Source organism: Globicephala melas, chromosome 2, assembly GCF_963455315.2.
Source record: "Globicephala melas chromosome 2, mGloMel1.2, whole genome shotgun sequence".
Taxonomy (NCBI): Eukaryota; Metazoa; Chordata; class Mammalia; order Artiodactyla; family Delphinidae; genus Globicephala; species Globicephala melas.
In genome coordinates this window covers 64035443-64177414 of record NC_083315.2, presented here as the reverse complement: position 1 = coordinate 64177414, position 141972 = coordinate 64035443, and the positions used below count along the sequence as shown (strand labels likewise).

Genomic DNA, 141972 nt, shown 5'->3' with positions numbered 1-141972 from the left:
CATCGTAAAATAGAAGAATTCTGCACATCTGGAAGTTTTTACTTAAAATTGTTTCTTGCCTGTAGGGGGACGGGACGCTGACAGCCAAGGAAGGGAAGGAGAAGGCTTCTCTGGGAGGGACTTGGGCCCCCCTCCCTGCCCCCTCCTCCCCATTCTCCCCGCTGTCTGGTTGGGCCTCCTCTGGAGTCTCTGATCCTGAAAAACTAAGAGGCTCCACCTAGACCCTGAGGCCCAGCCCACCGGCACTGATTTCTCACCCAGGATTTCTTTTATTTAATTAAATTAATTAATTATTCTTTTTTAAAGATGTTTTTGATGTGGACCTTTTTTTTTTAAGTCTTTATTGAATTTGCTACAATATTGCCTTTGTTCTATGTTTTGGGTTTTTTTGGGGGGGCCGTGAGGCATGTGGGATCCCAGCCCCCCATCAGGGATCGAACCCGTGCCCCCTGCAGTGGAAGCACAGATTCTTAACCACTGGATCGCCAGGGAAGTCCCTCACCCCGGATTTCTGCTCAGGCGTGTGCTTCTTGCTCTCTCCGGCAGGGAAGCCACAGCCTGATCAACAAACCCACGGCGTTCTCCAAGTGGCACCTGGAAGAGACCCCAGGAGCAGGCTCCGCCCGTGGCCGGGATTCAGAGACTGGAGGATCTGCTGACAGGACTCACCAGGGTTCCCCCCAAAGCCCGCCTCCACCCCACACCCCGATTTCAGCTTTGGTCCATCTCTCTCTCTGCATTCATTAATTACTTTTTTAAAAGTCAAATGATTTTTTAAATTGATGTTGCTAATTCTTCTCACTTTTCGATCCTAAGGACGTGTATCTATGGGTAAATGAGAAAACACGAAGGAACTGGCTGATGGAACACCTAATTTGGATCATCAAGGAATTCTAAGGACCTGAAATTTATTAACCTCCCATAAGACAAAAAGACTACTGGTGAGTGAGGCAGGGTGTGGGGACCATCGCAGCTGGGGACACAGGGCTGGGCCCACAGAGAAGGCCTCTGCTTCAGCAGCTCAGCTGGGTGGGGGGCAGGGGCCCACGAGGCTCTGGTGCCCCCTGAGGGCCCCCACCTGATACCCTTCAACCTTCTGCCTCCACCAGCCCCTCCTGACCGTCAGCTGGTGCCTTCTCGCTTCAACAGGGCTCCACCAGCCTGTCCCAGAAGCTGCCTCCCCCTAAGAGGCAGCAAGGTTCAGGTGAAGGGCAGGACAGCACAGTCAGCCAACCTTCGGCGCCTGTCGGGTGAGCAGAAACGCTGCCCTCGCAGGGCTGCTGAGAGAAGTCAGGAGGCTGATATGCAAAATCCCCAGCCAGGGACGAGTCCGCACCTTCCCATCTCCGCCCAGCCTGCATCCCTGGACCGCACACCGGGCACTAGGGATGCGAGATGAGTGACACATGGTCCCTACCTCCATGAAGGTCACCGTCCCCCTCTGAAAACTGACCATCTGGGTTCTGGTGGCTGGAGCAAGAATTGGACCACGTCATCAGGGAAGGAACCGTGACAGAGAGAGGCTGGTGTCCCTGACCCCTGAAGAACTCAGGGCTCTTTACTCATAGCCAGGAGGTCCTCTAGGGCCCTGTGGAGGCCGCTCGGAGGCCTGGAGACCAGGAGGGCAGCTGCCTCCGTATCTTCTCCTCTTTGTCATCATTTATTGAGCATGTAATATGTGCAAGATGGTATGCCAAATGCTGTATACGTATTAACTCATTTCATCCTCCCGATAGCTCTATGGGATGAGTGTTATTGTTTATTCTACAGGGGAGGCAGTTGAAGCACAGAGAGGTTAAGCAACCTGTCCAAGGTCACACCGCTGATCGGTGATGCAGCCAGACTGGACAGAGGCGTCAGGTCCAGAGGCTGCAATCACACCCACCGTAGTAACAACTCCTCTGACAGGCATGACGTATATAGCACAGGTCATCATGAAGCAAATGTTAGTGTTAGGAATCCTCCTGAAAGCTTATTGCCCTACTTTACATTTGAGAAGTTAGGCCACTGAAGTGATCATTCATTTTCACTGATTAATTAGTAGGAGCCAGGAACTGTTCTAAGTACTTTGCATGTTTTCACTAACTTGGTCTCATACTGTCATGACCCCGATTTTACAAAAAGGAGGAAACTGAGGCGTGGAGAGGCTAAGCGCCTTACCCAGGGTCCCCCAGCTGATCACTGGCAAAGCCACAGCCTGAACTCGGGAGGTCTGGCTGTAGAGTCCACATTCTTGACCACTCTACTACGCTGCCCAGGGTGTGCAAAGTTAGTAACTAGAAGAGCCCAGGCTCACAGCCAGGTCTGTAGGCCATCCGTCCCAAGCGTCGGCCGCTCCCACCTGCTCTGCCCGGACTGTGACGCCCTTTCCAGGTTGAGATCCTTGGCAGGGTCCCAGGCCTCTGGTTCACTGCCTGCCAAAGCAGGGGTCCTTTGTTTCTGGGCCCTCCTTCCTCCAAACAGGCTAGAAGGAAGCTCTCTTGTCCTCCAGGGCTCTCCAGCTGCCTCGCTCACCTGGGCTTGGCCTGCGCTGGAGTTCACCTGCCCTCCAAGCCTTCCGGCCAGACTGAGCCCCTACTAGACCCCTGAGGAGCCGCACCCCTGGCTAAGGAGTCATCTACGTTTCATTGTGGGAGCCTCTGGCCCCTTTTCCTGGGTGCTCACACTGTCGTCGGTGCTCTTCCTTGGGCTGGTCGTGCACTCCGCCTTCCTGAAATCAAGGGCCCTTGTCTCCTGGGCCTGATTTGCCTTCGCTTCTGGGCTACCTTTCCCCAGACTCACGTCTGCTTCCCTTCACCCACCAGTTTCTCCTAAAGGGGCACCATCGTGGCGCCCTGGCCTCCCCACCCCCTGAGTGAGGCTGCCGGTGGCACCCAGCCGGCCAGGACAGGCTGCGTGGGATGGCAGCTGTCACAACTGCACAGCTGAGCCCAGGTCGGGTGGACCCACAACAGCACAGCGGCCGCTCGGAGCCCTGCTGGCCAAGGGCCAGGAGAGATGAGCTTCCCAGAATCCTCCAGAAGCAGCACAGAGGAGGGGCCAGACAAGCCGCGCACTTGGAGTCTCACTCAGACCCTGCTCTGTGACCTTGGCCGCCTACCAATTAATCTGTGTCCCAACTCCACTGACTATAAAACAGGGGCACAGCTAACACCTTGAGGGTAGCCGTGAGGATGAAAGCCTGCCACTTGGCAGAAGTGAAGGGACTCTCGGAGGTCTCTTTTAGCTCCAGCAGGTAATGATTCCGTGAAAACCAGGCAGGTAGTCAGGCCGCATGTCAGGCAGGTCAGGCTGTAAAATGCCAGCATCACGTCTCCTCAAAAAGCAACAGACTTCTGCTGGTCACTCAGCATGTGTCATGTGAGACACCCAAAGAGGACTCTCTATCTCCAGCCCCAAACCCCTTCCTTCAGGCAGGAGCCAGGGTGCTGAAACGCCACCACTGCAGGCACCCCTGGGACTTACACACTGCTCTCTCCAGGCATCTCTTTTTAAAAGAAAAGGTTTCGAGCTGAGTGTCTTCTCTTACAAAAGGCAGCCCCACAGCATCACGGCCCCTGGATGGGCGGGAGGCACAGGCCTGGAAGCCAGGATGAGGCACAAAAGAGTGGCCGAGCTCAGGCCTGGAAGACGAACCTCACCAACTCCCATGGGTGGCTGGGGCCAGCTTGGCATGGCCATACACCTCGGCACCTAGTAAGGGTCTGTCATCCTCACAGGGGCAATGCTGGACTGTTCACAGAGCACATTTTTACGTACGCTCTTCTGAAACTTCACAACCTGCAGAGGTAGGTCTGTTTAGACCCATGTCACAGATGAGGAAACCAAGGATTGGAGATATGGACTCCTCCAATATCACCAGCGTATCAGGGGCAGATCCAGGGTAGACCCAGCTCTGGCTCCAAGCCCAGCACTCTGCCAACTGCACTGCCACCTGAAGCACCAGCAAGACGCCGTGGTCAGCAGCCCAACCCTAGCGCCCCTGCATCCCCCGTGGGGAGAGCTTAAGGGGGTTCAAAGACTCGAGGCCAGCAAGCATTTGGCTAAGTCACGGTACTTAGGATTCTGACAGGTCCCGCTAAAAGCCCTCATCCCTGGGGGAAGTCTTTGGTGCCAAAAGGGAAGGAGATAAGTCCCCGGGGGTGTGGACTAAGGGAGGACAGGCTGGGCCGTCACAGAGCAGAGCCCACCCACAGCACTGGAGCAAGCAGCAGAGCCTCCAGAGGGGAGGTCCCAGGCTGGGATGGCAGGTGGCCCGTCACGCGCTTTGACTGCAGAGGGAGGTCTGTGCAGGCCCCGCTTAGAAGCAGCTTCAGAGCAGCTGCTGGCTGAGCAGCAGTGGCTCCTACGAGTCGCCTGCATTATGGAGGTGTCTTAGTCTCCAGGAGCCCCACAGCTCAGGGATCTACACGGTCTTCCTCATGAGACAGGAGAATCCCTTCCCTTCATCTCGGAGGGATCGCCAGCGAGGTCCAGGTGAGCAAGCCCAGCACCAGAGAGTGGGCATGGAGAGGGGGCCGCCACGCTGCAGGGTCGGGGGTGTACTCACTCGTGTGTGCACGTGTGAGGGGGTGTGTCTGCAGGGGTGATGAGTGGAGCGAGTGCAGCTGTCAGTGGGAGCCCTGAGGTGTGTCAAGGGTCCGGGCCCGTGGCTGTTTCTGAAAGACAGAGACTGTGTGTGCGTCTTGTTCACCCCACCCACCACGTGCCCCATGCCTATCACAGTGCACCATCACCCAGCTGTGTGGCCCCAGGCAAGGTACTTAACCTCTCTGTGCTTCAGATTCCTCTTCTGTAAAATGCAGCTGGCACTGGGCTTGCGGGAAGGATTTGACGTGACAGCGAAAGGACCTGGTACGCTCTCTGTGCTTGGCGTCCCTTGTGCCCCCAGAGCATCCGAAAACATGAAGGCTGGCACCTGAGGTCCTCCTGGCTCACCGGCCATTGGGAGAAGGAACTTTTGATCCTAGAAACCTGAACGATCATCAAAAGACATGAAAGGAGCTGGAAAACGTCACCCCTGGGGAATGTTGTTTACGGAGCACACTTCACGAAAGTAATCATTGTTTTCTCTGAGAAGCAGTTCTCTAAAGGGCCCTTGAAATACCTTACCGAGAAATCCTCCAAGAAGAACAATCCCTGTGACTTGCTTTGAGGGATGCCTCCGACATGGAGACGCACAAACCTCGTCCATGCAGATCCAAAGGTGAAGGTGGATGCAAGGCCGAGGACTGGGCTGGCGCCTTCTGTAGAGCTCAGCTTTACAGCACAGTTTACGGCACCTAAGCAGCTCTTTGTGAATGAATTGTATTTTCTTGGTGTAGCAATGCGCCATACTCGGTCTCAAAAGAAAAAAAAACTGAGCACAGAAGCACAGTGCTGAGCACATACCAAGTCTCCACAAATGGCAGCTGGAGTCATTTTTATTATTATTTATGTACTATGAATATTATTTGTGTATAAATACTTAGCTATAAATAATGTTTATTTTAATATTATTATTAATATATATTATCATGCAGGCAAAAAATGAATGATGCTACCGGAAGAGTGGAAGAAGCAATCAGGTGACCCCCAAATTCATCACTTTGGACAAGAGAACAGGGGCTCAGAGGGGAAATTTGGCCAGACCAGACCTGCCAAAGTTATGCAGAAAGTCAGGGATGGGGCTGGGATAAGCTCCCTACCTCCTGACTTCCAGGGGCCTGTCACACTCTAGCCCTGCTCCCCTCCCCACTGGGGGTCAGAGCCCTCTGTGGCCCAGCAGGGGGACCAGTACCCTCCTACCCTGACCTACTCGGTCTCTGGGCTGGTGACTCCTGGCAGTGTCGCCCTGGCTCAGGGAGGTCTACTCGTATCAGCTCAGCGCTGGGAGCCAGGAGACCCCAGGGCCACATCAGTTGCCCACCCACCCTGCTGCGAGGGACCCTGAGGCCACCCAGCAGAATTAGCAGAACACCCTGGGAAGTCTCCCTTCACCCCTCACTCTCACTTACACATGGGGGGTCTCGACTCACCTACGGCCTCGGCCTCCAACTCAGAAGGGGCAGTAGCCACAGGGCCATGTGCGTCTGGGAGGTCACAGGTCCCAACAGACCCCACCAGGGTCTTGGGGGCTGCCTTCCCGGAAGAGGCCTGGTCCCAGCACTCACTTTCCCTGGCTGAACACTACCATGCTGGGATGAGAAAAATCTTTGAAGTTATGGAGCCAGTTTTGCTTTTCTCTTGGGCACCAGGGACTAGGGAAAGTGTAGAGGGATGTTTAGAATCTATCCATTTTATTTGCATACTTAGCAGGGGGGCCAACAGACGCAGACACACCTGGGTTTGAAACAAGGCGACCCACTTACTAGCTGCCTGAGCTCGGGAGGTTCTTCAAGTTCTCGGAGGCTCAGTTGCCTCCTCTGTGCAATGGGGTAATAAGGCGCTACCTCCTGCAGTTGCTGGTAAAGGCGAGTGAGGCCAGGCTTGTAACAAAACACCACAGACGTCAACGCACTGTGATGGGGGAGCGGGTCCGAAGATGTAACTATTTGCCCATAAGAGTCTGAAAGAATCTTCACCAAAATTTAAGCAGGGGTGGGTATCACTGAGGGGCAGGATCTCAGCTATTCCAATTCCTTTTCTTCTTTTCCTTTTCTTTTGACCTGAGTTTTCCAAATATTCCACAATGCTCCTGAACTCGTCATTTGAAAACGATAACAGAGTGAAAAATCAACCCGGCCGCCCGCTGCGATGCGTAGCCGCTTCCGTACTGGGGGTGGGGGCGGGGATGGGGGTGGGGAGGGAGCCCCTTGGGGGCAGGGCTAGGTGCCCTCCCCCGGCGGGCGGGCCCAGCGGGCCTGCTCGCTGGGGTGGCGCCTGGCTCAGACAATGCGAACACACAGTCATTCATTATAACTCAATTACAGTGATTAAAGCTGGTGGCATGCAGAGGCAGGAGGGAGTGTTGCCAACAAAATTTACACTCCGTGTCATCAGCGAGAGATAACAGCAGCTGACGCGGCCGCTCGCCTCCCCCTGCCATCTGCTCGGCGCGGGGGCCGCCCGAGGGGCGAGGTGCTGCCGGAGGACCGCGCAGCGGCGGAGAGCTGCTGATTCGGGCCGCCCGGGGCCGGGACAGGGCAACGATCGCTGGGGAAGCTGCCCCTCCCTGCGGACAGGGCGGCCCAGAAGCACGATGTCTGGAACGGGGGTTTGGGGAGGCAATGGTGCCCGCTCTTCTGGGTTTGTGCCCACCGTGGCGGAGGGTGGGACGGGAAGATCTGGGTTTTGCCCCCATGCTCCAGATGAGGAAACTGAGGCACAGACCCATGAGAGACGGCGCACAGTAAGCCTAAACTCACACCTGCTCTAGCTCTCCTAGGGACGTTGCAGAGAGGGAGGCTCGGAGGTTGGGGGCCACTCTGGACTGCGGGGAGTTGGAGGGGCCAGGCGGAGGCCTGAGACCCAGAATGAGTCAGAATGAGTCAACGGTGGGGACAGGAGGGCCTATGGGGGCAATGTGGGGGACACCAGCCACAGGGCAGGGCTGCTGGGGGAGTGTGGTGGGGCGTGAGGTGGCCATCAGTCAGCAGGCAGCGGATCAGACACCCGTGGGCTCTGGGCAGGGTGACTCAGAGGGACTAGGGGGATGAGACAGGCAGAAGACCATGGCCTGGGTCTGTGACACCGTGAGGCAGAGGGACGGGGAGGACGCAGCTGCCTTTCAAGGGGCAGCAACGTCACCCCAGAACACCAGGCCTCCAGCTTTGTCAGCCACAGGGAATAGGAACCTGTCTATTGGACCAGCAGATGAGTTGGTCCCCTATCTGGAAAAGTCTCCATTCTGAGACCCTGTTGACTTGGGGTGGGGTGGGGGAAAGGAGGTGCTTCGGGCTCCCTTCTCCTGGTTATTCTCTTACTCGTTTACCCAGAGCGTTTTTCCAGCGGTGCCCGCCTCTGAGACCACAGTCACCATGGTAGCATAATGCTACAGCTAGAGCTCGTTTCCTAGTGCCCAAATCCCACCACAAGTCGCATTTGCTAAACTGTCAGCGGCCCCTTGCTTCCCCCAGGATACATCTGACCCCCCAGGTGTTCTCCTTTGAGCCCCATCTTTCCCCTTTGCCCCAGGGCCTTTGCACATGCCGGTCCACAGACTGAAGCTCTGCCCCTCCTCCTTTGGCCCTCCTCAACCCGCTTGTCCTTCAGAGCCCAGCTTAGGCATTTACTCCTCTAGGAAGCCATCCCGACCTCAAGGCCAGCTGGGTGCCCCTCCTCTGGGCTCTCATACCTGCACGCTAGTCCCCTTGGAGCACCGACCAAAGAATACAGGGGTCAGCTGGGGACGGGTCTGTTTCCCACCTTCAACCGTGGTAGCAACTTGGGGGCAATGGCTAGGGCCTGTGCATCACTGAAGTCTCAGCGCTGACTGGACAGGTGTGTGAATGTGGGTGGGTGGACCAGACAGAAGCCAACAAAACGGCTACCTCACGCAGACTGGCTCAGGAGAGCATGGAACCCAGCCCACAGGTCAGGGCAGAGATCAGTGTTAGAGTGAAGAGCGAGGGCGGGAAGGAAAGTGAAGGGATAGGAACCACCCCCCTTCCCCAGCCTCTCCCACATCCACCAGGGCCCCTCATTCCATGCCTGACAAGCCCACACTGTGCTACACTTTTGGCTCCCAGGCAGGTCAGACCAGGCAGGGCTGATGGCCTAGAGTGGGGCTCGGAGCTGCGGACTGCTGAGGCCTTCTCTCTCCTGCACATCCCACGTCAGGCCAGCTAGACACTGGACTGTCAGCAACGGGGGACACTTGGAGACATGGTACAAGAGTGAGGTCCAGGCAGGACCACACCACCTAGCCCGAGAAGCACAGTGCCTGGAATTCCCCAAGTAGAACCGAAAGAGGAAGCAGAGGAGAGGTGTTGAAGGCCGGGGACGAGGTGGGAGAGTCTGCAATGCAAAAGGCACTCAGAGTCAAGAAACCTGGGTTTTTGTTTCAGTCTTGACTCAGGGCTGCCTGAGGTTATGCATTCGTTCATTCTGCGAGCCGAGCTACGGACACAGTCCAATGCTAACGGTGGTCCTGCCTCCATGGAGCTTCCATTCCAAGTCACTTGCGCTCTCTGGGCCTCAGTTTTCCCATCTGTCACGAGGGTAATGGCCTTGAACTGGTCTCCCGAAGTTGGTATGGGGGAGGCTTTTTTTAAGTAAGATGAAGACTCATTGAAAATCATGGCCATCTATATCCAATCTCCTGGGATAAACCATAATGGAAAAGAATATTAAAAAGAATGCATCTATGTATATAACTGGCCCACTTTGCTGTGCAGCAGAAATTAGCACAACTTTGTACATCAACTATACTTCAATTAAAAAAAAAAAGAAGAAGAAGAAAGAAAAAGAAAATCACCGCCCACAGAGCAGGAACGTTTCTCCCTTTCCAATTCTCAGTGATTCTGATTAGGTCAGATGCTGAGGGGTCCTCAATGCCTCTCAGTCAGGAGGACTTGAGGCCTAGTTAGATCTGTTGACATTGCATTTACTAGTGTGAAGAATTTTTTAAAAGATGAGTGATAACCCCCTGAGGATAATGATATACAGTTTCCCTTTTAAATGCTTATATTTAAGCTTAAAAAGTGAAATTATTTCAAGAAAAACTATTAAGTAACTCGGAGGCTGGTGGGTTTTAGCAAACCAGGGCACATAGCACCAGATGATAATTTACAAATGACCACAATTCCTTGATCCTTGGGTCCAGGGGCTGCTGCATCACCAGGGTAGCTCTGCTCCTGGTGGGGGCAGGGCTCAGAGGCCTGACAGCTGTAACTCCTAGAACTGGGCCAGCAGGGTCAGAGGAGGGTACCACACCCTGATAAAAAGGTGATGGTGAGCCAGTTGGTAACATCGGTCCTTGGGGCTTCCCAGGGACTAGGGAGTATGTCCCTAAACAAGCTTGAATGCAAATTACTGTCAATGACAGACAAGCTGATCTACAGTGCACGCACAGCACTTGACATGAGTTTCCAAACGGTGCTCTGCAGAGAGGGGCAGCGTCTCTGTGCAGTGCTTTACAAAGTGACTCAGGCCTGGGGGCTCTCTCCCTTCTCCCTTCCTCCCTCACTCTTTGTGCCTGCCCTCCTGCAGCCCCCCCCCCAAGGGGAGGGGTCCTCCTAGGAGTAGCCTCCAGCCCCAGCACAAGGGATTTGTAAAGCCTTTAGCCACGCAGGAGCAAAGTAGCTCAGCACTACAGAGGGGCAGGCGAATCAGGGACCAGTGTGTCTAAAAGGCCTTTCCTTCTCTCAACCCATGACTCCTATCATCCTTAAATACCTAGGACAACTGTGATCTCCGTTGAAAAGCCTTCATGTATTCCTCCCCTTCTGACCCTCCTAAGAGTTGCATGAACTTTCTGACCCCCATAATATGCTGTCCATACCACTATTTATTAGTAACACTGTTTTATAATTGTTCTAATTGTTCAAGTTTGTTTTCCCCACTAATGAGTACACCGCTGGAAGCATGGACCATTCATTTCTATACCCCATGTCCCTAGCTTCTGACACTGGGTACGGGTAGCATAGATATAGAGCATCTGTCTATATCTATCGAATCAGTGGGTGGGTGGAAGGGTGCATTGGCTTGGCTTAAAGTTATAAGCTAGTTTTGCACTCACTCTACTTCTCTATTTAAGGAGACGAAAATGTGTGTTGAAGGCATTGTTCTTTCAGGCATTCATATTACTAAGCACATATCATGTGACAGGTACTTTGTTAGGGGCCAGGAGTACAGAGTGAACCAAATTTGATCTGTGCTCTCAGGAAGTTCACAGGCTGGAGAGTGAGGCAAGCAGCAAATGGGTAACAAGGGAAGGATTTCAACGTCATCATCACTTATATGTAAAACCACTCAGAATTGAATCAGTTTTGAAAGGAAATTCAGATAGAAGGTCAATGAGGTTAAGTAAAAACCTGCAACCCTGAATTTGAATTAGAAGTATCAGCAGATGTATAGCACAGGGAACTATACTCAATATCCTGTAATAACCTATAATGGAAAAGCATCTGAAAAAGAATATACATATTGTATATATATAGCTGAATCACTTTGCTGTACACTTGAAACTGGCACAACTTCAATAAAAAAAGAGGTATCAGTAGACTTCATGATGTATTTTATCTTTAACAACTATATAAAAACACGTACCTCCTAGCTCTGCTACTGAAAGGATCTAAAAGCAATGACCAATCCATTAGCATCAAGCACCCCTAGCCCCCAGATTATGGCCCCTTAAATACTACTTCCCGCTAAAAGGAACTAGGGGTCCTTGGGGAAATGGCTGACTCCAGATTTAGGACAGAAAATGTACAAGATGAGAACATTGTCTTGTACCAGAAAGCAATGAAGCTATCAGACTACCAGAGTCACATCAAAAAGACTCAGAAGGCATCTTCAAGAAGTTTCCTAAAATAGGATGATTTGCGAAGCAATAAGAATAACTCCACTTGACTGAAACATATCAAATATATATAAATCCACATGGTTAGAGTGATACTTTAAAAGAAGAAAATCTTGGAGGTTGCTAAGGAACTAACTTATTACTTTGAAAACTGAAAAATAAAGCAAATAAGTAAGTATTTATCGTGCATTGAAACTCTACCTCAAGATAACCAAATGGTTCATGAGGGGTAGTTTCTCTTTATAGAAGTACCCAAGCAAATAGATGAAAAAGGAGGGATAGAATTTAAGTATCACCATTTTGCAGCCTCCTAATGAATTCATGCATCTAGACAGTGATCAACCATGACTGCTAACGTTCAAAAGGAGAAACACATACATAGTTATGTGCTTCCGAAGGGATCAATGAAATAGTCTTGCCTGCGCACACCCCCACCCCGGCCCCAAATCAAGCCGGGATCTCATCAAACTCCAAGATCTAACTAATTTAGCAATCAGCAAAATTCAGACTGTGAGAAGCTGTGAGGACAAATAATTTTGTTTCTTCAATAAATAAATGTGTGTGTGTGTGTGTGTGTGTGTGTGTGTGTGTGTGTCAGAGAGAGAGAGGGAGACTGAGATATGAAGAAGGAACCTAAAAGACATTTATCAATTATAGTCGCTTTGTACTTTATTTGGGATCCTAATTCAAATATACACATTTTTTAAAAAAATCACCAGACAATTGAGGAAATTCAAATATGAAGTGGTTATTTTATGACTTTTAACATTGCTGTTAATTTTTTGGGTGGGTTACTAGTATTATGCTTATATTTTTAAAATAGATTTCACTTTTTGGAGATATTGAAATATTTACTAATTAAATGATGAGATGTCTGGGGTTTGCTGCATAATACTTCAGTGGTGGTAGCCAGGTGGAAATAGGAGGGGTGTAGATAAAACAAGGTTAACCCTGAGTTGACAACTGTTGAAACTGGATGGTGAGTACACGGAGATTCATGATACCGTTCTCTCTACTTTTGTTTGTTTCCTAATAAAAAGCTAAACAAATTTAATCCATGATGTCTATGCATGAGATTGTTGCCCATGAAATCTACAGAATCATTAGAATCACAAAATATCTAGGCTAGAGAGGACCCCGGGATTGCTCACCCAGCCTTCAAGCATGACTCCATAGATAAGAAGACCAGGACCTGGAGACGTCTGGTGACATAGATAAGACGACATGGTGAGCTTTGCTCCTCTGCCACTGGGCATGTGCACCTGTCCCCCACTTCCCCCCGCCATGCCCAAAGCTCCCCTCTTAGTCACCAGAAATTATGATGATTCCTTATCAAGTCCTGATTTTTCTAGCTTTTCTTTATTTAACCTTCAATTATGAAATATTTCAACCATACAGAAGATAATATGATATTACTAAAGCTACCACACAGATTTAAAAAATGTGAACATTTTAAGATTTTCTTCAGTTTTTTTAAAGCTAACAAAACGTGATAGGTAGAACGAACTGAACTCCCACATTCTTCTCCCTTCCCTCCTCACAGATACAATTATCCTGGTGGCATGCTGTGTTCTTTCCACTTGTGTTTTTATAGTTTGATGTGTACACTCAAATTTATAATTGTTTTGTGTGGATTTACATTTGACATAAATAGTATCGTATCGTATAGTTCCTTTTGCAACTTGCTCTTTTCACACAACATTGTGTTTCTGAGGTTTATCCAAGTTGATACATGAAGATCTAGCTCATGCATTTTAAAGCCTGTATACAATTTCATTATACAAAAACGTATAGATTTTTCTTTATGTTTCCTCCAATAATGCATTATTGGTTATTGACAGTTATTTTTTGCTGCTTCAAACAATGGGGCAATGAAAAATGTCTGTATGTATCTCTTCGTGTGTTTGTGGAAGAGTTTCTCTAGTGTATATACTTGGAAGTAGAACTACCAGGTCATAGGGTTGTGTTGCTTCTACTTAGCTATTGCCAAATGCTCAACAAAGTGGGTGGGTGACCCAGTCATGCTCCCACAAGCAGGGTTTGATGTCATTCCCCATCCTCCTGGAAGCTGCATGTTATTAAACTCAAAAAGTTGCCAATCCAACAGGAATGAGTTGTTCTGTTTTGCTTTTGTTTTTTGAATTTGCATTTTCCTGATGACTAGTGAGAATGGGGCTTTGTCACCTGTTTCCTGACCATTTGTGCTTCCTCTCCTGTGAACCACCTGTTTCTGCATTCTGCCCATTTTTCTGTGTTGTTTACTTCCACGTACTGACTTGGAAGAATTCATTACATATTCCAGATACCACTTCTGTGTCCGTTATAGGCGATGCATTTATTTTTTTCATGCTTTTTTATGGCAGCTCTCATCGTACAGGCGTTTTAAATTTTAATGTAGTCAAATTGACCTCTTTTATTTTTTTCATTATAGCTCTCCCTTTCTGGGTCTTGTTCAATGATCCTTTCCCTACTCAAAGTCCTAAGGTTGCTCCCTAATATTTGATCCTAAAAGTTTAAGGATTTTAATCCTGCTGGAATTTATTTTGGTATGTTGTGTGAGGTAGAGATCCATTTTCCCCTCCATAAAGATGGTCTATTGCTCCGGAACTATTGCTAAAATGCTTTTCTTCAATGATACATGACGGCACCTGGGTCATAGTCAGAGTTCATCTCTATGGAGATTCATTTATGCACTCTGTTGTGTTCCACTGGTCCACTTGTCTATACATGCACCAAGAGCACACTTTCCTGCTGACTGTGGCTTTACAATAAGTCTTGATATCTGGAGGACCAGTTCTCCTTTCTTACTCCTCTTCAAAATTATATTTGCTATTATCGGTACTTTACTCTTCAGATAAATGTGAGTATTAGCTTTTAAAATTACATAGAAAGCATCCTTTTTGGGCTCTGTTTAACATTGCATTACTGTATAGATTGCTGGGAAAGACAGCTTTTAAAATGAAACCGAATTTTCTCCTCAGTGAATATGGTATAGCTTAATGAGACAGGCTGGGACCTGGGCCCCTTTGTTGCAAGTGCTGCAGTGCTTGCACCTGGACACCCCTCTCCTCAAGCAACAAAATACAAAGAAACTGTACGGGACTAAAAATAACTGTGTGCATGGTGCAGTTGGGGCAAATTCTGGACCCAAATGATACAAAGAGACCAAAAAAACCCAACTGCCACTTTTTTTTTTTTTTTTTTTTTAGTGGTACGCGGGCCTCTCACTGTTGTGGCCTCTCCCGTTGCGGAGCACAGGCTCCGGACGCGCAGGCTCAGCGGCCATGGCTCACGGGCCCAGCCGCTCCGCGGCATGTGGGGTCCTCCCGGACCGGGACACGAACCCGTGTCCCCTGCATCGGCAGGCGGACTCTCAACCACTGCGCCACCAGAGAAGCCCCCAACTGCCACTTCTGAAGAGCCTGGAGCAACAACAGGGCGTAGGGGGCAAAAGCAAGATACTGCACATGCCCCCTCCACACACCACCACCTAAGGGGTGGGCAAAACACCTAAGCCGCCCCTCTGACCCGACCCCTGGACACGCCCCTACCCTCACCCCATATAAGAAGCAAGGTTGCCCACCCGCCTTGGGGAGCGAGCAAGCAAGGGAAACTGTTGTTTGTTCTCGCTGCCCCCTGCTGCAGCAGGAGGGGCCCCAATAAAGCCTTGCCTGAATTTCTTGTCTGGCCTCTAGTCAATTTCTATTGATTGGGGAAGGCCAAGAATCCTGGTCGGTAACATGATCTGCATATACGTCTTTTTTTTTGTGGGGGGGCTGCATTGGGTCTTAGTTGCGGCATGCGGGATCTTCACTGAGGCATGTGGGATCTTTCGTTGTGCCACACAGGCTTTCTCTAGTTGTGGCTCTCAGGCTCCAGAGCGCATGGCCTCTGTAGTTTGCAGCACGTGGGCTCAGTAGTTGTGGCATGAGGGCTTAGCTGCCGCACGGCATGTGGGATTTTAGTTCCCCGAACAGGGATCAAACCTGTGTCCCCTGCATTAGAAGGCGGATTTTTACCACTGGACCATCAGGGAAGTCCCCTGCATAAGTCTTTTTAAAAATTATTTCCTTCTATAACATTTAATATTTTTCTTCATAAAAGTCTTACGTAGCTTTACTTAGATTTAGTCCTAGGTCATTTTTGTTGCTATTGTAAATGGGTTTTATTTCTTTAAATTACATTTTGTAATTGATTACTACTTATGAATAGGAACGCTATTGATTAATATTGATTTCAGATCTAGCAACTTGATTAAACTCTCTTACTTGTTTTAATTGTATATTTTCTAAGTATGTAGTCATATTATTTGCAAATAATCCTGATGTTCTTTCATTTCAATCATCATATTTGTTATTTTTTATTCTTTTATTTTGTCCTATCGCATTGGCTAGAGCCTTCAGCGCTATGTTGAACAGCAGCAGTAATAATGAGCGTTTTTGTTTTGTTGCTGACTTTGAAATTATGCTTCTAAAACTTAACCTTTATCTATTATTGGGTTGCTGCTGGTCTGATTCAGCTATCCATTGCCAGATGAAAGATATTTTCTTTTATTCCTACTTTGGTACTTTAAGGAAAGTCATGAATGGGTGTTGAATTTTACAAAATGCCTTACCTGTGTCTTTTGATTGATAAAACTAAGACTTCCAGCTGTGCTGAAAAGTAAGCTGTGTTCTTCAATAATTGGTTGTAGGGTTGGTTCTATGTCCCAATTATGTTGTTCAAATCTCCTATATCCTTATCAACTTCTCTCAGCTTGATCTAGCAATTTCTGTTAGTGGATACGTTAAAATCTCCCATTCCTCCTTATAAAATTCTGTCCATTTTTGATTTATGTAGTTTTTATGTAGCTTTCTTAGCTTGGGAGCTCCCACTCTACATTTAAAGTTTTTTATCTATGACATTAAAGGATTCCCCTTTCTTTCAAGGTAGCCTATCAAAATAATTGTTGTGTGTGTTTATTTATTTTTGGCTGTGCTGCGTGGCATGCAGGATCTTACTCCCCCAACCAGGGGGGAGGTCCTGGCAGCGAAAGCACGGAGTGCTAACCACTGGACCACCAGGGAATTCCCTGTTTTACTTTAATTTTATCCAACGTGTCTGTCCACACGGCTAAAGGAAACCCTAATTAGCTTGCTGTTAGATTTGCCAGAATTGGACATGCCAGACGTGCTTTTTTCAAGTCTGGTCACCTATTGTCAGCAAACACTTGCATCTGTGATATTCACAAGAGACAAGACCACAGCTCCATCTCACTCTCGCTTCTGGCCTCAGCAGAGCGGGAGCCCCCAAGGGCCCGCTTCTGAGCCATCAGCCCCGCCCTGTCTGATCTGCCTGGGAGGGGAGCTCAGAGTCAGGGGCACGGTGAGCACACTGTGGAGTTTTCTGGGCATTGACAGATGTGCCCTAATAGATGTGAGGAAGGCCTAAGCTGGGCAGTGGACACTTCCGTCCTCCTTTGACTTTTACCTTCCTATGGTCTTCATCCTGAGATTGCTGATGTCCTCTTCTATCTGTGAGATCAGGTCTTTCCAAGCTTCTGAGCCAATCCTAATGATGCAGCTGGTCCACCACCCACCCACTCATTCATCCATCTACTCATTCATTCATCCAGCCAGCCAGCAGCAATATCGTACAAACACTACAAATTGTGTGATCTTGGAACTTCAGTTACATCATCTATAAAATGAATATAATAATAGCATTGACTTCATAGGACACTTACGTGTTTAGAATTAGACAGTGCTTATGAAGCACTGGCAGACACATACTAAGGACTCTATCAATAATAGCTATGATCTTCATCACACACTCACTGATTCATTCAACTAACATTTCCTGATCACGTACTGCGTATTAAGTACCAGAGATACGAGACACAGTCCCTGCTCTCGGAGCTCACTGCCTGGTGGGAGGGCCAGGTGGACATCAGGAGAGAGGATGATATTATGAAACTAATAGCCACAATACACCATGAATAGTACATGCCACAGAGAGCTGGCAGAGATGCTCCAACAGCACAACGGAGACACAGCCAGTTTAGACTAGAGAAGCTGAGGCTCAGGGAAGGGCTTCCTGGAAGAAGTGAAACTGAAACTCAGCCCTAAAGAATGAGCAGGCGTTTGAAGAAGGATGTAGGGCATTCCTGGCTGGAAGAGAAACACATACGAAACCTAAAATCAGAGCGTGGCTTCTCAGGGCCTTGGAGGCACGTGTGACTAGTGTGTAAGGTCAAGCGGGAGAAGAGGTGAGACATGACTCTAGAGATGCATGGCTGGGCCTGAGGACAAGTTAAAAGTTCAGACACTGTGCTTGCCCAGGGCCACTGAGGGGCTCCGAACAGGGGAGTGGTGAGGACAGGTGTGCAGTTTACAAAGGTCCCGCGTGAGTATATCAGCCGGGTAAGGGACCCAGATCACGTCCAGTGATCCAGTGCACAGAACCCCAAGTCTTTGGATGTTAATTGAGGTGGGGACCTAGAGCCTGGGACCCATCACGGGCAGTCTTGAACTGCAGCTCACACCCTTCATTTCCTCCTCGTCCCCCTGCCCCTCCTGGCTCAGGCCGGAACTGTGGGCTCTGCAGCTCCCTCCTCCTGAGCTAGAGCAAGGCAGAGGGGAGAACTAGGTGGGGCGGGGGAGGGGCACGGGGAAGGATATGCCCTTACCCCAGGCCTTAGCACATGCTGTTCCTTCTGCCTGGAACACTCTCCTCCCCACATCCCTTGGGCATGGTACCTCTGCATTCTTCAAGCCTCAGTTCAGCTCACTCCTTCCAAGAACCCCTTGCTCTGACTCCACGTCCTGGGTGATGTCTCAGCTATGTGAAGTGACATCTTTTGGTTTGTGCCTTCACATATCTCATGGAGCGGCAGTTGTCAGTTTATGTGACCGTTTCTGCCAGCTGGCTGAGAGCTCTGTGGGGAGGGCAGGCATCCTAGCACCCAGAACCGTGCCTGGCACACGTTAGGTTCTCACTATAGAAATGTTGGTTGGATGGATGGGTGGACAGAAGGATGGCTGAAGAAATGAGTAGATGAGTGAGTGGGTTGGGTGATGGATGGATGGAAGCATGGGCAAGATGGGTGGGTGAGTTCTAGAGTGTTCTCAAGGCAGGATGACTTGACTTCCATGACTACTGTGGGCCATCTCCCTTCCATGAGGAATTTCCTCACCAGTCCTCTTGAAGAAGAGGCAGGAGGCGTCATCCCCTGGATACTAATCCTCCAAACAGTATCATTCAGTCCTGCCCACCGGGCAGCTCCTTCACTAAGGGTGGGCTACTGAGCTTAGGGGAGGGGGAGGTATGAGTTGCAATCTCAGCTCAGGCTGTGTCTCATGGTGGGTTACTTACCCTTTCTGGGCCTTAACTGTCCCATCTATCAAACCAAGGCCTCAGGATAGATGTCTCTTCAAATACAAAAGGCCCAATTTTGGTGTAACGTTTAAAAATACCTCATGAGTACGGTACATTTTATAGAGCACATTTTCTATTGTTGTCATAAAAAAATCAAATGATGCCTAACCGTGTAAATAAAAAAAGGTTCATCAGGTTTGTTTGCTATACTTTATGTTAAAAATAGCTCATTCTCAAACAGTGTTCTTGAAAAAACATTTACACTCCAGCATCACGGGAGAGTCCGTGGGCAGTTCATAACATTTAAGAGTCTTGCCAATAACACTTCCGGCTCCAGCATCCAGACCTCTGTATCTGTTCTTTCCCGTAGACCCTGTAAGTTAGGACAGTCACTGCCCCTGCTGGGGCCTGGGCTGCCTAGGGGTGGGGAACAGGGATGGCAGTGACTCAGAGAGAGGCCTGAGGGTGACCTGGTCTTAGGATAATCCTGTCACTGCCCCTGCTTGGTCTGGCCTGGACCCTTGTACATAATCTGATGTGACCTAAAACCGTGAAAGCTGGCTTCTGACGACCACGCCCTCTTCATGTGTTTCAAACAGATCTCCTTGCTTTGAGCAAAGGCAGCACAACAGAACTGAAGAACTGCAGAAACCAGTGCCTTCTCTGGGCTTCAGCGGTGAGCACTGTGACAGCCCACTTGCCCTGAGAAACGGGCTAATCTCAAGCCAGTGAAAGCTCATTCTTTATTCACTAGTTACAACCCGGAGCCTAGGAAGTCCTGGGCGCTGCACTCCAGGGAAACTAGTCTAGCTGTGCAAACAGGTGTGTGAAATGCTGCAATTAGTATGAGCCCGGATTTTTGCAGCAATAGTTAGGGGGTGACTTTGAAAAGGGCTAAGAAAATATCAAGGCTTTCTACCATCCTGTGGAGGAGGAGGTGTGGGCAAGCTCCGGGGATTAAGGATGAAGTCAGATTGTTTACCATACTTGGGTCTCTCCCCAAAGACTCCAAGAGGCCTCACAAACCTGAGTGCAGAGGAATCACCTGCAGAGCAGTAAGAGGGGGAGCTGAGGTTCTGCGAGGTGGGAAGCGTGGGAATGAGAGGGCAGCGGTGGGCGGGGGAGAGAGGAGGAGAGGAAGCAGGCGGAGTGTGAGGCTCAGCGTGGACAGGCTTGGTGAGCTCCTTTCAGGACAGTGGCCGTGATGACAGGAAGGGGTCAAGGCACCAGCAGCCAGGGCCCAAGGGTGTGTCCCCAACCACACTTTCACAGGTCAAATGTCTCTCCCCACCCTCGACTGTGAGCTTCTAGCGCTCGGCCTGAAACTTGGTCATCTCTCCATCCTCGACTGTGCCCAGGAAGTCTTGGGAGGACAGCCTTTCTGAGGTAGGTCGCCTCCCCTTCTCAGAAATGGACCTGACATCGGCCTTCCCTCCCAGCAGCACAAGACTGGAGGTAAGCATTATGAGGTGTTTTCCTCTTCTACCTGCTGAGGCATGCAAGCCTCAACTCCAACCCTATCTCGGCACCGATGGGCAACCCACTGGCAAACACAGAATTTTCTGGCCAGGACCTGCCATCTGGCCCCTCTGGCCCTCTGCTGTGACGATAAGACCTGGACAAACAAGGAGTGTGGTTCAAAGGGCTGATGCTTTTCCTCAAGTTTGTGCAACCAGGACAAGACAGAGCTGTCAGCCAAACTGTAGCCCCCGATGGGCATTCTTGCTACCTGCTGGAAGCTTCTCCGCTGTAAGCCTGAGAGGACAACCGGCTCCAGATAAATGACCCGTGTGTGCAGTCCAGCTGTCCTTTCTTAGGCTTAGAATAGACTGCTTTATCCCGAGCGTAACTCCCTTTTTCAAATGTTCAACTCCCTTTCTTGTATGAAATAACAGCAGGCAATCGTTTGTGCCGATTTACGATGACTGACAAAATACGGAGTTGGAAACCACGTTCGTCCCTAGTTCTAGAGAGATTTTGCCCAGGGCTGCGTGACAGCCAAGAGCCTGGGAACCATCCCGGGCCAGCCCTGCCTCCCTGGGGGCACTGCCCTGCATTTCCTATCCTGCCCCTTCCGTAAATAAATCCCTCTTCCTTCAGAAATGCACCCGTAGTGAATTAGAGAGCGGGGTCAGCCCACAACATCTGAATTTAAGCTTAAAAAAGACGGTGGAGGTTTTCAGGGTCCTGATGTGACATCACAGACACTTTGCAACTTCACTGGAAGTTCATCACACTTCATTTTCTTCCCAAAAAGTTTAGCAGTGACAGCCGTAGAAGACTTTGGTGTTACCTGTGGGCTTCCCCTCAGGGCAAGTTAAGCACTCCCCTTAACTGTCCCGTGCGATCACTTTTTAGGGGCAGGGGCAGCATGGCAGTGCTTTGAAGAGAGAAGAGCTCACGTTTATGGATGACAAAGGAAGCTGCCCAGGATCCAGGACATGGGGGTGACAGCGCCCCGCTCTCTTCTTGGGGGCGGGGGATGCAATTAAAACGCAACAATCAAACCAACCTTTAAATAGTAACTTTTAAAAATATAAAAACAGCTCATTACAATGACTTTTCATTTTCTCTTTTCTTCAGGAATCAACTTGTCTTCCACCCTCACCCTCCCTTGTGGGGAGAGCCTTAACAAGAGGTGGCAGCTGAGCATCTGAGACCCAGAGAGAGGAGGGAGAGAGGGAGGGAGAGAGACAGAGAGAGAGAGAGAGAGAGAGACACAGACAGACTCTGGATACGTCTCCCCAGCCTTAGAAAGCAAACGCACCTTGCGTCTCTGCAGCCTCCCATGCCAGGTTGGGGGAGGGGCTCACCCAGGAACAAGAGCGGGGGTGGGGGTGGGGTGGGGGGGTGGGGGGGTGAGGGGCGTGGTTCACCAGAGCCCCTCCTTCCTTCTCACCAGACAGAATCACACATTATAAAATAATCCATAAAAATGCAGTATAAAAATTATCTTCCATATGCTACATCCATGGAGAGCCCACCACCAGGACTCACGACGCCCTTTAGCTTTTCCTTAGAAGAAGAAAAAATAAGACCAAAAGGAAAAAAGGAAAAAAAAAAAAAACCCCAAAGACCAAAAACCCACCCAAATCCTAACACCTCAGAACATTTTGGTACCAAAAAGTGGCACCTGCAGGAGACGATATTCTAGCTGTAAGCTGTCTGGGCTCCTAAGAGAGACGAGAAGCTACAAGAAGTCAGCCCAGTGTGCCCCCAGCCCAACCCCAAGTCCCCTCGCCCCAGGCAGGGGGGAGATAAACCTGACTCACAGCTCTGCAGGTTAAATACACACTTTCCCTCTAAGGAGAGAGGAGGTCAGAGGCAGGAAAGGGGAGAGGAGGCATTTTATGAAAGGACATCACTTCTAATTCCTTTTATTCAAATTTAAAAAAAAAAAAAAAAAAGCACCCACATCAGTTGCTATTTTTTCTCTGGTAGCTCCCTGAGCTGAGTCGCTATGCTTTCCTCTAACTTCGTGTCCTTTTTAGGTTGTGTCCGAAGATTAAGAAGGGCCGGAGACAGAGTGGCTTTGAACTTCCATTTCTCACCACGATAACCAAATGTGCACCAAAGAGAGATGGAGGTCAGGGTGGGTGGGAGGGAGGGAGGGAGAGAGAAAGGGAGAGAGAGAGAGAGACAGACAGACAGACAGGGGGTCAGACACCTGAAAGGGGAGCATGGAGCTCAGGGGACTACAGAAAAACCCACCATTTCTGCTGCCGTCACCCGGGCTGACACCCATCTCAAGCTCTGTCAGTCCGTCAGTCTGTCTGGAGCTTGGTCCTGACACGCCTCAATCGATTCCCAGGTCCACACGGAGATACACTTGTCCGGGGGGTACCTGGTAGCCAACCTGGCTGCCAGCCGTAGTGCCTCTCCTCCACCCCAGGAGTTTTCTCCCCGTTCTACTCCCTCTCCATTCTGCACCCCGCTCCCTGCCTCCCCTTCCCAGATGGGAACTTTTGTTTTTTTTTTTTTAAAAAAAAAAAAAGAAAAAGCCACCACCACGAGTGGATTACAAATACAGCAGGCGAGATACACGGCTGGCGTTGCCGGTGGGAAGGGGCCTCCTCCCCCCGCTGACCAGTCCGAGATAGGAGTCTGTTATTTACACTTTTCACAAACCTCGTGCGCTGCAGTCAGGGACGTGAAACCCCCCCTCCCCTGGCACAAACGTGTGGTCCACGCTCCAGTGTCCCCGAGCCAGGGCAGGGGAACACGTCAAAAACAAGAGGGGAAGGAAAGATTCATGAGGGCGTCTGTGGGGAGCTGGAGCCACGAGCCCCCGAATAAATCTATGTGTAGCATCTGCCAGGATCGTTAAGGGGAGGAGAGGAGAAATCCATCAGAGTCCGTGAGTCCCATCAATCCACGCCTGGGAGTCCCGACTGTGACGGGGGCACCTTCTCAGCCGCCGGAGCACAGCGCTGGCCCGCTTGCCGCCCATCCTCCACGTCCACGGAGCCCCTCGCCGGGGTCTCCCCGGCACAGCTGAGTCTGTTTCTCCCGGAGTTTGACAGCCCTGTTACAGTCCTTGTTTAGTAGATGACCTCATAAACCGTGGCCTTCTTGTCACCAGAGCCTGTTACAATATATTTGTCATCCGCCGAAATGTCACAACTCAAGACAGATGAGGATTCCTTAGACTGGAGGAGGAGAGGCGAGAGAGGGCGGCGAGAGAAAGGACAAATTCACTTTGTGGGTACTGGACGCCCTCCCTTTCAGTGCTCTCTGAATTCAACCGCCCTCTGCCCGCCCTGGAGCCCACACTGCAGGGCCTTCAAACACAGCCCTTCCCGTTAGAGGGGCCCCTTCCACCTGCTTCCCCACAAGGAAAAGCTCGTTAACAGGGCCCAACATGATCTGTACAGTCTCTGAGGAGCAAAACAGAACACTTGAGCCTTGTGAGCTTTGATCCTGAGTTTACAAACAGGAAGAAGCTTTTCTGAGCTGGGAGCAGGTGTCAACAGGCCAGACCCTCAGCCTGGTGAGCTAAGAAAAAGGATTTGCACCTGAGTTTTGAAGCATCCAGTGTAACTGGAGACTTGAAAGTTACGTGTGTGACGCCAGACTTCTAGCCTGAATCCAGAAAGTGGCTTGTTGGCTCTGAGAGCGGGTGTGAGTGTGTGTGTGTGTGTGTGTGTGTGTGTGTGTGTGTGTGTGCGCGCGTGTGTGTGTGTGTGTGTGTGTGTGTGTGTGTGTGTGTGTGTGATGTCTCTGTATGTGTGCGCGGCTGTGTGACCAAGTGAGAGGGTACAGCATCAGGCCCCAGGTCTTGAAAACTCACAGAAAGCCTCCTCCTCTCCCATCTCCTTCTGGATCTTTCTCCTGCCCCACCTCTCTCCCTACTTGGAAGTGTTGAGATGAAATACGAACTTACTTGAATATCAGACAACACTGCTCAGAGAAAAAGCTGCCCAGTTTGCTCAAATGCCCAGCACACCTCCTGCGAGGGCTCAGCGTGCAGGCCAAAGCCAAGAGCATGTTTTCACTTCTCCTTGCTCTAGAAACCCTACAAGAGCCCCTGCTTAAAAGCCCTCACCCCGAGGGGTCAGATGCCATTAGCAGCAGAGTGTATGGCCCACGGATGCGCCCAAGTCCAAGCCCTTGCCTCTGGAGAACCCATCCTGTACCCCCGGCAGGCAGGGGCTGGAAGAGGCCAAGGCAAGTTCTGCTTCACCTCCCCCAGCCCCGCCCCCATCGCCGCGGGCGGGCCCTGACTCTGGGCAGGATCAGGAGGGGCGCTCGGGTGGCGGGTGGTACCTGGAATATGCTAGCTCCATACGGTGTCCTCCAGGCGTTGAGAAGGTTATCCTTCCCGGTGCTCACAAACCACTTGCCTGCGGGCGGGAGGCAAAGGAAACGTCAGGTTGTGGGCTGCTGCCCTCTAAAGTGAGACCCGCCCCATACATGGCTGGCTGCCATGGAAACACAGTGTGAACCGCTAACCAGTGCTGGGCCAGCTCTTCACTCGTGAGAGGCATTTTGTAACCGAGACACGGTAACACAAACATCGACACCCAGAGAATGCCTTCCTCTGCGATCAAGGGGAGGGGTGGGCAGGCTGGGATGGAGAAAGGGAGGATCTGCAGTTAATCACAGGGATTACACTGCCCGAAAGATGCTTTTTAAAGCCACTAAGGTTGACTGATCCATCTCGATTCTACCGCTGGAAGACGGCAGGAAGTGCTAGGAATGACAAAGCTCTGAGTGTCTGGAGACCCAGCGGAAGGCGGGGATCGCTGCAGGTGCGCTGCCAGGGCTCTGCCTGCGTTAATGCCCCAGGGCTCCCAGAGCCACGTGGGGTGCCTGCAATTCCTGGTCCACAGAAAGACCGGTCGGGGTTTAGAGAGGACGGGACGCATCAGAGCTGCACAGCCACAACTACTGAGTCCGCGTGCCACAACTACTGAAGCCCACGCGCCTACAGCCCGTGCTCTCCAACGAGAGAAGCCACCGCAATGAGAAGCCCGCCCACCGCAACGAAAAGGAGCCCCCACTCGCTACAACTAGAGAAAGCCTGCGCGCAGCAACGAAGACCCAACGCAGCCAAAAAGGAATAACTAAATTTTTAAAAAAGTAAAATAAATTTATATATTAAAGAAAATGAAGTGGGTCAGCAGATATTCCAATTCAGAGCTATGGCCACCAAAGCCTGGGGTCTGAACCACAACCTGGAAGCACTGCCGGCAGGGCTGTGAGTACTGTTCCTTTGCCCCAAGCCAGCAAGCTCTGGCTCTAGCCTGGTCTCACAAGTGCTTGGTACCCTGTGGCAGCATCTGCATCCGAGGATGCAGGGGGGGGGGATGCCAGATGGGGGGTACCGGTCAGGGTCAGGGGGCCTGGCTCTGGGACCGTGCTCACTTTGGGGCTCTGGCCCTTCTCTAAGCTTTGGGCCGCATCTATGCACAGAGGGCAGGCCAGGCCTCCCGGGGCTCCCGCTCCCCCAGGCTCACCGCAGTAGGCGAATTTGAGGGATAGCACGCAGCTCTCGTGCAGGTGCAGCTGGTACTTGTCGGGCTTGGTGTGGTGCAGCACCTCCACGTTGCTGCTCTCCATGCCCACGGCCAGCCACTCCCCGGTGGGGCAGTAACCCAGCGAGAAGATCTGCGGGGGAGGGGCATAAGGAGATTAGCATCCTCCAGAGCCACAGGGGTGAGGGTTCCTCGAGGGCCCTGCTCTGGGACCCTGAAGGCTCAGCGTCCCACCACTCCTTCCCCCAGCACCTCCCCACCTGCCATTTGCAAAGCCAAGCCCGATAACCCAGGGGAATGGGATCTCGTGTTTCATCCCCATTTGACAGGTGACGAAGTTGAGGCCCAGAGAGGTTGCTGACTCTAGAAAGTGGCAGAGCAAACTCAGAGGTGGCACAGATATTTCCCTCTCACAGTTATTCTCTCTCCCTCAGTGACTTCCGCCTTTCCTTAAGAAAAATGTGAGTAAATAAAACACTAACGTCTTGAATGGCAAGATTAAAATATTAAAACAAGCAATAAAACAACAACAGAACCCAGTAACACCTGGCACTTATAGAATGCTATGAGCCATGCTTACAGCCAAGGCTTTTAGAGGGACCATTTCAGGTGCTCCCACCAGACCCATGAGGCAGCTATGACTATTCCCATCCCACGTACGAAAACCAAGGCCAAAGTGCTCAACGGCAGAGGAGCTGGGAATCAAATCCAAGCCGTTGGGGCAAGTGTGTCCAAATCCAAAGCCTTGTCGATTCTGTTTCATTGCCACTTCCTCCAGGAAGCCTTCCCAGATGGCTCAGGTTGGTCTCAGGTCCATTTGCAACGACCAGGTGTGAGGGCCCCTTTGTCCCCTGACTCAGCCACTGGGACCTGGGGAGGGAAGGCCCCACGCTGCTCCAATGGAAGGAGGGGGGTGGCTCTCGGGGGCACACCTGGGAGGTGAAGTCGTGCTGCTGCAGCTGCCGGCCCTCCCGCAGGTCCCAGGAGCGCACGGTGTTGTCCAGGCCTCCGGTCCATAGCTTGGTGCCGTCGTGGGAGATGTCTATGCAGCTGGCCCCATCCGTGTGGCCCTGGAACTGCCTAGGAAGGCCAGGCAGGGATGGGGGTGAGCTCCGGGGAAGAACCGATGCCAAGCGGACAGCCATCCCAGGGGGCAGGCCAGCTCCGCCTGAGCAGAAGAGGAAACTGGGGTCCATCGTCCCCCCGAGGAGCCTGCAGCAGAGCCAGGCCTGGGCCCCTCTCCTACTCTGCTCAAGGGTCTTCGGCAGGGGCAGTTCTGGGAGAGCAGGTACGTAACAGGGGAACCCCCCCCTTAGCCCGACACCCCATGCCTCCTCAATTTGCATTCTTGATCCATCCTTGTCACCCCGCATAAACCACGCGGCTGAGGCCATAAACCAGCTGCATGGCGCTATGACTAACGCAGACGGCCACACTGCACTGAGGGCCGATGCTGGGCCCGGCGCTGGGGTTCGACTCTAAGGAAGGGGCTTCACTCCGCCCGTTGCATGCAAGGGAAACCGAGGCACGGAGGTTAAGTGACCTGCACAAGGTCACACGGAGGCAAGATTGAAACCCTGCAGCTTTGCTCCTGAGGCCCCACACTTAACCACCAAGAGGTACTGCTCCTCCACTCTGGTCTCAACGCCTCTCCTTCTCCTGCCCTCTCTGTGTGTCCCCAGCTCCCCTTCTCCCCAGAGCCTTGTGCAAGTTCCTGGGCCAAGGAGCCCTCCATCGTCTACCCATGTCAGGCATCTGGCACAAGCTGTCTTCTCACCTGGGTGCCCTCGCCCGCGCTGTTCCGGCCGGCCCACGGCACCTCGGACAGGCCAGTCGCAACAAAGATACCAGGCACGGCCAGCGAGGCCTTCCCAAGGACAAGGACCCCCGCTCCCTCCCGTGCCTAACCTGACTAGGGTCTGGTTGTGCAGGTCCCACACGGCAATGTTCCCGTCGCTACAGCAGGAGAAGCAGACTTTGGCGTCGGGGCTGATGGCCAGGGCGTAGCAGGCCGGAGCCGAGGAAGTCAGCTCGGCCTTGATGCGGGGCGTGGGTGACGCCAGGTCCCAGATGGTGAGCGTGCTGGCCTCGCCGCCCACGATGAGCGTGCGCCCGTCGGGGAGCAGCTTGCAGGAGCGGATGTAGTTGTCCCTGTTCTGGAGGGGGAAGGGGCAGTGTTCAGCACCACCCTCCTCCCCTCCTGGGGACCAGGGGGGTCCACCACACTGAGCACCCTGGCCGCTTCTGCCCACTTCCTGCCCTTGCCGAAGGCAGCTGCCAGTCCGACTCGGCTCCTCATTCACTCCTCGTTCACCCCCCTTTCAAACTTTCACTCACTTCTTCACAGACCCCTGGAGGTCGGCAACGCCTCCCCTTACGGACGACGAAAGTGGGGCTCAGGGAGGTTTGCCAACTTGCCCAAAGTCGCCCAGCCAATACAGGGCTGCACCTGGCCGGGGGGGATGGGGCTCTCCCCCGACCCAGGCCGTCCCGCTCTCCGAGACCAGGTGGAAGGGACGCCCCCAGCCCCGGGATCCTCACCAGGCAGTCCAGCTGGGAGATGGGGCTCTTGCTGCCCGGCTGGCTGATGTCCCAGATCTTCACGCAGCCCTTGCCACCTGTGTAGACGTGCCGCGTGGGGTTGCTGATGGTCACTGCGCACACCACCTCCCCGTGGCTCAGCGTGTTGATCTGCCGGGCGTGCCTGGGGATGCCGGGGCCTGCCAGGGCATCGTGGGGGAAGGGCACGGGCTGCATCTGCCCGTCAGCACTCACGTGGAAGGAGTAGGCTCTGGGAGGGGGAGAACCACACTTCTGCCATCTCCAATCCTCTAATGACAGTGTGCACAGCTCCTGCCTAGTTTGACCGGCACCCGCCCCTGCCTGGCCTCCTTGCCTCCAGGTGTCCCCTCTCCCCAGATCTGAGGGCACCTGGTAACCCCAACCTCCTTGGCCTGGCTCCACCGGGCCGGAAACCGCTGCAGAGTCCAACCTTGGCTTCTGCCCCCGCTCACAGATCCCTGCTGCAAACCAGGCTGCTGACCCCAAACTGGCCATGCGAAGGGAGCACCCTTCCCCCACCCAGCTTGAACGCCACCCCTCCTCTAGGAGCCAGTGACGTTAGGGAGGAAAACGTGTCTGCGACCCTCCAAATGAGTCCCAGGGTGCACATCAGGGCCAGGGGCGAGCCAGCGTGGTCGGCCTGCTGTCTTAAGTGCCAGCTGTGGGCAGAACCCACAGGAGCCCCCGAGGCCAGGGCAGCTCCACGGCGTTTGGTTGAGAGACCGCAGTGTCCGAAGTGTTCCTTCCCTCTCAGAGCCCAGGGACCACATCCTCCACCCCAGCCCTGTCTCGTTCCCCTTTCAGAGGGAGCCTGGGGGCCGTTCAGGAGCGCGGCCAGGCAGCTTTGCTGGGGTTGCAACCTGGCCTCTGGGTACCCCGAGAGGGGCAGACACCTTCCCTCAGGGGAGGTCCACCAGGGCAGGGGATGGATGGGTGGGTGGGTGGTGTGCTCTCCCCTGCCCTCCCCAAGAAGCAGAAAATAGCCAAAGCTTACGGTTTTCCACCAGGAATGGAGGCGAGGCTGGAGGGCAGGCCCGTGGCCCGCATCGGGGGGTGAGGGTCAAACCCAACCTGTAAGGCAAGGCCAGGCCAGCCCTTAGTGCGGGATGCCGCCATACGTCCCCCCACTACACATCCCCCTCCACCACCTCCTGTCCCACCCGCACGGCGCTGCCTCTTCAGAACCCGAGACAGCTGGGCAGAGCACGGCCCCTTGTTCCAGAGAGAGCACGGGCCCAGGAGGGCCAAGTGCCTCGTCCAGGACAATGGCAGGAACAGGATGATGGTCCAGACCCCGAACTCTGAGCCGGTTATCTTCCACTCCCACGCCCAGCTCATTCTCCCTGCTCTGCAAGGCCGAGCGGGCCCCTCCTCACTTTGTTCCCTCCCCTGGTGTCCCAGGGGGCTTGTCATGTGGAGAGGAGGCCAACCTGGGTTCAGGAGATCAAGAGAAAAACCGTCTCCTGGAAGAGGACCCACCTCTCCAGTCTGAACTGCTCTCAATGAACGGCAGACAAATCTTGGTATAACGGGCTGCCCCGTTTGCCAAGTCCCTGCCTCGTGGAAATCACCCGACTCACCGTGGGATTCCCACCCCCACAGAGCCCAGAAAGAGAGGTGTCAGCCCCGCTTCCCAGATGGAAAGGGGCAGCCCAGGGAGGCTGTGTTGTGTGAGGTCACGTGGCAACTGATGGGCAGACGGGGTGGGACCCAGGTCTGCTGACCCCCAAGTGTGTTCCACTCTTATTCCTAATAAACACTCTACCCCAAAGGCAGCTAGCTGCCCGGTCGCTGGGCCCAGGTCCCCTTTGGTGTGCACGAAGGGCCACCTTCACCCCCTCCAACTCCCCCGCTCCTTACCCAGTCCCCCCAAAAAAGGAGCCAAAAGGTCTACGTACAGCTCCAAAGCTCACCATTGGCGATCGGCCATAGGCGGCGGCAGCAGCGGCGGCAGCCGCGCTCATCTGGGGTGGGATGTTGTGGAGGCCGGCGTAGGCGCTGGGGCTGGTGAGGGAGCCGTTCATCTCATGGTGGCTCATCATGGCAAAGGGTGCAGCGTAGGAGCTGGTGATGGAGATGGGCGTGCGCAGGGCTGAGGCTGCAAGGAGGCGGCCGTCAGCCGGGAGAGGCCACCAAGGGGAGTGGGCCCCACGCCTCCATCAAGGGCAAAGCTCAGGCCACCAGGCTGCCTCCCTGCAGCAATCCCTCCTGTGTTCTAAAGCTGCCTACTCCAAGCAGTCCTCCTGGACTGAACCCACCTACCAGAGAACCCCATCTTCACAGCCTAAGAAGGTTCGAGCTGAGAGATGTGACCACCGCTTTTTATAGAGCAGGACTCGGAGGCGCAGAGGAGGGGGCTGTTCAGAGCCTCACAGAACTAACAGCAGAGGCAGACAGATCACTGGTGTCCCGACCTGTCTGAAGCTCCTTCCACACACCTAGTGCACAGCGGCTCCAGGAAGCCCTGACATCGGTGTTGAAGCACCAGGCACTCACCTTCTCCTCAAACCTGACCAGGTCCCCCAGAGACGGGCCCTGGGAGAGCCCTGACTCTGACCCCCCTCCCTGGCCCCCACCTGTGAGGCTCCAGCCCTGGCCTGGGGCAGAGCCCCTCCCCTCAAACATGGTCAGCCCAGCCCCATCGTGCCTACCCATTATACCTATCGGGTCCATGCCTGGAGGCTTGCCCGGCATCGACCGGAGTCCTGGGGTCGTGCTGGTGCCTGGAGTTGGGGCATCGTTCCTTGGGGTTGGTGTGTTGGACTTGAGCCCAGGGGTGGAGGATTTGTCATTCTGAAGAGGGTAGATGCAGAGACCAAGGGAAGCCATGAAGATTCCTTTCTCCCAAGAGCTGGGCACCACATGAAGCCCAGTGCTGGACCCAGCTCTGAATCTTCTGCCCCACAGCTCCTCAATTCTTGCCCAATCTTGTTTGGCAGGGACTGTGGTAATTGTTCCCATTTAATAGATGCAGCAGCTAAGGCTTAGAAACGTTAACTAATAATAAGCACAGGGCTCAGCCTGTAAGTGGTAAAGACAGGATTTGAACCCAGGCCAAGCCCCAATCCGTGTACTTTCTACTCCAGCCCTCTGCCTTCCACTTAGCACCACTCCAGATCCAGACCCTTTTCCAGAACGTCTTCCCTCTGCCCCCACGTTCCCCACCCTCTCCCAGCCTCTGCGGCGCCAGGGGCAGACCCCACATACATGACCAAGGTCTTTGGTCTTGGAGGAGGGCGTGCTGCTGGAGGAGGCCACCGAGGCGGGGCTGGTGGGAGCGTCCTTCTTCAGGCCACGGGCCTTGTCCAGCCCGTTTTCAGGAGGGGAGTGTGCCGGGCTGACCCGGGGCGTCGCTGGGTCCTAAAAACACAAGTGATACGGGGATGTGCCGCGCAGTGACGAGTCTGGAGTCTCTCTGCTCTGGGGACGGGAATGGAGTGGGCACAGGGCATGGGAAAAGAGCCTGGTCCCAAGTGGGGACAATGAGTTTTTAATGACCTAGTCTGACCCCTTCATCCCACAGATGGGGGGAGACTGAGGCCTGGGTGGGTGGAGGTGACCTGCCCAAGATCAAATACAGGTTCAGGACTCCAAGCTGGGCAGCTGGGCCTTGGCCCTGGGTAGGTCCTTTCCAGCTCCCCCTCCCTCGCTAAGGTTGACCCAGGAGGCTCACAAGCCCAAGATCCCAGGGGTGGTGGGGAGAACAGAGCTGACCTGGAGGACCATGGTGACTGGGAGCCAGCCCTCCCCTGGGGTCTTCAGGGGCCTCTCTCTGGAGACCCAGCCTAGGAACCCCAGCAGTGTGCACGAATGCCCAGCCACCAGGCAGCCAAGCCCTGCCCTCCTCCTCCTGACCAGCTGGATGCCCCAACCCCAAAGGCCTCGTCACCCAGCTGGGGCTGCTGGTAACGGTGCAACAGCTGAGACACGACAGCTCCCACCCAGGACAGGAGCAATCGCCGACCACCCTGCACAGGGACAGTCGCCCTGCGACCTGGGCCGGCCCTTACCTCATTGGAAACGTCCACCACCAGATCGTCACTCTTGTCCCCGTCACTGTCCTGCACGGAGAGGGAAGCCAGTGAGAGGCCACGCCCACCCCAGACTGAGCCCAGACCACGCCCCTGCTTCCACCAGCCAGGATCTGAACCCCGGCCAAACCCCAAAGTCCATGCTCTCCCCACTCAGCCCCACCAAAGCTGACCTCTTCTCCCTGCTGTTTGCTAGCCCAGCCCCCAGCCCCACGGTCACTCTGCTCCCACGCCCACAGGCGGCCTCACCAACACCTGCCCAGTTATAATATTTCTAAGGCTGCTTTAACATGTCGCCCTGGAGCCAGACACCTCTCTCCAGCTGGCCTGATATCCACCACCATTTGCAAGCGAGTGCGCTGGTCTCGTTCCATCATTCCCATCACCGTGTGTGTGGGGAGGGGATTAGCCTTGTCTCCCAGAAACGCAGCTGAGGCTTTGGCTGTGCTACGTGTCCGGAGCCCCAGAACAGCCAAGGAGCTGAACACGGAGGGCCGGGCCCAAGGGCACCAGATCCCACAGTGCATCGCCCCCTGCCCTCTGCCCCAGCTCTCAGCCCTGCTCGGCCTGGCACAGAGCAGACACCACGACCACCTGTAGGGTCGAAGTGTGGGGATGCCAGGAACGGTCCCCAGAGCAGACCGGAGGTTCTGAGGGGGCCGTGATGGCAGCAGGGGGTTTTTGGCCCATCGGGGGAGGTGCCCCTAGCTCTCCCCAGGCCCTACGGAGGCTGGGATGACTTCCCTGTCCACTGCCTCCTGGCCATGGTCCGCAGGCTCACAGGACATCGGTCTGTGGACGCTTCCCCTGCCCGGGCCACCTGCCCTCCTCAGTGCGGCAGTGTCTCCTGCCCCCACCTCTTCCTGACTCTCCCACGACTCAGGCCCCGTGGGGTCTCCCCCAGCCCAGCCCACCCAATCCAAACCCCGGTGGAACCCGCCGCGCTCTCAGACGCACGTATCGGCTCAAACTGTCCTTCTCCTCTGCTTTCCGCTTCTTGGCTTCCATGCTGTAGTCGGCGGAGCCCCGGTGCTTCTCACTGGCCCGCAGGCTTTCCGAGGGCGACACTGAGTTATTCTGGAAGCAAGGAGGAGAGTGAGTATGAACATTTCATGCACATATCGACATAGCTAAGTGACTCAGAAGGTCAGCTGAGGTGTCGTGTGTGTCCTGCAGGTCTCAGCTCCATCGGAGGTTCCCCAGGGACGCCTTCCCAACTCCCCAGACTCGGTTCCTCTGGGAGCACGACAATTCTCTTTTATAGCTGCTATTAGATAATTAACCCAGCACGGGCCGTCTGCCTCTGGCCTATGAGACTGTATGCCTCATGAGGGCGGGCGGGGGTCACGCCTGTGTCCCCCACCGCCCATCTGTGCCTGCCACATACATTTGCTCAAAGAATGGATAAGCTCAATCTGCACTGCGTCTCGAAAGATGGATCTGAGCCGACAAACTGGGGCCAAGTGCAATACTTCACCTGCGGAACCCGACAGGAGCGGGGAGACTGACCGGGACGGGGATCGCCGGGGTGCCAACAGGCCTCCTAAGTGTAGGTGGGCGATGGGGCATTTTGTGCGAACACCCTACAACTACAGCATGGCCTTCTACAACTTTAGAGAAACTCCAGAGTTATAAAGAAACAGAAAATGCAATGTCATGAAGCCTTTCCCCTCTTAAGACAGGAAAAGGTATAGAGGACAGGCAGACTCCCCCGCTTTGTAATGACGGGAAAGGAGGGGCCCCAAGACAATGGGCAACGTGCCCAAGGTCCCCCAGCAGCAGGCAACACGAAGGAAACCCAAGTTTTGCAGGCCTGGAAGAGACTTAGCAAGTTCTCCCTTCAACTACAAAGCAAGTGAGGACAAGGAGAGTTTGGAATTTCAGGCCTGGGAAGAGGGAAGGTGGGCCAACAGGCGAGGCAGGAGAAGTACCGGCCAGCGGGTCCGGGGACAGAGCGATGCTGGAAGGGGAGAGCTGCCCGCAGAGGAGGACCCTGGCTGGTGGTGTGATGGGTAACCAGGAGCGGGCTGGGAGCAGGGAGGGAGGAGCTACGGGCAGGGGTACCTGCCAGCAAACCTCTGTGCCGAGAGAAAAATACCACAACCCCCTCCAGGGGGCTGCCGAGGCTTGCCCCTTCCTGAGAGGCCACGCGACCCCGTCCCCGCTTCGCTCGGCACCCTCTAGGGCACCTGCCCTGGATCAGGCCTGGGGCTGGATGCCAGGCGTGCAGGAAAGAACAAGACACAGTCCCTGCCCTCCAGGAGCTCACAATCCAGCTGGAGGGAAGGCCAAGTCCGCTTCATCCCCATCCCCAGGGGTGTGTGACGAGGCCACACGGGGACCCAGAGAGACGTCTGCTCCGAGGAGAAGGGCATCAAGAGGCAGCTGGAAAGTCTCCCCACGTCCCCAGCGGCCGGGGACAGTGTGCCGGAGTGGGGTGGGGGGGGAGCGGTGCGGGAGCCAGCCACAGGACTTTATTTCCTCCCCTAAGCCGGTTTCTGGGCAGCCCTTCCCTGCCAAGCTTCTGCCTGAAGCAAATTAAAATGGCAGAGTTATCAAACCTTGAAGAAAATATGGAGGTTATAACGGAAGTGCAGCTCAACCCTCCCCGCAGCCGGGCAGGCGCGGCGGCGATCCACGCACAGCCGTGATTCAATTAGCCGGGGCGAGCGCCGGCAGAAAAATCGCCGTCATTTCATTTCAGTTCCTCTGACGGTGGCCACCCCGCGCTAAGCAGAAGCGCTCCCAGCCCCTCTGCTCTCGGGTGGGCAGGCGGGGAGGAAAGGGGGGCGCGCGGCTGCTCGTGTTTCTCCCCGCGACCAGGGCCACGGCTCAGAGAACAGCGGGCTCTTTCTTCTCCTGCAGTCAGGCTGAAAACCCTCGCTGCTACCGGAGCAGAGTCCTGTCAGGCGTTTAGCGGCATCGATCCAGCCCGCCTCTGGCTGGCAGGCGGCCAAAAAACTAAGTATTTTTTATTGCTTCGGCTAGGCAAGGAAATATGAATGAAGCTACCTCTAATTGGACTCCAGACTAACCCCTCTGGGACAGCTTCCAGCCCCTCCAGCCGGTCCCCCTCCCACTCCGACACGGCCCTGTCTTTCCTGCCGGGGCCTCATCTGTTGACAACCTGGTTTCCAAAGGGCTGATTACGTGTGTCTACACTCCCTCCAACACCATGGCCGCGTGCACACATGTGAGCCCCTACTGCCTGTCCCCGGGACGCCCCACACCCCCTCCCGGCCCAGGACGGCGTCCCGATTCATTTCCACGGCATTCTCCAGTGGCCCAAGGATGGCCCCTCTGCCCTGAGTCTGGATGTCGGCGAGCACTGAGGAGCGAAGAGCCCAGCTCTTAGGGGTTCCCCATGGGTTCCTTCTAGCAGAAATCGTTCACAGATGGGGGCACAAAGCCAGAGTCAAGAGCGACGAGGACGAGCATGAGCATGTGTGAAGGCAGGGAAGGGGCCGAGCACTTCTCTGTGCGGCAGGTCCCTGTTAAGCAGGTTAAGCTCCGGATCCTGGGTCCCGTTGTGAGCAGGGGGTCTTCCTAGCTAAGCGGAGAGGCTGGCTGGGCAGGAATATTGCCATGTTACAGATAGAGAAACTGAGGCTCAGAGAGGCCAAGAGGACTCCCCAACGTCCCATGAATCTGGGACCAGACTGAGCCTTGAGGTGTCCAGCCCAGCCCTCCAACAAGGCCACCCACTGGGATCAACACTAAAGCAATCAAAATGGATGTACAGTTTCAGCTGTTCCTTTCTTACGCACCTAGCCATTCCTGGGCCCACATGACCTGGATTTCTGAGCACACAGGCAAGTCGAGAGGGGACGTGAGCACCGCTGCTAATGGGAGGTTTAAAGTCAGCCCGGGTAGAGGGCTGGGAAGGGGAGGTGGGTCGGGATGGAGGAGCTGCCCAAGGAAGCTGCTGTCTAGATGGTTAGTTAACTGCCTGACCTTCCAAGTCCCACTTAACACGAGGTAATAACCAAAGCCATCCTAACAGATTAGATGGCCCCAGATACGAGGACGGCGATGAGGAATAAAATAGCTGTGTTAATCGCTGGAGGATTTTTTTTTATCCAGACTCCACTGTGCTTATTCAGAGGCTTATTCACTTGAAACAGAACCTCTGAGCCTCCGCGTGCTCAGAAAGATTTACAGCAAATCTCAGAGCTGACAGACACGCAGGCAGCCTGCCCTTAATGCTCGCTTGCTAGCACTTTCTCAAACCGAGTTAAAGCCTAGAACAGGGAGAAGCCTCAGGTGTTGGGAGGAAATGAGGAGGATATAGGATCATACAGGGGTCAGCCAATCTGGGGGGCAGGGAGGCACTCCGGCCCCAAACGAGGGGGGGACACCAGGGTCCCGAGCTCTGGGCTCAGCCTGTGACTCCACAACCCCCCCTTGGAGGGCCCAGGGCTGGCTGGCTGACCTCTCCAGTAATCACCTCTCCTACAAAAGGCGTTTGGTTAGAGCTCACTTAGCCCAGCTCTTCATTTCACAAATGATGGCCCTGAAGCCTGGAGAGACGAAGGCTTCCCCAAGTGCAGGTCACTCAACAGGGGACAACACCCTCCTCCCAGGAGCCCACACAGGGTTAGGGCTGACCCTCCCCTAGCACCCAACCCCCCCCCCCGCCCCCGCAACAGGTTCCAGAGTGCTGGACTTACCGTGCTGGATTCTCTCTCTTTGGGGACAGAAGGCCAGGACAGGAGGAGGGTCAGGTCCCCCAAGACAAAGAAACAAAAAAGAAAGCAAGGTCAGTATCGTCCGGTTGCCTTTTATGCTTTGCTAGTTCACGGGTTTTAAAACGAGCAGCGGCCTGGCTCTGAGTCACCGCGGGTCAGCCAAGGTAGGGCCATTAGGTGACGTCTCTCAGTTTGGAAATTAACCGCCCCAATCCCAATGCTTCACTCGGCCACCAGGCCCCGGCGGGGCAGCAGGGGGGGATCTGTGGCCTAGCTCTCCCTGACATGCGGAGAAGGGCACCAAGATTACTGGTCAGCAGTTTTTAAAGCCGTAAACTTGGGAAGGATCGTGCTACGCAAAATAGCCATGGGATCTGGGAGTTGAGAACATTATTGTTATTTTTTTGTTTTTTAAAGGAATTATCGGAGTGGTATTTTGGTGGTGGTGTTTTGCTGTATGCGGGCCTCTCACTGTTGTGGCCTCTCCCGTTGTGGAGCACAGGCTCTGGACGCGCAGGCTCAGCGGCCAAGGCTCACGGGCCCAGCCGCTCCACGGCATGTGGGATCCTCCCGGACCGGGGCACGAACCCATGTCCCCTGCATCGGCAGGCGGACCCTCAACCACTGCGCCATCAGGGAAGCCCGGTGTTGGGTGTTGTTTTTTAATTAATACTCTTCTCTGTTTCTTTACCAAGACGCCCCAGGAAGCTGAGGCCTCTGATTATTTGCCCAGCCAAGCACTAGCTCCCTGATCCTCCTGTCTGTTGTGGGGAGGCCCTCTTCCTCTGCCAGGAGGACCATCCTACTGCAGGGGCAAAAAAACTTAGCCTCTGGTTCCCACGACCTGCTCCTACCGCCCCATGGCCCCGGCCCAGGCAGGATGGTAACACTCCAAGCCCCCCGTGCCCAGGGCCGGCTCATAACGCGTTGGCCATGTGCCCCAGTAAGTATCTAAGGGCAAATCAAACCATCACATGGTGCACCTTAAACAGGATAGCATGTGTCGACTGTATCTCAATAAAGCTATAAGACTAATATCTAAGGGCAGACCACACAAGGTGGCAATCTTTGCAAAGGGTCTGCTAGGAAGCCAGGCCCTCTCCTTTCCCGATCAAACTAGGCCCCCTCCCAAGGCCCTTCGCAGCGCAGCTTCAGGGGTCTTCGCGGGACAGGCTGGGTTAAGGGTAGAGAACGTTCTCATTCCCAGTCTTCCCAATCATCTCCCTGCAGCAGTGCCACCACCACCTCTACTTAAAGACAGTCCCCTAATGAGGCTTTACTTGAGCGCCAACTGGGTATCTTTTTCAAAGGACGTGGTCTCTGTCCTCAGAGGACTAAGGATCCTGGTGAGGATAAAACACTTTCCAGGGTAGGAAACAGAAGAACGGTAACAAAGGGCTCCGTCTTGGGACCCCCAACTCTTGAACTCTTATGGGAATTTGAAAAGAGACCCTCAGCTTGGCCAGGAGGGCATCCTGCAGGGGTGGGACTGGGGCTGGCCCTTGGAGGGTGGACAGGGTGTGGCTAGGAAGATGGGAAGGTATTCCAGGAAGAAAGGACAAGATGTCTTCCAGGGCAAAGAAGAGAAGGTACACATCAGGGATTGGGGGGTGGCCTGGGGGATGGGGCTCCAGTTTCCATGTACCAGGATCTTAATAGATGGCCCCAAGCCTTTTGCTAACTCCTGGTCCTAGGGTGACAGCATTTGCTGTGTCTGTTCACAGAGGGGCCTCCGAAACCTCTGCCCCCAGCCCTGCACGCTGCCCTCCGCCCCTGCCCCGGGCCGCACCTCTGTGATCCAGTTCATGGTGGTTCTTCTCGTCCTTCACCGACAGGTGGGCCTGGCTGCCCAGGGCACCAAGCGCCAGCAGCCCTGAGCTGCTCCCCGTCACCGGGGGGATCCCTGGAGGCTGGAGGCCTGACGGGTGCGGCGGCAGCTGCACCGGGGGGCCGTGCGTGGCGTGGGAGAGGTGCTGCGCCTGGAGCTGCTGTTGCTGTAATGAAGTTGGTGGTGAGCGCGGCTGAGCGGGGAGGGCCGGGGAGGCTGGGCCAGCCCTCTCGCTCCTCCAGGAAGTGCCGGGGGCACGTGCCCCCCGTACCTCTGCCCCCAGCTCAGGCCACACATGCTGTCATGCTGGAGGAAGTCTGGTAATGGACCGCAATTGAGACACAAGATCTATGATGGCAAACGCTCCACCTCCTCTCCAACCCCAGTCTCAGGACAGAACTTCTCAACGCATGTCTCCAAGCCCAAGATAAATACAGCATGCGTTTAAAAGCCAGTCGTCGGGGCTCCCTCTCCGTTGAGGGCGATCCACTTTTACGCTCCCGACGGCCACAGTTTTGCTCATGCTTGCATGCCTGCAAACGTCAGCAGCCGGCGCTTCCCACCCTGAGCCCGTACCCTGGGGAAGACTCCCTAATCCTGAGGAACTCCAAGCCTGTCTTACAAAGCGGAGGCAGGACACGGCAGAGGAGTCCCGAGATCGAGAGGAGTTTGGGGCCAGTGGAATGAGAGCCGACGTCACCGGACATCAGAGTGGAGAACAGGGTAACAGGAGGAGTGGGGGCTTTGGAATCAAGACAGACCAGGATTCAAATCCTGGCACTCACTAGCTGGGTGACCTCAGGCAGGTTACTCACTAAGTGATCTCATAACGATAGCTAAACGTTTCCCAGAGGCCCTTCCAAGGCTCCCTCCCCTTCCAAAATCTAGTCGTGCATTAAGTCACTTATTATCAATAGCAAGGGTAACAATCCCTAATTAAGGATTCCACTTGGCACTAGCCTCAGGGTCTTCTTTTCCCCCTTCCCCTTGCGCTCCCCCAGCAGCCAAGACAAAGCGCCCTTTATCATTCCCAAGATTGCGTCAAGAACCACGGGCACTGTGGGGCACGCTACGCCACGGCTGAATACTTCATAGGGACTGAAGTATGTCTTAGGAATGGCGGGGCCCTTGGGTACACATACATCCTTCTTCTCAACGAGCACAACAGGAGGGAACAGAAATTTACTGAATGCCTGAATCAATGCCTGGGCCCTTTCCAAATATTTTCTCTGACCCTTCCAACTACCTGACAGAATGGGCCAGAAGGCCCATTTTACAGATGGCAAACTGGCACCTAGGGGCCGGAGGGGGCAGCCAGTGACTAGCCAAGTCTCACCCCTAGTGTGGTATCTGGACTCAAATCTGTCACCCACCGACGTCAGCCAAAGAATGTGCCTAAAAGACCCTCCTCCCCAAAGCAGGGAGAGTTGGTGGGGGTGACAAAGAGCTAAGATGTGACGAGCTCGCCTGTCAGTGTGAACCGTGGCTCTCAGGCCACTGATGAATAGACAACAACACACAATGCAGGCCCACGGCTCTGGACAGACGTGAGGCTCCGAGAGGCAATGAGTGTGTTTGAGGTCAGGGATTAAGAGCCCCACTCTTCCCCAACTAAGCCGCCAACCGCCAACTTGGTGCACCCCCAAATTAATGGCACCCCCAGTCACACCACACTCCTGGCCCCAGAGAGCTCATTTCTCAGTTTGGGGAGAAAGGCTGGGACCCACGGCCATTGCTCCAGACCTAGGACATCTCTTGGTGGGCAGTTTACGGAAGCCGCCGGTGGGCACTGGTCCAGGTTGCAGCCTGACCCCAGATCTGCCTCGAGACGCCAGAGCAGAAGCGAAGCCGAAGGGCCCCCTGGAAGCCCTCCCCATCATCCGGGTCAGAACAGGTTCCTCCTTTCTGAGAGTTATGACAGCTCAGACTCTGGAGCCAGACAGACTAAGGAAGATGTCCCGCTCGATCTCTTATCAGTTCTAAGAACTTAGACAACAGTGGACCTCTCTCAGCCTCAGTTTCCACATCTGCAAAGTGGGGATCAGAATGCAGCCCATCTCTTCAGGTTGTACAAGGATCACGTGCGTAACTACACGTGAAGGCAAAGTAGGTGTTCAACAAACATTAGCAAAAACTATGAGTGGACCACAAATAGAACTGCATCTTTCTCTGATCTTGGCAACTCGTGGGCTCCAGGAAGAAAGGACCTTGTTTTATCCATCCCAGCACCTCGGGTGGGGCCTGGCATGTTTGCCCAATACACATCTGCTGGGTGAATAAATGAAAATGTTGGAAAAGGGTTTACACAGAGAGGCTGGGAAGTAAGTCAGCAGAGTGGCTCTGTCCAAAAGCCATCCACCTGCCCAGATCCAAGGCTCCTCTTGGTTGGGAAGAGGGGCATCAGTGGCGCATCCTGCTTCCCAAAACACGAACCAGTGAACCAGCATCAGAAACTTGGAACAAAGGCTGTAGTTGCAGTGGCTGTTTGGAAGACAGTGGCTTTCAAAGCTGCTGAGCTTCCCAGACGGACAGGTTGGTTTTCAGCTGTGGCCCGTCAAGCAGGAGTGTCTCTTCTTTGCAACAGAGGAAAGGCAGCTTCCATGTACTTCTCATCTTCAAATACAAGAGCACCCCCTGCACAGCCAGAAACTCCCCTGAGGTCTGCTCTGGGTGGCTGGAAGGTATCGTCGGGAACGGCCCAGCAGGCTCCAGGAAGCAGGGACAGAGAGCCGACCTCCTCCCAGGCTCCTCTCCTGGGGCGAGGACAGACGCCAGGGCTTGTTGGGCCAAGGGTCTGCTAACAACAGTCCTGGTTGTGATAAAGGGTGAGATAAAGTCTTTGCCGCAGCGGGGCAGGGGGAGCCGGCTGGCAGTGATCCACCTGTCTCTCCGTCCCCGTGTCGCAGGCAGGGTACAGCCATCCTCAGGCTGCATTTCTATCCCTGTGACATATCTGTGACTTCAGAGAGCGATGTGCAGAAACACAGTGACATCCGAGTGGGAGGGTGACAGCGTTTTCAACTGGGGACAAATGGGATCAAGTCCACCGTCCGAGGAGGGAACTGGGCTTCACCACTCTGCAGCAGCCTGTCCCTGGCTTCCACCATTCCCTCCAAGACCAGGATTTCTCCGTCCACCATAGGAAAGGAAGTCAACCACCCACCCCCCAACCCCAAAAGAGGGGTGGGGCGTCTGGAGGCAAGCCCCCTCGTGAGCACGCCCTCCTCCCACCTTTAACATTTCACACTGGGACAGCAACCTGTCAAAAAACACGTCCCATGGGGCAGACGCGTGTCCCTGTCCTCACGTGTGCCACATGCCCAGTTCCCGGGCTCCGAAAGTATGGCCACTTACGCGGGAGGCTGTCAGGGAGGCCCGCGCTGGCCGAGTCTGTGTAACTGGACTGTGCACACCACGCTTCATGCCTCTGCAACCTGATTTAACGCTTCACTTCTCAGGTTCATGATTTGGGTTAAACCTAGTGAAGTTGTCTAAGCATTTCCAGGGCTGAGACCCACCAAGGACCTCCAGACAGAGTCCTAACTGCATAAGATGCAGACGCCCTGCCCTCCCAGGAGAGGGAGGGCAGCCCCGGCCTCTACTTCCTGCCCACGGAGGTGGCCCCCCAGCTCCAGGCTGAATTGTGCCTTCATGCTCTGTTATAGCTTGGAGAGCTCACAACAACCCCGTTATCCCCATTTCAGAGACGGGAACAGGCTCAGGGGGAGGTGAAGGAACTCCGCTAAGCCAAAGTAACCAGAGCCAGGACGCAAACCCAGCACGACTTCTCTCTACCACGGCCCCCTGGCTGAGAGAAACAGATGCGTTCATTCTAAGGCCCGCTCGCCGCACCATCCTTCTCCCAGTCAACTGAGCCCAGCTCGTCGGCGTCCTGGAGGGAACGCGAGAACCTCAGTACCGGCTTCAAAATACCCAGTGTAGTTTGTAACAAGCGAAAACCTCCCCCTTCCTCACCCCGCTCACCCAATTTAAAAAAAAAATAAGTAAGCACCAACAGGGACCTACTGTACAGCACAGGGAACTCTGCTCACTATTCTGTAATAACCTAATGGGAAAAGAATCTGAAAGAGAGTGGATACATGTATACGTACAACTGAATCACTCTGCTGTATGCCTGAAATTAACACGTTGTTAATCAACTATACTCCAATATAAAAAAATGAAAAAAAAAAAACCAATCAAGCCAACACTTGTATCTTCCACGAATAATTTCCAAGGGAATGCAGACCAGATCGTCAGTGGGGCCAGTGAGGTACATGCCCCGCCACCTGCCAGGTTCAGTGACCTTGGACTAGCACGGAGCAAACTAAAACACGAGTTCTGAAGATGGTGGGTAACTTCGGGCTCACGGTGTCTTTAATCTGCTTGGGGGGGCCTTGTGCAAGCTGCTGGCCAAAGGACAATATTTCACCCCTCACGCTCAGGAACCTTTTGACCCTCCAACGATCCCCCAATAACTTGGACCCAAGAAAAAAGGGTGTGTAACAGGTCTGCAGTAACTGGGTCCTGGCAGGCCCTGGAGAACAGACACACACCTTCAGGCCTGCCTTCCCCAGACGGTCACTTGAGTTCCCAGTGGCCCTGTGTGTGGTGGGCGGACTGGGCCAGCAAGCCTGGGCTTCCGTCAGCCCCTCTGTCCTCTGTCCCCTCTCCCCTCACACCAAGCTGACGCTGGATTCTGGCCTCTCTCACCTGGAGGGGAGGCCCTGGAAATACTCTAATTCACGTGATAAACACACACCGCTAGCTGCAGGTATGCCCGTGCCAGATGTGTCTACCTGACCTCTCATCTCTCTCTGAAATGAGCCAAGATGTGAACCCAGAATCCTTCCACCCCATGCCCAGGAGAGCCCCAAATGACTGACTGAAAAGGGCACGTCAAAGGAAACTTGCCCAGCCCTTTTCCATCTTTTCACAAATGGGGAAAACAGGCCAGAGGAATGAAGTGACTTGCCCAAAGCCCCCGCTAACTCCCAGACCAGGGGGCTGGGCTACTTCTCCCCCAAGAGGGGCAAATCGGACAGTACCACGTGGGTAGCCACAAGGCTTCTGGGTCCTCCCCTTCACCGCCCTTTCCTGCTGGGGCAGGACTCCTGCCCTCTGGCCATCAGCCCTCCCGGCCCCCTGCCACCCTCCTCCCATCGCTCTCCCGAGTCAGCCCGGCCGCAAGCCCGCTGTCCCTCTCCTTCCTCCCTCACAGGATGCCCCGGCTCGGCGAGCCATCCTCAGCCGTCCGTAATTCCTGCCTTGTGAGGCTCTGTCAGGCGCACTGATTAGACGGCTGCCTTCTTAATGACAGGGAGACGGCCGCATTCACTCAGAGCCGGAGAAGCAATTACCTCGAAAATGGGGGTCACAGGCCCCACTCGTTGGCTTTAATTGAATTCCAATATCTGCCTCTAGCTGCCTTGGCCTAACGTGTAGCTTCCTAAATACTCCTTGAAGGAAGTGGAGCTAATCCAAGCAGCGCTTCTTCCCCCAATTCCACTCTTCTCTTAGAACTTAAAAAAAAAAAAAAAATTTCATAAGAGGATTTTAATTCCAAAGTTGAGGGTGGGGGGAGACAGTGGGGGAGAAGGGACTCCACTGCGGTCACGGAGGGATGGGAAGGCTGGGCCTGGAAAGCGGATAGGGAAGAGGCTCTGAGAGAGGAGAGGTATCAGAGAACGCACTTCCCACCCCGAGCCCTCATCTGCCACTCTCAGCAAAGCCCCCACGCTGTGAACTGGCCACTGAGGAGGACACGGGCGCCACACCGGGGCCGGACTGGACGGGAGGTGGCGGGGGGAAGAGCCCTAAGCCGAAAGCCAGCCCGGGGCCTCTGGCCTGGTGTTGCTCCTGGACCGTGTGTGGCCATCTGTGAGTCACTCCCCGTCTCTGTAAAGCGAGGGCGTCGGCTGGATCAGTGGTTCTCTACCACGGGCCATTTCGTGCACTGCCCCTGCCCCCTGCCGGGACATCTGGCAACGTCTGGAGACGTTCTGGGGTGTCACAGCTGTGTGTGGGAGGGTGCCACTGGCATCCCGTGGGTGGAGGCCAGAGCTGCTGCTGAACATCCTCCTGCACATCCTCACAAAGTATGTGGCCTCAAAGTTCACGAGTCTTGAGGCTGAAGAACCCTGGGCTAATAAGATGGTTTCCAAGGAGACTTCGAATTTTACCATATTATGATTTCCCTGCCGGTGGCTCTGCCTCCCAAGCTCACTGGCTAAAAGCAGTGACCAGTCACTCCCGTTCCCCTTTCTGGCCTCCTCTCTGCTCCTCCCCCCTCAACACTGTCAGGATTCAGACCAGGCTAATACTCCCACCCTGGCCGTCCTCCAGCAGCTCTCAGCAGCTGCCACGGGACTCAGACCGGAAGGACAGAACCCAGTAACCATCACGGGGTCCCAATACTGTGTGGGAGGATCAGTACCCGCCAGCATCACTCTGTCTCTCCAAAAGCCCACCCTCCCGGCGTTCCTGGCCCAAAGAGATGAGCTGGTCCACCCCCTCCTGTAACAGACGCAGAAACTAAGGCCCGAGGAAGAGATGGGACTGCCTGAGGTCACCTGGGGAAGAGGCTTAACTAGAACACAGGTCTCCAGGTTTCTGCCCCAGAATGAAGAGCCCAGAGTCATCATTCAACCCACCAAGCAGAACATCCTAGGCCTTCAGTTCCACCTTGAAATAATGACCGTACTTAAGAACAAGCGGAGGAATGAGGACCCATCAGAGGGCTAGAGGGACCTCAGCCAACAAGTCCACTGCTTCCCAAGCCTGACTACCCTTCCGAATGATCTAGAAAACTTCAGAAACACAGATTTCCGGGTCCACCCCAAACCTATGGAAAAGAACTCTGGGGTGAGTGCCCTAGAATGTATTGCTCAGAAGCTCCGTTGGGGACCTGGACTCAGCCATCTGTGGATGGGAAGCAGTGATCTCACCCACCCTGTTCATTTTAGGGACCAAAGGTGGACAGGTGCATCCTGAGGCTAAGAGTCTTGCCCAAAGTCCCCTTAAAAAACCTGTTTCTCCTCAGATGCTTGTCTTAAATATCCTTTAGCAGCCTCATACCAGAGCAGCAAGCAGGAGGAAGATGCTGTGTGAATCCCACAAACGCACTAAAGATGTAAGCCAGGTAGGAGCACTAAAGGGGAGAGATCGGGCTTCCTCCTTTCACTGAGGGGCCAGACCAGAAGTAGGCCTCACGAAGCACTCTGCATTATCTTTTCCTGTTCCCGGGTGAGACGGGACTTCTAGAACATCAGGGAGACCTAGCCAGGGGCCCTGGCTGGACCTGACATGGGCCCAGGATGAAGACTCCGCCAGGCAGCTCAGCGCATGGGACAGCAAGGCCCAGCCCCAAATGCCACAGCACGTTTCACATCACAGTACAGCAGAGACAGTTCTGATCCCAGGTGGCCAAAGAAGGGTAGACCTTTGCCAGTGAGGGGACAGGCCCCTGGGGAGGTGGGAGAAACCAGGTTGGCCTCCAAGGTGATCCCAGAGTCCACCCCCCGCTCAATGCTGGAGATACCGAAAGCCGGGAAAGGATGGGGTTGATGAATTTCGAGGCGGATCGGGTCTTGTTGGGCACCGCTTTAACTTGGGGAGTGAGAGGCAACCGGGGAGCCACAGGGGGAGATCTCTAGGCGGGTCCAAGCCCATGAGATGCTGGGAGAGGCCGGAGCCCTGGGGCTGCCATTCTTTGAGGCCAGCTAAGGTCAGGGTCCATCTCTGGTTATGGTAAGTGAGAGGAATAAAAGGGCTATACACACGGTGAGAGGCAGACTGGGGAGTCCACGTACCCCGATGATGGCGTTCAGCTCCGTCATGGTGACCTGCTTGGCTCGCTCCACCGCCTGCGCCACCTGCTGCTGGTGCTGGAGGGAGCGGGTGTGGGTTAGAGGCGGCCGCCTTCCCCGACCCACCACGGAGGCACGGGGGTAGGGGACAGGTGGTGACACAGGAGGCAGAGGAGGTCCACCGACCAAAGCAGGACACAGGGAGGACGGGGGACCCTTTAAACCCTTCTCAACGGGTGCCTATTACTTCTGTAATCCACACTTCCCGGAGTTTTACGTTAAAATATAAAAGCCCAAAGAGGGCTATTTGTCGACCGTCTCCCTCCGCCACGCAGACAAAAAAACTTCCTTCCAGGCATTTGAGACCAAAAAAACTTCCTTCCAGGCGTAAGTCCCCAAACTAACATCCAGGCTGGATATTAGAAGATGCTACTGAATGATTATTCATTTCCTAAATGTGGTGACAACGGTGCAGTCCCGTAGGAGGGTGTCCTATTAGGAGAGGCAGCTGGAGCAGTGAGTGCTGTGAGCTGTCAGGGTGTTTGCAACTCACACCCAAAGGGTTCAGAGGAAAAGTACGTGTATCTACAGATACTCACCCTGCATCTATCTAAATAGAAAACGAACAACAACAAAAAAACGGCACAACGTTATAAGCTGGGAATTGGGTGATAATGTGTCGATGTAGGTTCATCAGTTACTCTGGTGTGGGATGTTGATGGTGGGGAAGGCTAGGGGACGTCTCTGTACCTTGCACTCAGTTTTGCTGTGAACCTCAAACTATAAAGAATAGAGTCTATTTAAAAAAAACATTTTTTTTTAGTGCATTCATTCCCTTCAGCCTTGAGGTGAAACCTGCTTCATAGGCAGCTGTCTCCCCTAATGGGTTGCAAGCTCCTAGGACATCACTATATCCTGTTTTTACATGAATTCAATCACGTATGGGTCACTACTGCGACTCAAGAGACCCAGGAATCCCAGAGGGAGCGAGGGTGGTCTAAGCCACTGACGGGGGCCTGGAGGGCAGGCCTGCCCCAGGCTGGAGTGAGCTCTGCTGGATGGAAAGGGGCCCCTCTCGGGCAGCCCACCCATCTGCCCTGCACCACGGGGCCTCCTTGCAGATGCTTTTCTCCTACTGCCCACTGGTCCAGCCCTGCCTCAGGCGGGAGTCTCTTGCAAAAGTGTGCTTAGAAGATGATGTGACTGACTTGGTCATGCTCTGATGAGGACACTCTGTCCTGGGGGCCGGGGTCCCCTTTGGGTAGTAGTTCTCCTTGCAGGGTCTGGCCCTTGGTGCTAACTGGCCAGGCTGCCTTGCTCTTAGATGTCTCCAGGTGTGGAAGCTGGGGCACGGGGAAGCAGAGGCTGGGAATGCTGGTTGGGATGGGGTAGGGCCGGCGGTGGGGGGAGGCACAGTGGTACCCACTGCCCACTGTTAGCCCCTCCACAGGCCAGGACCCTCCTCTCGGGCTCAGGCAAGGGCAGAGAACAGGTTCCACTGAAGGAGCAAGTGGCCCCTCTGATGTGCCAGAGGAGCTTCTGTAAAGCCCCAGGCTGTCAACTTCAGTCCACGTGAACGGACAGGGGCTGGGGCTCCGGTGAGACCCAGGCAGCCACTGGGCTGCTCTGCAAGAAACGGAGGGCACAGTAAAAGAAGGGCTTACCTCTTGTGACAGGAAAGGCATGATCTGTGCTAAAATCGTGTTCAGTCTCTTCGCGATCTCTGTCTGCAAAGGAAAAGAGACTGCGTGAGGCTCAGGCCAATAAATCAAGTCGCCAAAATGTCAGACGGTGGAAGGACAAGCTCCCCCCCAAACCGCAGACCCCCGACGGGCTCCATCCGTCCACCCTCGGTGGGCCTCCTGCCAGGAGGCCTCGCTAAATCCACAGCGTGAAGCAATCTCTTCCAACTCCCTCCAACCGGGCTGCCTACATTTCAGGGAGCTCCAATTTCCTATCAGAGGTGGTCTCTGTGTTTGGTTCAGAGTATCCAGTTCGCCTCCTCTGGATGGAAGCCCTAATCAAAACAACGCAAAACTAAACAAGAACCACCTCCACACCGCCCACTGTGGTGAAACCCATCACAAACAAGAGGGAAATGCAGTGTGGTGAGAAGGAACTGCTGTGCCGTGTGGCCCCAAGGGCAACAGCAAGCCAGGCTCTCGGGCTCCCAGACAAATCAGGAGGTGATGGAAGACGCCCGGCTGCATGTGCCGAAGTGTTCCCTGGGGCCAGCCTCACACCCGGCGGTATGTGTCTTAAAGGGTCTCCCTCGCCCTCCACTTTCCACTGCTGCCTGACTCCCACCAGACCGATCCCTCACCCTTACATGTGCTGCCCAGCCTGAAATCCCACCGTCGACGCTTCCTTTTGGGGGGCATAAAGCACTGCCTTCTCTAACATGATGCTCGGGATGTAACTGATTGGATCCCTAGCCCTTCATCTAAGTTGACCACAGAAACAATTCTCTGCCCCACTGCTAACCCTCCAGAAAAGATCACATTCAGAAAAACATCAACTGATTCTGCCACCCGTGTTCCATGTGAAACCATCTCAGATGAAGAATGGTTTAGAAAAAAAAAAAAGAAAAAAACAGTGGGGCTAAATGGTTAACTGAATCCAGACAGGAAGGCCGAGGACCAGACAGACAAGTCTCAGAATTGCTTCTCTTATCTCCTTCTGAATCCCAAGGCCACCAGGACTGAGGTCCCAGAGCTGGCTTCAAGGCTCTCATCAGCACATAGCCATCTTTCAGAGACAAAACCATGACAACAGCCTTTAAAAATCTGTGATCATCTGCATGTCAAATGACTCTGGATGAGAAATCCTCGTGCACTTAAAATAAAAGTAATGTTGTCTGAAGGCTTACGAACAGACCCTGGCCCTCAGGAGAATTCCTGGGGCCAGCACCCCCTCCTCCCCCCAGCCCCCAGCCACTCATGAGTGATGAGGATGCCCCTGGCTTGTGAAGAGACAGGCCATGGACCAGGAATCTGACGGGCTTTTGTGGTCCCACGTCCTGGGGCTGCTGGCTGCGGTGCAGGCTCCAACTCAGAACGCCTGTCCGGGGCATCAGGGGCTCCTGGGTGGGGATCAGAGATCACCGCTCTCTCCTGGAACACTCTAGATTCTCAGGAATAGGGCCAGTCTTGCCCACTGTGGGCATCTGGGGTAAAACAAGTCTTTGGTGTGAAAGACTGTCCCCCATATCCTAGACCAACTGAGTGCCAATAACGGTCCCCACATTTCTAAACTTCCAGGGTGGAGAGGGTGTATCATCCTCGCTAAGCCCCATGGGACTCACAGCCACATCTGCACATTCAGGGTATATTCCAGCAAGGGCACTGTATAACAGTCTGTCGTACAAACTGGGTTTGTCAGCAACAATGCTATTGACATTTGGGGCCAGATAATTCTTTGTTGCGTGGGGCTGTTCTGGGCATTGTAGTGTTTTTAGTAGCATCCCTGGCCTCCGCCCACTGGATGCCCGTCATTCATACTGTAAGGAACCTGGGACGATTACTAATTATTGTATTTATTAATCTAGGTAAGTGGGAAGAGTTCTACTCCAAAACAAGGTCCTTTCTCACTTATGTTCATTTTTCTTCCCCCAAATTGACTGACAGTGGGCAAGAGGGATAAAATATAAGAGTCAGGGTTGTACACGTCGGGAGTTCTAGAAACAATCAAATCAGTCCAAACCCGTAAGAGCAACATAATCACTCAACTGTCACAGGTTTATGTGCCAGATAAGAACAGAAAGTTTTATTTAAAACAAAAAGCAAAGAGAAATAAACAAAATAAACCATCCTCACTGCTAGGGAGCTCATCGGTCCAAGGCTTCTTACCTCAAATGACTGGCATAGCAGAGCCTGGTACGTAGTAGATGCTCAGTAAATGTTGAACCAAAAGAATCTCGCTGGCCTCCCCGCATTTATTTTTTGAGACTTCAGATTGCAGTGGCCCCTGGCCACGGATCTGGGCCTGCCCCACTGTGGGGGGCATCTGGGGGAGGGGCAGTGGCGGACGGAGCGCTGACCTACAACCAGGAGCACAAGTCCTTCATCGACAGGGTGAGGCAGTGGTCAAGCCAGACCAGCCACAAGCCGCCCGCTGGGCTCTGCCTGCTGCCCCCGCTACAGCCAGGGAGGCAGGCGCAGGCTCGGAACCTTCCCCATCACTCTGGCCTGCTCAGCAACTACAGCTCTCACCGTTTTTGGGGTGGGTAGTTATAAAGGAGTCCCGGCTGTTGCTTACTTCCTCTAGCAAACAGGTCAAGTGTCAAGATCTTGGGAGGTAAAGGAACAAAATGACAAGTAGCTGACCTTCCCTCTCCCCGCATCTTTTACCAAACGTGCGGCCACAGGCTGCCCCCAGGTGGGATCTTTCCCCTGCGCGGCCTGGTCCAGAGCCCAGCATCCTCTGGTTATGAGGAAAAATCTGCCGGGATTTCACGTAGCTCTGCCTGGTTCAAGACCGGTTCAAGCCTGGCATCCAGGCTACTAGGTGACCACGGCTGGGTCGCTCAGAAGCCCTGTGGGGGGCTCAGACCAAGTCCCCTCTCATCTCACCTTTCCACCCACAGGGAGCAGTTCTTGCCTCCCAACCCCACACATCACGACCAGCAGAACAGATATGCAATATTCCGGAGGCCTGGGCTATCAGCCTTCAGGCTCTCTCCAGGGGCCCAGACTTAATGAAAAGCGGCCTCCCCGAGTGACAGGAAAGACTCTGGCCTGCCACGAGTTAGGACTGTACAGTGTTGGGGGAGGGCAGAGGAAAGGGGGTAGTGTCACACTTGGTCCCTGTCCTCGTGTCTGGGTTTTTTTTTTCCTGGGAGGAAGCGGGGGTGGAGAAAGCATGCGATCCCATCCTTCCCAGCTGGGACCGTCCCCTGCCGGGGAGCAGCTCTCCCCTCCTGGTCTCCCCACCATGTGCGAGCAGGTATTGAGCCTCGGTTTCCTCTACATAGACCATCCAACCCTGAGAACGGGCTCAGCGCACGCTGGTGCGTCAAAGAACGAACAGGAAAACTGTTCCCTAAACGATTTTTCTTTTCATGTTTATTTTTTTGAGGGTGATGACGGCAGGAGTGGAAGCTCCTGCAAATAGAAAGTCGACCGGACAGAACCACTCTTAACGACAACGATAATAATAATGGCTAACATCCGCCGACCCAGCTGCTCCAAGCATTTTGCATGTGTGAGCTCACAAGAGCCCTACAGGGAAGGCACTCCTCATCAATCTCCAGTTTTCAGATGGGGAAACTGACGCCTGGCAATTAAGCAACGTCACTAACCGACTTCCTACCAAGAAGCCAAATTTTGACATTTTGAGGGAGCTCAGAGAAGTATTTTTCAAAGAAAAACTACTGTCAGGGTTAATAATTGACAGCATTTCCGATTAGGGCAGCTGTTAAAACAGCATCTGATCCAACTCAAACAAGCTCTAAACATCACTTCCAAGAACGGAAAGAAAAAAAGAATCAAGACGTGTGACTTTTAACAATCGGGACAGGTCACAAATCACAAATCGGAACTAGATCCTACGTTGGAAAGCTCCTTTTGGCCTTCGGGGCACCCTGTTATCAATAAGGCAGCTGGGGCTCACGGGGTGGACCTTCATCGTTCCTCCATCCTGGTCCCAAAAGGCCACTGCCTTTGAGTCAGAGCCTCGGAGGAGAACCTGGGAGGCGGCGGGTGCCAGGCTGCGGGAGGACGGCTTTCTTTGGAAAAAGGTGTTTGGGGAGCCTGGTGCCGCCTTTGAAAGTTTCTTTTCAAGTGTGGTTCAAAGAAGGCAGCTTTGCTGGTGGAAAAACATCGTTCCTCAGAAGGAACTAAGCTACTCGACGCAGACAGAGCAGCCGCTCAGAGAGAGAAGCGTGCACAGAGATCCTGCGAAATCCGGAATCTGCGCTCTCAACTAGGCGCAGGAGGTACACCTGCCCTGTGTCGCCGTCCAGACTGTTAGGCAGTAAGTGACGGAACACAAGATGAGGGGGGCGGGGGCGAGTGTAGTTTCCCAGAGAGCAGTCCGCTCCACGCGCCTTAGTGACTCCCATTCACGCGATCATCTCATCAGAGCAGAACCTCTAACCATCCTGGGGTAGACGGAGGGCGCCAGAACTTTCTCAAAGTACACTGCTCCAGCCACACCCTTGCATTCACATTTGCTGCTGTTCCCATCCGTTGGGCCTTTGACCCACGACACTGAAGGGAGATGGAATCTGCCCTTGGTCCACACCCCGAGCAACCTCTCACTCCTGACCAGCAGCACCCAGCCAGGCCTCGGCTCTTTTTTTTTTTAATTTAACTGCCTGCTCAAGTCACAGCTGACAGCCACTTCCAGAAGACCGTCTCTCCAGTATTTGAACTGCCAGGTGGTCTGGACCGATCAGCTCTTGAAAATGCACACTTCATTCTAACCTCAGCCCAATAAAAACGAGGAGAAGGAGGAACCTGGCCGCTTTAAAGAGCACGTTCTGACCCCGGAGCCACACAGAAATGACCTGGCGTCGCCTCCCAGCTCGGCCTCCAATCTAGCCGCATGGCTTTGGGCAAATCCCTTCCCTCCTCTGGGCTTCAATTCTGTCGTCTGCAAAACAGAGGGATGGACTGAATAAATGATAAGATCCAGGAGCCATCTTTCAGAGTCTGAGAACGCTAAACATTCCTGAGTTGCTCTGTGACATATCGATTCCTCCAGAAAGCTCAGTAAAACAGAGCAGAACGTGAGTTCAAAGGATGAGCAGAGAAGAGGCAAGCCGACTTGAGACACGGATGGATGCCGGGCGGTGGGCTAGGCTGGGGCTGGCTGGGCTTGGCCCCCAGGACCAGTCTTCACGGCACAGACCGTTCGAATGTGTCCATCAGCCACACTGCACCCAACGGTCACAGAGCAGACAAGAGCAGTGATGTCCTATCTGTAGGTGCCGAGCACCTCCTGTCCGGGTTCTTGCCGTGATTCACAAGGAGCTGAAGACAGCCAGGCAAGGGCTCTTCAAGGTGTCTCACTTAGTGGGAAGTAAGAGCAATGAGGCAGCCAAAGGGCCGCTCCTAGGTTCCCGGTTTCACTTCTAAAACAAGAATTTCTTCACGGGACAACCAGCGTCTTGGGAAGAACAGAGTGCTGTGATTCTGAAGCCCCGTGTGTAGACGTGTGCGAGAAAAACGAGCTGACGGAAAGATACCTACGTGAGATGTGAGTTACACCCCAAGTCCCGTGGAAATGGTGCTCCCCCCCCCCAGCTCTGCGTCCGACAGGCCATGTGACCTCTGGACCGCTGGCTGGGCCTTGGGTGACTCCTCTTGAAGCGTGTGTGTCTGGGGTGGACACTTGGTCTGCTCTGGGGTTCTTGAATTTGGATGGGGTTTTACCTGGCTCTCTGACTCAAGTCCTGGGGTGTTCAAAGGGAGGCTGCCTGTCTTGAATTAACATCACAGGGGCACAGGGAGAGGCTGGGGGCCATGCAGAAGCAGGAAGCTGTGGCAGCCAGGTGCCACAGTCACCCCGCAATCAAATACTGGGAGATTCCAGAACAATGCATCCGAGCAATCTTACCTTCAAGTATCCCACTGCATCTCCTAGGCAATTCTAAACTGACAGGCCCTCAATTATTGGACTACGAGATGAAATTCCTTGCCAAGCAGTTTCTCCTCAGACCAAGCTCAGAGAGCTCGGAAACAAAGCAAGTGGACGTGTTATCACCAGAGAGAAGGAAGTCCAGGGACAGGGAGGTGTGAGACCTCCAGCAAAAGCCAGTGCCGGGTTCCCAGGCCCTGCTCCATCCCCGCCAGGCACTGGTTCTAGGGGAGAGCAGCTCCACGGTGTCTTTAAGGAGGGGGGAGTAAATGACCCACTTGGCAGACCGGGAGATAATGACCCCTGCTCCTGCAGGGGCTGGGGAGGTTTACATCACAGATCACTCAATGATAGGTGAGCCTCCTTAAAGGCCCTTTTAGCATTGACATATTGATCAAATTATATATAACTACAACGCCATTAAATATTTATGCTTCCGAGGAAGCCTGCTGAATTCTTTATGCAGGGAGGGCTCGGAACAAAAAAAGGCCCAGCCCTGGTGTGACCCTGAGGATCTGTCTCCCGGGGGAAGGAAGGGGACGCTGGTTGGGGCCAGCCTGTGACACTGGTCCCCGTGCCCTTCACACAGAGTAAAGATGGCAGAGAGGATTTAACACACTTGCCCTTACCCAGCGAGGACAGATGAAAAGCAAGGGAGTCTGGGGGCCCTGAGTTGTGACATGACCTTCCCAGGTGCTCCCCTGAAAGGAATCCCGCCTTCCTTTTCTGTGCCCACCAGAAGTCTTGGACATTTTCTGCCAAGAGTCTAGGGAGTAAGGGAATTGGGAATGGTGACGCTGAGTGAGGAAGCGGGGGAGTGGCGTGGGTGGGAGAACAGAGGAAGCATCTAGGCCACTGACCCTGGAAAGAGTTGGCAACGCAAAGTCTGGAGACCTGCATTTCCGCCCCAGGTGTGTCTTGCGCTAGGACCTCAGCTTCCATCGCATGAAGGAGGCAGACTTGGGTCCAAGTTAATAATCAGAGCTCTCAAAAACAAATTAGGTGCTGTGTGCAAGTGAGTACCCCGTCCCGGGGAGCATTCAATGGCAACCCTACAGGGACACGGGCGTGGATACCACTCCAAGGGAGGGACTTGGAAAGGTGACAGCCAAGTCCCTCCCTGGCTCTAAGACTCGAGACTTTCCTTTCTCAGACTCTCAGTTTCCATCCACCGGGCTTCCTGTTAACAAGATCCAATAATCTTTAAATATTTGTTCACTTTAATTTCTTGGCTCCCAAACACATTAAACTCTGCTTGCCTCCCACCCCCACTCCAGGGAACGGCCCTCAAAGAGCCTGCTTGTGTAGATGGAACAGGGAAAGCCTTTTCAGATTACAGCTTCTCCCAACACTGCCCATTCATCCCAGGCGCGGAAGACCCCACCAACCCCCCCCATCCCTCCCTCCCTCCCCTCAGATAACCCCCTGGTCCCCTCCCCCACCTTCCCAGACTCCACAGGCCAACTCCCGCCAGGAGGGAAAATTCCCAATTCATCCCTGTGGCGTTGCTATGGCAACCCCCAGCCACCTAATCCCCCTTGGAACATTATGCAAATCTCCCTTTGCCCCTCAACAGGCTGTAAAAGTCACATTACCCTTGCAGAGGCGGCTCGTTAAATTTTGGGAGTCTCCCTGTAAGGTCAGCGCTGTGACTTTTTAGGGACAGGGGCTCTCTGGGAAACCTGGGTGGTGGGAAGGGGAAAATGAGGTGTCGGGGAAGGAGCAGAAAACAGTCCCCTTTTACCCACCCCATCACTGAGTCCACAACCCAAGCGCGTGGCCCTTCCTTAGATTAAAAGGGTCAGAGGGGCCTCTCTTCCCCAGACAAGGATGGCAGGAATGGTGGCATTTCACAGGCCATAAAAATCAAGATCAGTTATTTAGAAACTTGCTTAAACGATCGGCTCCCTCTCAGACTGGCCCCCTCCCAAACCATCAGCACATTCAACATCGCATTTCACAGATGGAGAAAAGGAGGCCCAGAGAGGGCCCAGCTGCCCCAGGTCACACAGCAAGACAATGGCTCTGGAGCCAGAATTCCTCCCCCTCATCAAGGGTTCTAAACCAGGGCAGATTTTACTCCCCCAGGGACACTGGCAGTGTCTGGAGACATTTTTGGGTGTCACAACTGAAGTGGTGCTACTGGAAATTAGGAGGTAAAGGCAAGGGATGCTGTTTAATATCCCGGGAAGCCCAGGACAGCCCCACCACAGAGAATTATCTGGCCCCCAAACGCCAACGGTGCCCAGGTTGAGAAACCCCAGTCTACACGTCGCTGACACTCATGTTTCACCGAATTCTTAAAAAGCTTTGTCTGAGGACTTCCCAACACTGGAATCAAAGCCTTGATGTACAGGTGGGTCTGAGGGTGGGCCAGCGTGGAGACCACAGAAGACCACACCCTGATGTGGCCTCTGGATAAAGATCACTGGTCCAAATGAAACAAGCCGAGTTACCAGTTCTGAACCCGCCCCTGATCCACAGGGAGACCGCAATCGGGTCACTTAACCTCTTGAAACGTCAGTGTTCCTACTGTTAGGCGGGGCTCCTGGTGTCCACATTGTAGGGCTGGCATGTGGAGTCAACAAGTCACAAAGGAGAAAGGGCTCTGGGAAGTGTCACAACACGTGCAACAGCAAGGAGGTGGTCCTCGCTCTCTCAGGCCTTGGCAACTTCGGGGACTGTCCCGCTGTGAGAACCCCCTGTTGAGGTCTCCCCACACACAAGGGAGGTACTGTGCTAAGCAGTTAGCATGCGTCATTTCACATCATCCTCAAAACACGCTCTATAACCGCACAGTCCAATACATGAAGCCAGCGGCCATGCGTGGCTAGCTAACGTTAATTAAAGTTCAATTTGAAACTCAGTTCCTCGGTCACAGTAGCCACATTCCAAGGCTCAACAGCCGCACGTGGCTGGTGGCTACCGTACGGGACAATGAGATAGCCACTTCCACGACTGCAGAAAGTTCTATCAGGCAGTACCACTCTAACAGGTAGGCATTCTCACCATTCCCATTACAAATTCAAGTTCGCAGAGAGAAATGGCCTATCCCAAGTCACACAGCCAGTAGATCCTAATCTAGGACTCAAAACTAAGTTTGTATGACTTCCAAGCCTGTCTCCTAGCCACCAGGACAGGCCATCTCCCAGCTCCTGGTGCTCTGAACCTAACTTCCCAGGATGCCCCTTCGAGAACCAACTGACTTCTGAGAGACCAACTCTGATTCCACTGGCACCTTCATGAAAAAGGGTTTATCAAAGACCCACCACCTGGAGGCCTGGGAAATGCCCAATGTTCCTACAGCACCAGAGGGGGATTAAGACAGGGACCTAGTCAGGGGGATAGCGAGGGAGAGCCAGGTGGAGATCCCTTGAGAAGTGGGGTAAGAACCAGGTAAGAGATTAGAGAGAAACCGGAAAAGGCTAAGATCGAAGACCACCCACACACATACCCCACCACCGCCACCTTCAGGAGTTCCTGCAGGCTAGGCTCCCCGGTGCCACACACAGAGCGCCAGGTGACACGGAGACCAGCGTCAAGCCAACAGTGGGAGAACTGTGGCAGGGGGAGGGCAGCTCTTTGGGGGCTCTAATGCTTCTCCTCATTTCGGGCTGGTTTCATGGGGATACCGATTCTCTGGGATAAAGCGTGAGGTCCTAGGAGATGGGGCCATCAACCTCAACTCCTCCGGAGTCTTGCCCGAGGACTTCTGCTCTTAGGCAAAGCAAGATGGGCACTGGACTGCAGCACTCTCCACGGGTAAGGCATCTCTGAGGAAGGGCCCCCTTCTCTTCTCAGAGTAAGGGTTTAAGGAGGGGCTAAAGCACCCCCTGACTGATCAGCCCTGGCCCGCCCCCTACCTCCATCTGCCCGATCTCATGGGTACTCTCTTCCCACCAGGCTATTGAGCCCCTCATTCCAGACCATTTGGTATCACCGGCAGCTTCTCCCAGGCCCATGAGTCTGCCCGACCTCTTCCCGGGCAGGAAGTCTGATAGTCCGTGTACCCCGCTTGCACCTCAGCTGGAGGATTGCCTCCCTTCCCTTAACCCCCAGACACACTAAACTGCCCCGCTCCGCCCTAGCAGATCTCACCACTGGTTCACAAAGCACGTGCCTGCCGGGATGCTCAGTTTCAGACCAGGAGCAGGACGGACCTGTGGAGGGCTCTCCCCTGAGAAGTGTTTGGGGACTGGGTAGAGGCCCTTTGTCACAAAGTCCTCACCTCCTGGCTGGGTGGTGCAGGAGTCTAAAACAGAAACCTCCCCAGCCAGCCAGGCAGGAAGAGGCCCCTGCCCTGCCCCCAGGTTGCAGGACTGGTGGAAAGAACTCTTTCCGCCTCTGAGGGAAGATGTACCCTCCCAGTACAAACGAAACAAAAAGTTCTCATTCGGAATTAAGGGGGAAGAAAAAAAGTCGAAGAGCTGTGAACAATGGTTATCAAGGATTTAAAAGGGCAATGAGATAAGGCCCCAACACTTGGAACTCCAGGCCCAAATAGATAGCTGAGGAATGACAGGCATCGTTTACTAATTTACCTCCAAGCCATTAACCCTTGCTTCCTGCTACTCGGGTGCTCCCGTAATCCAAAGTCAGCATGCTTTCCCTGGTTCTTCCCCATTCCTTATCCCGCCCCCCCATATCTCTGCTTTATCATCTTTCCCCAACTATCTCGTTCCTCACCCCCCTCCCTTTCTTCTCCTCTCACACTTCAACTGTCCTGTCATGTGAGACGGGAAAAAAAAATGGTTAAGCCTATCAAAGACACGTTATAATACAGGTTCATGACACGTACTTCTTCCTACCAGCACGACTTTCGCAACCACAGGCCTCTCTCAGAAACCTGAGAAAGCCTGGTATCCTTCCCAGAAGGTCCGTGACGCTATCCAGGGTCAGGAAGACCCCCAAACTGGAACGTACAGTCCCGGAGTCCCCAACAAAATGCACACCGTGCACCCGGTACGGGCTCAGGGGCCTCCGTGAATGCAGAATGGTCTCATCCCTCAGGGCGCTCAGAGCCTCCACAACGCTCTCCTCCCCTCTTAAACCCAGCCCCAGTTTAAGAACACAGCCCTGCGGGCTTCCCTGGTGGCGCAGCGGCTGAGAGTCCGAGCGGGTTCGTGTCCCGGTCTGGGAGGATCCCACATGCCGAGGATCCCACATGCCGCGGAGCGGCTGGGCCCGTGAGCCATGGCCGCTGAGCCTGTGCTCCGCAACGGGAGAGGCCACAGCAGTGAGAGGCCCGCATACCGAAAACAATAAATAAAGAAAAGAACACAGCCCTGTGGCACCCTTAAGTATACAGGTCATCTTCACACGCCAGGCCTTTCGTGCCAGGCTCTGATGCTTTCCTCCTGGTGTGTGTGTGTCCTGGAGTCAAATGCCTGTGAGTTTAGGTTTCTAAGGTGAAAATGTCTAATCTGCTCTGCAAACAATCAAGTGCTGCAGAAATACGAAAGGCTATATTATTGTAATCTCCAGTATCTGGTAGATCAAATTTTCACTGTATCCTTGATGAAGGCTTTCCCCTGGGATTATCTGGAGATGGCGGCAGCCCCAGCACCCCGCCTGTGTCACTCACGTGGCGGGTGAATGAAACGGGGCGCCTCTGAGAGGACAGGGCAATGGGCGCGGCCAGACCCAACCCCAAAGGGGCTCCCCTGGAATCTCAGCCCCACTCCTGGGCACTTGGTTCTTCCTTCACCCTTCAAAGGACGCAATTGGTCAGGGGAAGTTCTGGTGATAGCAAGCGAAGGGAGCCTCTTCCTAAAAGGTTGTTGAACCTTCAAAGTCGTGACATCACTGGGGTGAAGGGGAGGGAGGTCTTTGTTCTCAGGCAGAATCTTCAGGGCTGAGTAAATGGGTCCCCTGGCTCATCCCAAGCTGGGATGAACCTCCCCTGAAGAAGGCAAGTCCCTGACCTCCCCATCCTCACGATTTCCGGAGGGGCCTCTGCAGAAGAACGGCCTCCTGGAATCTGATTTGAGGGACTTCGAGGCCCCTGATCTGACTCCCCAAAGGCTGACCCCTCCCCCATCAGATGGCCTCTGCCTGCACATCCACGGTGACAAGGTGACAGTTTGGAAGCCTGCTCGCTCCACCCACATGCTCACCAGTGCAACAGCCCTAGCAAATAAAAGAACTCAACATCACTGCTGGGGAGAACTGCAACGCCCCCATTATCTCCTCCAGAAGATCCTCGGGGGCGGCACCAAACCTTACTTCTGTGGCAGCAGGAAATTCCCCCCCTTCCCTAAGTTTCCCCTTAGCCTCAACCTGAGAAGGAACATTTCTTTTGAAAGGCAAGAGAAAAGCAAAAGCCAAGGGAGAAAAGCAAAGAGAGAAGGGGAGAGAAAGCATCTTGGCTGTGATCTTGAAAACAAGATATTGTCCCTTTAAGCATATAAAAACAAGGCCCTTGAGTGCGCAGTTCTCACTCTGGTACACAATTATGGGTGCTTTCAGCTGTCTAGCACTACTTCAAGTGCTCTCTTAAACCAGACTGTCAATGGCATGTTGAAAGCTATTTTGCCGGCTGCTATCATTAATAGCAAAGTGGAGAGCTGGGCTGATGAGAATTAAATATGGGGGAGGGGGCGGGTCATAACCAGTCATTACAGAATTACCAATATGAGCAAGAAGACAATGCCACTTTGGGGAGTAAAGTTCAAACCAGCAGATGACGGTGGGGAAGCAGGCCCCAGACTGCAGCAAGTGGCCCCCCGGCCCGGCCCGGCAGATGGACCTGGGCCAGCCCTGGAGAGCCGTCTGGGGACCGAAGAGCCACAGAGCGGCGAGTGTGAGAGCAGAGAGGCCTTGGAGATCGCTTTGCTGCAACATGTCACCACCTCACCTCCTGCCCCAAGTGGAGTCCCCCCTCCCCGCCCCGTTCCCAAGACTTGTGGACTTGTGGCTTCCGGGACACACCTGGCTGCCTTTCCAAGCACTGCTGCTGCCACCCCCGGAGGAGCCTCCACTGGCGGCTCCGCCTAACGAATGCGGCCCTCCCTTTAAGACGAGGCTCAAGTAACAGCCCTTCGATGTAGTCTTCTCTGACTCCCCTTTCCCAGGAAGGATGAGCCCTTCCGTCCTGGGGGCTCCTCCGTTAGTACTTACGTCACTGCATTGCAATGACTTATTTAGATGCCCGACTCCCCCGTGGAGGGAAAGGTGTCTGTGGAACAAGCCCCAGACCACACCCGGGACACCCCAGGCCCCTAATAATCATTTTGGGGATCAGTCCAACCCGCTCATCTGACTGATGGAGAAACTGGATGGTGAGCAGTAGGAAGCAGCAGGAGGAAGCCTGCGAGCCGGCGGCCAGCCCGCAACGAACCCCCATCTCGACTCACACCCTCTGACTGCCCAGTAATTCTGAGCAAAGGAGAAGCAACGTGTTCACTGAGCACCTAATATATGCTAAGTGCACATAGGAGTCCTGAGCAGAGGGGCTTGCCCCCCAGCTATGGGGGTGTAGGAGGACCTCCTGCATGCGGATCGCAGCAGGGCACCCCACTGAGGTCCAGCCTGATCACCTTTTTGCCCCTGGCATCCCAGGATTTTGTACAAACGGGATGGAAAAACATTTTCCCCCCACGCAGGAAGGAAAAGGGAATTCATCCCTTGGCTGACTCACTCCTACACCAAAAAAGGAAACAAAGGGCCTCTGACCTAGGCTAGACCCTTCCTGTCCGAGCTGGGGAAGGAGGAAGCCACAGACAGAAAGAAGAGCTCCGTGCCCTCCAGGAGCTCCTGGTCCAGCAGGATTCACGGAGAGTCTTCAGTAAAGAGCCAGGTCCCCATCTAGGACCAGTTTCCTTGATCGGAGGGTAAACACAGGGACCATGTGCCCATCTCCCAGGTCATTTCAGTGATCAAATGGACGAGAAGGAAAAGCGCAAGGAAAGCACACAGACCCTCGCTCTGACAACTCCATCAGCAAGAAGGAAGAGGGGGTCCCGAGAAGGCTGGTGTGAGATGCAGTCTTGGGGGCCTGGGAGGCAGGCTCCTCCTAGGTGGACAGGACAGGGTGAAGGGAGCTTGGAGCTTGGTGGACCCCAAACTGGAGCAAGGCAGGCACCCCAGGCCAGCATGACTAGAGGAGAGACTGTTCCGCAGAAAAGCGACAAGGCAAGAAAGTCAGAAGGAAATCAGGGCGTAGAGCGGTTCCCGGATGCCAGCATTCTGACCAAAATAAATGATACTCAAAGGTTTTTTTCTTAGCTCGACTCAGATGCCACACAAATAGGCACCACCCTAGTATGAAGACCCACGTCCCCTTCAATTTCAGTGTTCCATCTTCTCCTCACCAAGACGGACCTGATTCCTGGGCAGGGTTCTGGTACCCTCACCACCTGCTGGCCCCCTCTGGCCACCCACACCTTCACAGCAGCCACAAAACTTCAAGCTGTTATCCCTAGAGGTCTTCCAGCCCAAGCCCCTTTTTATGTAGGTGTGAGGACCCAGAGAAGGGCAATGACAAATGAAGATGTCCCATCTCCATCTTCAGCCACGTTCATGGCCACCCCCATCCTTAGATGAAAGTCACAGGTTTTATCACTTTACCTTACCTGTGACCCTTACCTCCGGGATTGCTAGTTATGCATTGTGTTCATTACTAGGCGCACTGAATCACTGGTTGTGCAAATAGCTAGCGGTTCAGAAGAGCACCCTGGGCGGGCAAAGATGATTCATCTGATATGGTTATAGAACCAGAAATGCGGGACTTTGGCGTTGCCAGGTTTGTGGCCTTAGCCTCCTGAGATAACGCAGAAATCAACAATAGTTATAGACACAGAGTGCTATTAGTTAGTAAATAAGCGCTCTTCGTTTCTTGAGTTTTGCTAAGAGACCTGGGGTCAGGAGGAAAAGTGGCAGCGGCAGTTCCTCTGCTAACATGGGGCTGGATACCTCGACTCCCCTGCCTGGGCCTCAGTCTCCTCATCTGTGACTTGAAAGGTCTGCAGGAGATGCCAAAGGGCTCTCCCAGTTAGAACAGAAAGTTAGAAGAAGTGTTGCTCGGTGACAGAAAAGTGGGGGCATGACACTGTCCCCAAATCGAAAGGCCTCTGGTGCTCTTCCAAAACCTTAGCGCTCACCAGCAGGGGGGTGAAGAGACAGCCTGCCCCAGCTTCTCAGGGCACCAGTGCCTCAAACCCAATGCACTACGATCGCTCCGGAGGGCTTGTTTCTGCGCTGGCGATTTGTGGCTGACACCCGAGAGCTTCAGCCTCTGCGGGAACAAGATGGGAACTGACGAGCTGGCCAGCCATCATCACCTCCCCGGCCTTGCTGAATCACCCTTGACATCCTGCCTGGAAGTAGAGGCTTGGAGGAGGTGGGTGACCTCTCGAAATCTCGGGCCAGGCCCATGATGCTGTAACCTCTGCTTTGCCACAATGAGGGAGGGAGGGGAGGAGAAACCATTTACTTACTGCTTCTCTGGGATCTGACAGCTTGGAAAAAGAACGGAGAGGGAGACAGTGAAAACAGCTAGGAAAGGAGCCAGCCACAGTGAGTTTAACCTCTCGGTAGAATAAAAACGGGCTGGACGCACCTCATCAGCTGCCCTCTGTCAATACTCAGGCCCATCTGGTGGAACCTGAGGTTCCCAACTAATAGGCGTTTCCCATAGAGCCAGCAAACGGCTTTTGAAGAAAATATGTGGGGGTGCTGGTAAGAGGTGAGTGTGTGTGTGTGTGTGTGTGTGTGTGTGTGTGTGTGTGTGAGAGAGAGAGAGAGAGAGGGAGAGAGAGAGAGAGAGCGAGAGGGAGAAAGAGCGGGAGCACGCAGGCTGAGGACTGCCACACTCCCCAAGGTGCTAGCTCTGGAGAGCATCCATTATATAAAAGTACAGACAGTCCCCGCCCCCCCGCCCCCCCCCCCAGCTTCAAGATGAAGAATCCAGCCTGTTTGTTCCAGGCAGATGTAATCACACGAACAGTCAAGTCTAGAGGGCAGGACACTGCATGAATAATTCAAGCACTCCAGTCACTTGATTGTGTGTGCAGATAAAACACCAGTCAACCGCTAAACAGGTCAGCTGATAAACTTGTTTGCTCAGGCCTAACCACCATCCGCCAAATGCACCCAAGACCCACACTACAATTAGTGGCCGGTTTTCTTCTGCAGAACCCTTGCATGCCTAGGGAGTGGCCAGCCCCAGGAGGTCAGGGCTGCATTTCTCAGTGCAGGGTTGCTTCACCTCCTTGCCTCTTTGTTCCTACACAGGCACCGGGCGATTGCACCCAACTCAGAGATTGCCATAAAGCCGGTAAAGGCACTGAACTCAGAGCACGGAACACTCCCTCTGGGAAGCAAGTGGGAGCTGAGGCTGGAAGGCAAAGGTGAGTGGCTAACAGGGTAAAGTCCTGTTTAGAAGCCAGAGGCCCAGATTTGAGTCCTAGGTCTGCCCTCCTCGCCTCCCTGAAGCCTCAGTTTCCTCGCCTCCAAAAACAGGGCAAAGAATACATCTATCTGCTTCTGGCAGCTGACAGGATTAAATGAGACCATGTCGCCAAACCTCAGGCATTCTCCCCCTAAGAACCTGGTTTGGGGACTGGCCAGAAGTCCCAGATGCACACAGCTGCTCCTTATGCAAACCCCACCACTCAATGTGCTAGGAAGGCGAACAACTCTTCCTGGGTTCAGAGTGTCCCCAGGACTCCAGGGACAGCTTCGCTCCACCAGCCGAGGTGGATTCTTTGTGCCAAAGAACCAGCCACTCACAGACGCGGGGAACACCACCCATGCAGACCTCGACATGCAACGACATATTACACCTTAACCACGAAGCTCTTAGAAGAACGGCTGCTATAACTTTTAAACCTGGGTGCAATTACCCTGTTCAATTTAAACACACCCAAGATACCAAGCGCTGAGGACAAAAAAAGAGGGGGTGGAGAAAGGGATGAGGTTGCATCCTGCATAAGAGCCCAAGGCCCTTGAACACCTGGAACCCCGGTTGCACTGCACACATTCTTACTGGACCAGTCAGACCCAGTCAGTCCCACCTGAAGTTGGGCAGTCTCTAGCCCCGACTCCCGAGGAGAGACAGCTTTACTTACAAAGTGGTGTCTGTTTACAGTTCCTGTGGGTCAAGAAGTAAAAACCTGGTAGCCTTCATGTGCCTCCCCAGATTCCTCAACAAACTCAGGTCCCTTTCTGGCTGCCCTTCACCCAACACTGGGGTTCCCTCCAGGAGGGGAAAGGAAACTAGATTCCAAAGACTCTGTGCGAAGCCACTGGAGTGGGCAGACAGGAATCTACAAGCATTCCAGAGGTCACCTGCCCTGGGTCCTGCCCCCTTAAAGAGCGAAGTTTAAACCTTGTAAACCACTGTTCATTTAGAGCAGAAAGTCCATTCAAAGCACGGTCAACGAAGACTAGAATAAGTCAACAGTCTCCTGGGATTTCAAGAACACCAATTGTTACAGAGAACCACCGGCCTGCGCCATTTCTCCTTGCCAAGTCAATGCTAATCACTGGCCAGGCCAAATTATAGGCGGCCTCTCCTCGGAAAACAAATACACAAACGGGCCTCTCCCACAGCCCAGCCCGGCACCCAGGATGAGTTACTGATATGCAGCAAGATAAAGGTGTTTGTATTCGCCGGTCTGAGGTATACTGTTATTAGAAGAGTGACAATACGGGGTAGTTTACATATCCATCGCACACTACCACACTAGCTAAACTGGTTTGACTTCAAACCAGGATTTCAAAGCTGAGCTCAACCCCCAGCCATCTCAGAAGTCCTGGCTAGGCTGCCCCAGGCTCATTACTTCACCTCTCGGCTTCATCTTCCTTCTCCGAAAAATGGGAAAGGCTGTGGCCGCCTTCACATTAAGATGGAGATAAAAGAATTGCCTCATATACATAAGGCATTGGGCCGTATTTCATTCTGGCTTTATATTTTTAAGCAGTTGGTGGCTTGTTCCCTTAAATTTTGACAGCTCAGCCTGGCTTTTAAGACTCTTGAAGTTTAATCTCATCGAGGCAAAACATATTTTTGTACACACACACACACACACACACACACACACAAACTCTCCTGCCTTTCCTCTTGAAAATTTTACATTAAAACAGGTAGCAGCCAGCTACCTCTGGGTTTCAGGAGTTTGTAGAGTAGATCCTGAAGGAACAAGTTTCCTTTGGCTGCTTCCTCCTCCACCAAGATCCAACACCAGGACAAACTTCACAAGCTCGGACACCAGAAGCTCAACATGTCCAAGAAATCAGCCAAGCCTCAACCCCTGCATGTCAAGGGCTGGATCCATTCACTCTTCAAGGAGGAGGAGAAGGAACAGAAGAACGAGGCTCATTTTCAAATAGGAGGAGCCATTTTTAAACATCTGTGGATTAGGTAAAAATTTTAAAGCTAGACATGTACGGTAAAGCACTTACCTGCTTGTGCATTTCAATGTTCAATCCATAGGACATCTCGTAGTACTAAAAGTAAAAGTAACGGCCGTTAATGCACAACACCGAAGTCTGTTTGTGTTCCACAATGAGCTTTGGGGAAGGTTTCGGCCAAATGATACTTTTAAGATACATCTGCTAAAGAAGTTTAAGTCAAAGCCCAAAGCCGGCTATAAAGGGGCTGCAGAGCTGAAGACCGGCTCATGAGTGCTGTTCTCACTGCAACAGAACATCCTATACGCAAAGTATTATGAAGAGCGGGGCCCTCCCTCCCACCAGCCCTGCCTGTGCCATATATCCTGTTTATACAAGGTTCTCGTTCAACAAGGAATCGTGTGTACACTGGGACCCTCTTGTCCTCTGAGAGTTATTTAGCAATGTGTCGAAGGCCTCTTATGTGCAAAGCAGTGCAGGGAGCCTCACTTAAGGACCTCCGGTGCCTTCCTCACCAACAGAAGATTTAAACTTGCTGGAATAGACACCGGGAAAAGGGCGGATGTCTACACACTGTCCCAGGGCCTTTAAGGTTCTCAGTTGGGGGATCCCTGAGTGTACAGTGGAGGCAAACGCCTGTAAAAGGCTCCTCCACTGTCAGAAACCCCCGGAGAAAGGGGGTAGGCGGAGGGGCCTTACGCCCCACTCTGGCTAGATCCCAGGGCTGCAGAGCAGTGAAGTTTTCAAACACTCCCAGGAGATCTCTAAGAGAGATTTTTATCCAACCCTGACATAGGCTGATCCAATCCTATCTTACTAGCCAAGATAAGACAACCAGCCCTCTGGGAAACCTTCAAAACACAAATTAATGGGGCACAAAGGAAGTGCACAAGTGCTTGGCCTGGAGTTTGGGTTTCTCTTTCTGCCCCTCCTCTCACCCACCCTCCTCCAAGTGGCCGGGCTATGGGAGGCTGGTTAAGGGTCAGAGGGCACACTCGGATTACACCCGCTCCGGGGCTGCCCGGCGGAGGCCGGTCAGGGGACCCGGCTCCAGGCTCCCCAGGCCCACGCCGCCCCGGCCTCTCACCATCACATAATGGCGCTGCATCTCCGTCTTCTCGTTCGCCAGCTTGTCGTATTCCACTTTGAGGCTGCGAGGGCAGAAGGAGCCGGCTCAGACTTGGCGCCTGCACAGCCTCCTCCGAGGCCCCAACCCAAGGGCCTCTGGGAGCCACTCTGTCACTTTCCTGACACCCTCCCCCCGGGGGGAACCCCTTATCCCGCAGTCTCTGGGGGAGGGGGGCTTGGGTCCCCGACACGCGGAGGTGGAGTGAAACAACTTGAAACTTCCCGCGGCCAAGAGAGTGGACTTATCCGAGCCGCGGGGGGGGCGGGACCCCGACGCTCGCTCGCGACCCCCAGAACCCGGAGCGAGCCGGCTCGCGACCCGAACCCTCACCCTGGGGGCGGCGCAGGGACCCGGGAGGCTCTGCCGGCAGCAAAGGGTTAAGGCGCCGCGCTCGGAAAGGGGAAACAAAAGGAAGAGGCCCGGACTGCCCCGCCGCCCCGGGGTCGGGGGCCCGCTCGGTCCCCTAGGGGTGGTGGCAGGAGCTGCGGCGGAGACGCCCCCGCCCCGCCAGCCCCGGGGCGGCCCCCACTGGCCTTACCTGTGATATTGAGCTTGCAGGAACTGGAATTCGTCTTTGATCCTGTCACAAGACTCAGCCACCGTGAATTTAAATCCCGGCTGCCCGGGTTGATGGGGAGCCTGAAGCCGGCGAGGACAAGACAGCGGAGGGGCGGGGGCGTCAGACCCGGCTCCAAGCTGCCCAGACCCCTCACTGGCTTTCCCCGTTCTCCCCCCGCACCTCCCCCACCCACCCACCATAGGGGCCGCCCTCACAGCCCAGCACCTTTCCAGCAAGTTTCTCAGCTCCCCGACGGGGCGGGGGGGGGGGGACGGGGGGGCTAACCTCTCCCTATTGGCCGCGGGGCTCCCATCCCTTTCACGAAGGGGCTCCCATTCCCTTCTGGGGCGGGGGAGACACAACGAGTGAGTTGGGATACTTAGGCGAGGGGGCGGAGGACAGCGTGAAAACAGTTCCCCAGGACGACTGGCAGCCCCCCACGCCATTAGGGCGGAATTAACCTCCTCTCGTAACGGCGCCCCCCCCATCCCATCCCCTTTGTGTGAGCGCGCGCGCGCACACACGCACACACTATAAAGGTAGCAACAAGCAAAATGGAGGTGCCAGATAAACTGCCTCGTTTACCCTCCCATGATAGATGCTTAAATAAACCGAATTGCAATTACTCACCGGATGTCTGCCTTGCGGATACATGGCAGGGAGGGGTCGTGATTCCGAGAGCGTGGAAGCGCCGAGAGCCCGGGCAGGGGAGATGCGGGGGAGGGGGGAGCCAAGCCCGAGCGGGGGGCGGCCGGGAAACCGAGAGCTCGTCCCCGGCCCCCCCAGCCCGCTCTCACACCGAAATCCCAGAGTCGGGCGCCCGCCCCAAGCGGAGACAAAGAGCCGCGAAGCAGGCGGCAAAGTCGTCGGCGGGCGCCGAGGCCGGGCGGCGGGCGCGGGCTTTGTGCACCTAGGGCTCGGCGGGCTGTGGCCGGCCGCCTTCCCCCCGCTGCGTGGAGCGCGTCAAAGCCGGGGGCTGAGCGGACATCGTCGTCTACCCGGCGGGTCCGGCGCGGGGTCCCGAGGTTAGGGGGCCCCTCCTGGGGCAAGCGCGGGCGCCCTCCGGTTCACTCAGCGCGTCGCGCCAGGAGGGAGGCGCGCCGGGGCAGCCCCAGCATCCGGGGCGCGCGGGTCCGATCCCAGGGGCGGCTCTCGGCGAGAAGAGGAAGGAGGCAGGCACCGGGGTGGCGGCTTGGGGCCGCAGGAGTGCCGGAGGGTGAGGGCGGGAGCCCGGCGCGGGCGCTTCGACCCCCCACCCCCACCCCGGAGAGGAGAGCCTGCTGTTCTGTCTGTTACTGCCGCCGCCGCTGCAAGCCCTTCCCAGGGCCGAGGAGGAAACTCCGGGCTCAGTAGGTGGGAATCAACCACCCTGGCATCCTAACTCCAGCAGGCACAGGAAGCCGCATCAAAGGGGTCCTCGCTGCTCCCTGCTTGAGCGCCGAGTCCCCAGCGAGGAGCGCTCGGTGCCGCCACCGCCGCCTCGGAGCGCGCAGGCAGGAGAGCGCTGGAAGGGAGAAGCAGCCCGAGACCGGGGAGCTCTGTGGCTTCCTTCCTTCCTTCCCCTCGGCTCGGCTCTCCTCTCGCGCCCCGACAATCCCCCCAAACACACACACACACACACACTCGCACCAAAAAAAGTGCCCCGGACCTGCGGATACCACACACAGACAGGCGAGGGAGACGAGCACGAGGTCTGAACTGCCGCGAGAGCAGTTCCAAATAGGGACTGAAAAGTAACAAAATAATGTGGCAGCTTCGCTCAGCGCTGGCCAATGGGAGCGCGGGGCCCCCACGTGGGGCTGCCAGACTCGGCCTGCGACTGGGCGCCGCCGGGCGCGACGTCACAATGCCCTCTTGTGTCTAAAACTATGCATGAAAAGTAGCAATCAGGCCCTACCCGCTGGTGACTTTCGCATGGGAGTGAAAAACAGCGCTCCTCAGATCAGGAATTAACCGAAAGACATATAATAAATAGATATATATTATAGTCCTGGGCTGCTAGGGTTTTTTTCCCCTCCTCTCTTTTTTTTTTCCCACGATCTACTAGCAAATAATTATTTGGCGGGAGGGGGAAAGAGGGAAGACAGAGGAATAATAACAAAAGAAAAAAAAAGCTGTACAGTCCTCAAAACCTGTGGCTGGTAGTAACGTATCAGTTTATTCTGCAGTGGCGGCAAACGATACCTCCCTCTAATCCCATTAGGTCTGCAAAGCAGCCCAATTAGATACTATAAAACAAACAAAATCACTTTGTCACTTTAATGTTTTCACAAGATTTCGGACTGATAAAGTGGTGGTCCCAAAGTTGCCCCCCACCTTAAAAAATTTGCTCGGAACTGAGGGTGTCCCTTTCTTTACGCCTTCTCCGGCCCACCCCCGACCCCACGGCCCCCAGCTTTTCTTCTTTGTTCATTTGTCCTTCTTTTCAGAAAGCCAAATAAACAGCCTCTTTGATGTGCGGCGGCTGCCCCCGAGAAGTCGGAGGAACTCTAGCTTGGCGGGCACCGCAGACGGAAGAGCCCGACTCCCGCAGACACCCTGCTCAGTCCACGCTGTCCCCACACGGGGCTCCTTCCCGGTGGAGACGGCTACGCCCTCGCCGCAGCTGCTCACTGAGAGCTGGGGCCAGGGAAGCGAAGTCGGGAATGCGGTGGCGGCCTGGCCTCACCACGGCCCGGGAGCTCCGAGTTCCGACCCGGTTTCCTCAGCCTGCCCTCGGCAGTGTCACCGCGTCGGCGGAAACCTGCGGAGCGGCGCGTGTGCGAGCCTGTGGGCGTCTCGGCCGCCAGCCTCGACGCCCCGCGAGGCGAAGACGCTCATCCGCCCCCGCGCACTCCTCTCCTACGCCGCCGCCGCGCCTCCGGGACTCCTCGCGCGGTCAAACAGGCCGCTCGACAACGGGGGCCAGTTTGCCCGCACAGCGATAGCCTCCACCTCTGGTGCTCAGGGTTACGTCAGGGCAGACGGGCCTGGGGGACGCGGCCCTCGAGAGGCTGGGAAGCTGGAAGGGCAGCGTCCCAAAGCCCACGGGCACCGCCGGGTGGGCGGGCCCAGGTGGGCCCCCGGACCCTCCCCTCCAGCATCTCCGCGAACCCGCACGCACCCCGGGGCCGTCGGCGGTCCCCGGATCTATATTTTCTCCTCATTAGGAGCTGGAGTTCGCTTTTGCATCTTAATGAGGAGCTGAGAGCGAGCGGGCGCTCGGAGGCCGGTGCGATGGGAGTTACACGTGAACACCCGCCTCGGAGTTGAACCTCCCCGCGTCCGTTCCGGCCGCCAGCCCCGAACCGTGCTCCTCTCTTCATTTATTTATTTTCCTAAATAAAAACATAAATCGTGTGCGGCACGCACCGAAGGGCGGGGGAGGAGAAGCCCGGCTCAACAGATGCGAGCATCTGGCCGCTGCATTCATTAGACACAAAATGGCTCCGCTTTGGAGCTTCCTTTCCCCCGCCCCCTTCTCTGCCCTCCCCTCTACGTCACGGGTGGGCGCACCCGCTTCCCACCCGCCCCGCCCCTTTCTCGCCCCTGCCCCCACGTGGGGGTCGCCGACCCCTCCCCCGATCAAGGCCCGAAAGGCCAATCAGAGACGGCTGATGGGAGTCTCTGTTACCGATTGGTGAAGCTGCCGAGCGCTGTCAGTCCGAGACCAAGGCTGTCAGTCAAAACCACGCGGGGTGGGGGAGCGCTGACAAATGCCGAGGCTTCTGAGCCTCCCGCTTGCAAATAGTGCTTGGAATGGCTGCTTAATTAGCTTTGAATGGCTTTTCCTTCCAGCTCAAACAATCTGTCACTACCATGTGGTATAAAGGAGCCATGCATAAAAAAGTAAGCAGAGGCTAAATATCAATTTGATTTTGTGTATCAAAGGAATATTTTATTTTTCTCCCTAGTAATGAAACGTATCAATTTAAATAATAAAAGGTAAAAACACACACACACACACCAAAGAAAAGAAAAAAAGAAAAGAAAAAAGAAAGAAAAAGGAAAAAAGCCAAGCTCCACGGTTCTCCGACTCCTGTGCAAGCCTGAAACAGGTAATTTCTACGGCCCACGTTCAGGAGGAAGCCTGAAGCTTCCCCCCAGCCTCCCCCCACTTTTAAACTTGCATTAAGTGTTCTGTTGTCGTCCAGAAGTCTAGAAAGAGTGATGGGGGAGGGGTGGCAATGTAAAAGGAGGTGGGGACGGGGAAGGGGGCAAACTTTAAAGGGAGCTCTTTGAAGCTGCTAATCAAAGTGGAGGGGGGGTTTAAGACCCCATAAACTGGGGCTCCCGCAGCAGGTCTCGATTTGGGAGCTGAGAGAAGAGGGGGGGGGAGAGCGAGTGTGCGTCTCGCCCGGATTTATTAAACACAATGCCTTCAAGATGCCCGGGACGCGGCCCCTGTACCGGCCTTCCCCCTCTCCGCTCTCACTCGAGACCGGCTCCGACGGCGCCCGCCCGCAGTCGGCCGACGAGCCCGGGCCCTGGGTCAGGTCTACGCAGACCGTGGCCAGAAGAGACGTCTCGGGTTTGGCGTCGCTCCTGCCCCGACGTCCACTCTCCTAGGGACCCCATGAGCAGAGCAGACTCGCGTCGAATTCACCTGTGAGCCACAGCCCTACGGCCAGCGCCAGGCCTGAAACCTTGGAGGAGCCCGCGGGGCGTGTGATCGACCATGTTTTGCAGGGAGCCGCCTCCTCTGCAGGGCCCGAGTGGACTACTCCGCCACCCAGACCGAAATGATAACGGCGCCCAAGCACTTTCTGTGTACAGGGCAGGACACAGCTACCCAGGCGAGAACTCTCTTCATCCTCACCTCACTCCTGAAGGAAGCGGCCTGGCTGGTAGTCCATTTTATAGAGTAAGAAAGAGAAGCCGAGAAAGTTCGGTAACTTGCCCCAAGCTGGGCAGAGGTGTCAGGATTAGAGTCCAGGGCAGCGGGCTCAACAGCCAACTTCAGCGCCCTTTTGCTAGCGCGAGCTGGACCGGGGCGAGCTTTTGCAAAAGGAAAGGCATTCATTAATTCATATTCACTTATTCATTCTGAGGTTCTGGCGATGAGGTCAGAGGCCCAGCTCCCCAGCCCCTGGCTTCTACTCGCTCTGCACCCAGCATCACTCCCAGCTCTGCAGGGCTGTCTGGGCCTCCTGCCTCAAGAGGAACGGAGAGGTAGGCATCCAGGCCAGCACCCCTTTCAGCTCGCCACCGCTCTACCCCCCACCTTGCCACCCCACAAATTAGGAAAAACAAGGAGAAAAATAATTTTTTTATGCTCGAGAGAGAAAAGAAAAAACATGTATACAACACCCCGTCCAAAGCGCTTGACAATTATTTTTAAAGAAGGAGGGGAGTGGAGAGAGAGAGTTCAAACGTCTCTGTCTCCAGTTCTAATTGGAAACGTTTCAACTGTTTATGTTACAAGAAGTGTCAGGGTCATTTGCTACCGGAGAGCTGACTTTTCATTGGCTGCTTAATTGAGTACCTCGGAGTCCACCCCACGTGGGAGAGGAATTCCTGGCATAAAAAAAAAAAAAAAAAAAAAGTCACCCGGTGAGACAGAAAGTCCGGCCTGGATTTGCAGAGCAGAGGTTCCCCAGCCCCTCATTTGAGGTGCAGGGTGGTTGGTGGGTAGCAGTTTGCCAGCTCCAAGAGCTGCTTTTCTGGTTTTTAAAAAATAATTGTCAAACACTTTAGATAAAGTGTTAATATATGTTTTCTCCCTTTCCCAGCAATCAAAGGGTCTGACTGAGGTCAGCCACTGGGCTGTGGCCTCCTATTTGAGGAAGAGCTCAGTACCTTGGGTGGGTTTCAGATCGCTCTCTATCATCCCTCCCCCGCTCCCCCCCCAGCCCCCCAGCCTCCACTGGCTTTGATTTTCTAAAGGTCTGTTGTTGGGACTGCCCAAAGGGAAGAGAAATCTTTCTCTCCCCTCTCCCCTTTGGTTGATTCTGTAAGGCTCCTCTGATGGTTGGCCCTTGACTCCATTGCTGGGGCAGTTCTGTCCCCCAACTTTCAACACCCCTACCCCACCCCCACCCCCCACTCAGTCATCCCCAGCCTTCTTCCACAAGTGAGCACCTCACCACAGAGCGAAAGGAAAGGGAATTTTTATTTATTTAACATACTCTTACATAGTGCTTAACTCTGTCCCAGACACTGTTCTAAGCACTTGACAAATATTAACACACTTAATCCTCTCACAGTGAATGAAGTGGGTACTATCAGTATCACCCCTATTTTACAGAGGGGGCAATTGACATGCAGTGGTACAATGACTTGCCCAGAGTCACTTCAGTGGCTGATGGACTTGAACCCAGGCAATCTGGCTCCAGAGTCTTCATCCCCCACACTCCACTGTGCAAGCTTGGCTTTCCTGGGAATGGAGATCAGGGCTGCAGGACAGACCACAGGAAACTGGAGGGGCCCCGGGAAGACCCAGAGGGAGCTCATCCTGCAACCACCTCTTTTCAGGGAAGGGAACTGAGTTCTGAGAGGCTGGGGAACTTCCCAGGGTCTCCTTACCCCTCTTCCAATTCTCTGGCTGGTCCCAGCTATGTGACCTTGGGGGACTTATTTCATCTTGCTAAGCCTCCATTTCCTCATCTGTAAAGTGGAGATAACAGTCCTGTCCACCTCAGAGGATGGTTTTGAGGACTGATGGAGTTAATGCATGCAATGTACTTAGTACAGAACCTGGCACATGAAGTGATCAGTAACAGTTAGCCATGTTGGTCATGATGATGATGATGCAGAACCATCAGATGATTCGACTCCATGCACGTTTTGTGGGTGCCTGCAGAGATGAGGAAGGTCTAATGTCCCAGCCCTTGCAGGGAATAATCCAGGCAGTAGCCAAGCCCCGGTGGGAACACCCAGCTCGCTGGAGCCCCTCCTGAGGTCATCAGGCCTTCCCCTCCCTCTCTGGAATTCCCATTCTTTCTCGTGGTCCTCAGATGACCCTGGACATCCATACTGCCCAAGGACCCTTGAGGTGTGTGTGGGAGGGGAAGGGCAGAAAGGAGGGGGCAATTCAAGGCTAAGCCTTGGAGGGGTGAGGGGTTCTGGAGGCAGAGAAGTCCGACTAAACAGCAGTGGCGTCCATAGCATTTCTGAGAAGACAAGCCACAACAATGAAATATATGAGTATAAAGTGGTCTGGCTCTGAGGGAGAACAGGAATTGTGAAGGGGGCGTTCTCTGAGGGCTCCCTGGAAGGGTGGAGCTTGAGCTCAGTCGAGAAGGATGGACAGAAGCGCCAGTGGGTAAAGGGGACCAGGCTGAACAAAGACTTGTAACGGAAACCTTTCTCCCTCAGCCTGCTCCAGGGGGCTTTCCGCTTCCTTGGATCCTTTCTGTGTTTTGCCACCTGACAACGTGCTTTGGCTCCCTTCCTTAAGACCCCTGCCCTCATCCCAACTTCTATTTCAGACTCCAGTGAAATCTGGCTCTAAAGTCTCCTAAGGTCAGGAAAGAGGAATCCACTCATTAGTACTGTGCGGCAGCCCCAGCCTGGGCATCAGGAGGCCTGAGGATCTGCAAGATCCTGGGCAAGACCCTGAAACTCTCAGAGTCTCGGTTTCCAGATCTGTAGAATGGGAATGATTGCTTACCCGGCAAGAATGTACAGAAAGCCTGCTCTGTGTAAGACCTCTTTGGAGGTACCACAATCTAAGGGAAGCCTTTGCCTTTGGAACGTACACAAGGCAGGACAACCCCTAATTCCAGGCTGTATGTAGGCCCTAAGAACCAAATAGAGTCTATGCAGGGAAGCAGTATTGGGTAGAAGGGTGGAGGTTGACAGTCAGGGAAGCTGCCTATAGAGGGTGGCCCTCGGTGTGGCTAAGTGGAGAGGAAGGGGAGAGTTCCAGACAGGGGCAAAGGTGCCCAGCCGGGACGTTCTAGAGCATGCTGGGGATGGTTTGCTTGCCTGGTGGCCCAACTGGCGGAGGAGGCCACCACCTCTCTCCGGAAAGCTAAGGAAGCCGGGCAGTAATTTAATGAGCCCCTCATGTCTACCTGGGACTTTGTGCCGAGTAGGCATGGAATGTGTTTGTTCACCTGTCTTTAGCAGAAGCTTAAGTCTGGAAACATTCTCCCAGTATTCCATCCGAAGCCGAGCCCCACCGCATCCCGCCGTTCCCAAGGCGCACTTTGCTGACCTCCACTGACTAAGGGTGCAGGGTTTCTATGCCTCATGCCGGAACCGGGTAAATATTTATCGAAGTGATTGGGCATCCTAATTAAGAGATTTGTGCCATTTCTTTCTTTCCTTTTTAAGGATTCAAAAAGGAGGCTTAGGAGATTAAGAAATATTTTGCTGGTATTAATGCATCCAACTTCACAAGGGTGAGGCCCATGCCGCAAGAATTATCCAGGCCAGCAAGCAGAGGGGAGTGCTCCGGGTCAGGCTGGGTGATTAACGGGGGACTGTCACCGAGCACACTTGGTCTTTGATGGTGGGTGCGGGTTGGGCGAGGAGAGAGGAGAGGATCTGTATTTGCCTCACAGCTTTGATTTTCACTTCCAGATCTGCTCTCAGCTTTATATCCTTTTAGTAAATGAATTGATAAAAGTCTGTTTGTCGCATGCAGGCAATAACAGTGAAGAGTTTGTTCATCCAGTGTGCTCACCTATACTAGTGGTTCTCAACCAGGAGGGATTTGGTTCCTAAGGGGATGTTGGCACTATCTGGGGACATTTTTGGTTGTCACAATTGTGGGTTGCAGTGCTACGGGCATCTAGAGAGTACAGGCCAAAGATGCCTCTAAACATCTGTGCACCTCTAAACGTCCTACGGTGCACAGAACAGCCCCACAGCAAAGAATGATCCAGTCCCAGGTGTGCATAGCCCTGAGGTCCAGGAGCCCTGACAAACCTGTCTCACCTAACCTTAACAAGCAGAGGATCTCTCTCCATTCCTATTTTGCAGATGAGCAAACTGAGATACAAAAAGGTATCACTCGTCTAGGATGTGAAGAAGTGGTTGTTGAACTCAGACCCTCTATCTTCAAACACGGGATCAGGGTCTTTAGACCCCTTTTCTTCTCTTTTCTCTATTCTCAGAGAATAGAGCTCTACCAGAAGGTGATTAGAACGAACTAGCTCTGGCATCCTCCCTTGTGTAGACTTTAAGCCATTTTAAAGGTTGCCCTACAAATTAGCAATTATGTAGTTGTTCAAATAAATTCTCTCTAGGAAGGGCTGGCTGGGATTTCCTGGTAGCTCCTCCAAGTGAGGACATTAAACCTGGCCCCTCCGGGCATCTGTATTACACTGGGAAATAGTCAGGAAAGTAGCTGTTGGCCCAGCTCTGAAAGCCATCCAGGTGGAAGGCTAGATAGGGTGAGGTTGTGTAGAGTTCGATGGGGGAGGTGTGGCCCAGGAATGGCATACGTACACTTTGCCTTCTTTGGAGGTGCCTTTGCTGGAAGGAAGGTCCTGCAGGAGGGAGCCTGGGGCAACTTGAGAAGGGTGGGCTGGGGCAAGGCTGGGGGTACAGAGGGAAGAAGGTGACGGAGACTGTGAAGGTCCAGGTTGCAGGTGGACCTGGAATTCTGGGAGCATGGAGAGACGGGGGCAGTAGAAGAGGGAGGGGCTTCTGATGTAAAAAAGAAGGAAATACGGCTGATATACCATTTCAGATGTTCATGCTGGAGTAGAATTGCAAAAAAGACTCATTTTGAAAGTCTGGAGGACCAACTTGCTGTTTGACCACTAACCCACTGCAGAACATCTGCAAGAAGGAGGCAAGGTACAAACAAAACGAAAGCCGTGTGTTCAGTTTACAGCACTGTCATATCTATGGACTCGTAAGCAACACACAACATGTAGAGCAGGGAAATGTCTCCATTTGATAGATGAAAAAATTGACGATCAAGGAGAGAAAGTGGTTTGTACACCACCGCACAAGTTGATAATGGTGAGTTTGACCAGAATTAGGCCTTCTGGAGTTGGAATAACCCAGTCAGGTTATTTTTTTTATTTTTATTTTTTTTTGCAGTACGCGGGCCTCTCACTGTTGTGGCCTCTCCCGTTGAGGAGCAACAGGCTCCGGATGCGCAGGCTCAGCGGCCATGGCTCACGGGCGCAGCCGCTCCGTGGCATGTGGGATCTTCCCGGACCGGGGCACGAACCCGTGTGCCCTGAATCAGCAGGCGGACTCTCAACCACTGCGCCACCAGGGAAGCCCCAGTCAGGTTTTTAAACTGTGCTCTAAGGCGGTCCTTGTATCTGCAGAAGTTGATGGGGTGGGAAGAAGATGGGGAAGTGGAGAGGGTGGAGACAGGGATCCCCTCCCCCACTTCCGTTGGAAGCGCTCCAATTTTTTATCTGTTTAATACATTAGGTTCTACAAAATACTTTGGGGAAATAAAGAGAGGTTCTGGAGCTAAATAAGAAGTTTTAGAATCACTAAACTGCTTGATATCTGTCCAGACATTCTCGGCTGTGACTACAGAATCCCCCCCCCGCTTAGTGAGAAGGGCTCTAGAAGCCCCATGCTCCGGGAGGGGCACTGCAGATGCCTCATAGCCCAAGGCCTTGCACTGTCTTCACACCTAGGGAGTCCTTAGTGCTAATCTGGCTTCCCATTTGCGCTTGTGAAATGGCCTAAGAGGAAAGGGAGACTCCGGGAGGCTGAGGGCCACTCTTAAACCCTCAGAGTGGGTTGGATGGCTCAAAGGGGAGAGCTGTAGATAAGTCTGGGCCACCTCCCTCCCCACCACCCACACCTGCCCTTTTATAGAGGACAGAAGGGAAACCCAGGGAGACCCAGGGATCTGCTCAAGTCACTCAGCTCAGGAGTGGGAGACCTGGGGTTCCACCCCAGCCCTGTCCAGCTGCAGAGTCAGTGCTCATGAGCATTGAACTGCTCTACCCAGTACCACCCTGCCTCATCGACCCACCATTCCTCTGTGCTTGGAAAGTCACAGTGAACGAATGCTCCACTGTCTGCTAAGCAAGGCCCTAGCACTTTCTGATACATCATCTCATGTGTTACCTTGGCCCCCCAACACTTATCATGCGTTCCAACTTCCTTACTAGGCACCTTCCTATACTGCAGAGGCTGACAGCTAAACATCACACTTCTACACTCCTTCATTGCAAGGGCCCTGAACAAAAAGACAGTTCAACAATTAGATGCTCTCAAGCAAGATAGGAAAGCAGCAGTACGGCAGAGACCATCTCTGGCTACCCCAATCGTTTCCGAATGGTGGTGTGTTTGTAAAGAGGGTGGTTTTTTCTGCACCCCTGTTCCAGTATCTAATTGCTAGCTTCGTAAGTGTCAAGGGTAAGTTGTGATGGGTAGGGCAGCTTTCTAAGCTCTGACTCTTGGTAACAGCAGGTATTCGTCAAGTCAGAGATGCTAGAGGTGGCCATATTTCCCCATCCTCCTGACTGTGCCAGGCAGCCCTCCCACCAAGGCTCCTAGAGGAACGCATGGGGGAAAAATCCTTCGTGACATTGGATTTGGCAGTGATTTAGTGGATGTGACACCAAAAGCACAGGCAATAAACACAAAAGTAGGCAAATGGGACTATATCAAACTTAAAACTTCTGTGTGTCAAAGGAAGCAATCAACAGAGTGAAAGGCAGCCTACAGAGTGGCAGAAAATATTTGCAAATCATATATCTAATGAGGGGATAATATGCAGATTATATAAAGAACTCCCACAGGTAAACAAACAAAAAAAATAGATAACTGGATTTAAAAATGGGCAAAGGGGGCTTCCCTGGTGGCGCAGTGGTTGAGAGTCCTCCTGCCGATGCAGGGGACACGGGTTTGTGCCCCGGTCTGGGAGGATCCCACATGCCGCGGAGCGGCTGGGCCCGTGAGCCATGGCCGCTGAGCCTGCGTGTCTGGAGCCTGTGCTCTGCAACGGGAGAGGCCACAACAATGAGAGGCCCGCGTACTGCAAAAAAAAAAAAAAAAATGGGCAAAGGACTTGAATAGGCATTTCTCCAAAGAAGATACACAGATGGCCAACAAGCACAGGAAAAGATGCTCAACATCACTAGTCATTAGAGAAATACAAACCAAAACCACAATGAGATATCACCTCAACCTCATTAGGATGACCATTATATTAAAAAAAGAAAATAACAAGTGTTAGTTATGATGTGGTAAGATTTGAACCCTTGCGCACTGTTGGGAGTGTTAGATGGTGTAGCCGCTATTGGAAATAGTATGGAGGCTCTTCAAAAAGTTAAAAATAGAATTACCATAGGATCCAGCAGTTCCACTTCTGGGTATACACCTAAAAACCACTGAAAGCAGGATCTTGGAGAGGTGTTTGCACACCTGTATTCATTGCAGCATTATTCACAATAGCCAAGAGGTGAAGCAACCCAAGTGTCTATCTATGGACGAACGGATAAACAGAATGTGATATATACATGCAGTGGAATATTACTCAATTTTAAGAAAGAAAGAAATTCTGTCGTGTGCTACAGTATGGGTAAAACTTGAGGACATTATGCTGAACGAAACAATCCAGTCACGAAAAGACAAACACTGTATGATCCCACTTACTTAATGTATGTAAAGTAGTCAAATTCATAGAAACAGAAAGTAAAATGGTGGTTGCCAGGAGCTGGGGGGAGGGGAAATGGGTACTGAGTTTCAGTTTTGCAAGATGAAAAAAATTCTAGAGATGGATTGCACAACAATGAGCATTTAGTTAACACTGTTGAACTGTACACGTAAAAATGGTTAAGATGGTAAATTTTATGTCATGTGCTTTTTACCATAATTGAAAAAAAAAAAAAAAAGAGGCAGCCCCTCTGGCAGACAAGTTCTGTGGAGTTCTAGGTATGATTCCCAGAGGCCCAGCCCCAGCCCTCTGCTCTAGCCCTTCCAGTGGTATCTCAGATACCAATTCCTTCCACTGAATGCTGTCTGTGTCACATCGCTAAAGTGGCTTCTGTTTCCCGCACCTGACTCCTGGCTGGTACCCTCCTACTTCTTCCGGCCAACCTCCTGACTGTGCCAACCTCAGCCTGACTTGGGCTTTTGGGGTGTTTTGTTTCTCCTTGCTGTTTAACTGTTTCACAAGAATAATGATATTGAAAATAACAATGACTCAGGGCCATCAAGCCTGAGCATAAACAGATGAATTTATGCAACCTAGTGGAGGGTACATTCTTCTATTCAGAGCCCAAGTGCTCTTGGAAGACAGATGTGGGTTGATATTCTGATTCTTCTGCTTTTCTTTTTTTTTTTTTTTGCTGTGGAACCTTGGGCAAAACACTTGTTTTTGCTAAGCCTCAGTTTCCTCATCTGTAGAATGGGGATATTAATGGTGCCTTCCTGACAGGGTGGTTGTGAGAATTAAGTGGGATAACGTGGGCTGGCATCAAGCTTTCAATGACTGTTAGTGATTCTGAATGAATGAGGGCACGTCAACTGTTTTGTCTCAATGTGTTCAGACCCCTTAGCCTCTTTATCTGAATCCAAACTTAGATGCTTTTCTACTAGAGCTAGATCCTCTGTCCCGGAACTTAAATATGTCTCACATTAGTGGGAGACATGAAAAGAGGGGAAGACTCAGAGGCCCAAATGCTGGAGGTCAATGTTAATCAGAGGGAAAATGCAAGTGGGGGTGGGTTTTCAGTGGGTAACAGATGTGTGTGTGTGAGGGGGGTGGGTGAGATGGGATTGGGGACTTGCTCATCCAGAGCTAGCAAGAGACTGACATGGATGCAGCCCCTGCCCACCTGCCTGCAGCCTCCCACCCTACAAAGGCCAGATCCAGACAGACACTGGGAACCAGAGCCAGGCGGCCTCCACAGTTGGCAGTGCAGGGAGCCCCTTTTAGCCAACGAGGAGCATGCCTTCTCCAACCCAATTAACTGCAGCCTCATAACGCCTAACTAAGACAAGAATGAGGCCAGACCCAGACAGAGGAAGACCAAAGCCTCCGCAACTGTGACTAGGGGATCTGGGCTGGAGAGAGTCTTTGGAAGCCCCGTGTATGCTGTTGGTTGGGACCTGCAGAATTGAAGGCTAGAGCAGATCTGGCCATCAACACAGAGGGGGAACTGTGAACAGAGTTCCCCCCTGCCCCCAGATGGGAAATCAACAGGACCGACTTTGGAAAGGGCTTTCAAAAAGGAGCCGAGGGAGATTGGAAGAGCAGGTAACTCAGAGCTGGATGGTTGATGGCCTTGGAGGCCAGGCTAAGTGACCTGGCCTTTATTTGGGGGATGCTAAAATCATCGACTGCTAGGTGGCAGGCCCACACTAAGCTGTTTACACAGTCGTCTCCTCAAACTGTATAACCATCGGGTCATGGTTGCAGGGGTGGCCTACGGCCCAGACTCCCCCGAGGACGGAGGCCCCAGGCCCCAGCTGCAGGGAGTATTGGGAGGCTCCCAGAACTGCCCTCCGCAGAGGAAAGCCCCCTCGCCCAAGGTCACACTCCTGCCCCACCTGGGAAAGCCAGAATCCAATGACGGGTGGGCTGTGGGAGTGCAAAAGCCCAGAGCCCTAGCCTCAGTCTGGGTAGCTCTGAAAGGCCACCCAGCTCCAGAGCATCCCTGCAGGTGGGCTGAGACCTCTGTGTGACAGTGTCACGGCCCTCTGCCTTCTCGCTCTGCCCCTTCCTGCTGCCCTCGCTGCTCGTATTGACCCTGAGAACACCCCTCAGTAAAGCCCCTGCATTCGAACATTCTCCACTTTACAGTTGTCGGATGTAGCAAGTAAAAATGCAGGATACCCACTGAAATTGGAATTTTCGTTAAACAAATAATTTTTTTTTTTTTTTTAGTATATCCCCAATATTACACAGGACATACGCTTAAACAAAAACCCTTCGTTTATCTGAAATTCAAATTTAACCGGGCATCCTGTGTTTGACCTGGCAACCCTGCTCCATCTCAGTCCTTTCTTGGGCGAGTCTGACCTATAACAAAGCCCATGCGGTGGTACTCCCATTGCCCCTTTTTAGAAACAAAATGAAGCCTGAAAGGAATTACAGTCACACACACGTAACCCTGGTTATTACCCTCGGGTGACCACAAAAGCAGTGCACTTGGGAGCTGGAGCCGCTGGATTGGGCTGGGGGTGCAGAAAGTCCTCAGCCCTTTTCAAAGCACCACCTCTAACTGGGCCTGCAGCTCTGGAGGAGATGGTTCCTCCCCGGGTTTTCCAGCGAGCCTTCCCAGGGCAGAGCTGAACAACCCGGGAAGAACATTTTAATCAGCCACCCTGTCTCAGCCTCTCTTGGCCTTTGCTTTCATTGTCAGAATCTGTGTCAATAGCTGGAAATCCAGGCAGCAGCACAAGTAGGCTCTGCTCTTTCCTAAGCAGAAATCTCACAAAGGGCAGGGCTCCCCTCTTTACAAGGAAAACAAACAGGTCTCCAGGCTCCCAGGGGGTGGGGGTGGGCTTGGGGGCGGGGCTGTGGGCAGGCAGCTGGCTCAGCCCGGCCCATGCTTCCCAGTTCCATCTGGCAGATCCTGCGGCCTGGCCTGCGGCTGGGGGTGGGGGTGGGGGTGGGGGTGGAGGGGGGGCCTCGGCAGGCTTCCCCTCTCCTCTAGAGAGTGCGGCTGGCTCAAGCCTCTGAATCGCTCAGCTGGGCCACTGGGCTCAGCAATTCCACTCCATCCCTCCCTAGGAGCCAGCGTGACCTCAGGACGCTCCCATGGCTCCCTTAGGTGGTGTAGATCACACCTCTGGCCTTTGCTCTTGGGTTCCTTCTACCTGAATGCCCTTTCTTCTCTGTTTGGGCTCATGGAATCCCACCCACTCTTTAAGGCCTTTCCTTTACTGTTCCCCCTGCCCCACTGCCGAACCCTCTTGGTCAGAATGAGTCACTCCCCCTGCCTTATGGTTAGTTGGGCAAGTGTGGCTCTCCGCCCCTAGGCTGTGAGCGTCACCTGACCTTTGTACAGTGATGTCCAGTGTATAAGGTCATTTTCACATTCTTGCACCCTTGCAGCTTTCTTGGATAGAGATCACAGTCCCCATTCTAAAGATGATGCAATAGAAGCCTGGAAGGTTTCCTGGTGTGCCCATGGCCAGGGAGCTAATAATTGCAGAACAGGACTCAACTACCCAGATCTTCTTGGTCACATGTCAGTGCTATTTACATTAAAGGCTGGAGTTACGAACTTATATGCTAACGACACTTAGCTCTGTGGGTAGGCACATAGTAGGAGCTCATTAAATGCTGAATTAAATGACACGAATCAGAGAGTTTGCAAAAATATCAGGGAGGGGGTCATTTGGAGATGTCTAACAGCTTTCAATAATGTTGAGAAAAATCCCTTCCTCTGCTCTCTTTCCCCACTCCCATGCCTGCCAGGCTCCCAGTAGAGTGTGGGGTTGCTAGGGCAGGAGTTCCACTTCCTGTTCTGCCCCCTTCCTCTTTAACTGGAATGCTGGGGCCGGTGACGGAGAGGTCAGCCTCCGGGGCGTGCAGTAGGAAGCTACCATCGTTGTGCCACTGATGGTAACATCAAGAGGAACTGGGATTGGGGCCCATGAAGGCCGGGCAAGGGCGGGTGTGGAGGTACTTTCCACTCCTGGGGTGGCCCCAGCATCACCAGCCTACCTGGGAAAAAGCAGGTCTGGAATCTCCCACCTCCCATGGACCACTTGCACGGCTGCCCCTGAGGACAGGGTCCGGGGAAGGGCTTCCGCCCCAAATCTTTCCTGTGAACAGCTCTCTCAGGGAATCACGATGGTGCCGCCTCCCAAGTACATCCTCCACTGCCATCTCTGCCTCTTCCGGGCTTAGGTGGAGTCGGGGGCAAAGGAGGAGAGAAGGTGTACCAGGCAGAAGAGCAGGACTTGTGTACAAAGTCCTGGAGGCTCAAGAAAGAGTAGATGCAGGTGGTCTGGCTCAGCTGAGAAGGCCGTGGGCAAGGATGCAGAGGCAGAAGAGATAGGATGCTGGCAGCCTGGGGTGCACTGCCAGGGAGTTTGGGAATCCTCCTGAGGATGGAAGGAAGCCACAGGATGACCATTACTGGGGAGGGCCACGATTAGGTTGGTAGTTTAGAATGATCCCTCTAGAAGTGACAAAAGGATGGGTGGGGGGAGGAGGGAAAGCAAGATAGGCAGTGACAGCAACAGTCTAACCCCGGGTGATTTTTCTGGGGCAACTCCAAGTAGTGGGAAGAGTTGGACTATGGGGTCCGGCAGCACAGGGTGTGAATCCTTGGGAAGTGGCTCATCCGAGCTCACACACCAGCTGGCTGTGTGACTTTGGGCAAGTCACTTAACCTCTCAGAGTCTCAATTTGTTCTTCTGTAAGGACACCTGTCTCCCAGGGAGATACTAAAGTTGAAAAAAAAAAAAGGTGATAAAAATTAAGAGGGTCTGGGGGCAGGAGAGACATGAACTGTACTTAAGCCTCCAACTAGGGGAGGTTCAAGATGAAAATGGCACAGTCTAAAATTGCCCGGTTCAGAACAAGGACTCTGGCACTGCCGGTGCTGGGTTTGAGTACTGGCTCCATTACTTAGTAGTATGCAGTTGGGGTCTAGCCACTTCATTTCTCTGAGTCTCCTCTTTAGCACCTGTAAAATGGGCGTAATAATATCTGCCTGACAAGGTTCTGGGGCAGGGTCACGTGATTCCCAGCACCCGGAACACTGCGAGTGTTCCAAAGATGGGAATGGTTGTCACTGTCATCATTATTATTATCCTCCTTAGAGGAATAGAATCAAAAATATTTTTTTCTTTTGATTTTCGTTATCGACATGCTGTCTATACGGTAATTATTTTAATAATGAAAAAAATTAACTCATCAAGAAAATGAGAAGACAAGCCACAGACTAGGAGAAATTGTTTGCAAGAGACATATCTGATAAAGGAATGTTATCCAAAATATACAAAGAATTCTTAAAACTCAACAATAAGAAAATTAACAACCCAATAAAAAAATAGACAAGAGGTCTGAACAGACATTTCACCAAAGAAGATATTCAAATGGCAAGGAAGCATATAAAAAGATGCTCCGCATCATGTGTCACTAGGGACATGCAAATTAAAACGACAATAAGACCACTATATACCTATTAAGAATGGCCAGATTACAAACACGGATGACACCAAATGCTGGTGAGAATGAGAAGGAGTAGGAACTCTCATTCATTGCTGGTGGGAATGCAAAATGGTACAGCCACCATGGAAAACAGTTTAGTTTGGAAAACTAAACATATTCTTACCGTACAATCCAGCAGTTGCACCCATGTTATTTACCCAAAGGAGACGAAAACTTATGTCCATACAAAAACCTTCACGTAGATGTTTGTAGCAGCCTTATTCATAATTGCCAAAACTTGGAAGCAACCAAGGTGTCCTTCAGCAAGTGAAAGGATAAAGAAACTGTGGTACATCCAGACAATGGGATCTTTTTCAGCACTAAAAAGAAATGAGCTATCAAGCCAGGAAAAGGCATGGAGGAAACTTACATGCTTATTACTAAGTGAAAGAAGCCAATATGAAAAGGCTACGTACTGTATGATTCCAACTACGTGACATTCTAGGAAAGGCAAAAAAGGACACAGTAAAAAGATCACTGGTTGCCAGGGGGAGGGAAGGATGAATAGGTGGTGCTCAGAGGATTTTTAGGGCAGATTCAGACTGGGAAAATTAGGATGGCCTAGGTGCAGGGTGCCTGGTGCAGGGTGATGGGTGGAGTGGGAAGTGAAGGTCCCCTGTCCTCAAGGCCCCATCACTCAGTCCTACCCTTTCCAAGCCTCCTGCCCCTGCTTCCTGTGAGTGGCTGATCCTCCTGGATCAGCTGGAGAGGCTCTGGGGAGGCTCTCTGCCTACATGTCAGCACTTGGGCCCCCTCTGCCTTGCTCTAGCCTTCTCTAAAATGGGAATGGAGGATGCCCCATAATCCAAGAGCTCTTGAGGCCAGGCCTTTCGAGGGGCACAAGTGGGGTCTCTACCTTACCTTTCCACCCTGCCCCCCAGCCTGGCTGTCCCCCTGGATCTCCTCATGCAGAAGGGATGTTGAACCCACAGCTTGTATGTGATCTGGGTCCTGTCAGTGACACGAAGACAGAGGCACTTCCAGGGGCATCCCATCCACGGCTACAGAGAGCCTGCCCCTCTTACCAGATGAAAAGCTCCTGTGAGGAGCTAATTAATTACCTCTCGCTTTGTTAACTTAACATCAGGGACTCTGGGCCCAGGGAGAGCTCTGAGGGGCACGGGAACATGACACAGAGACCTGGGGTCACAATCTACACATGCCACTTGATGGCTAAAGGTCACACCCCTTCCAAGGCCAGCGACCTCCTTGGGTCCCACGGCTGGGCTCCCCTTCTTTAACCAGCCGAGTACCTGCCCGCCTGCCTGAGGCCACCCACGCCAGTCATGGGCTAGAGCCAGCTCCCCCTGGCTTGTGATTGCCCACATCTTGCCGGGAGAAGAATATTTACACCATGGAAATCTGCAAACGCTGCCAGTCAACTGCACCCTCCAGTTGTTGTTATTATTATTATTAGCCAGTTGTTAGAGAGTTACCAGCACACACCACACACACTGCCCCTTTTGCCAGAAACGAGCTCCCCTCCTCGTTCATACCTCAGTGCAAATAGGGCTTCCTCAGACAGGCCTTCTCAGCTCCCCAACTAGAGTGTGGGTCGCATAGTAGGGACTCTTTAAGGATGTGGGGCAGAGCATGGGACCAGCTCAGTCAGGACAGCTGTGAGTAGGGAAGGACCTACCCTGTAGGCTCTCTCTGTCCACTCTGGTTAGGAATGATGGCTTCATCCTGCACCCCGCCTCCCAGGAAGAGATGATTTTCGTTTTTCTACCTTAATAGCCTTAAATTGCCACCTGTCTCTTGGAGGGCTCAGGCATGCATCCTTCCTTCTCACTGATGAGAGTTTCTCCCCGAGCCTCCAAGCCTGCCTTTCTGGTTTTAGCAAAGCCCTCGAAGGTTGCAACTCACATCCTTACCTTTGCAAGGCCCCTCGGCTTTTCCAAACCCTCTCCTTCTCTACGCCATCCTTCCTCTCCTCTCGCAGGGCCTCCGCACTGCCCTCGGATTCCCTCTGCCCTTCCACTTACACATCTTGCTTCCAGGCTCTGTCCTACAGTTAATCAATTACATTTTAGCGAGAATTAGAGGTAAGGCAGCTGGGAGCAACAGAAAGGCACTGGCTTCCTTTCACTCGTCATCTTCCAGGGCTCAGCCCAGACAGCAGAGGAGTCTTCACTGAACAACCTCCTCGTTAGTCTTGATCACAGCACCCTGCTTATTTTCTTCATAGCCCTGATCACAGGCTGTGATCTTTATTCATGTACTCACCTTTCTCTGGCTCGTTGTCTAAGAAGTGTTACCTCTACGAGAGCAGGGACCGAGTTTGTCTTCCTCTCTCTCGCGTCCCTGGCGCCTGGCCCACCCGTGCTCAGTACACATTTCTTGACTGTACAAATGATTTCTCGTTCATAGTCAAATCTATGCCCTGCCCTGCCCAGCTGGGTCACCTAGACGACTCCCTTGTTCTTCGTGACTCAGTGTTCTCATCTGTAAGTGGGGAGAACAGTACTTGCCTTTCTGGATTTCGGGTTTGTTGTAAGGATCAAATGCGATGCTGACTGAGAGTTCTGGACACCTGCAATGGGCTGTTGACCTGCAAGGGCTTATTATTAAGTCACAGTGGCTGTCCAAATTCATCTGCCTTCCCAGTCTCACCTCCCTTGTGTGGTGAAAGGGTTAAAGGAATTCCAGGAGGCAGCAAACAGGTGAAGAGAAAAATAACTATCTAACTAATGATAATAGTAATTAATAACTAATTAATAATAATAAAAGTAATAATAAATGACTAAATACTATATGTCAGATGCTGTTCTCAGCTCCTTATAGGAATTAACTCATATAACTTAAGAACAACCTTATGGGGTAAATCCTTTCACTATCCCTATTTTACAGATGAAGAAACTGAGTCAGTAACTGGTTTTGAATTGGAGAGTTTCAGTAATTGGTCCAGATAGTGGAGATGGGTGAGACTTTTAATTTTTGGTGAGATTTCTCCAAAATCTCTTCGATCTAATAAGTTGACAGTTTCAATTTCATGACAGTTTACTGGATCGCTAACACCAAGAGTTTGTGTTTGAGCACGGCTTTGCCCCTGTGGCAGACACTGGGGTTCCAGAGCTGAATGGGGCCAAACCCTGCCTTCAGGGAACCCACTAGAAAGGAGCTGGCAGAGTGCAGGTCCTGCTTCTGAGGGGGCTTCCTTCAGAGCTCCAGCTGCCCCCAGGGCATTGCCGGTCAGGGAATGACTGGAGGGTACAGCCGTGGTCACTTGGGACCGACGGAACACCTAAAGTTTGAGAACCGCAGAAAATCAGCACCAGAGGGGCCCCCAGAGTCAACAGTTACTGATGACTTGCCCTACGCCGGGCTCGGGGCTCCACGATGCGGGCTGTGCAGTGCCACCCTCAAGGGCCGTGTATGTGGGGTGGGGTAGGGATCGTGCAGGTCACTTCGTAAGGCACACCTTAGGGCAGGACCCACCTGGGTCAGGACCCCCAGGCGGTGCAGAGCCAGGCCCAGGACCCGGGACTGCTCACTCCCACCCTGACCCCCTCAACGCTACCGTTGGCCTCAGGATCCTCAGATCCTGGCCAGGGGCCCCTCAGGAGAGGCCTGGCTCTCCCTTCCTCCAGAGTCTCAGGTTGCGGGCAGGGACAGCTGCACGCGGTGATGAAAAAGGCCTCCCAGCCTGAGGCCGACCCAGGTCACACACTTAGTTTCAGGCGGCTGGGGTCGGCTGGGGTCTGCACATTGGAGGCTCGAGGGACCCGCCGGGACCCGCCCGTAGGCAGCCTTTCAACTTCAAAGCCCCTGGCAGACTGTTAATTAGTCCTCTCTGGCCTGCCTGCCCTGGTGATGGAGGTTAAGTGTTCTTGGGCCAGGAGGGAAACCCAGAGGAGGCTGAGGGACTTCCCTGAGGGGTATGGGGCTGAGCAAAAGTCTGAGAAGGAAAAGGAGGAACCCTGACTTCCAGAATCTTCTGCTAGTGGATTCCAAGTTCTTGGGCTCCTCCTGCCCTGTTAGAACAGCAGCATAACTGAGGGCAGGGGCAGGGGCAGAGCCCCCAGCTGGAACGTGGTACCACGAGGCTTCAGAGCCAGACAGCCCTGAGCTGGAATCCCAGCCCCACCCACAGCAGACCTTGGGGCATTAATGCCTCTAAGCCTCTGTCTTCTTCTCTGTGAAATGGGGATAATAATAAAGCCCTAGGTGGGACTGAGTGAGTTATCCGTGGAAGTGAGGATGGTGCTCACTGTGGAGTGAATGAACATGGATATTGGTGGGTGGGGTGGGGGAAGATTAGAGGTCCAGAGAGACGGGCTGGGGGATCTAGATGGGAGGGAGGGGCTCTTTTCCTTCCTTTGCTCCTCCTTTTCCTTACTCCATGGCCGAGGACTCTGCCCAGAGGGCAATTGCTATCCCTGGCCTTGCACGGCTGGTCATAGAGGAAGTCAATTTCGTCCACCTTTGTGGGACCCTTGACATTCACAGCAATGGAGAGCTCCACCTAGGAGTTGCCAGGTGAGGGTGCTCCCGTCTGCTTGGCCTCCCCAACCTCGCTGCTATGAGGGCCAGACCAGGCAACTGGTACCACAGCCCTGGCTTTAGGGTCTCCCGGACCTGAGCTCAAATAGCTGTTGCACTCTGCTGAACAAAGATTCCAGCTAAAGTGGGGAAATCATCCCCACCTCTCAGGACAGTTGAGTGAAGGTCAGGTACGTGAGTACCAAGCAGCTCAGTGCTGGATAAGTGATAGCCAGAGTCATCACTCACAGTGTGAGACGGGGGGCGTGAAGCGTGAATGCACCGACAGGTGGTGGCCTCACGGGACAGGGAGCGGGGCTGCCCCAGCCACCTGGTCACCTGCTCCATCCTCTCCATGGTTAGGCACAGGGCAAGACAGGAGGGCTGAGAGATGTGTGCAGTCTGGAAAAACCATCCCTTAGCATTTTGGTGCCAGGGACCCCTGTGCACCCCTTGCTCACCCTACTTAGGGCTGCTATGGAAGTTACTTAATGATGGTTTTATCCTTCCTGCCCTCTCTCCAAATCCATCAAAAGCAGAGACTATGTTTGGGGTGTGTCTGGGCCCCCAGAGTTGTTGTTGGTGACAATGTTAAGAGATGGGGTTTGGCATGTGAGGGATTAGAAGGACATCATCTCACGAGGACTCAGAAGCACTGATCCTGCTTCCTGTCTGGGGTCAGAAGGTGAAAGTGTATCGAAAGAGGACGAGGAAAGACGCCCACGGGAGAAGCTGCTATAACCTGGCAGACGCTACCACCACTTGCTCAGCCCTCTTGACGTGGAGGAGGGGTGCAGGGGAGGAGGAACACAGAGGGGCTGCCAAACAGGTAACAACTGTGGCTGGAAAAGGCATGCCCCTCCCTTGGTCAAAATCCCCGCTGGCTCCCCAGTGCCTGTGCCAGGAGCCCCTGGTCTGGTAGCTGCGGAGGTGGTTATGTGGGTAATCTGTAGGTTCTTTCCATTCCTTCAAAATGCTTGATGGGGGTCAATGGTCCCTTTTCCTGTGACACGGCCCTATGGGTTAACCTGAAATGACGCATCAGATTCACTCCCTCACCTGCTGGCTTGCTCATCACTCAACCTCTAATGAACACTACTGTCTTCCATGGTGCTGACCGCCGGGGGTGGGGGGTTGGATATGAAATCCCTGTCCCCAGGGGTTCGCAGCCTCCCCAGGGAGATAGACAAGCAAATAGACGTGCCCACGCAGTGTGATCCGAGCTCAGCACCTAACCTAGATGTGGGGTCAGGCATCTCTGCTTGGAGGAAGCATTAAGGTTTGAGAAACCAGAAAATAGGAAGGTGGGAAAGAGTGAGAGGTTTCCATGTAGAGGAGCAACATACTCAGAAGTCTGAGGGGGAAATATGCAGGTCTGAAGAACCACGAGTCATTTGGCAAAGCCCAGCCGAGAGGTGAGGGGCCAGGAAGTCAATGACTTTGCATGCTGGACTTTTTCCTGAGGGCAATGGGGAGCCATGGAAGAGTCTAGAGCACCAGAGTGAGATGTTCAGAAACATTTTCTTTTTACTTTTGCGATAGTAATCTCAACTGAACCAACATTGGTTATACTGTGGGAAAACACATGGGTTATTTGTTAACAGGTGGGGTGTACTCAGTAGGGCACGCCTGCTAAAGATGGGATCCTTTGAGAAAACTGAACAAAAGGTCTTTGGTGGTGACTTCAGGCCAGCAGGGTCAAGTCTAACCTCGCCCCACCGCCCTGCCTTTGCTTCCATTGCTTCAGACAGACCCTCGCTCCAGCTGCGACACGTGTGTGTGTTGTTGTGCCTGTGACTTGGCCCTGTGGTCACCCTGCCTATTTGTGCCGCAGCCTCCTCCTTCCTACCGCTCCGTCTCTCCAAAACCCAGTCCTGTCACCTCCTCTAGGAAGCCTGCCCTGGCATCTGCCAGTCCCTGGGACTATTTTGCTCTTTGCACTTTGGAAGGATTGTAGTAGGGTTTTCCAAGGCAATGTGAATCCTCCTGTTGGGCTGGGTGGTAGAGTCACCTACACCAAAGCTGCATCTCCACAGCTGGAGCATAAGCAATCCGAGGGCAGGGACGATGCCTCGTTCCTCTCTGGCTCCCCCAATCATCTAGCTCTGTGCCTGGCAAGCAGCCCATCCATGTTAAAAATGGAATCATGTTGAATTTTGCGCATCCCAGACTTGTCCAGAAACATTGGGGAGTAAGTGTAGGACCCCCGCCAAGTTTCTGCAGTCCATTTTCTGCATGCCTGGTAGTTGTGGTTTCCCCTTTTGGAGCCTTCTTGTCCAGGTACAGTTAGCCACCCCTTCGCTGGGCTCCCATAGTCCTTTGCGCCTACCTCTGTCATGCTCCTTATTATAGTATGGAGTCAAAGTCATTTTTCAAAGTGTCCACTCTCCCCACCTTCCTGTCCCCACACCCAGCCCAGTGCTGAATGCACAGCAGGAGATCAATAAGTGTTTGTCGAATGAAAAAAAAAAATGTCCTGGCAAGAGTACAAGATCGCTCCTTAGGCATATTAATGGGAACACAATCACCAATTGAATTTGTTTCCTTCAAAAGAGCCATATATCCTGGAAGCTCCATTCCAGACACCCAGATGGCAAGGCCTAGGAGAATTCAGAGTTATTCCTATTGAAACTGTTTCCTCCAAGAGGTCCAGAGTTCAAAAGGGAGGCATTTGCCATGAACAATTGGGCCAGTGTGAGAGGATGTGGGTGGCACATTTCCAAGGCCTCGGTGGGGCTTTGAGCAGTTACCAATGCAAATATAAGAGAAAGACTCCCCCCACCCCCACCCCACCCCCCCGGGGGCAAATGTGATCACCCAGAAATGGAGCCTTTGGCAACAAGGAGAAGGAGAAAAAACCAGGTCAGCCACTGCGTGGGGCTGTGGAGAGGCCAATGGACTTGGAGCCAGGAGGCCTAGGTTCTCAGTTGGGACCTGGGTTTCAGATCAAGGTTTCTGATAATCTAGCCCCAACCTTATTCCCCCGGGACAGTTTCCAAGCCAAGCATGAGATGCAGGACACATCAAAGGGATTTTTCTGATTTGTGAAGTGTTCCTGTTAACTCAGGCTTTGGAATGAGGCCCCATTTCTTGTTCTTTGAGGAGGTGCCCCTGTCGAATGTGGGACTCTCTCTGCAAAACTCTGCTCCCGTGAAGTTCACCTCAGCCTTCTCCGTGTACATCTTACTCTCCAGCCTCGCTGCCTCTGTTCATGCCTCTCCTCCTCTCAGAGTGTCATCTCTTCACATTGCAGCATCCCCCAAACTGGGTTTGATGGTTGCCTTTTCTTTGAGGGCTTTCTCTGATCACCACAGCTTACAGGGATCCAGAGAGAGAACTGCTTCTAAGAGACTACAGAAGGTTCTGCTGGAATGTCCCTCCAGTTAGCACGTATGGACAACCTATTTAGTAGTTAACGTCGGCTGACCACTGACCACGAGCCAGGCACTATGCTACTCTCTACAAGCAGGATCACTCTTAGCTCTCCCAACAACCCTAGGAGGGAGATCATTCTGGTACCATGCTTTAAATCTACCTTTGTGGTAGTCATTAGTGTTGCGTCAAAGTCATTTTGGCTGGCTCTCCTCCTCCTGAGTACCAAGAAGGATTTCACTTCCTGAGCCCCTCGTGGTAGGGTGAGGCCATGTGAACAGTCTGAGCAATGCCATGCGGGAGGAAGGGACCCATCACCCCAGGTTGGAGAACATTTCATTTTCCCTCCTGTCTGGTGATAGGCCAGCAACATTTGAGAAGGTGATGGTTTCATCAGCTTGCTTTTTGTTGAGTGACGACAGTGAGCAGGACACTCAGGCTGACCCAGGATGGCACGTAGCATGCGTAAAAACTAAACGTGGCTTGTTTTAAGCCACTGAGATTTGGGACTTGCTTGCTACTGCTGCACAACCTAGCCCATGCTGACCGAGACGCTGCTCTACAGAGGAAGCAATCACGCTTGCATGGAGGGGGAGGCACGAATGCGCCTGGAGAAGAGGTAGCTGGAGCCCTCACTGTGCCCAGTGCCCTGACGGCTGGATTGTGAAAGGCCTGGAGGGTCAGGCAAACAGCTGGACTTCACAGTGTTAGCTTTGGAGTGCGAGGGAAGGGTTTGAAAGACAGAGGAACAACACAGCTGTCGTACTTGGGCTTCAGAAGGATCGTGGGGCAGCTGCTCCTGGCTGAGAGGTCACTCTTTATTTATCCACCTGGAGAGATCAGTCCTGAGCCCCATTGAAAGCCAGCCTCCCAGCATCTATAAAGACACCCAGGGCAAGTCTGCGGAGTGCCTGCGATCCCCCCAGCGCCCAGAGTGGAACGTTCACACCTCTCCATAAAGAGCCAGCCTGGGTGGAGGAGAGAAGTCCCAGGAGGGCCTTCTTCCCACTGAGGGAGGCCTGTCGACTCTGCTGTCTTTTTAAATGACCATAGAGCAGCACGGAAATGAACGCCAACTAACAAGTTTAAAGGATCCTTAAAAAACAAATGACGCCATTTTTTTTTCCCCCAACTCACTGCTGAGTAAAAATTTGTCACTTCAGTAAGCATTTTATTGGTAATTACAGAGTTACTTTATTTGCATATTACAGAGCTGCTAGCGGCCTTGGTGAAAATGCTTAATGTCATTGAGCATCTTGGAAGGAATTACTCAACCCAGGGAGGGAGAATTCAGTAATTATTTCCTTAAAACTGGAGTTTGCTAATAACTTTGCAGTTGATCAATTTGTGCTCCCCAATACAGCAATTAAATAATAAGCAATTAAGTGCCAAAGTGACTCAGGCATAGGACCTACCCGCCCCACAGGGCCTCTGCTTCATTTCCTTTGAAAGGGGAATTGAGTTAAAGTTAACCCTTTGACTGCAGAACCACAAGGGAACACTGAGTCCTCTCGGAGCCAGTTAGAGCGGGCTGGGGGCCCCAGTCTGCAGCAAGGGGAGGCTGGCTCTCCTGCCCAGCAGCTGGGATGGGAAGGGGCAGATGTGAAGCGTGGGGATGCTGGAATCAAACGGGCTGGGTTTGTGCATCGGGCCCAGCACTTACCATCCGGGTGTCTTGGACAGATCACTCACTCTCCCTCCGTCTCAGTTTCTCGTCAAGTAAAGGGGTTCATAATGGTATCTACTTGATTGGAGGTTGTGACAGTTGAACGATACGTGCAGCAGAACAATGTAAACTCAGAACACGGTCCACACGCAGTGCGTGTGAGCTGCCTTGGCTTTGCCCCAGAGCCCAGGGCTCTGTCAGCTCTGTTAGGGAACGGGATTCGAAAGTAAGGTCAAGTGTGGTGGCAGGCCTGGTCTCCCTCAATCCCTCTGCCTGCACTTGTGAGGTGCAATAATGGGGGTGGGGTCGGCACTCACCATCTAGATGAAATCCTGGTCCCCCATGTGCACACTCAGTGGCCGCGTGACTACAGGGCACTGGCACAGCCTCCGAGAGCCCCGGGCTCATGCCTGTAAACCAAGGAGAGCGATACCCATCGGAGTGGCGAGGGCACCAGGTGTCCCATGTTTAACCACATGCTTTAGTCATTTAGCTTCCTGCCAGGCACATTGAGAGAAAAAAAAAATCAAGTGGACATGGCCTGTCCTTAAAAAGATCATTACAATTTCAGACTTGCTCTGTCTTAATTCCTGATTGATACTTAATCAGCAGTAGCTTGGAACACTTTGGCTTTTAGTCTCTCCCTCTGTTAAGTATTTAATGATCTGAAAACAAACACTGGAGGAGATGCTACCTACAGAGGCTCTTGATCTTTCTGCAACCCAAGGGATCCTTCATGATGGGGCTGAGTTTACTCTCTATTTCATCTGTCTGCAAGATCTGCTCAGGTGTGGTTTTCTATTGAATAATGTAAAATGCTATTCCGTGGAGGGGAGAGGGCAGAAATGTATATTTTTAAAGATTCACCTCTGCACTTCCACATCAGGCCTGTCTCTGCTACCAGGTAGGTTTACAGGAAATATCTAGTGACCTCCTGAGAAGGAAGATTAAATGAGCTAGCAGAGTCCAGCTCCCAGCACAGGACCTGGCACTGAGATCTGTAATTTCTAGCTCCCATGTCCAGCTCGGCAGTGCCTGACATTACACCTTGTAAGTTTTCTCTTTAGCTTCAGCCATTGGTCCAGGTGAACATGCCTTCCCAGCCCAAGATGCTGAGAGGGTCTCACTGTTATTGGTCATTTACATCTCAGCCAGCCTTTTTTGAGACCATGCTTCAGAGATGTCTTGCATCTCAGGGCTGGGAGGGAGAAGCATGGCCGGGTTCTGACATCAGAGGAGGTAAACACACGGGAAGTACCACCTTTTGACTCCTTCCTGGGGCCTTTAGCCCCTGCGGAGGTAGAGTGGTGTGCGGTATGGGGGGCTCTGCCCCATGTGTTAGCAGCGGTTATTTTATTTTATTCTATTCTATTTTATTTTATTTCATCTCATTTCATTTGCCTCACCACGCGGCTTGTAGGATCTTAGTTCCCTGATCAGGGATTGAACCCGCGCCCTTGGCAGTGTGAGCGTGGAATCTTAACCACTGGATCGCCAGGGAATTCCCTGGCAGTGGCAATTTTTAAAACATGGCTCTCTTTGACCAGTCTGACCCTTGCTTTTGCCAACTTCAGAGGCTCGTACCAGCAGTAGTCTGGGCAGCTCTGAAAGCCAGCACCTTGCAAAAATAAGCTGTGTCTGCCTTGCGGATCCTCTGCTCTGGCCAAGGTCTGCCCTCCCTTGCCATATAGAAGACGAATTCCATGTCCATGTAGTGACTCTGTCAACTTCTAGAGTACACTCTTGGAGTCAGAACCTCACCGGACCTAAGGATACCCAGTCCCCAGGCCTCCACCCTCCGTCTTGTGACCTGGCTTTGGCGTGTAGCTGGTTCACTGCTCTTGAACCCACTCCAGTTGATTAATGCTGCCCTTGAAGATTGGACCAAGCTTATTTTCTCCTGTGTAAGAGCTTCAAATGCACCCAAGTGGAAGCCGGCTGGAGCCAACCAGGTGAGCTCATCCACTGCTGGCTGGACTGGGGTTTGCAAGGAGAGAGGCTTGCTGGTCAAAGGGGTGGGAGAGAGAGAGGGGAGGTCTGGGTAGGGCTCTTCGAGGAGGATGGCTCTCTGCTCGGGCTCTCTCACAACCATGTCCCCGAGGGTCCAGCAGGGGCTTCTGGCCAGGGATCCAGGGAAACGCAAAAAAGGCCCAGAGGATCCTAAGTACAGATCCATGTAGAAATGTCTTTAGGGCCATAAAATAATGTGGAGCCCGGTGCTCCCCTTGCGAGATGACCGTGGGTGACTGGCAGCTGACACCTTGCTACCCGCCTGCCAGCACTACACTGCCCTCAGTGGAGCCCTATGTGTACAGTGTGTGTTGTTGACACACCCATAGCACAACCTGGGCTCTGAGGTTCCCTCATTTCTGTTCACCCGTCACCCCCATCTTTCGTGGTCATCTAGCTCTCTGCCCTTGGCTTCTTTCCAGCGAGCTGTGGTCCTCCGGGGCTGACACCTGCTTTTATAGCCTCTGTGATCCCTCCAGGGCCCCAGAGAGCAGGGGCTGGCCAGGGTGGGCTGCTCTGGGCTGCTGTGTGCAGCAGGTGATGGAGGCAGGAAAGCCGCTCGGATGGACAGAGAGCAAAGCCCTGGGGTGAAGCGTACAGAGAGCACCTCGCCAGTGTGGAAGCTAGGAGCCCTCAGGTTGGAGCCTGTCCTAGAAGGGAAGATATATGGATGAAAACTCTGACCTCAGATGGCAGCCAAACCTGAAGACAGTGGTGTGCTGGTAAACGTCAAACAGCTGGCTCTGGTGGGGGTGAGGGAACTGATTTATATCCTTTTCTTTTAATAAATTTATTTAATTTTGGATGCACTGGGTCTTTGTTGCTGCGCGCAGCGAGCGGGGACTATTCTTCATTGCAGTGCACGGGTTTCTCATGGCGGTGGCTTCTCTTGTTGTGGAGCATGGGCTCTAGGCGCGCAGGCTTCAGTAGTTGTGGCACATGGGCTCAGTAGTTGTGGCTCGTGGGCTCAGTAGTTGTGGCTCACGGGCTCAGTAGTTGTGGCTCGCGGGCTCAGTATTTGTGGCTCACGGGCTCAGTAGTTGTGGCTCATGGGCTCAGTAGCTGTGGCTCACGGGCTCAGTAGTTGTGGCACACGAGCTCAGTAGTTGCGGCACACGAGCTCAGTAGTTGTGGCTCGCGGGCTCAGTAGTTGTGGCATGCGGGCTCAGTAGTTGTGGCTCGCAGGCTTAGTAGTTGTGGCACGCGAGCTCAGTAGTTGTGGCTTGCGGACTGTAGAGCACAGGCACCAGTGCTGTTTCCCACTCCAGCCCAGTCAAATCAGGCTCATCCAGAAAGGGCCTTGGCTCATTTTTGTGACTTCCAAGCTCTTCAGATGAAGCCCATGTGTTGTTGTCATCACAGAGGACCCATGCACAGGGCATAGCTTCTTCCTCATAGCCCTCAGAAGGAACCAACCCCACCAACACCTTGATTTCAAGACTTCTAGATCAAAACTGTGAGACAATAAATTTCTGCTGTTTAGAACCAATCAGTTTGTGGTACAGTAAGTCCCCTGCATACGAATGAGTTCCCTTCTGAGAGCGCGTTTGTAAGTCCAACGAAGTTAGCCTAGGTACCCAACTAACACAACTGGCTATATAGTACTGTACTGTAATAGGTTTATAATACTTTTCACACAAATAATACATAAAAAACAAACACAAAAAATAAAGCAAACACTTTTAATCTTACAGTACAGTACCTTGAAAAGTACAGTAGTACAGTACAGCAGCTGGCATACAGGGGCTGACATCGAGTGAACAGGCAAGAAGCGTTACTGACTGGAGGGGGGAGAGGAGGTGGGAGACGGTAGAGCTGAAGGATCGTCAGCGATAGGAGACAAAGGGCAAGCTGCAATTTCACTCACGCCTGACAGTGATGGCACAGGTTCTGGTTCCTTGCTGGATTCAATTCTATCTACCCTCTTGGAAAAACGATCCAGTGATGTCTGGGCAGTAGTTCTTTTTTTCTCGTCATAGATGACACGGTAGCACTGGATTGCATTCTGAACAGCTACTGCAAGCTTCGTGTACCGTTCTGTGTTCGGGACCTGTGCCTCAAAAACTAACAGTGCCTCCTCAAATAAAGAAAATCCCCTTGCATTTCCTGCGTCGTGAATCCCTTCGGTTCTTCAGTTACTCCTTCTTCCTCTTGTCTTCGCCCTTTCTCTGGGCCTCCAATTCCTGGTGCTTCTTAGCAGTACCAGCTACATCACAGCTGCTTTTATGCCTGCTTCTGGACATCCTGGGCTTGAACTAAAGATACTGTACTACTGTACTCTATACAGTACCGTACAGTAAAGTACACAAACGCACAACCACTTGTAGAGGATGCACGCACGTGACAGTGTACACCAGATAATGTGAACTAACTTACGTGATTGGACATGCAAACGCACGTTCACGTCTTTGAAAGTTTGCAACTTGAACGTGCATACGTAGGGGACTTACTGTACTTGGTTACAGGAGCTAGGGCCAACTCATACAGCAGGTAACTAGTGTGTCCTAGTGGGATTCATCTTCCCACCCTGCTCTCCTTGAGCTTCTTTTCCAGTGAGGGAGACAGGCACTAAATAAACAAAGAAGTTAATATCTAATGACAAAAAACTGTGAAGGGTCCTGGGACATGGACCCTTCTTTCCATCCTCTTCTCCTTATTTGGGTTGTGAAAACCCATTGATAAATGTTCCATCTCTGGGTTTTGCTTGTGTGGGGTCCTTAAGAACAAAATGAGATTTTAATAATCAAAAAATCTTTTGTTTTCTTCTCTGCCCGCTGGTTAAAAATGGGCTAATAAAACAAATGAAACAAATCCTTTCTTTTTATCCTTTATAGAAGAAACCATTCAAAATGTTCATGTGGAACCATGCGTTCTGCAGGATGTGTGGTGAGAGTGATTCTCCCAGCATATCAGGATGTGGTTATTGGATGTGGGAGAAGACAGTGCTCGCTGTTTCATGTGGAAATGGGCTTAGGCCTCTGGAGCTAAGACAAATCGGCACAGGCACGTCACTCTGGCTGGCTGGGGCTTGAAGCAAAAACCTTCCCACGAGGCCAGGGAGCCCTTCCCTCCCAGAAACAAGGTTTCAGCAGGGCCCAGCTGCCTGAGGAACCCGGGCAGCGAGGGTGTGTTTCAAATCCAAGCCTCTGGATAATTTTTTTTCTGGGTGGAGAATCACAGAGACTCTAATTTGAGAATCTATAGAATTGTAACACCTCATTTAGCCAGTGTCATTAGGGAGTGAGGAGTTCCACATAAGTGAGTTTTCCAGATAATTGACCTTTACTCCCCTAAGAGCCCAAGCTTAAAAGAAATTAACCATTTTGACAGAACGCTTTCTAAAATACGTTCCTCTGCTTTAAGACCCTGGGTACCCAGATATTTAGCCCCTTCTCGGCAACTCTGATGATGCAGACCCTCAGTGCCTATTTCTGGGTTGGGTTGGGTTATAGTTGCCTCCAGGGCAGGGGTTCTCAGCCCTCTGGCTGCGTGTTACAATCATCTGGAGAGCTGAAGAAATCCTGCCACCCAGGTCCAACCTCAGGCCATTTAATTCAGAGTCTCTGTGAGGTGGAGCCAGGCGTGACTGTTTATTAAAGCCCCCCGAATGACTCCAGTGTGTAGACGAGTTCGAGAACTACTGCTCTAGGATGGGTTGAGTTTCCCCCAGGAATAAAAGATGACATCAAGTACAGCAATCAGGAAACAAGTGAGTCAGACACTCAGCTGGTGACCCACATACCTTGTGTCCTTTCATCCCTGTCGGTGGCCTTAGGCCTCCTTTTCCATGGGGAAACTGACTCTCAGGGCCGCAGGAAGTTTTCCACCCTCACTTAGCTAAACAGCAGAGTCCAGGGGCCCAGTTCTCTCACCCAAAGCCCTCCTCTGTGAGATGGCTCTCGCCAGCCCCGCGGCTGGAGCACTTTCTCTGGTGGTTCCGTACCCTTCTTCACAGTTGGTTTCAGCAACCCCTTCTCCTGTGGCCCGTGCTTGCCTCTAACCCATGCCACATCGGAACCAGAGCTTCTAGTCTGCCTGGGGCTGGGAATCCAGATCTCTCAGGGTCAACTGGCTCCGAGTGGAGGCCTGACAAGAGGGCCCTTTCTGTGCGAAATGTGTGTGAGCTCTAGGACATCAGCTTTGAACTCTGTTTGCATATGGAGGACCCAGGAGGTGCCTGTAGAAATAAATCAGTTCCCTTCTCTGCCTTTCATCTCTGCTCCCTGGGGGATCCCCAGGCACTGGGCACACGCACGCAAGGTTCTCAGACATTATTTGCTACCGTCTGCTCTGCAGACGGGGCCCCTGGCAGGAGGGTTGGAGGTCCTTCTTCGGTCAGTTCCTGTCTCTGTTCTGTCCTCGTCTCCCCAGTCTCCTTCCTCCCCTGCCGAACTGGGCTTCTCACAGCCTCTGAACTTGTCCCAAACATCTCACCTTGATGCTCTTGGGCCGGCTTCTTCCATGTTCCCTTTTCTGTGAGCCCTGCCCCTACTTCCTTCCAGCACATTCTTCCTAGAGCCTCTGCCTATAAGAGAGGTCACTGACCCCTGTCCTAGGAGCTTCCACCAGGGTCCTGGCCCTTAGACAAGGAGGGAGCCCAATCTGTTCTAGCATCAGTTTCTTCGCCTGTGAAGAAACCCATCTCACGAATTTTAAAATAAACAAGGCGTGTAAAACACTTGGCCCAAATGACCACCCAGGACGTGGCAGCTCGTCCCCCTAGAGGACCAGCTCCAACCCACGGGGTCCCCAGCAACTCAGCCCTGCCTCTCTCTCTGGCTCCTTCTAGCTCTGCTGCTGGGCTACGTGATCATGGTTCCTTCTTAGAGCCTGTGGCTCAAGTAAACGTCCAGTCCTCCCAAACTGGCTCTTGGCAGGCCTAGAAGTTTATGTTTTTGTGTGGGTCTGGAAGTAGGGGGGTGATGGAGGAGGGGAGGGGCTGGAGGAATTAGGGGCGGGGGACCCGGCGGGCGTTTCTGCAGGTAGGACTCCAGGAGGCTCAGTTTTCACTCCAACTCTTGGTCTGAACCTAAGCCTTAGTCTGTCCTTGCACTTGGCTCACCTCACATGCTGCCTTGGTCTCCGTGTGCCATTGTCTGCTCTCCCCACGCAGGATGTGGACTCCTGGAGGCTGGGGGTCCCCTGTTCCACCTCCAGCAGGCCCAGTCCAGGGAGCTGGGGGCCGCTGCCTTTCCCCCACCGTGTCGCCTGGTTCTGTAACCGCACAGAGCCTCCAGCCTCTTGAGAGACCCGAGCGTGTACGGGCTTCCAAAGGCAAACAAGCAGTGAAGTATTTCAAAACCTGGTTTTTCACCAGAAACGGCCCTTCAGAGGGGCCCAAAATACACAGCTCAGTGTTTGCACTTAAAAGAGTGGGAGGCCCAGCCCTAGGCTCGGTGGCCAGGTCTTCCCCGTGTCAACAAGGAAAAGGAAAACAGCTTGGCTGTGTCTGGGGCGACCTGACAAAGGGGTTTTCCGACTGGGGCTGGAGGAGAAGGGAGGGCAGGGGATGCGGCTACCAACTCCCCTGGGCTCTTCCTGCAGATAGTGTAGAGACCCTGGGGCTTTCTTGTGAGCTCAGGGGGAGAACCTCCTAGGGAATTCCCTAATAATAATAATAATAATAATTCCCAGTTACTGTGATGTGCTAAGCACTTTCCATGGTTTATCCCCTGTAATCCTGATCAGGTCTGTAATATCATCTTCCCCATTTTGTAGATTAGAAAACTGAGGCTTGGAGAGGCTCACGTGTTGGTGAATGGTGGAGCTGATTGCAGTGGACGTGGGCCTGGCACCCAGACCTGTGCTCCTAGCAGTATGTAAAGTTTGCCCTCCCTCCGTCCAAGGTCACTGAGCCCCGCCATGGTCCAGGCACTGAAAACACCGAGAGGAATAAAATACAGCCTCGGGGAGCTGCCAGTTAAAAGGACAGCCCTGTAGACAGGTGATGGCCATGTGAGAGCATGAGGGCTCACCGAGGTTTATTCAAAGTGTCATGGGAATGTGGGAAGGAAGCGTTCGCCTCTGCAGGGCCATGTCTGGAACTGGGGCCAGCTGACTAAGGGCTGAGTAGAGAGTCAGTATTGCCAGGCCGGCCGGAGGGAGCAGGGGCTGCAGGCCGGCGGCCGGGGGACCCTGCAGGCTGTGCCTGTCTGTTTAGCAGGGCAGGTGTGGGGTGGGGGTGGAGAGAACAACTTCCCACTGGGTCTGGGAGAGGATGAGTAGGGTGGGGCTGGGCCTCGGCAGAAATCGGAGGGCTTGGAGGAGCCCAGAAGATGAGCCGGGCTGCTGCGGTCCTGGATGGCCAGGGAGACGTTGAGGGTGACAGGGCACTGACCAGCCTGTCATGAGCTCTCTTAACACATCAGCCCACAAGAAGAGGCCAGTGAAAACTTCTCAAGGCCCCATACAGGCAGTGTGGGTAGTGATGACACAGTGGTGTGTCCCAAATGTGCCCGGAACTCAACAGTGTCACGTTTTGACAGTCCCATCCTTAGCACAGGCCTGGGATGCAGGTGCTCTCACCCTTGTGGTACCCATGAGGAGAAGAGGTGGGTGGGATGGCCCTGGGTTAGGTGTCAGGAGACGGGGACCCTTTGCGGTGTGATCTTGGGAAGGTCCTTTCACTTACCCCTGTGGGTCTCAGTTTTTCCAACGGAAAATTAAGTGGATGGGATGACCCCTGAATTCTGGCTTGAATGGAAGTTCCTGTGAGGCGATGAAGGGGGAGGGTGGTTTGCATCACAGAGTCTGCCGTGTCTGCACCAGGAGGTGGGACAAGTATGGACCAGGAGGCCAGACATGAAGGAGGCTCGGCTTCGTCCCACGCAGGATGCGTGAACCCGGGGCAAGTCATTTCCCAGCTATAAAATGGAGATAATAATTCCTCTCCCAGCTCACTCATGGAATTCTTGCGAACTTCAAATGAAGTAACAAGCATGAAAGTGTTTAAGCTGTGAGGTATGATATAAAGTTGAGTCAGCTTCTGGTTTGGGAATCTTAGGGACCATTTAACCCAATTCTCCTATATTCCAGAAGAGGAAACAGAAGTTCAGAGTGGCTGTGACTTGTCCAAGGTTCTCTGGGCAGAACTGAGACCAGCCCCTAGATACAGTCTCTTCCCTTTAACCACTGCTGTTGCTGCTATGATTCATTTTGTCCTAGAAAAAAATGTAACCACCACCCAGCTGACCCTTGGCGTGGAGCGTCTCTTTGCCTTCAAAAGAAAGGAAGGAAAAAAAATTCCAAAGCTCAGCAACCACAGAGCAGTTGCTCCTCAGGAAAAGCCACCGTCCTCTGCCACTAGGTACGTGACACAGCCGAAACTGGCCTCTCTGCCTGCCACCAAACACACGTGCCCTGTTCTGATGGCTCTGTGGCCGATGTCTCGCTGTCACCAAGCTCTTCCAAATCACTGGGGGAGGTTGTTTGGATATTTGATTAGCCACAGAGAGTAACTTGTGAGTGCTTGAGAGAGCCAATTCCAAAGCCATCACGGCGCTGAGTGCTTTAGGCTGTTAGAGATACCATCGTATCAGGGAAAGTAATGGTGGGCAGGGCTCCAAGAGGAAAGATAAGTGGGCTGTTGGGAGAAATTAATATGAAGAAAGGAAGTGGTGAATGAAGTCAAATGAAAACAGGGTCCTGTGATATCCATGACTCATAAATTTCACTGATACCCGGGATGCGAATTCCCCGCTCTCCCTTGAGTTAGCAAACTGCTTTTCGTCCTCAGGGCGACCCTTCGGGAAAATTCACGGTGGGGACAGGCTGGGAGGTGGGAAGGGGTGGGCCCTGGAAAACCTGTGTGACTTTGAGGCAGAACTTGTGGTACCTCTGCTCCCACAGGGGGGATCCCACCTAGGAAGGTCAGCCCTACGTAGGAAGGTAGGTCAGTCTAGGACATGATTCACGGGGGAGGAAGTGATGGTAAGAGATGAAGGGAGGTGATGATGGGGGGGGGTGAGAAGGGAGGTGGGAGGAAGCACAGGCGAATCTTAATTTCTTAGCGAGTTTGTTCAGACCAACCTACTGCAAGATGTTCATTGCAAAGAGCCCCTTTTATTATTTTGAGCTACCACGAGCCCCCGAAGGTGAGAGATTGCGTCAGCCAAATGAATTCATTTTCCCATGCTTTTTTTTTTTTTTTTCAGTCAGCAATCTCTCTAAGCCGCTGCTCACAGAATCGGACCAGGTCCCATGGTGTTCAATTGCCTGTGGAACTGAGATGATTTCAGCCAAGGTTCAGTCCCTGGAGTTCAGTGAGCCTTACTGTCAGGCTTGGGTCAACGTGGGATTCCCATTAGGGCTTTTGAAACGTTGGAAATCACTTGGGGACTCCATTGCTTTCCGCAAGGCTTAGATCGCAAGCTATAGATGCTGCACCATCATCTCCACTCCTACAGCCCAATATCACATGCCTCTGGAGCCATGCTGGAGAGGGCCGGGCTCCAGGATGGAGGAAGGACCATGAAGTAGATGGGAAAGGGTGAGGCCTGGCCTTGTAGACTGGGACAGGTCCCAGGACATAAGGCTGGGAGGAGTGGCCTGGGTGTCACATCAGGGGGCTTCCTGGAAGCCCGGATTTGCTCATGCTGGCCTGTGGTCCTCTGCGGTGTATTGTGACCTCGCTATGTGAGTCAGGCTCTTATGTACAGAGAGCCTGTTCCCCTGCAGCCGAGGAAAGCCCGTTTCAGCGTGTAGGGACCCACGTCAGAGTTCCCAGGCACGTAGCCCCAATAAGGCCAATGAAGGAACTGGGACCAGACTGGGAGATCCAAGGGATTCTGGAAAATGAGGCCTTTTATGAACCTGAGAGGCAGGAGCTACCACTGCATTGCTCGAGCCCAGCTTCAAACCACAACTCGGCAGGGCGACACCTCCCATCTCTCTACCTCAGAGCTGGCCTTCCAGGACTGGCTGAGCTGGGAGTCTTAGCTCCAGTTTAGAGCTGAGGAAACTGAGGTTCCCGGAGGTGCAGTCATGTGTCCAGCATTACACTCGGGGCCCGAGTCCAGGCTTGTCCGACTCCAAGCCGGGCTTGTCACTGCCGCCCCACGTGCTGTATGGGGTTTTAGCGCCCTTCAGGCTGTCTTCCCGGTGAGACGGTGAGCGCTTAGAAGGCAGAGCAATATCTTATTTATGAGTTGGTTTGCTTCATTTTGACACACATTGATCGAGGGCTCACTTCATGTAGGCGCCGTGCTAGGCAGGACCTGCTACATCAGACATGGGGCAGGTGCTCAAGAATGTCAAGAGGGTGACAGCAGAGCCTTACCCCAAGCGCAGGCCTTCCTGAGGGCAGCCCATGAAGCCGGGCCAGACACTGGGAGAGCGGAGAGGAAACAACAAAACCAGAAGCCACCGCAGCGCCCTCGGAGAACGGGGACGGCCGTGGGCGCGCGGCTGAGGGAGAGTAAGGCAGGGTGCTGAGCCCATCGGGGCACCTGGCGCAGGGCCTGCACTGCACATTTGTAGATTCTCCACAAAGGTTGGGAGAAAAGCCCCTCGGTGCACGTTATCCCACGGTGATGCCACGAGGCAGACGTTATTTACGTAACAGACCGTCACGCGTGCAGTGTGTGCAGACGTCTTCCTAAGCACTTTGCTCTTAACAATCTTGTAGGGACTTCCCTGGAGGTCCAGTGGTTAAGACTCCACCCTTCCACTGCAGGGGGCACAGGTTCAATCCCTGGTTGGGCAGCTAAGGTCCTGCATGCCTGTCCCCATGGCGTGGCCAAAAACCAAACCAAAACAATCTTGTGATGTAGTTGCTTTGTTCTCCCCATTTTACAGGTAAGGAAGCCGAGGTTCAGAGATGTTAAGTGACTTAGCAAAGCTCAGCTAGGAAGTAGGAGTCATCCCCAGATCGGTCTGCTTCTAAAACTAGAAGTTTCCCCCAGGGCACCATATGCTTTCCATGAGGGTAACCTTGATGACGTGTGGACCTGTGTTCAGGTCCTGGAGGGTCCCCAGCTTTCAGAAATGGGATGACAGGTCCATGAAGGGTCGGAGCAGCTGGGAAGGGCTGAACAGTGAGCCCCAGGGCCTGAAGGCTGCCGAGAATCTGTACCTGAGGATCAGCACAGGTGGGACTGGGACTGAGGCTGGTTAAAATAGAAGTATTGCAACTTTCCTCTTTTTAAAGGAGAAGACATTGGAAAATAAATTAGAAGAAAAGAGAGAAAAACACCCAAGGTCCCAAGATCCAAATACTACCCTTATTAATATTTTGAAATACTCCCTGCCAGTCTTGGAGAGATAGGAGAAAGATGTACCCTCCTAGGTTTTAGGGGAAAGGTGAAGTGGCATAACCTTTGTGGAAAGCAATCTGGTGACATCTATTAAAATAAAAAAAATGCATACACCCTTCAACCCAGCAGTCTCACTCCTGGGAATCTAGCCCACAGAAATAAAAGCTCCATTAGGTAAAAACGTAAGTGCAAAGATGTTTATTGCGGCATTATTTGAATGACGTGTATGCGCGCGCACACACACAGAACACAGCGGATGCCCATCAGCTAGGAGAATGACGGAATAAATAATGGTAAAGACATTGTGGATACAGCCACTAAGAAGAATGCAATCAGCACAGACTGGAGGTGGTGCGGGGGGCTATTAAGAGGGAAAAGCAAGATGCAGAAAGCAAGATGATCCATCTTTTGTAAATTAGTGACAAATAGTACCCGCCTGTGTATTTGTGTGTGTGTGTGTGTGTGTGTGTAGACACAGGTCTGTACCGGATTATACCGGCATGCATCTGAACACAGAAGGACACATACTGAGTTACGGGCATAGCTTACCTGAGTACAGGGAGAGGAGACAGGGAAGGTGGTCACTGACATGGCAGTACAGGCTAGGAAAGGGAGAGGGAATTCTCAGAAGAAAAAGGAGAAAAACAAAGACTGCTCATTTCTCCCCAGCCTTTTTTCACTGTATAATCTTCTTCCAGCAACTCCCTCGCTGTATAATCCCTGCTTTGCAGGCCACACCAGCCTGGCGGTAAAAACAGTATCATGATCACACAGTGTACAGTAAACCTCCAATGCCAGCCCCCGCCCGAGCTCGGCCTGGGCGTCAGCCTGCCAGTCATTCCCCTACTCTGCTTCTGAAACCTCCGCTGCCTGTCCAACCAAAGAGTCCCTCGTCCCACCACTGCTGAACCTGAGGGTGGCGACTCCAGTCGTCCCCAAAGAGGAGGGAGCCTGCCGGAGCTGTCAGGGTCCACACCCAGCTGTCCATTCTCAACTTGGTCTCCCCTCCCTGCATAGGTCATGCAACAGAAGGCAAATTGGGCTACCTTAAATAAAAGAGGGGGTTTGATGGAAGAATGTTGGGGAGGCCACAGGATGGAAGGAAGGATGAAAATAGCCGGGAGCTAACTGATGGAAGCAGGGGGGCCCCAGAACGCCTCAGGAGCAGAAACTCCTGCCCATCTCCCTGGCTGGCCATTGCTGATGGGCTGAATGAATGCACGCCAGCCTGGCCTCATTCCTTGCCTCTGCTCGGGGTTCAGAGTCCCAGGAGAAAGTCTCATTGGTCAGCTGTCCATCGTCGGGCTGAACCAGGGCACTGGGAGGAAGGTTCCAGCAAAGGAGCCTCCGGGGTCCCATCCCCACTCCGCCCCAGAGAAACACAGTCCTCCTGTGTTTCCTATAAACTAAGGCCACGTGCTGTGACCTAGAGTAGGGAGGTGGGGGAGGGAAACATCCCCTAAAGTAAATTGGGGACGGTTGAGGGAGGGGAATAGATGCTGGAGTCTCAAAACAATCAAATGTCTTCTTCTCACCTGCCCTCCCCATTCAGAATTTAGTGAGATGGGTTGGTTTTACTTAAGATTCTTTTGGCTGTAAGTGACAGAAACCAACTTAAGCTAGCCTCATCAGAAAAGGAGGCTTTCTCCTAAGGAAACCAAGGAGCGGGAAGAATTTAAGGCTTTAGGGAGGACCGTTCGAGGATCCAGCCTCTCTCTTGGCCTATCTTTCTACTTGAGGATACATGCTCTCTCGAGTCGGCTTCTTCCTGCTTGTCTGGGCTTTTCTCTCTCTTTCTCACTCCAGACTGACTGTCTGCCCTTCACGCGCATGGAGTTGGAAGTCTTCCAGCCCACAGCTCCTACATTTACCTTTCCGCGATTCAAGAAAGCATCCAGCTGTCTGGCTCTCAGTCTCAATTGTGAATTTCCCAGGGAGAACTGGATTGGCTCTGCTTGGGTCAGGTGGCCACCCTTTGCTCCAATCAGCTGGGGCCAGTGAGCAGCGTTGTGTGGTGTAGATGCAACGCTGGGAGCCTCACCCAGGCGATGGAAACCACGGGAAGAAACGGAAGGAAAAAACCTTAACAGAAGCACTGAATCCAGCAAACCAAGAGCATCTCTAAATCCACAGAAAGTCAGAGTCAAAAAAACAAAACAAAACCCAGCCAACAGCTGTCCTATATGGAGCTGGGGGTCTGGGGTGAGGGACAAAAAGTGGGAGAATCAGGTTGGGAGCAAACAGGGAGCCATAGTCTTGCAAATGGCCTGAAATTACCCATGGTCTTTGCCACTTGCTTTGAGGAGTCACAGTGAGCATGATATGGGATTGGGTCAGCTTGACTTCAAGAACTGACAGAGGCGATCTAGCTGGGGATAAGTTTTGAAAAAAAGAGTTTTTACGTTTTCCAAACTAATATATGCACATAGCTCTAAAAAAACCCAAATAACTAAAAGGCTTCATGTGCAAAGCAGCTGTCTCCCCGCAGGCTCCTCACCGCTCCCCCACCCCTGAGAGGAAGTGCTTCTATTATATATCTCCATATACTTCTAAATAATTTGTTACGCTGCTGCCTTCCCCCCCCCCCCCCCGCCCCCGATTATCTATTGACTTCTTGTTCTGGCAACTGAGGATTTAGCTAATTTACAAGCCCTGCCCTCCCACCCCCATTTCTTCTTCTCTCTTTACCCCGCTATGTTATATCACAGTTTTGGTCCGCGCTTACATTATCACGGCTGCGAAAATACTGTTCCCCATGACTCAAGTCAGGCACTATGATTACATTCCCCTTTTTGTACATCATTTTGTTTTTCTTGGTATTAATTTCTTTGCTTTTCATTGGCTCAGTTCTCTATGCTCCAAGAGAGCTATCAAATGTCTATCGTTATTGTTTTCTAAAAGTTTGAAACAACCATTTCATCTCCACGCCCCTCCCGCTCTCACCCCTCATTTGGACTGGCTGCGGTCTGGGCTCCTCTAGGGGCTCTGGGCCCCGTGCAAGGTAGTTACTGGAAATTGTGCCGGTTTCTTGGGTGGGATCTCCTGTTTCCTATCTCCCATGGGTTCCCATTTCTTGGTTTATTCTCTTGTTTGGCCGAAGCACGTGCTATAGTAACTTCCTAAGAAAAGGTTAGGTTAAAGGGAGGTTAATTTTTTCATGTCTGAAATGTATTTATTCCATCGTCACACGTGGATTATAATCAGGTTGCGTATAAAATTGTGTCAGAAATAGTGTCCCTCTCTGCATTCTGGGGACACGTGTTTCCATTGCTTTCTACTTTCTCGGGTTCTGGTTGAGGTCTGACACCATGCGGATGCCACAGAGAGTGGGGAGGGGCCTGGGAGCGCAACTGCTCCAGACTCACCACGGCCTTTTACAGACTTGGACCGGCAAGCACGGAGCCTCTCAGGAATTCGAGACACATCGGTTTGCTTCTCATTGGTCTCCTTCTGCAAGTGCTTGATTTTGTAGCTTTCTCCACTCTGTCAAGTCATTACCACTCAGAACGACTTTCCAGAGTCAGGACGTTTGTTGAAATCTCTTACCTTCTGATGTCTCAGACCACTTTGGACTTGGGATTTTATACACTTCCCCCACGACATCAGTTTAATGAGATGCTGAATGTGAGAGAAGGCCAAGGTGCGTTTAATCCACCATGTTCAATCAGACTCCAATCTTGATTTTTTTTTTCCTACACCTAGAACGTACATAGTTTTCCATGTCACTGTAAGAGTCACGGACTTGTTTTGTAATTGCTGTATCAATTTTGCCAAAATTCCAGAATGTGTGTCGCCGTTTTCGCCTGGGGTCAAGAGTGAGGGGCAGGCTGTCGTAAACGCCTGGCTGGTCTACAGCTGTGAGGATCTTATTGAAACTCAGGTCTCTGCAGGTTTCCCCAACACCACGTTCTGGTGAATCTGTGGAAGCTGACAAAGGCATTCGTTCTTGCTAAGAAATGTCCACATGCTTGTCTCAACCAGTTTAAAAAAAAAGAAAACAATGCTGGTGAGGGAAGAAAGGAATGTAGATTCCTTTATTTTCTTCCTTAGTCTTTCCTCTAAGGAAGGGAGGGAAAGTATAGGAAAAGAAAAAATAAATTTTTAAAAAGCTATTTGAAAAAATAGCATGAGTTGAAATCAGCCAGGATGGTTAGTAACTGTAAATTAAGAATCTTACTGCTTCACCTCATTCCTTCTGGAACAAAGGCGTTCCAGTATACCAGTAGGGTCACCTTCTGAAATCTGCTCATAGAGACCTGTGGACCTTCCATGATGGACGAACTGGCAAGGCCCTTAATTCAGGGCCCCGTTTTACAGATGACGAGACAGAGCCCAGAGAGGGAAAGGGGCTGGTTCATGACCACAGAGCAAGCCAGTGGCAAAGGCCTCAAAAAGAGCTGGGGGCGGGGGCTTCCCTGGTGGCGCAGTGGTTGAGAGTCCGCCTGCCGATGCAGGGGACGCGGGTTCGTGCCCCGGTCCGGGAGGATCCCACATGCCGCAGAGCGGCTGCGCCCGTGAGCCATGGCCGCTATGCCTGCGCGTCCGGAGCCTGTACTCCACAGCGGGAGGGGCCACGGCAGTGAGAGGCCCACGTACCGCAAAAAAAAAAAAAAAAAAAAAAGAGCTGGGGCTACCCAGACTAAGATGTTTCCTCTGAACTGGGCATGCCTGAATCATGGCTGGTGTTGTCAGTATCATGTCTGTGACGAGTAAGATCTCAGTGGTGGCGCAAGGCGGTCCGTGGGCTTTCCCTCAGAGCAGCTCTGGAGGAACCACGGCATCCGCAGCCTAATCAGTATCACACTTTGCAGGGGCTGTTGGTGGCTGGATGTGCAGTGAATTGTGACTCTTGGCTCTCCTGTCTGGGGCCTTCCAGTGGAGAGGGCAGTCATCTGAGGGGCTGGCTAAGCATCAGAACGTGAACTTTGAGTCCTGGGGTCCCCAAGGAGCCTAGCAACCCTCTGGACTTGCTGTGCAGAGTCCTGAATGCCCCCCTGGGCCCTCCCCCAACACAGAGCCTCGCTTTGACCCTTACACTGGGTCTTTCCAGATCTCTAACTGGGTGTGACCAAGTGTTTCTAGTGCCATTAGGCTTGAATTAAGGATCATCCTGTGAAAGCAAGACCGGTGGCCGTTGTCCTTTATTCCCAGGGCCGGGCTAAGCTGATGGGCTCCGGTGTCGACTGCCAGGAACCCACCTCGGCTCCACCACTGGTCAGTGTGCCTGATCTGAGTGCATTGACATCCCTGAGCCCAGCTGTCTCATCAATAGAATGGAAGATGTTAGGTGGAACAGATATTGCTGATCAATCTACTAAGAGTATCTAACTTACAGCATTTTGAGGATGAAAATGAGATCATTCATATCCAATGCTCGGCACGCATCTGAAATGTAATAACTACCAAGGTTGGTACTTATTTTCTAGACTCAAGGCCTGGGCAAGGGAGAAGTGAGCTAACGTGGGTTAAGCATGGACTCTATGCTAGGTACGCTGTATGTCATACCGTTTCATCCTCTCAACAGTCCTAGGGAGGGTTGGCATGACTGTCTCCATCTTATAGATGAGGAATCTGAGGCACAGGGAGGTTAAACAAATTGTCAAAGTCACAAGGCTAGTTAGTGGCTAAGGTGGCATTGGAGCCCAGAGGCGTCTCACTGGAGACCACGTGCCTTCCCTGCGACACTCTGCCACTTTCCGAGTCTTACTGAAGAAGGCTTGAGTGTCTTAACGGTCTTTGCCTAAATTTGAATTTAGGAGAAGAGAGAGGTTATTATGAGTTATCTCCAATGAATTAATAAACCTCATGTGTATAATATTTTGTTTGAGTTCATAAAACAACATGAAACATCATTCACTCCATGAAAGAACTCTCGTTTCCATTTACAGATAAGAAAACAGGCTCAGAGAGGTTATAGGATTTGCCTAAAGTCACACAGCAGGAAGAACAGCCGAGATCTACCACCAAGTCCGCTGGACTCCCAAACCTTTGCTTTCTCTACACTGGGAACCACAGCTCCCGATGTCCTGAAGAGGGCCACGGCCTGGTCGGTTGCTGGCATCTTCTCATCCAGCGGCTGAGGCGGTTCCTTCTCCCCACTCTCCCTGTGCTGTCTGCACTTCACTCGCCTGCGATGGTGCGGGACCCAGATCCGTGGGAAATGATCACTTACTGAGATCACTGTGAACTGCAGCCTCACCCCGCCACACACCACACACACATCAGAGCTCTGGGGGGAGGGGGCAGAGGGCTCTGCACGCTCAAAATAGCTCTGTGTTATTAGCTGCATTTAATTGAAGGTGTTTCGAGGGAAGCCTCCACCAGGCCCAAACCAAATGGAAACTGACACACTGTCAAATTAATGTCCCCAGACCATGACACATGGCTGGGGTGGTGAGTAATGCTTCCATTTCTTGTTTTAAAGGAGAAGGATGCAGCCCAGCTCCCTGCGTCTGTCCCTGTTGTATGGGGGAAAGGTCAGGGGCATCCTCGGATTAAATAGCCTTCCTCACGAGCCCGCCCATGAGGATGGGCTTCTCCGGCTTCCGCTGAGCTGTGCTTTCCCTCCCTTCCTGTCTCTGGAGGCTGGCGAGGTTGCCGAACAGCTTGTGGGTCTCCAGGCCAATGTCCAGGGAGGAAGGGGCAGTAGATAAAACTAATCTGTCACCGTCCGCCTGTACTTTATACCTTCCAGAGCGGTCACCTTGGTTATCTCATTGATTAGCCGGCATTCGAAGCCCCTCCTGACCCCCAGCTGCACCCCCCAACCCCGCCATGTCCTTGGTTTCAGCCACGCTCATTCCTCAAAGCCGCCCTGTACACCTACCCTCTCGTACGATGTAGGACACCGTTGCTGAGTGCCAGGCCCTGGGCTCGGGGCTGCAGAGGCAGAAAAGAGCAAGAGTTGGGCCCTTCACTGGAGGAGGCAGAGAGCCCCCGACAGCCGGAGCTGGCTTGGCACCCCAGCCGGGCTGCTGCGCGCCCCCGTAGAGCATAAACAATTCCCCAGCATATAAACATCAGACAAGGCCACAAGCAAGACAAAAACAAGACCACTCCGTAATCGTATCTGAACGCAGACAAAAACAGGAACACTGTCCAAGCCATAAAAATCACCAAACATCCCCCTACTCTGGCTAACATCAGGGACTACAGCTTTTTAAGCAATTACAGTCTTCGCTTTGCTCTCTTCTTTCCTCCTAGATAAGATTCATTAAGTCACCCAGGCGTAGAGTTACTCCCCCTCCCCACTTCCTGACAGCATTCAAACCAGAACAAGACTCCGCTTCCTTGAATTCCTCCAAATCGCCTATCACCAGCCCAAATCCTAGAACTCATTTCTCGTACCCTCTCGCTGATGTCCCACTGTCCCCCATGGTTCAACCTTGTTGCAACAGGTACTACATTCGCTTTTGTTCAAATACAGGTGTGTTCTTCGTGGTCTTTGGCCGGATGGCAATGGCAACACGCACCTTGGGCACAGGGCAGGCAGAATTGTGGAGGAGCTAAACTGTCCCACAGATGATCTGTCACAGGAGCAAGGGTGCTGGGACCATTCATTCTGGATGGGGAGGCTTCATGGAGGAAGTGGCATAGCTGCTTGTCAGAGGAGGAGAAACGTGAGCAAGTGGGGCACAGGACCCTCCAGGTGACAGGACCCTGAGCAGAGCCCCAGAAGTGGGAACTGGCCTGGGGCGTTGTAGCTATTCCTTCCTCCTCTCATTGCCTGTCAACCGACACAGGGGAAATTCTGCGTATCCTTCAAGCCTCAGTGCACGTCACCTCCTCTGAGGAGCCCTCCTAGACTGCCTTGGAGTCCCTTCACTACTCTGGGTTTCAGTTTCCCTGCTAGTAAAATGAGAGGATTGGACTGAATCAGTGCTTTTCAAACTTTTCTTTTTAAAGGAAGGCAGCCTTTTGCTCAAAGGTGACTTTACACAGAAGCCCAACAAATAAAAGGCATAAAAGATATAAGTGGAGCTGTAATGGTTGAATCAGGGGCTCGGAGTCTGCTCCGCAGTTTGGCAACTCCTGGGCAAGGCAAGGGGGTGCTCCTGGAGACTCCTGGGGTTCCTCAGCACCAACTGGAAAGGCGTGAGAGGGGAGGGCATCTGTGGTCCCCTCCGACCTTTTAACTTGGCCCCCCCCCGCTCTCCCGGAGCTCCCCAAGGACTGGAGCCACGTCCTAAATGGCTCCCTTTCTCCATGCCCTGCGCATGCAGGACAAAGATCAGATGCCACCTGAGTCCATGTGGGGCTCACAGCAGTCCTGCCGGGTTCTCGCTCTCCCATTCTTCCGAAGTGGCTGGTGAGGACCCCGAGGACCCCAGGTTAGGCAGAGGCAGTGCCAGCCAGAGATGACCCGATCTCTCCTCTGCATCCAGCACTTCCCCCACTGTGCAGGATCCGAGACTCAAGGCACACTCTGTCCATCTGTCTGTCCATCTGCCTCTGTGGGCCCAGGCTCCTTTCCTTCCCCGTGACAGCCTGAGACAATATTGAGGGCACACCATGGCTCTCCCGGCTCCATTATCACCAACTCCCCTGCTGCACGAATGGACCATCGGTCCCTGATGATACATCGCAGAAAATTGGTTGTCAGGCCAATAAATGTATCCGATTGGATTTTTGACATCCGGGCGAACCCATTTGTAAGGCATTTGATTACAGTGCTAAAAGGCAGTGCAGCGAAATCTGGGCAGAGCTGCCCTCCGTCTGGCCTAAATAGGGTACTGTCTTTCCTCTGGGCAAGATGCTATCTCCTTCCCCGTCTGCTCCTTCGCCTCCTTTCCCATTTTCATCCTTCACTGCTCTGAAAGTGCCACACTCAATCAGGGCTCCCGGGGGTGGGAGGGACAGCCTGGCCAAGTAGGAGAGGGATTGCCTTCCCTCGGCTGCCCGTTTGGGAGGTTCAGGCCTCCAGGAGCTGGCTGATGTGCCGGCTGGAGCCCTGCGTGCGCGTGCCCTTCCTCCTGGGCTGTCAGCAGGTATCAGTCACTGAGTCATCACAGCTGTTCCCCTTCCTGGGAGTTAGGGAGGGAGTGGAAAGAGTTCTCGCTGGATAGACTGGGTTCACATCTCTGTGAACCCTGGTAAGTGAGTTCATATCCACGAGCCCGTGTCCCCATCTGTAAAATGGGGATGATAAACACAGACACTGTTCCGTGTGCACATCCCCATAGCTTGAGGTGGAAATGGCACGGTTGGCCTATTAGGGGACACGATGTCTGTTACTGGACTGCTATTGGTGATGATGAAATCCCAGTGGGACACTGTGCCCCACATGTGGGACACATGCTGTTCATTACTTTTAGCTCGCAATCACAAACTACAGGTTTGGCTATAGGACATTGTACTTATTGGAATCATTGCAGGTAAAATAACTTTGTGAGTCCTTTTTATTCATTCTGCAGTCTCTCCTTTTCCTATCGACCACATGACGTTTCTTAGGAAGCCGGTCATCCCATGGTGTCGGCAGATGAGACGGGATGGAGGATGAGATGTAGTGTGCCTGGTGTCTGGCCCAGAATGGATGTTCATTGAGTCTTTATCCGTTTCTCCATCTCTCCCTCTTATGTTCTTTTGTTTCCAGTCCCAGAGCCACCACCCTTGTTCAAGCTCTTATTATCCTTCCAGGGTCTGGACAATGGTCTCCCGACTAGTCACTTTGCCCTGTTCTCTCTTGCCCCCAAATCTGTTTTACTAGTGGCCCCTAAATTGATATTCCTGAAATCCAGCCCCAAATTGTCACTCCCAAGCTCCAAGACTGGGTGGTTCCTGGGCCCCATAATACCCAATTCCAGCCTTATCCGCCAAAGCCAATCTCCCTTCGCAAACCTCCTTCCAGTGTGCCCAAGCCGCCAGAATGCTTTCTTGCCCACACCACTGTCCCCTGATCGTCACCCTCCAGGCCACACTCTGTACTTCTCTTTGCGTGCACAATTTCTACTCAGTTTGTAGCCCCCTGACCGCTGGGACAACGCCCCATGCCTTTCTTCCCCCACGCTGTTTCTTTCAGAGCTGGGCCACAGCACTCAGTAAACTGGCTGCCTGGTTGAGAGCTCACCTCCAATGGTCTGGAGCGAGAATGGCCTTATGTATTCACTGAAGAATTTCCAAGACCCCAGATCAGAAGGCATGCTTGGCAAGGACTCTGATGACATAACAGGCGCCCAGCTGGGACAGATCTGCCAAACCTGGGCCTGTGCTTGGGCTGGGAAGAAAAGATGGTGCCCCTGGACTGTGTTCGAGCTGCGCTGGGAGGCTCTGCCACGCATCCTGCTGCCGCGCCCGAATCCCACTAGCAGCCCTCCACCTGCTCCCTGCCCTCCCTGCCCTTGGGTTCAGAAGGAAGTAGTTTGATGGCCTTCAGTCCCTTTCAGACTTGGTCCTTCCAGTCAATGGAGTTGTATTAGCTGGCTCATTTGTCTCCGAGCTGGAAGACAGGCTTGCAGGAGCTGCTGCTGCCCCAGAGTTGGAGCCACCTTTGCAGAAAAGCCTCCTTCCCTCTCGGGAGTGTCTCTGCCCTCAGCCTTTCTGCCTCAGAATGGGCCGAGCAGGTGGGCAGGAAGCAGGCTGCACCTCACCTGGGACTCCCCACCCAGCTGGGCTGAGCTGCCAGAGGCTTTTCAGACACCAAGAGCCAGCAAGGGTGGGGGGCCAAGATCCTGCTACAGTGGGTTGAATGGTGCGCCACCCCACCCCCATCCCCACCCCCAACCCCTCCCCCATCCTCATCCCCATCTGCATCCCCACCCCCATCCCCACCCCAACCCCTCCCCCATCCTCATCCCCATCTGCATCCCCATCCCCACCCCCAACCCCTCCCCCACCCCACCCCATCCCCACCCCCACCCCCACCCCCTCCCCCATCCTCATCCCCATCCCCATCCAAATCCCCATCCCCACCCCCATCCCCACCCTCACCCCATCCCCACCCCATCCCCACCCCCATCCTCATCCCACATCCCCATCCCCACCCCCACCCCCATCCTCATCCCACATCCCCATCCCCATCCCCATCCCCTTCCCCATCCCCTTCCTCATCCACATCCACATTCCCATCCCCATACCCGGCGGAAGACGTGTCCACGTCCTAATTCCCAGAAACTGGGAACATTTCCTTATGTGGAAATAAGGTCTTTGCAGATGTTATTAAGTTAAGGATTTTGAGACGAAGAGATCCTCCTGGATCAATGACAGTCCTAAATTCAATGACAAGTGTCCTTAGAAGAGTCACACAGCGGGGATTTGACAGACAGCGAGGAGACAGCCATTGAAGGCAGAGGCAGAGATTGGAGTGAGGCAGCCACAAGTCAAGGAACTCTTGGAGCCGCCGGAAGCTGGAGAGTCAGGAACAGATCCTAGAGTCCCCAGAGGCGGGGCCTGCTGGCAACTTGACCTAGGACTCTGGCCTCCAGGACTGTGAGAGAATCCATTTCTTTGCTTTAAGCCACCCAGTTTGTGGTAATGGGTTACAGCGACCACAGGACGCTCATATACCTGCCCTCCGGCACCCGCCTCGCTCCAGTACCCTCTTCACCGCAGCCGTCTTTGCAGGAGGGTTGAAGGGCTGTTGGCCTCACAACTGTCAGGGCTCCTGCTTTTTTCCACCAGCAGCCTTCCAGGGGGAGTTAAGAGGGTACTTTGTTCTTCAGGCACCCTTCCTGGCAGAAGCAGCTTCTCACCCTCACCCCTGCTCCCTGCCTGAGCCCAGAGTTCCCTTAACTGCTCCCCCCAACCTGTGGATGCTACAGACCTGTGGCCATTTTCCTGTGGGTTCCCACGTGGGCCCTTGTCACTGGTGTCCCTTTGTCCCGCTAACAGGATGGCAGGCCTTACCTACCACTTTATAGAGCTAAGTAGAAACTCGAGAGACCCCTTGGTCAGCCTCCCCCTCTCTACAGATGGGAAGGAGGCCCAGAGAGGTCAAGGACCCCAGCCCCTGCCACCAAGGCCCTACAGGGACTCAGAAGTTCAGAGCCTGGTCTTCTGGCTGCCAATCCCAGCTCTTCTTTTGCACCACACTCTCTACCCTGGCCCCAGCAGGGCCTTCCACTGACCTTGCTTCCTGATGAAAAGCTTGAGTTCTGTGTGTTCCAAAATGTACGTCCCTTCCTGATGCTGGAGTTTTTTAACCTCTCCGTGAGCTGGAACCCCACCCAGGGTCTCTGGCTTCCTGTGAGATCAAGTGCACAGGGCTATAAGGGCACCCCCACCTTGTGACTGTGTCCTGGACCACTCAGGCTCAAGGCCAAGGGCCTCTGTCTACAGCTGAGGGCAAATGGGGTGTAGGTAGAAGAAGGGACAGTCCTGTCTTTGTCACTGTGCCATGTGCAGAAAGTTCCGTCCCCTCTCTGGGCTTTGCCTTTCCCAGCGGCGAAAGGGACAGAGTTAAATGACTGTAACCTGCCTCAAGGTCAGTATAAAATGAGGGATTAGGGGACAAAACCAGAGGGGGTCCCCAAGATCCCTCAAGCCCTCAGCATTCCATGTAGTTACGAGTCACCTGATGGGAACAAGGCAGGAAATGTTTAAATAGCTAATGCACATGTAATAGAGTCCCTAAACCACGGGATCTCAAAGCCCTGGGCAAATGAGAGCTAATCTCTCCAGTCCTTATTTTCCTTATCTGCAAAATGGAGATAATAGCGCTGCAGCCCAGGGTCACCATGAGGATTAAATAGAAGAATAGAGGTAAAGCTCAGAGCACAGAGGTCTGAGTGGATTAAGTGCACCAGTGATTAATCCCAAAGGGATTCACGGAGCCTAGTGCCTAGTATATAGTAGATACTTAATAAATGCTTAAATTCCCCAGCAAGAGCCAGATGCCAGGGCTGACTCATCCTGAAGTCCCCAGGGTTCAGGGGAAGGTCAGGCCTGAAGGTCACATGGAGGAATGAAGATGTGGTCAGAGGCTCATGCAGAAATCAGGAAGAGGACATGCTTCCAAGAGCCACCATGGAGTGGAGAGAGGGCGGGGTCTGACATCACTCACTTCTGGGTTTAAATACTAGCTTTGCCATTCGCGAGTTGTGTGACCCCATGGAAGTTACTTAGCCTCTCTGAGTGCCAGTTTTTTCTTCTGTAAAATGAGAATGAGTAATGCCCACCTCTCAGGAGTCCTGAGAGAATTAAATAAGGGGATGTGCTGAAGACACCTGGCACAGAGGGGCCATTTGACATGCAGTAGTAACTCCCTTGCCCTCCCCTGCTTCCCTGTCCGCAAAATTGAGAATAAAGGGTTATTGGCAGATTGCAAGAACCCGGGAAGTCTCCCTGGAGGAGGTGGGCTTGACCAGGCTCTGAGGAGGATAGGAGAAGCCGAGTGTTGGATGGCAAAACTCCTGTCCTTCTCCAGAGGGCATCTCCATGTCATCGTGCAGTGGGACAGACGGCTACCCCACCAGGCTGCCTCTAAAAATAACCTCCCATCTTGCTCTCTGAGTTAGCACATGCTCAGGGCTTCCTCCTGGCACTGGCCATGCCCTGTGCACTGGCCAGGTTCTGCTTATGCCTCCGTCTCTGTGCAGGGCTTCTGCACAGCAAGACCAGCAGAACAAGAGACCTGGGGTAGGCAGGGGTGCTTCTCAGAGCAGCGAGCCCCTGGGCATTGAGGGCACAGGTTGAGGTGGGATCTGGACCCAGCCCAAGGGTCCTCTGCTGATTTAATTTCAATCTTATACCTGAGTGTCAGGGAGGATTGAAGGAGGAGATCCTGAGTGGTCTCATAGGGGTCGGCCAGCAACCTCTGGCCTCTCTGCCCACCCAGGCCTCTCTGACTGGCTGAGCAGAGACAGGTCTACAGGGGAGGAAAGGTTGGTCCTTTCCCACCCACCATCTCCTCTGGCCCTTGACACCTACCCAGTCACTTGGGAGAGCAGGGCTGTGCCTTAAAATGTCTTGCTAAGGTGCCTGACACACAGTAGGTACTCAGGGAAGACACATACTGAGTGAGTGGATGAAAACGGGTTTTGTCCTTGGATGGAGCTCGTTCAAATTCAAACCCAAATTCTTACAAGCTTTGGAGCATTTAGGCAAATGACTTCATCTCTCTGAACCTTATTTTCCTCATTTAAAAAATGGACATAGGGACTTCCCTGGAGGTCCAGTGGTTAAGATTCCGCTCTTCCACTGCACGGGGCAAGGGTTCGATCTCTGGTCGGGGAACTAAGGTCTCATATGCCGCAAGACACAGCTCCGTCCCCAATCAAAAAAATAAATAAATAAAAGGAGGATAGTCCAGGTCCCTACTTCTAGGTGAACCCCTTTCCAGCCCATCTGGGAGGCTGCAAAGGGGGAAGTAGGCAGAGCGACCCCTAAGGAGTCCCAGGCACAGAGTAGGCACCCCCAAATGTTTGCTGGTCCCTTCCTCCCATAGCCCCGAGGCCCTACCTGGCTCGTTATCTTCATTCTGAGGACAAGTGACTTGTCCAAGGTCACCCAGCCATGGGTGAGTGGGAATTGACATTGGGCCTTGAGCCTCCAGAGCCCGAGTGCTGTACCCTTTCCCTTTCTGGGTGAGGAGAAGGAAAGCTGAGAGAGAGGGGAAGGGAGCGGAGGGGGTGGCATGGTGGGGAAGGGTGTGGAGGCAGCAGGAAGGGAGGGAGAAGCGGGGAGACAGTGACCTGGATGCAAGGGCCCCAGCTGCAGGCTTGACCAGAGAGGCGCGGGTTTCACTGACAGCACTCGAAGGTCAAGATGTAACCGGACTCTCACCCTCATGCCACATGCCTCAGATGGGCCATGGGTGGCCGGGAAGTGGGGAGCACTATATGGGCTAGCGTGGTGTGTCCGAAGCTTAGGGGAGGGCGGGTCGGGAGGCAGGGAAGAGCAGCTACAAGCACAGCCTGGGTCTGGAAGGGAATCAGCCCCAGTGGAGTCCTGGTCGGGTGAGAGCCACACTCAGAAGCAGTGAAGCCCCGGGCCAGCTCCTGTCTCTGGTGAGTGAGATGTCGCACCCACCCTCTGCTGGCTCAGGGGTCAAAGGACCTGGGCAGGGCTCCAGACACAGCCACCTACTAACGGCGAGAGGTCACTTAGCTCCTCTGGGAGCTAAGTGTGAGGTTGGGACAACACGGGGTGGGGTGGGGGACCCCAGAGGGCTCTCTCAGGGGTGTCACATGAACAGGAAGTGAGACCACACTCAGAAGACATTCAACACAGTCAGGACACACAGTGACGATTACTGATGATGTTGATTGTGTGAACGCCGCAAGGATGCTATGAGATACGGCCATGAACGTCAGGGCACGGAAACCAGCACCTAGGGCTGCTCAATTTATTAATCCAACAAATTATTGAGGATCATGGATTCAGCCACACGTGAAGCCAGTGGGAGCCCCTGCCTTCCTGGAGTGGGCTGTGACGGGCCCTGGAGCCTCCTTCTCAGCACCCCCTCCTCTCTCACCAGCTCTGAGGCGCAGCCCTGCTTTGCAGGCTGAGTTTGCATCACTTGATGAGGGTATCAGAAACGTCCAAGGAGGGAAAGGAAAAAGTGAAGCCAGTAATTAGCTGCTGAGGATGCTGGGAATATCTCTCCCCAGCTCCTCCCGGGGCTCAGGCTGATGAGGACCCAGCCCTGGGGGCCTGGCCTGGCTCACTCTCTCCTTTCGTTAATGCAGTTTCCACTCGCTGTTTCCATAGTGGAATCTCTGTGCCGGGCTCCCAGCCTCCTCTGGGGGAGGACAGGTGGTGTGATGGAAATGGTGTGGCTCTGAGGGCAGAGGGTCTGGATTCAAATCCCAGCTCTGACATCTACTGAAGATGTCTTCTCGGGCAAGTCACTTAGCCGCTTGGGGCCCCTGTTCCCTCATTTGTGACAGCGGGGTAACCATGCATCCCTTGTGGGGTTGTTGTGTCAATTAAAAGGAGGATGTTTATACTGTACCAGGCACATGTTGGGTGTTCAGAAAGTCTTAGGTTTTGTTTCCTGGTGCTCAGCCCATTGGAAAAGTAAAAGGGAGGGTTATCCTCGAAGGAGAGGGGATGCTGGCTGAACAGCAACAGAGGACCAAGGAAAAAGAAATACGGAGAAAAAGAGAGAAACTAAAAGATGGCAGAAGAGCTCTCTTATAAGATGAGGCCCGGGGCTCTGTTGTCTTGCCGCATCTGGCCCACCCTCCTTCCTGTGTGTTTCTGGTTACAGGAGGCCTCGGAGGGGGACTGGCCCTGCCATGAGCATCCCCCCACCTCATCCCAAAGAAGGCTGGATAACCGAACCCCAGAGAGTCTGCCTCTGCCCCACTCTTGAGGCTGGGGAACGGCTCTGTGGAGGACCCCCATCACTGCATCAGCACCAGGATGAAAAGGCCAGGTGGGCTGGAGGGATAAGCCCTGGACTAGGAATTAGGATACTGGCTAAGGGCTAGTTCTTTCTCTGGGTCTTGGTTTCGTCATCTGGGAAAAGTAGGACTAATAGCATCTATTTCCAGGGCAACCCTGTAAGCGTACATTTTATACAATTCTTGAGAGGTCGTTCCCCTGGATGTTCCTTCTGGGGCTTCTTGTTCTACCTCTCTCTCTCTCTCTCTCTCTCTCTGAGGGACTGAGGATGTAAAAGGCAGCAGATGGGCAGGATTCCTGCCACAGTCCCCAGGAGCCCTGACTGGGTAAGTGACCCTGACTGTCCGTGAGCCTGAGAATTTCCTTTCTTTAGGAAGAAAAAAAGTGAACACTCTGTGCCAGACACTATTCTGGGCACTTTACATATATTTATAGTAACTCAATCATCACATAACCTAATAAAGTAGCTATGCTGTTATTGTCACCCCCATTTCACAGAGGGAGAAATGGAGGCACAAAAAGCTGAAGCGACTTGCCTGAGATTGCACAGCTAGTAAAAGGCAGAGCTGGGATTTTGAAGCCAGCCTGTCTGCCTCCAGAGACACACTCTTACCCACTACTCTGGATTGCCTTTTGTGAGGTATACCAGCAACACTCAAGAGTGTGGCTCTGGGGTAAGATTGTGTATCAGTTAGCTATCGCTCCATAACAAGCACCTCTTGCCTGGGTTTGACCGTTGGGACACTTACTAGTTGTACACGTGGGCTTATTTACTTCATCTGTCTGAACCTCAATTTCCTCCCCCATAAAATGGAACAATAGCCATCCCTTCTTGTCAGGTATTACGATGATTGTGTGAGAAAATGCCCAAAAGTGTTTGCCTGATGCGTGAATGGCCACTGCTATTATAATTAAAAGACTCTGCTCTTACTGACCCATGAACTCGGAGCAGGAAAGGACTTTGAGGAAACTCTGAGAGGCCTGGTGTCCTACCCAAGGAGCCGACAGCAGAGCCACGACAGTCATCCGGGTCTCCTGACTCCCAGTCCAGAGCTCTTTCCATCACACAAGCTGCCACTCCCAGACTAAAGCAGAGAAGACAACGATTCCAGTTCGAGGACGACAAATCGCGTTTCTCACACTTGCTGGCCGGGAGTGAGTGGTGGCGGCTGCCTTGAATCCTGCACCGAGAAAGCCTGTGAAGCTTGTCCCCGCTCCTGGCAAGGAAAGCCAGGATCCACCAGCGAGGCTGGCCCTGGGCGAGGGACGGGGAGCGGCCACTTGTGCGGGTTACTTGTCACCCCTCTCTGCCCTTAGCTTTGACCTCATCTGCCCCGGTACAGAGAACTGAGTGAATCACGTGCTCTGGGTCTTTCATTTCACAGAGGCGGACACAAGGTCCAGAGTGGTCAAGTGACTGGCCCAAGGTCACACAGCAGGACCATTCCCTGGTCAGTGACTTTCCCGTGTTTCCGTTCTTCCCACATCCTTGGGGAGTCTGGACAGGTTTGTGTCCGGCTCCTGCTGCCTGAGTTTCCAATCTCCAAGCAAGAGAGGATGTGATCCAGAGCTTCCTGCTCAGGCCTCTGGGGTCCCGCCAGATGCAAGGCAGGCAGCGTCAGGGAGAAGGCTTCTAGGCTCTTTGTTTGGTTTCAGATAAGGGCATTTTCAAGTTTCTTGAGATCACCTCGGAGGCCAGCCAATTCTATTTTCACCCAAGGATCCATCATCTCTTTCTCTGGTCTTATGTACACGTCAGCTGGAGTGAGCTCAGACGGGGCAAGTGCACAATTAAGAGTGGGGGAGGAGTGGTTCTCTAGGTGCTGGGGGCCAGCAGGTTTAGAGCTCCCTTTCTGAGGCAAAGACATGACACAAATCTTCCCACCACCCGGCCAACTCCTCCTCGTGTATCTGCCGGGGGTGATACTCAGACAACGTCTGCACACAGGGCCCAACCATTAAGGAATTCATTAATCAGAATCCTGTTTACAGCTCTCTGGCAAGCGACCATAATTTACTGGCTCACGCCAGACCCTGGGCCTTCCTGCAAACTGCTGTGACATTTGGTAAAAATATCAGCTGGGGACGGGGCCAGGCCAGGAGGTGTGTGTGCAATCCAGGCTGACTTGTGAAATGCAGGCGCAGTGTGGGTCACAGGCATCGGGGAAGGAAGGCTGGAAGACAGCCTGTCACTGGCTCAAGGTGTCACCTTGGACCAGTCACTTCTCTGTCATCTCACATCTGTTTCCTGAGGGGCTTGGAGCAGTCGAATGGCAAAATCTGTTGGCCCACTGACTTGTCGGTGTGGTCTGCACAGAATCAGCCTCCATTGTATTTTTTTTTTTTTAAAGGAATTCCTTGCCAACATTTAGAAACTACAGACTTCCAGAATCCAGATTTCCAGTATGACACTGAGCTTGCACTCCTCCCTGGCAATGATGACCTGTGAGTTGAGTTGTCCCTGACATCCCCACATGGGTCTGTGATCTGGGCTTTGCCAAGCTTAACACCAATCCCTGCTACTAGGCATGGGCCCAGGACCTCCATGTAAGGCTGTGCATGTTGTCCACTGCACAAGGCACCCAGCCGTGAGGCCAAATGGGGTCTGCATTCCTAGAATCTGCTTGCCGTGCCAAGGGGTGCTGGTGTGGGGCTCTGTTTGGCTGGAGGAAAGGATACTTTTTTATAATTCTTACCAAGAATTATATTGTTTGGGCCAGTACTGCATTACGTAGAGATTGAGGGTGGGGCTTCCTCAGAGGCAGAGACACAGGCAGGGCACAGGCTGTCAGGCAGGACAGCTACCTGTGATCTTGGGGAAATCCCTTCCTGTCTCTGGGCCACAGTTTCCTCATTTGAAAAACGAGAGGGTTAACTAGGTGACCTTGAAGGCCCTTCTGGCTATGGGAGAATATGACACATAAAGGCGAAAGAAGCTGCAGGTACAGTCAAGGGTACAGGAGGGGTGAAATGGACTGTGTGCCTTAGGTCTGCGGAAGAGGCTGGGGAGGCCAGGAGGAAGGAGGGAGGGACGGGGACACAGCACAGAGTTGGCACAGATCTGTCCCCAGTTTCATCTTGTGATGCCTCCCAAGGCAAACTCTGGCTTGTACGGGAGGTCCCTACAGCTGCCTCTCCGTCCCCAGACATAAGGTCACACAGCAAGTTCATGGCAGAGCTGGGCCTAGAACCCAGTCCCTTCCAGGCCCTGGGACTGTGCTTCTACCACACACTTCCCATCCAGGCAGCCTACCCTCGTCCCTACCCTCGTCAAGGGTGTGGATGAAATGGGAGAGACCCCCAGGAGTTGGAACGTGGAAACTGGACTGGGAGAAGGGGAGGCATTCTAGGCCAGGAGATGACCAGCGCTCAGGCCACCAGCATGGTAGAGGGGGAGTCCACCAGTTCTTTTTGTCCCCTCCATCATCCTTCCCTGTGCTCAGAACCTTTCCATTATCCCCTTCTGTTGACCTGGCTCTGTCTGTTCTCACTGTTGCTTCCCTTATTCTGCCTCTGACATTCTCTAAACCAGGAGTTGGCAATCTACAATTTCTGAGCCAACGACTGCCTGTTTTCATAAAGTTTTATTAGAACAAAGTCACGCTTGTTTGTGCACATGTTGGCCATGGCTGCTTTTGTGCTATGAGAGCAGAATCAAGTAGGTGTGACAGAAACTGTAGGTATGGCCCCCAATGCTGAAAAAATTTACTATCTGGCCTTTTACGGAAAAAGTTTGCCAGCCCCTGCCCTAGACCCATCAGTACCCGTGAAACCAGAGTCCTGATAAAATGATCAGCCCGTTTTCCTTATTTTACAAATGAGGGAAATGAGGTACAGAGAGGTTAAGCAACTGGCCCAAGGTCACACAGCTAATGAGAAACAGAGCCAACCTCTGAACCCAGAGAGGCTGACTCAGGAGTCAGTGCTCCCTTCCTGAGGAAGGTCGCTCTGCCAGGGTGATAAATACAAACCAGTGGCCAGAGTACAGGTCAGAAAGTGGATGTGTTATGGCTTCTGCATGGACCATTTTCTTCCAAATCCACTCCTCTTCCCAGAATATAATGGACTACATGTTTTTGGTTGAACATTGGAAGAAGGCTCGTACAGGAGCGCCTGTGTATAATTAATCTCTTTTTTTTTACACCTTAAAAGTCAAACCACGAGATAGTACTTGTCTGTTCGGCTTATTTGGAATGTGGTCATTCGCACATGGCAGCTCTGATGTTTGCTGTTGCTCTAGCCAAGGAGAGAAGGGTTTGCTAAGCGACTGCCCAGGGTGTGATATCGCAGGAGGAATATTGAAGCAACTTAGGAGAATGAATGGGACACAAGCATTTCTGAAACCTTTGTTTGTACAATTGCCCCACAGTGCATGTCCTTATAAAATATTGTTTCATGTTGACTGATGAGTTGATTTTATTCCCTTACAACCAAAAATCCATTCCTTGAAACGGGTCTGTAAGGAATACCTTAAAAATTTGTACATAACGAATCATTTTTAAAATTTTATGTAAAATAAACTTTTTACTTAACACTATGTAACCCTCTTACCGTCAATTTTTTTCGGAATACTTTCATCGTTCACGTAAAACAGGTCGATGTACTGGATTGTTCTAAGGCTGTTTTATATGCAATGTTTTATTACTGCGAATGCTAGGGCTCCCTCCCCTTGAACAATATGGAAACATGTTTGAAGAAAGAAAATGCCCTGAAGAGCGGTTAATACCTGCACACCAAGCTGACCTTTAAGATCAGTACCAGAAACCTGAATAGATGCTGCACCTTTTCCAGGAAGTTGCTCTTTCTGATTCTGATGATTACAGGCATGTCCATAAATCAGCGGCGCCAACAGGGAAAACCCGGCACTGTCTAGAACAATCATTTTAGTTTACTTGCTGAACCAAACAGGTTCATGTCATTGACAATAGATTTAATTACTATCAAATAGCAAGATGAATATAAGTCAAGGCATGGATTGGAAATATAAAGACAAACCTGTAACTTATAAATAATCTTTGGGCATTCTGGAATCTTCTGGAAAAATCTGGCTCTCTGCACAATTGTTTGTTTTCTGGTTTACCCAGAATTGACTCATAGGTTATGTCATAATGCACTAACCAAGTGTGGTGGACACGACTATGCCCACTTCACTGCTGAAGACACTGTGGTCCAGAGAGTCGGGAGACTTCACACAGCAGAGCTGTCCTCAACCAGCTTGTCTAACTCCTCAAGTCTGCTCTTTGGACTGTGCCGTCTCTTTGCTTGAACTTAACAGTAATTGTACTTTTTTTTTTTTTGCGGTACGCGGGCCTCTCCCTGCTGTGCCCTCTCCCGTTGCGGAGCACAGGCTGAGGATGCGCAGGCTCAGCGGCCATGGCTCACGGGCCCAGCCGCTTCGCGGCATGTGGGATCTTCCCGGACCGGGGCATGAACCCGCGTCCCCTGCATCGGCAGGCGGACTCTCAACCACTGCACCACCAGGGAAGCCCTAATTGTACTTTTCGTTTTGTCTCCAGTTGTTCATTCTGAGGGCTTCTTCCAATAGAATCAAAAGAATGCACAGCCCATGGGCCGTATACCACACGGGCTCTTTTTAGGGGATGGGCCAGGGGCAGGAAGGGCCCTCCTCAGGAAGGCATCAGAGAGGATCAGGAAGGATGCTTGGTTTGGGAGTCAGGGTGAGAATCTTATTCCAAATCCTAGCTCTGCCACTGGCCAATCAGGCAACCTTCGGGGTTTTCGAATTTCTCTGTGCCTATAGCATGGATATACCTATCCCATCACCATACTGGGAACTGGTGGCTATTGGAAGGTTGAAATGACAAAACATACATGAGGCTCCTGCCACTTAAGCCACTCAGGGACAGCGACTGCTATGACCTAGGCCAGTTCATTTGCTCCTCTGCCTCCGACCAGAATCACACACCTTTCCTTTGTTTAATGACTAGAATTTGTTCCTGAAAACTTTGCTGCTAAATGGAAAGCCGTTAAATGAAAAACCACTTCCATACATTTTAATGGGAAAAATTATGATACCTTTCATCCCAATGCACTGTTTCAAGGCTGCCCCTTAGAACAGCCTCTCCAAGGATACAGTCAGGATTTACGCCTCTAAGGGGCTCCACAGGTGATTCTAACGCAAGCCCAAGCCTGAGAACTCCTTCTCACCCTTTCCTTTCCCCGTGGAAAAGCCCGAGTCTCCCCCTCTGCCCCCCACTTCTGGGAATGTGCTCCGGTTGGGGGGTTACACAGACGTGGCACTTTACCATCACACGCATTAGCTCCCTGAGCCCCATTTTACAGACGGAGAAACTGAGCAGGAGACCCACTCAAGGCCACCCAGGGAGTGAACAGCAGTGCTCTCAGCTGAGTCCCAGGCCCGTCCTTCCTGAGGCTCTGAGCTCTCTGGCCTGATTTCGAAGAGGGTGGCCTTGCTAGTCCAGGCTTTCCTGAAGTTAGACCCAGGGTCTCAGATAACCATCTGCCAAAGATTAGAGGCTCCTGGCGGGGCAAGACCTCACTTCATCTCTGACTCACACAGCCCAGTGCCCCAAGCACGTCGACTTGGGGTCCAGCTCATGGTTTCCCATGAGTTCTCCCAGTTAGTGAGTCCCAGGCCTTCTTGGTGTAAATGGGGAGGCAGCAGTGCCCCAGGAGCGCTGGCATGGTGGCAGGGGAGTGAAGGTGATTCAGGGCATCTGGGTAGAAGTAGGGTCTCTCCTCCCCAGCCCGCCAGGCCTCTGCCAGGACATCAGAGGCAATGAGAGCTTACAACCCCGGCTGGAGGGGCGGGGTTGGGGAGGGCTGGGCTTCTGCTCTGAGGGGCTGTGCCGGTCTTGTGTGTCAAAGAGGTGAGAGACACCCCTGTCCCTACAGGGTCTGCAGTCTCCCTGGGGAGACCAGAACGTATGCTGGAAAGGGGGTGGAGGACGGTTGTGTGTAAGGGTGCAGAACGTGCCTGTATGCATCTAGCTGTGAGCCAGGAGGGGAAAGACTAGGGAGAAGGAGAGAAAGGAATGGAGGGGGAGGGGAGGAGGGGGAGGAGATAGAAGAGGGGAGGGAGGGGGAGGGAAGGAAGAGGGGAGGGAGGAGGGGGAGGGGAGGAAGGGGGAAGGAGGAGGGGGAGGGGAGGAAGGGGGAAGGAGGAGGGGGAGGGGAGGAAGAGGGGAAGGAGGAGGGGGAGGGGAGGAAGAGGAGGCACAAAGTGCAGGCAGCAGGGAGCTGAGGCGTCTCCTGCCTTTATTCTCCAGTTTTCCCTGTGGCTGGACACAGGGTCAGGAATATTCCCCCAGGTCAGGGCTCACAGGGGCAGCAGTGCCTGGAGGGGCCCGGCAGGTGTGCAAGAGCCAGGTGGCCGGTTGGAGAGGAACCTGGCTCACTAGAGAGGCTTCTCCAAAGGTCTGGGCCTCCACGCAGCTCTGGCTCGTCACGGCCACGTGGAACAAGTGCTCCGTGTGGCCAGATTTCCCAATTTTCCAATCCAGAAGCTGGATTTCTGTAAACGTTTCCAATTTTTAAAGCCAAATGACGTGTATCCCTGGGCCAGATTCAGCCTGGTCGGTCTCTGACCTGGTCAGTTTGCTCAGAAAAGAGCATGGCCTTTGGGGTCAGATGCAATGAGGGTGCATCTCATCTGTGGATTTCTGCCTGGGGGTCCAGGACAAGCGATTTAATCTCTGAGCTTGTTTTCTTATCTTCAAGACATGGGTAACATGGCCATCTTTTAGGGTGGTGGTGGGATTAAAGATAGCATTTGCCAGAATCTTCCTACAGGGAACTAGCACATAGTAAGTGATCAATGATTATCAGGCCCTTTTATCTGCAGCCTGCTCTCCCCAGCCCAGATTTCTTAGAAACGCCCTCTTTGACATCTTTCCTCTTAGAAACCATCTCCCTGGGTTTAGGATGAAGACATGGACAGTCTGTTACTTTGGCTCTGGGACTGACTGGACTGTAGTTTACTGGCCTGATGTGTGAGGACATGACTTTCTTCCCCTAAGGGGAGGGCAAAAAGTATTAGACACGTGCATGCAAGTATCCCACCTCTCCACTCTGTCCGAAACTGAAGCTCAGAGGAAGGGAAGGGCTTGCCAAGGCCAACTAGCAAGTGAGTGGCAGAACTAAGGTTAGAACTGCAGTTTCATGGCTCTATACCCCTTCTCTCAGCTGTGCATGGTTCTCTAGTTTAGGAAGGAGTTTAGGGAAGGTCCGGTTTCTCTCCCAGAGGGGGCTGTCAGGCAGCATCTTGGTGAGCTTGAGGCTGGGAAGCGAAGCCCTTTGGATGTGGATCTGGGAGACTCTCATGCGAGCCGGAGCGAAGCAGGAGAGCCTATGAGCAGTGTCTGGCCTAAGCCATGGCTGGCCTCTGCGCTCCCAGCCTTGCCTGTTCCCATCCTGACATTTCGCATGATCACCCTCCCCAGGCGCATTCTTTCCCGCCAGCTGCTCAGCTGGTGTGCACACTAGTTCAGAGCGAGGACCCTGCCTTAATTAACCAGCTCAGTACTTCCTGGGACAAACCAAGCACCTGAGACCTACCTAGTGGGTGTGCTTTGAAAGCCGGCTGAATGGAATCAAGTTGGAGGAAGAGGAAGTGACTTCCCGTCTACCAAACTAGCTAAAACAATTTTAAAACAATACCACTGAGTGCTGGCAAGATAGCAGTGAGGCTGGTATACTCAACCACGGTGGGTAGCATTACAATTTCATATTTTTAGGAAGCAATTGCACAATATATACTTTACAGACACTTATGCCTTTTGACCTAGTAATTCTACTTCTGGGAATATGCAAATGACGTCTGTTTCCTTTCTTCTCCTTGGCGCTACCTATTTGAAGAACCTTTTCCTTTTTCCTCCCTTCTCGAATAAGAGACTTCTTGAAGCACTTCTGCTGTTCTTGTCCAAGCTTCTTCTGAAGGCACATTCACTCATGAGTGCATTAACACTGGAAACACATGGCTGCAGCCCTGGCTGTCCTGGAAGCCACGCCCGGCCAGCAGGGCTGGTTTTTCCCTTTTGTTCCCGGGCCGCTCCTGAACTCATAGAGAAGTCAGCCATGTTTGCCTGTGTGGCCCCCCTGCCACCCCCTCTCTGCCCTCTCTCCCTTCTGCCTTCTGACATCTCGTCCCTCTCCCAGCAGATGGGAGCCTTGAAGGTCTCAGCTGAGGGGGACCCCGGAGGTGTTCGCTCCTTAGGGAACTGGGCTCCAGGGATGGCTCTCTGGGATGGAGAGGGGAAGGCATGCCGTGTAAGTATCAGGGAGCATGCAGAAGGCAGGTGTAACCAGAAGGACAAGAAGTACATTTACAAGCAGTTCCAAAAGGAGCCCAGAACAAAGTCGGCCCTGAAACAGACGAGCCCAGCCAGATAAGAGCCCAGCGTGAGATTCACAGAGTAGTTCAAAAGATTTCTGTCCAGTATCGTGTTGTCACCTCAGATTCTCATGTGGAACCCGGAACAGCTTCTGACCAGATTTGTGTCTTGCAAACAAACAAACACGTTTCTTAGACCCAAAGGAGTGCTTCTGTGGGGCCGGATTTTACAGTGAGGCAGTCTGGGGATTCTCCAGTTCCACGCCCTACGCATCACGAAAGCATCAGCCTCCTTTCTCCACACAGACACTGCTCAGATGCATTTACATACATGGCTATTGATCTCATCCTCTTTCTTACTTTTCATAAAATGCTGTTTCTTTTTCTGCGTACATCTAGTGTTTGTTTTCAACTGCTACAGAGTCTTCTAAAATATGCACCTACCACATTCTCCTTTTCTCAAGTGACGGATGTTAAGGTCACCTACACATCCCGTACCACAGCCATCACTGTGATGGACGTCCTTGGACACGTACCTTTGTGAATCCCTTGTTCAGCTACCAAGGAGATTCAGAATCTCCGTCCTCCCCTGAGAAATTTACCCATCTGCATGTAGGGGTTGGAGAAAGCCTCAGAGATGGTTTCCTCCTACTAGTGCATTTTCCAGAGGAGAATTCTGAGGGTCTGAGAGGGGAAGTGACTTGCCTCTAGTTATCCACCAAACTGAAAGCAGAACCAGAGCTATTGATTCAATCTTGGTGTACCTGCTCCTCCTTCCAAGTTTGGAAAATTATAGAGGTGGCAACCAGGTGAAGGGGGAGTAAAGGCGGGGATGCATGGATTCCGGGGCCAGGCAGGAACTCAGCTGGATGGCAGGAGGGGGCACAGATGAAGGTCATTTTCCATCCAGGTTCCTCTCTCTTCTTAAGGAAATGGGAATCTGGCTGATGTTGCTTGTTCATTGAAGGCAAGGAAGTGTGTGTGTGTGTGTGTGTCCTCTGTATTTTTTTTTTTTTTTTTTTTTTGCGGTACGTGGGCCTCTCACTGTTGTGGCCTCTCCCGTTGCGGAGCACGGGCTCCGGACGCGCAGGCTCAGCGGCCATGGCTCACGGGCCCAGCCGCTCCGCGGCATGTGGGATCTTCCCGGACCAGGGCACGAACCCCTGTCACCTGCATCGGCAGGTGGACTCTCAACCACTGCGCCACCAGGGAAGCCCTGTATTTCTTCTTGAAAAGACAGTGATGTTGCCTCTACAGAGAAGAGCAAAAAGCGTGGAGCAGGGCAGAAGGAAGACAGCGAGGAACAGCCAGGTAAAGCCAGCGGTCCTCCGAGCAGCGAACGTGGTTTCCGATCCATGTACTGCAGCCTGATCTTGAAGCCAGAATTGATTGGGTGTGAGTGACAGCTCAGAAGGGTCTCTCCTAGACACTTATGTCACCAGGAGATCTGTAGTAAAAATAACCACACAAACCATAGAGGACTCTGGACTTGTCCAAGGGCCTTCTTATCTCTTATCACTTGATTTCAGGCTAGGGTGTAATCTTATACACTTAACAAAAATCGTAAAGAGATTATGTGCTTATAGTTCAAAATCTGAAAATCAGACAGGAACAATGATAAAAATAAAAATCCATAATCCTTAAAGTATTTGTTTTGCACTAAATATTAGAATATTTGAATCCTACTATACATACAAATGTATTTTTTCACCAAATACTTTATTGTCACATTTCCTCTTTACGATTTTTGTGGCTTTCCTTTGTATGTTTCGCTCTTTAATCCTCTGTAAGTGAAGATCTGAATTCATTTAATTTTCCAAGTAGTTAACCAATTGCCCCAGCACCAGTGAGGAATTTTTCCTTTCCCTCCTGATATAAATTATCACTGGATCATCTACTGACTTTTTGTACCTAGCACATTTATATCCTAAGGTCTGCTTTTAAGGATATATTTTTTTTCTTCCTCTGGCCTATCTAGTGCTATTCTTAGGTGATGACAATATTGTGTTATCATATTTATAAATTTGTATGACATTGCAATTTTTGTAGGGAAAGTCTCCCTTCATTATACCTAATTCCCCAAATCTTTTTGACCAGCCTTGCCTTTTCATTTTCCTAGATGAAACTGAAAATAATTTAGAAATTTAGATAACTTGATCAAGGCATAGATTCCATCGTTTTTTAAAAATTGCATTAAACAGATATCAGTTTGGGGAAAATGAACATTATTATAAGAGTCGTCTTTTTTTTTTAATATATTTTATTTTTGGATGCGTTGGGTCTTCGTTGCTGCGCGTGGGCTTTCTCTAGTTGCAGTGAGCGGGGACTACCCTTCGTTGCGGTGTGCGGGATTCTTATTGCAGTGGCTTCTCTTGTTGTGGAGCACGGGCTCTAGGCACACGGGCTACAGTAGTTGTGGTGCGTGGGCTCAGCAGCTGTGGCTCGCAGGCTCTAGAGCGCAGACTTAGTTGTGGCGCATGGGTTTAGTTGCTCCGCAGCACGTGGGATCTTCCTGGATCAGGGCTCAAACCCGTGGCCCCTGCACTGGCAGGCGGATTCTTAACCACTGCGCCACCATGGAAGTCCTATAGTAGTTGTCTTCTACACTGGGAATATGCTGTATCTCTCATTTAGTCAAATGTTTATATCTCTGAAATGTTTTCTCTATTTCTTCATGTTATCATGCACATTTATGGTTAAGGTAATTCACATTTACGATATTTTTGGCTATTATGAATGGGATCTTGTTTTCCAAATGTAATAGTCTTGCTAGTTCTTGTTGGTACATATAAAAACTGATTTAAAAATATACATTTATCTTGCATTAGTTATTTGAGTATTACTAGTTCTAAAGGATTTTTAGTGTTTTTGTTTTAGAAGTTTTTAGGTAGGAAATTACACCATTTAATAATTGCATCTCCTTCCTTCCAGTAGCTACACCTCATATCTTTTCCTGACTTACTGTATCTGCGAAAGCTGACAGACAGTGGTAAACAATGGGAGTGTTTCAGGAATCATTGCCCTTTTTCCTAATTTTGCTTGAATACTTTAAGTTTTTCACACAGTTATCATGTTGGCTGTTTGATTTGAGAAAGCTTTAAAAAAAATCAAGGTAGGAAAATGTCTTATTTCTAGTTTACTTAAAATTTATTTTTAAATGAGATTTTTATGTGGCATTTTATTGTCCCCTTTCTATTTCTTTTAAAATAATCCTGTGGCTATATACAATGGAATATTACTCAGCCATAGAAAGAAACGAAATTGAGTTATTTGTAGTGAGGTAGATGGACCTAGATGTCATACAGAGTGAAGTAAGTCAGAAAGAGAAAAACAAATACCGTATGCTAACACATATATATGGAATCTAAAAAAAAAAAAAAAAGGTTCTGAAGAACCTAGGGGCAGAACAGGTATAAAGACACAGACATAGAGAATGGACTTCAGGGTATGGGGATGGGGAAGGGTAAGCTGAGTGGAATGGACATACATACACTACCAAATGTAAAATAGATAGCTAGTGGGAAGCAGCCGCATAGCACAGGGAGATCAGCTGGGTGCTTTGTGACCACCTAGATGGTGGGATAGGGAGGGTGGGAGGGAGATGCAAGAGGGAGGGGATATGGGGATATATGTATACATATAACTGATTCACTTTGTGATACAGCAGAAACTAACACAACATTGTAAAGCAATTATACTCCAATAAAGATGTTTAAAAAAATAAATAAAAATAAAATGTTAAAGAGCTAGAAAAAAAAAATCCTGTGGCTTTTCTCCTTTAACCTATTGATACAATGTCTTATATTAACAGATTTCCTAATATTGAATCATATTCACATTCCTAGAATAAAAATTACTTCCTCATGGCCCATTAATATTTTCATTCAAAGCTGGTTTTGGTTTGCTAATGTTTTATTTAGGATTTCTGTGTCAATATAACAGGTTGTTAAGGGGGCAGTATCTGCAGTGAGGCTGGCTGTGCGTCCTTGGGCAATTTCCTTCCTTCTCTGATCCTTTGCAAAAATGGGAGAGTGCTGGCATCCAGCTCAGCTCACAAGCTTGTAAGGATTAAGTGAGTACAATGTATGTAAATTTCTTCCACATTTATCTCATCTAATAGGAGACTGAGGCTCAGAAAGGTTATGTAACTTGCTCAAAGTCACATACAGCTGTGGCCCTGTCTCTTGGTAACTGAGACCCATTTGCAGTTCCTCCAAGTGGCCAGCAGTTTGACATCTGCCTGCCTTATATATGCAACTCCCCTTGTTCTGAAGAACCTTCTTTTCTTTATCTGGAAAACTACGTATTCTTCAAAACCCAGGTCAAGTACCTCCTCCTCTGTGAGGCCTTCTGGTACTTCCTCCTTTAAGTTACCACAGCATCTAATACTCATATTATTGTATTCTCATTCCATTTTGCAGTGGCATCATTTCCCCCATCTCCTGAGTCCCAGTGCCCAGCACGTGCTGCCTCCCAGTAAGGGTTCACCCCAGTCTGTTGGTGGACCCCAAGTAAGAAGCAGTGTGCCCCGGCAGAAAGGGCCATGCTTTGGAGATGGACTGGAGCCTAAATCTTAGCTCCGCCAGTACTGGTAATTTGTCTTTCTTCCCTGAGCCTCACCTTCCTCTTCTGTAAATAGGAATAACATCCCCACGCTCACAAGGCTGTTGGGAAAATTACATGAGAGTAAAGCCCTTAGCCTAGGGCTCAACACATAGTAAATGCTCAATAAACACTCCTTCCCACCCCCCACTCTCTTCTGACACCCCCTTCCCTGTGCATGGACAGGACAGGGGGGATTTCTCATACCTGTCTCTCCCCACTAGCACCTAGCACTAGCCAGACAAGCCTGAGTCTCCCCACAACCCTGTAAAAGAGCCAGGGATTTGTGTGTACCCATTTTACAGATGCAGAACCAAGGCCATGGGGAAGAAACGACCTGCCCGAGATCTGAGAGCTCAGAAGCCCCAGAAGTAGCCCCAGAACTCAAATTCCTTGACCTGATTTCAATTCTATGACGTTGTTTCTCTGGCCTCACAGCAGATACACTGCCAGAACAGCATTCCTCAACCTGCACCCTCTGGAAACATATCGATACGGAGAATTTGAAAGAAAGTTCTGAGGTTAAAAAAGAATGGGCTGAATAAACTCTTCCATCATTTGGTGTTTAATTATGTTACCCTTACATAGCATGGGGGGTTCTTGTGTCAGCCAGCCCTGGCATTGAACCCCAGCTCTGCCACTAGCTGGGGGATGAATATACACTAACAAATGACAGAGTTGGGAGTTTTCCAAACTTAGCAATGTAATCAGCAAGAACAAGAACAGCCACGGCGGCACCAACAGTGGTACTAGTCTAAGAGCTTAATGAGAAGCACTTTTACTGTCATTTTACAGGTGACGAAACCGAGGCGCGAAGATGACAGGTGAACTGCCAATATTTACAGTTGTGGCAAACGCAGGCTGCCCAGCTGCAGAAGCTGCTTTGAATTTTTTGAGGGAAGGACTAGAGTTCCGAGGAGGAATCAAACCCTCGCTGGATGAATAGGGCCCCTCCTTGGTCCAGAGTTATCACCAGACTCTTTGGAGGTACAAGAATCAAAGAGCAGTGTGGCCTCATGGAGCCAGCAGCCTGGAGGCTCTGTCCCCAAGGGTGGCCTGAAAACAACAGACTCTGGCCTGTTGGCCTGGGTTTTGACCCCAGGTCTTGGACTGGCTCTGAGGCCTGGATATTTCCCTCTCAGGCCTCAGTCTCTCTATCAATGAAATGGGGATGATCAGAAGGTGCTGGAGGTAGGCTGGGCCTCCCTCTCTCATTGAGGCCCCACAGCCCATCATGACTCCGGTCTTGGCAATTTTGCTTTAGGAGGTGATCTCCTCTCCCCGCACCCCTTCCTTTTCAAGCCCTCCGTCACCGCTTCGCTCTTGCAACCTTCCCAGCGCTCCTTCCTCCTCTGTCTGATCTCTGGGCTGCTCGCCTCCTCTCCCAGGGCCTCCTCCTCCGCCAGTGCCATTCCAGGCCCAGGAAGTCAGCATCCTCACCCCATCCTGGCCCTGACACCATCCTCACCCCATCCTGGCCCTGACACATGCGTGCGCCATCTTGGCTCCCCCGGAATAGGAGAGCCAAGGGCTCTAGTGGCAGTGCTTCATTTGGGCTGTGTCCCAGAGAACACCAGCGGGAGTGGAGAAGTCAGACTTGGAGGGAAGGCGCCTCACACAGGCAGAGGCTGTTCCTGCAGTGACCGCCGTGACCGTTGTGGGATGGAGTGTGAAACCCCATCTCAGCCACACCATCTGAGGGGCCACGGAGCTGGGGATACTGCACCAACTCCTGTCAACCATTGGGTGACAGCTGCTCCCCTGGGACACTAATTCCTGGCACTCCCAGTCTTTTCGTGCCTGGGCAGGGCAGGATTCAGTGGCTGTAGAAAGCCCATCTTCAGAGGGACACTGATGGTGGTGGAGGGAAGCTGGCAGGGCTGGGTGCTGACAGCACCCGCTACATCAGAGGGTCTCCCACTTGAGGGAGCATTAACATCCCCTGGAGAGCTTGATAAAACCCAGATTCCTGGCCCACCCCAGAGTTTCTCCTTCAGGAGGCCTGGGGTGAGGCTTGAAACGTGCATTTCTGACAGGTTCCCAAGCGCACGCACGCGCAACTCTACCAAATAAAGTCCACATGCGTCTGCCTAGTGTTCAAGGCACTCTGTCACCTCCCCAGATACACTTACAATGTTATCTCCCAAGGACCCCCTACAAATATCGATGACGTTTTGTACTGTCTCTGCGAACTGCTCTAGCCTCTATACCTTTGCTTACCCTGTTCTCTGCTGGGATATCGTTTGTCTGCCATTTCTGCCTGTTGGGATTATACTCATCCTTTAATTTCAGCGCCTTCCCTCTTCTCTTTTGCCTTCTCCATCGTCCCAACTGCCCCCCACCCTTCTCTCATAACCCCTTATCTACACCTCTCTAACTGCATTATGACTGTCTACCTTGTAGCCCGAGGAACTAAGACCTTATTTTATCTTCTTCATAACAACCTGCCACCCACTTTGTCAACAAAGGTCTCTTTTGATTTTCAAAACCACTAGGAGATAGGGAAGTGGAGGGGTATGATTAGCTCTGTTTAGAAAATGAGGTTCAGAGAGGCCAAGTAACCAGCCAGAGGCCAGCTGGGCTCAATTTCAGGTCCTCTAGGTGGGAATCCTGCATTCTGCTCTCCCTGCTGTCTCCCCTCTCCTCTTGAGGACAAGCAGGGGAGTTATCTTCAGCCAGTATTCGTCGGATGAGCGGATGGGATGGGTTGGGATGGACTGGAATCCTCTGCGAGTTGTTCCTAGCGCAGGCTCTTGTAGAAAAGACTGGCCCCTGGCTGACAAAGTACCAGAAGTCCTAGGTGTCAGAGGACAATCACCGCTCTTTTCCTTTAGAAACCAGAAATCACCAAGAATCTAAACTCCTCTTCGGGCCTGGACCACCCTCACCCAGGCTGTGCTTGAACTTGGGCCAACATCTCCGATTCTGACACCAATTCTGATGTGTGGGTTCTTCCCCCACAATAAGCAATTCTGATACCAGCTGGGTGCCCTACAAGTCAACCCAATGTGGACACTGGCTGCCTGGAGTTAGGGTCAGATCCTACAGGTTACGTTCTCAGTCCTACAGAACTGCCCCCCTCCCCAAGTTCAGATACCAATCACAAGTGCAGGTTGTCAGCTGGACTCCTGACCAGTTGGCTATAAATCAGAGGTTTCTGTAACTCCCTCACTGGGTTCAAGTAATTGCTAGAGCGGCTCACAGAATTCAGAGAAATACTTTACTTACTAGACTACTGGTTTATAATGAAAGGGTAGAGCTCAGGAACAGCCAGGTGGAAGCAAATATACAGGGTAAGGTATGGGGAAAGGACGTGGAGCTCTCCCCGAATCTCCACGTGTTCACCAACCTAGAAGCTCTCTGATACCCCTCCTGTTGGGTTTTTATGGAGGTTTCATTACCTAGGCACGTTTGATGAAAATATTGACCACTGGTGATGGATTGAACCTCCAGCCCCCTCTCCCCTCCCCAGAGGTCTGGGGGTAGGACCAAAAGTTCCAACCCACGAATCTTTGGTTTTCCTGGCAACCAGTTCCCAGACTGAGCTTACCTAGGTCCAAAAAAAGTCACCTCATGAACATAACAAAAGACACCTCGATCACACAACGTTTGGGAAATTCCAAGGATTTTGGAGGCTGTG

The 141972-nt window shown here is 52.6% G+C and overlaps 1 protein-coding gene across 8 annotated transcripts; it reads right to left on the bottom strand.

Annotated features, from left to right (window-relative positions):
- Nucleotides 1–21308: 21308 nt before the first annotated feature.
- Nucleotides 21309–70025, bottom strand: TLE3 (TLE family member 3, transcriptional corepressor). Of its 8 annotated transcripts, none has more exons than XM_030875100.2 (20): nt 68947–70025; nt 68296–68396; nt 67716–67779; nt 66680–66724; nt 48358–48420; nt 46667–46771; nt 38847–39051; nt 37040–37056; nt 33327–33446; nt 32349–32399; nt 31546–31698; nt 30990–31131; nt 30237–30436; nt 29333–29409; nt 28318–28567; nt 27685–27932; nt 26709–26856; nt 25759–25909; nt 24566–24642; nt 21309–23448 (listed from the first exon to the last, which is right to left on the bottom strand). In XM_030875100.2, exons 1-20 carry the CDS (start codon nt 68968–68970, stop codon nt 23341–23343), a joined length of 2349 nt encoding a protein of 782 aa, XP_030730960.1. In that variant the 5' UTR covers nt 68971–70025; the 3' UTR covers nt 21309–23340. The 8 variants fall into 8 exon arrangements, with proteins under 8 accessions (XP_030730960.1, XP_030730963.1, XP_030730962.1 ...); XM_030875103.2 differs by having other exon boundaries at nt 30252–30436; XM_030875102.2 differs by having other exon boundaries at nt 30999–31131.
- Nucleotides 70026–141972: the final 71947 nt, after the last annotated feature.

What these genes read in the sequence shown, in the direction of transcription:
- TLE3 (XM_030875100.2), bottom strand. Translation starts at nt 68,970, where the DNA reads ATGTATCCGCAAGGCAGACATCCG. An exon ending in TCTCCCAGCTGGACTGCCTG is followed by an intron (nt 27,933 to 28,317) that starts GTGAGGATCCCG and finishes TTCCCCCTCCAG; the next exon opens with AACAGGGACAACTACATCCG. An exon ending in AGCACGACTTCACCTCCCAG is followed by an intron (nt 25,910 to 26,708) that starts GTGTGCCCCCGA and finishes CCTCCCCCGCAG; the next exon opens with ATCTTCTCGCTGGGTTACTG.